This window comes from Oncorhynchus gorbuscha, linkage group LG14, assembly GCF_021184085.1.
Source record: "Oncorhynchus gorbuscha isolate QuinsamMale2020 ecotype Even-year linkage group LG14, OgorEven_v1.0, whole genome shotgun sequence".
Lineage (NCBI taxonomy): Eukaryota > Metazoa > Chordata > Actinopteri > Salmoniformes > Salmonidae > Oncorhynchus > Oncorhynchus gorbuscha.
In genome coordinates, this window is record NC_060186.1 from 14199855 (window position 1) to 14344033 (window position 144179).

General features: G+C 44.1%; 5 protein-coding genes across 7 annotated transcripts; all 5 read right to left on the reverse strand.

Annotated features, from left to right (window-relative positions):
* Positions 1-31740: 31740 nt before the first annotated feature.
* LOC123994497 (probable polypeptide N-acetylgalactosaminyltransferase 8) lies at positions 31741-52662 on the reverse strand. Of its 2 annotated transcripts, XM_046297167.1 has the most exons (12): positions 52438-52662; positions 41939-42208; positions 35345-35591; positions 34940-35106; positions 34604-34787; positions 34313-34510; positions 33994-34108; positions 33643-33828; positions 33237-33374; positions 32976-33071; positions 32657-32821; positions 31741-32519 (listed from the first exon to the last, which is right to left on the reverse strand). In XM_046297167.1, exons 2-12 carry the CDS (start codon positions 42129-42131, stop codon positions 32385-32387), a joined length of 1824 nt encoding a protein of 607 aa, XP_046153123.1. In that variant the 5' UTR covers positions 42132-42208; positions 52438-52662; the 3' UTR covers positions 31741-32384. The 2 variants fall into 2 exon arrangements, with proteins under 2 accessions (XP_046153123.1, XP_046153122.1); XM_046297166.1 differs by lacking the exon at positions 52438-52662 and having other exon boundaries at positions 41939-42340.
* Positions 52663-57983: 5321 nt separating this feature from the next.
* On the reverse strand, positions 57984-65049 carry LOC123994498 (probable polypeptide N-acetylgalactosaminyltransferase 8). Its single transcript, XM_046297168.1, has 11 exons — positions 64722-65049; positions 61424-61670; positions 61017-61183; positions 60721-60904; positions 60434-60631; positions 60115-60229; positions 59749-59934; positions 59357-59494; positions 59092-59187; positions 58773-58937; positions 57984-58657 (listed from the first exon to the last, which is right to left on the reverse strand). The coding sequence occupies exons 1-11, from the start codon at positions 64765-64767 to the stop codon at positions 58523-58525; spliced, it is 1677 nt and encodes a 558-aa protein (XP_046153124.1). The 5' UTR covers positions 64768-65049; the 3' UTR covers positions 57984-58522.
* Positions 65050-78174: 13125 nt separating this feature from the next.
* LOC123995898 (probable polypeptide N-acetylgalactosaminyltransferase 8) lies at positions 78175-87705 on the reverse strand. Its single transcript, XM_046299566.1, has 11 exons — positions 87555-87705; positions 81255-81501; positions 80776-80942; positions 80380-80563; positions 80089-80286; positions 79771-79885; positions 79405-79590; positions 79009-79146; positions 78744-78839; positions 78425-78589; positions 78175-78309 (listed from the first exon to the last, which is right to left on the reverse strand). Exons 1-11 carry the CDS (start codon positions 87703-87705, stop codon positions 78175-78177), a joined length of 1782 nt encoding a protein of 593 aa, XP_046155522.1.
* A 1638-nt stretch (positions 87706-89343) lies between these two features.
* On the reverse strand, positions 89344-98069 carry LOC123994628 (dual specificity tyrosine-phosphorylation-regulated kinase 4-like). Of its 2 annotated transcripts, XM_046297461.1 has the most exons (14): positions 97415-98068; positions 96360-96449; positions 95279-95452; positions 95001-95115; positions 94641-94804; positions 94379-94515; positions 94114-94254; positions 93771-93909; positions 93534-93615; positions 93239-93411; positions 93052-93112; positions 92429-92558; positions 91861-92051; positions 89344-91660 (listed from the first exon to the last, which is right to left on the reverse strand). In XM_046297461.1, exons 1-14 carry the CDS (start codon positions 97469-97471, stop codon positions 91383-91385), a joined length of 1932 nt encoding a protein of 643 aa, XP_046153417.1. In that variant the 5' UTR covers positions 97472-98068; the 3' UTR covers positions 89344-91382. The 2 variants fall into 2 exon arrangements, with proteins under 2 accessions (XP_046153417.1, XP_046153418.1); XM_046297462.1 differs by lacking the exon at positions 95279-95452 and having other exon boundaries at positions 97415-98069.
* A 3938-nt stretch (positions 98070-102007) lies between these two features.
* LOC123995634 (RAD51-associated protein 1-like) lies at positions 102008-106462 on the reverse strand. The gene is made up of 9 exons (XM_046299279.1): positions 106118-106462; positions 105799-105845; positions 105529-105673; positions 104690-104796; positions 104392-104484; positions 104107-104244; positions 103842-104006; positions 103584-103736; positions 102008-103438 (listed from the first exon to the last, which is right to left on the reverse strand). Exons 1-9 carry the CDS (start codon positions 106213-106215, stop codon positions 103311-103313), a joined length of 1074 nt encoding a protein of 357 aa, XP_046155235.1. The 5' UTR covers positions 106216-106462; the 3' UTR covers positions 102008-103310.
* Positions 106463-144179: the final 37717 nt, after the last annotated feature.

A 144179-nucleotide genomic window follows, 5' to 3' on the forward strand; every position in this document is an offset into this window, starting at 1 on the left:
TTCTTACCATCTGAAATAAGCATGCCCCATTAAAAAAATGTAGAACTAAGAGCAGACATAGCCCTTGGTTCACTCCAGACTTGACCAGCATAAAATACATCCTGTGGTGTACTGCATTAGCATCGAATAACCCCCGCAATATGCAGCTTTTTAGGGAAGTCAGGAACCAACATACAGTCACTTAGGAAAGCAAAGGCTAGCTTTTTCAAACAGACATTTGCGTCCTGTAGCACTAATTCCAAAAAGGTTTGGGACACTGTAAAGTCCATGGAGAATAAGAGCACCTCCTCCCAGCTGCCCACTGCACTGAGGCTAGGAAATACTGTCACCAGTGATAAATCTACGATAATCGAGAATTTCATTAAGCATTTTTCAACGGCTGGCCATGCTCTCCACCTGGCTACCCCTACCCCAGCCAACAGTTCTGCACCCCCCGCAGCAGCTTGCCCAAGCCCACCCCTCTTCTCCTTCACCCAAATCCAGATAGCTGATGTTCTGAAAGAGCTGCAAAATCTGGATCCCTACCTATCAGCTGGGTTAGACAATCTGGACCCTCTTTAAAAAAAAATATCTTCCTAAATTTTTGCAACCCCTATTACTAGCCTGTTCAACCTCTCTTTCGTATCGTCTGAGATCCCTAAAGATTGTACATCTGCCGCGGTCATCCCCCTCTTCAAAGGGGGAGACACTCTAGACCCAAACAGTTACACACCTATATCCATCTTGCCCTGCCTTTCTAAAGTCTTCGAAAGCCAAGTTAACAAACAGATCACCGACCATTTCGAATCCCACCGTATCTTCTCCACTATGCAATCTGGTTTCCGAGCTGGTCATGGGTGCACCTCAGCCATGCTCAAGGTCCTAAAGGATATCATAACCACCATCGATAAAAGACAGTACTGTGCCGCCGTCTTCATCGACCTGGCCAAGGCTTTTGATTCTGTCCATCATCACATTCTAATCGGCAGACTTAATAGCCTGGGTTTCTCAAATGACTGCCTCGCCTGGTTCACCAACTACTTCTCAGATAGAGTTCTGTGTGTCAAATTGGAGGGACTGTTGTCTGGACCTCTGGCAGTCTATGGGGGTGCCACAGGGTTCAATTCTCGGGCCGACTCTTTTCTCTGTATATATCAATGATGTTTCTCTTGCTGCTGGTGATTCTCTGATAAACCTCTACGCAGATGACACCATTCTGTATACAGTTGAAGTCGGAAATTTACATACACCTTAGCCAAATACATTTAAACTCAGTTTCCACAATTCCTGACATTTAATCCGAGTAAAAATTCCATGTTTTAGGTCATTTAGGATCACCACTTTATTTTAAGAATGTGAAATGTCAGAATAATAGTAAGGAGAATGATTTTTTCAGCTTTTATTTCTTTCATCAAATTCCCAGTGGGTCAGAAGTTTACACACACTCAATTAGTATTTGGTAGCATTGCCATTAAATTGCTTAACTTGGGTCAAATGTTTCAGGTAGCCTTCCACAAGCTTTCCCCCAATAAGTTGGGTGCATTTTGGCCCATTCCTCCTGAGAGAGCTGGTGTAACCAAGTCAGGTTTTTTTTGTCTCCTTGCTCGCACACGCTTTTTCAGTTCTGCCCACACATTTTCTATGGGATTGAGGTCAGGGCTTTGGAATGGCCACTCCAATACCTTGACTTTGTTGACCGTAAGCCATTTTGCCACAACTTTGGGAGTATGCTTGGGGTCATAGTCCATCTGGAAGACCCATTTGCGTCCAAGCTTTAACTTCCTGACTGATGTCTTGAGATGTTGCTTCATTACATCCACATAATTGTCCCTCCTCATGATGCCATCTATTTTGCGTAGTGCACCAGTCCCTCCTGCAGCAAAGCACCCCCACAACATGATGCTGCCACCGCAATGCTTCACGGTTGGGATGGTGTATTTCGGCTTGCAAGCCTCCCCCTTCTTCCTCCAAACATAACAATGGTCCTTATGGCCAAGCAGTTCTATCTTTGTTTGATCAGACCAGAGGACAGTTCTCCGAAAAGTACGATCTTTGTCCCCATGTGCAGTTGAAAACCACCATTTATGGTGGTTTTGGAGCAGTGGCTTCTTCCTTGCTGAGCGGCCTTTGAGGTTATGTCAATATTGGACTCGTTTTACTGTGGATATAGATACTTTTGTACCTGTTTCCTCCAGCATCTTCACAAGGTCCTTTGCTGTTGTTCTGGGATTGATTTGCACTTTTCGCACCAAAGTACGTTCATCTCGAGGAGATAGAATGCGTCTCTTCCTGAGCGTTATTATGGCTGCATGGTCCCATGGTGTTTATACTTGCGTACTATTGTTGGTACAGATGAATGTGGTACCTTCAGGCATTTGGATATTGCTCCCAAGAATGAACCAGACTTGTGGAACTCTACACTTTTTTTCCCGAGGTATTGGCTGATTTCTTTTGATTTTCCCATGATGTCAAGCAAAGTTTGAAGGAAGGCCTTGAAATACATCCACAGGTACACCTCCAATTGACTCAAATTATGTTAATTAGCCCATCAGAATCTTCTAAAGCGATGACATAATTTTCTGGAATTTTCCAAGCTGTTTAAAGGTACAGTCAATTTAGTGTATGTAAACTTCTGACCCACTGGAATTGTGATACAGTGAATTATAAGTGAAATAATCTGTCTGTAAACAATTGTTGGAAAAATGACTTTTGTCATGCACAAAGTATATGTCCTAACCCACTTGCCAAACTGTAGTTTGTTAATTAACAAGATATTTGTGGAGTGGTTGAAAAATAGTTATAATGACTCCAACCTAAGTGCATGTAAACCTCTGACTTTAAAACTAGTTTTAATGAAGCTTGGTGTCATTGTTGGATAGAGACTAAGAGTGAAGAGTAATAGTTGAGCATTTTATTCATATTATGCAATTCAAATTAGTTTTTTCAAGGAGACGGAAGTGGTATATTATAAATTAATTTCTTGGTTTTAGAACTTTAAGTTGCATAACTTAATTAAGTAAATAAAACAAGTGTACACTTTTTGTATTATTTGTAAACTCAGGTTCCCTTTATCTAATATTTGGTTTTGGTTGAAGATCTGATAATATTCAGTGTTATGCAGGTGAATGAGGACCCAAAAGCGACTTGGCGAAAACAGAGTTTTTAATCCAGTAAGATACTTAACAAAACAAAAGGCATAAGAACAGACTGGAGACTTGATCAAGAACTGCAGGTTGCCTCGGGAAGGCACTTGAACCTAGCAGACTCAGACACCTGCTCACCACGCAGCATCTGAGGGAAACACGACACGACAGGGCAAAACATAGACACAGCACGGTGAATATAGACAAGGATCCGACAGGGCAGGTACGGAAAACAAGGAGAGAAATAGGGACTCTAATCAGGGAAAAGGATCGGGAACAGGTGTGGGAAGACTAAATGATTGATTAGGGGAATAGGAACAGCTGGGAGCAGGAACGGAACGATAGAGAGAAGAGAGAGCGAGAGAGTGAGAGAGGGAGGGGGAGAGAGAGGGATAGAAAGAGGGAAAGAACCTAATAAGACCAGCAGAGGGAAACGAATAGAAGGGGAAGCACAGGGACAAGACATGATAATTAATGACAAAACATGACAGTACCCCCCACTCACCGAGCGCCTCCTGGCGCACTCGAGGAGGAACCCTGGCGGCAACGGAGGAAATCATCAATAAGCGAACGGTCCAGCACGTCCCGAGACGGAACCCAACTCCTCTCCTCAGGACCGTAACCCTCCCAATCCACTAAGTATTGGTGACCCCGTCCCCGAGAACGCATGTCCATGATCTTACGTACCTTGTAAATAGGTGCGCTCTCGACAAGGACGGGAGGGGGGAGGGAAGACGAACGGGGGTGCGAAGAAAGGGCTTGACACAGGAGACATGGAAGACAGGATGGACGCGACGAAGATGTCGCGGAAGAAGCAGTCGCACAGCGACAGGATTGACGACCTGGGAGACACGGAACGGACCAATGAACCGCAGAGTCAACTTACGAGAAGCTGTCGTAAGAGGAAGGTTGCGAGTGGAAAGCCACACTCTCTGGCCGCAACAATACCTTGGACTCTTAATCCTGCGTTTATTGGCGGCTCTCACAGTCTGTGCCCTGTAACGGCAAAGTGCAGACCTCACCCTCCTCCAGGTGCGCTCACAACGTTGGACAAACGCTTGAGCGGAGGGAACGCTGGACTCGGCAAGCTGGGATGAGAACAGAGGAGGCTGGTAACCCAGACTACTCTGAAACGGAGATAACCCGGTAGCAGACGAAGGAAGCGAGTTGTGAGCGTATTCTGCCCAGGGGAGCTGTTCTGCCCAAGACGCAGGGTTTCTGAAAGAAAGGCTGCGTAGTATGCGACCAATCGTCTGATTGGCCCTCTCTGCTTGACCGTTAGACTGGGGATGAAACCCGGAAGAGAGACTGACGGACGCACCAATCAAACGACAGAACTCCCTCCAAAACTGTGACGTGAATTGCGGACCTCTGTCTGAAACGGCGTCTAACGGGAGGCCATGAATTCTGAACACATTCTCGATGATGATTTGTGCCGTCTCCTTAGCGGAAGGAAGTTTAGCGAGGGGAATGAAATGTGCCGCCTTAGAGAACCTATCGACAACCGTAAGAATCACAGTCTTCCCCGCAGACAAAGGCAGACCGGTAATGAAGTCTAGGGCGATGTGAGACCATGGTCGAGAAGGAATGGGAGCGGTCTGAGACGACCGGCAGGAGGAGAGTTACCCGACTTAGTCTGCGCGCAGTCCGAACAAGCAGCCACGAAACGGCGCGTGTCACGCTCCTGAGTCGGCCACCAAAAGCGCTGGCGAATAGACGCAAGAGTGCCTCGAACACCGGGATGACCAGCTAACTTGGCAGAGTGAGCCCACTGAAGAACAGCCAGACGAGTGGAAACAGGAACGAAAAGGAGGTTACTAGGACAAGCGCGCGGCGACGCAGTGTGCGTGAGTGCTTGCTTAACCTGTCTTTCAATTCCCCAGACTGTTAACCCGACAACACGCCCATAAGGAAGAATCCCCTCGGGATCAGTAGAAGCCACAGAAGAACTAAACAGACGGGATAAGGCATCAGGCTTGGTGTTTTTGCTACCCGGACGGTAAGAAATCACAAACTCGAAACGAGCAAAAACAACGCCCAACGAGCTTGACGGGCATTAAGTCGTTTGGCAGAACGGATGTACTCAAGGTTCTTATGGTCTGTCCAAACGACAAAAGGAACGGTCGCCCCCTCCAACCACTGTCGCCATTCGCCTAGGGCTAAGCGGATGGCGAGCAGTTCACGGTTACCCACATCATAGTTGCGTTTAGATGGCGACAGGCGATGAGAAAAATAAGCGCAAGGATGAACCTTATCGTCAGACTGGAAGCGCTGGGAAAGAATGGCTCCCACGCCTACCTCTGAAGCGTCAACCTCGACAATGAATTGTCTAGTGACGTCAGGAGTAACGAGGATAGGAGCGGACGTAAAACGTTCTTTTAGAAGATCAAAAGCTCCCTGGGCGGAACCGGACCACTTAAAACACGTCTTGACAGAAGTAAGAGCTGTGAGAGGGGCAGCAACTTGACCGAAATTACGAATGAAACGCCGATAGAAATTAGCGAAACCTAAAAAGCGCTGCAACTCGACACGTGACCTTGGAACGGGCCAATCACTGACAGCTTGGACCTTAGCGGAATCCATCTGAATGCCTTCAGCGGAAATAACGGAACCGAGAAAAGTAACGGAGGAGACATGAAAAGAGCACTTCTCAGCCTTTACGTAGAGACAATTCTCTAAAAGGCGCTGTAGAACACGTCGAACGTGCTGAACATGAATCTCGAGTGACGGTGAAAAAATCAGGATATCGTCAAGATAGACAAAAACAAAGATGTTCAGCATGTCTCTCAGAACATCATTAACTAATGCCTGAAAAACAGCTGGCGCATTGGCGAGACCAAACGGCAGAACCCGGTACTCAAAATGCCCTAACGGAGTGTTAAACGCCGTTTTCCACTCGTCCCCCTCTCTGATGCGCACGAGATGGTAAGCGTTACGAAGGTCCAACTTAGTAAAGCACCTGGCTCCCTGCAGAATCTCGAAGGCTGATGACATAAGGGGAAGCGGATAACGATTCTTAACCGTTATGTCATTCAGCCCTCGATAATCCACGCAGGGGCGCAGAGTACCGTCCTTCTTCTTAACAAAAAAGAACCCCGCCCCGGCCGGAGAGGAAGAAGGCACTATGGTACCGGCGTCAAGAGACACAGATAAATAATCCTCGAGAGCCTTACGTTCGGGAGCCGACAGAGAGTATAGTCTACCCCGAGGAGGAGTGGTCCCCGGAAGGAGATCAATACTACAATCATACGACCGGTGAGGAGGAAGGGAGTTGGCTCGGGACCGACTGAAGACCGTGCGCAGATCATGATATTCCTCCGGCACTCCTGTCAAATCGCCAGGTTCCTCCTGAGAAGTGGGGACAGAAGAAATGGGAGGGATGGCAGACATTAAACACTTCACATGACAAGATACGTTCCAGGATAGGATAGAATTACAAGACCAATTAATAGAAGGATTATGACATACTAGCCAGGGATGACCCAAAACAACAGGTGTAAAAGGTGAACGAAAAATCAAAAAAGAAATAGTCTCACTGTGGTTACCAGATACTGTGAGAGTTAAAGGTAGTGTCTCAAATCTGATACTGGGAAGATGACTACCATCTAAGTCAAACATGGGCGTAGGCTTGTCTAACTGTCTGAAAGGAATGTTATGTTTCCGAACCCATGCTTCGTCCATGAAACAACCCTCAGCCCCAGAGTCAATCAAGGCACTGCATGTAGCACCCGAACCGGTCCAGCGTAGATGGACCGACATAGTAGTACAGGATCTAGATGAAGAGACCTGAGTAGTAGCGCTCACCAGTAGCCCTCCGCTTACTGATGAGCTCTGGCCTTTTACTGGACATGAATTGACAAAATGTCCATCAAATCCGCAATAGAGGCACAGGCGGTTGGTGATCCTCCGTTCCCTCTCCTTGGTCGAGATGCGAATACCTCCCAGCTGCATGGGCTCAGTCTCTGAGCCAGAGGAGGGAGATGGTTGCGATGCGGAGCAGGGAAACACCGTTGACGCGAGCTCTCTTCCACGAGCTTGGTGACGAAGATCTACCCGTCGTTCTATGCGGATGGCGAGAGCAATCAAAGAGTCCACACTGGAAGGAACCTCCCGAGAGAGAATCTCATCTTTGACCACTGTGTGGAGTCCCTCCAGAAAACGAGCGAGCAGCGCCGGCTCGTTCCAGTCACTAGAGGCAGCAAGAGTACGAAACTCTATAGAGTAATCCGTTATGGATCGATCACCTTGGCATAGGGAAGCCAGGGCCCTAGAAGCCTCCCCACCAAAAACTGAACGGTCAAAAACCCGAATCATCTCCTCTTTAAAGTTCTGGTAATTGTTAGAACAATCAGCCCTTGCCTCCCAGATAGCTGTGCCCCACTCTCGGGCCCGGCCAGTAAGGAGTGAAATGACGTAAGCAACCCGAGCTCTCTCGCTAGAGTATGTGTTGGGTTGAGAGAGAACACAATATCACACTGGGTGAGAAAGGAGCGGCACTCCGTGGGCTGCCCGGAGTAGCAAGGTGGGTTATTAACCCTAGGTTCCGGAGGCTCGGCAGGCCAGGAAGTAACAGGTGGCACGAGACGAAGACTCTGGAACTGTCCAGAGAGGTCGGAAACCTGAGCGGCCAGGTTCTCCACGGCATGGCGAGCAGCAGACAATTCCTGCTCGTGTCTGCCGAGCATGGCTCCTTGGATCTTGACGGCAGTGTTACGAGCCTCTGTAGTCGCTGGGTCCATTCCTTGGTCGGATCCTTCTGTTATGCAGGTGAATGAGGACCCAAAAGCGACTTGGCGAAAACAGAGTTTTTAATCCAGTAAGATACTTAACAAAACAAAAGGCATAAGAACAGACTGGAGACTTGATCAAGAACTGCAGGTTGCCTCGGGAAGGCACTTGAACCTAGCAGACTCAGACACCTGCTCACCACGCAGCATCTGAGGGAAACACGACACGACAGGGCAAAACATAGACACAGCACGGTGAATATAGACAAGGATCCGACAGGGCAGGTACGGAAAACAAGGAGAGAAATAGGGACTCTAATCAGGGAAAAGGATCGGGAACAGGTGTGGGAAGACTAAATGATTGATTAGGGGAATAGGAACAGCTGGGAGCAGGAACGGAACGATAGAGAGAAGAGAGAGCGAGAGAGTGAGAGAGGGAGGGGGAGAGAGAGGGATAGAAAGAGGGAAAGAACCTAATAAGACCAGCAGAGGGAAACGAATAGAAGGGGAAGCACAGGGACAAGACATGATAATTAATGACAAAACATGACAATTCAGTATCAAAAATATGCAAAAATAGAGAAAATTTGAAAGGGGGCCAATACTTTTTCACAGGACTTTTAGATGAAGGAGATTGATACCCACCCAGCTTCTCAATGTGAGCCTCCATCTTCTCCAGCCTCTTGGGCATGTCCTGACCCCTGACCGAGTCATTCTGATGGGCCCTCTGCAGTCTTTCCCCATGAGAATGAACCTCCCGCTTAATGGATGTGATGTAGAGTATTCCAGCGCCCATGGCCAGCAAAGAAGCCAACCCTCGAACCCAGCTTAGCCTCATCGTCCCTCTGCGTGTAAGCGATCAACATGGGAATACAGATCAGGATTTCCTTCCTCTCTCGCTGAGATCCAGGCTCGCCTGAAAGGAGGGAGGGTGATGTAATAGAAAGTTCCAAGTGAAGTACAGAGAGCAGCAGTCGCAGATAGTCAATCAAAAATCTATTTGTTTTACTAAACAGAGAGAGACCTCCAGCACAGACGCAGAGAACATATCTAACTGGCCTGCTCTGGAAACACCCTTGTATCAGGATGAGGCTTGTAGGAAGTCAAAAGGCAGTGACTTTGTCAGCTGCTACAGAATCACAGTGTTTCACACAATACAATAATAATCAGTATATCTTCTGTCCTTCTACCTTCAGTCTGCAGTCAACCATATCAGCAGTTACGAGTTTAATCCATAACATACAGCCTCTAGTCGTGACCATCAACCCAAGTGTTACAATCAGAACACTGGAAATCACGTGTATTACAACAAACTCTAAATTAAATATGTGACAGACCGGCTCGATTCGGTCTTGTGTTGCAAAAATTGAAATTGTGTTTCTTACATTGGATAAAAGTAGACTTAGAGCTAGAAAATGGTATATCATACACACAAGTTGAGAAACAATGGAGAAGTAATTTGAATGTTGAAAGCTTTGAAAGTTGATAAACTTGTAACCCCAGTTTTGAGAAAATGGCCGTGGAATGGCTTGTTACACCTACTGGAGAGCTCTTCTGTCTGCACCCATTCAACATCTTTCACACCCTCTTAAGCGTCAACCCCACCCATCTCTTTAAGGATTCACATGTGAGGCCAAGCGCTAAACAGTGAATACAGTCGTGTACTAAACAACCAGAGATTTCAAGACTAAAGGCTGGTTCATACTACGTCTATCAACATGTCTGTATACAGTTGTCATTCATTATTACAGGAAACTCACAACAAGATCATTATTTAAGTTAATGGCGAGCTAATTACAGAAAATAGCTTATGGTTCTGAGTGTGACAAAGCAAAAGCCGGGCATTCTACTAGAACAGTGGTTCCCAAACTTTTTATAGTTCCGTAACCCTTCAAACATTCAACCTCCAGCTGCGTACTGCTTCTGGCCCCAGGGTCAGAAGACTGTAAGACTGCCATACACAGACTACACAATACATGTATTTAACATAAGAATGAGTGTGAGTTTGTCACAACCCTGTGTGTGGGAAGTGACAAAGAGCTCTTATAGGACCAGGGCACAAATAATAATATAACAATCAATAATTTTGCGCTTTATTTAACCAGCTTACATATAAAACCTTATTTGTTCATCTCAAACTGTGAATAATTCACCACAGGTTAATGAGAAGTGTGTGCTTGAAAGGATGCACATAACTCTGAAATGTTGGGTTGTATTGGAGAGAGTCTGTCTTAAATCATTTTCCACACAGTCTGTGCCCGTATTTAGTTTCATGCTAGTGAGGGCCGAGGACCCACTCTCACATACGGTATGTGGTTGCAAAAGGCATTTAGTGTCTTAACAGTGCAATTTGCTAAGGCAGGATACTCTGAGCGCAGCCCAATCCAGAAATCTGGCAGTGGCTTCTGATTAAATTCTATTTTCACAGAATCGCTTGTTTCAATTTCGATGAGGCTCTCTTGTTCAGATATCGGTAAGTAGACTGGAGGCAGGGCATGAAAGAGATAACGAGATTTTCAAAACTTCTGACAATGAGTCTGAAAGTCAGGAATGAGGTTCTGACAGTGAGGAGCTGCCCCCCAGCCATTGAGAACCCTGAATCTGAGGACCCCACTGACAAAGTCCCAGTTCCCTTTGAAGATGCTGGTGGTGATGGAGGCAGACCGACAATGGATGAAGTACAGGAGTTCAGTGGTAGTTGGAAGGCTGCCAGCCATTTCACCCCTCCTGGCCCTGCTGTTTGTTTTGATGAGTCCCAGTCTGGAGTTTAACGCCCCTTGCCATTTCCATCTGAGGCCGATTGCTTCAAGTTGTTTCTGACAGAGGATCTGGTGGGAGATATAGCAGAGACCAATCACTATGCCTTGGAGCTACAGGAGAAGAGAGAGCCAGGAGTGGAGGGGGACAACCACAATTAGTGAAATATATTGTCATGTTTTGTCATTAATTATCATGTCTTGTCCCTGTGCTTCCCCTTCTATTCGTTTCCCTCTGCTGGTCTTATTAGGTTCTTTCCCTCTTTCTATCCTCTCTCTCCCCCTCCCTCTCTCACTCTCTCGCTCTCTCTTCTCTCTATCGTTCCGTTCCTGCTCCCAGCTGTTCCTATTCCCCTAATCAATCATTTAGTCTTCCCACACCTGTTCCTGATCCTTTTCCCTGATTAGAGTCCCTATTTCTCTCCTTGTTTTCCGTTCCTGCCCCGTCGGATCCTTATCTATAATTCACCGTGCTGTGTCTATGTTTTGCCCTGTCGTGTCGTGTTTCCCTCAGATGCTGCGTGGTGAGCAGGTGTCTGAGTCTGCTAGGTTCAAGTGCCTTCCCGAGGCAACCTGCAGTTCTCGATCAAGTCTCCAGTCTGTTCTCGTCTTTACGAGTAGTATTATGCTTTTTGTTTTGTAAAGTTTCTTACTGGATTAAAAACTCTGTTTTCGCCAAGTCGCTTTTGGGTCCTCATTCACCTGCATAACATATATACCTTCCTGGTGATAGTCTTTGTTACGAATCCCTTTGGCCTTGCAGTCTAGAGGGGATGGAAACGAGACCCGTTTATGCAAATCATAATAGTGAAAAAGTAACAATGAGAACGAAAAACCACAGACAACTTAAATCTACCGTCAAACACTCATGGTTTCTTTTTTTTGTTAACCTTTCTTTAACTAGGCAAGTCAGTTAAGAACAAATCCTTATTTTCAATGACGACCTAGTGGGTTAACTGCCTGTTCAGGGGCAGAACGACACATTTGTACCTTGTTAGCTCGGTGGTTTGAACTTGCAATCTTCCGGTTACTAGTCCAACACTCTAACCACTAGGCTACCCTGCCGCCCCTTTATTTCGTAAACACCAAATAAAGCTGGACCCAAGGAAAGAAACACATATCCAATAACACCACTAAATTAGACTAGCCTACTTCAATACAGCTTCTTCAGATTGATGACTGATTGGGGAATGATGATTGCCACCTGTGAGGAGGGGATAAGGAGAGAAAAGAAATACACACACAGGATACATAAACAGGATACCAGTATCCCTAACAGTCCTTCTCATGGGGATAGTAAAGAAGAACTCTGTAAGAGAATACTGGAGCACAGATCCTATGTTTGCAACTCCCTTCTTTGCCACCCTATTTTCCCAAGACTGCATTTCATCAACAATGCTACTGCCATCCTAAATGACCCGTTACACAAAATAGGAAATGTCAACAGCTGGCAGTAAAGTGGCATGACAAACGAGACATCCATGTCCTCTCCACTGTCCATACAGCAACCATGTCGGCCACAGGGTAGGTGGACCACCTGACGGGAGAGAGAAAAATCAAACCAGACTGCGTGCTTGACTATAACCTCAAAATGGGGGCAGTCGATAAGGCAGACATGATAAACAGCTTTATGGAATGCACTCAGAAAACAGTGGTATAAGAAGATATTTTTACATTTTTCCAGGGTAGCTTCAAAATACAACACATGCTAATACTTCTCTGGCGCAATTAGCATTGTTTTCCATAGCTAATAGAAGAATGTAGCAAGCTACCTAAGCATTGAGTATAACACCATAAAGGTTATGAAATGAGTAACTTTACCTCGTGTGTCTACAGTTAAGGAATATACAAAAAAATATTATGCTACAGTAGAAGCAACATAACAGACATGCAGAAACTATTATAACGTAATTAAGGCACTGACTTTGATAGAAACGCACATATCTCCAAAGTTATTATTGATAACGAAAACAACTATGACTGCGATCCAGGCAACAGACGGAAAATGTGAACACGTGTGTGCAGAACGGGAGATGAGCAAATGTCTGCAGGTTTATGTACTCTTGTTTGTATATTTCTGTTTTTTGTATTTGTTGTGTTCATAATTTTTAAAAGTAAAACATTTTTGGGGAGATAATATACGACAATTACTTGAAACAATTGAACATTATGAAACATTGAAGATACCAGGCCTGTTCTTCATAGCAGATTTTGAAAATGCATTTGATAAAGTACGTCTAGAATTTATATATAAATACCTGGATAACTTTAATTTAGGAAAATCTCTTATACAATGGGTTAAAGTTATGTACAGCAACCCCAGATGTAAAACAGTAAATAATGGTTACTTCTCAGAAAGTATTGAAACCCAAAATGCTTCTCCAGTAGATTATTAAGAAAGGCTCATCCTTTGTTCTCAAATGGACTTTTTTCCTTCATATAGATGACAACTTCTCATTACCGACTAATTGAAAATTACATTTTGTTTAAAGTATCGCCCTTTCTTAAACAAGCCATACAAAACGGGTTACACTTTCAGTTTTATCCTCCAGAAAAGTTAGAACAAATATTACAACAAATGTTATACTCTAATATACGGATGAATAAAAAAACATTCATGGAATTAAAAAAAAATTGTATTATATTTATTAATGATATTATGAATAGAAACGGAGGAGTTATGTCACATATGCAGTTAACGAAAATATATGGGAATATCTGCTCAATCCAAATTTACATCAAATCAAATTTTATTTGTCACATACACATGGTTAGCAGATGTTAGTGCGAGTGTAGCGAAATGCTTGTGCTTCTAGTTCCGACAATGCAGCAATAACCAACAAGTAATCTAGCTAACAATTCCAAAACTACTACCTTATAGACACAAGTGTAAGGTGATAAAGAATATGTACATAAATATGTATGAATGAGTGATGGTACAGAGCGGCATAGGCAAGATACAGTAGATGGTATTGAGTGCAGTATATACATATGAGATGAGTATGTAAACAAAGTGGCAGAGTTAAAGTGGCTAGTGATACATGTATTACATAAGGATGCAGTAGATGTTATAGAGTACAGTATATACGTATACATATGAGATGAATAATGTAGGGTATGTAAACATTATACTAGGTGGCATTGTTTAAAGTGGCTAGTGATATATTTTACATAATTTCCCACCAATTCCCATTATTAAAGTGGCTGGAGTTGAGTCAGTGTGTTGGCAGCAGCCACTCAATGTTAGTGGTGGCTGTTTAACAGTCTTATGGCCTTGAGATAGAAGCTGTTTTTCAGTCTCTCGGTCCCAGCTTTGATGCACCTGTACTGACCTCGCCTTCTGGATGATAGCGGGGTGAACAGGCAGTGGCTCGGGTGGTTGCTGTCCTTGATGATCTTTATGGCCTTCCTGTGACATCGGGTGGTGTAGGTGTCCTGGAGGGCAGGTAGTGTGCCCCCGGTGATGCGTTGTGCAGACCTCACTACCCTCTGGAGAGCCTTACGGTTGTGGCCGGAGCAGTTGCCGTACCAGGCGGTGATACAGCCCGACAGGATGCTCTCAATTGTGCTTTTGGTGGCAAGCCAAATTTCTTCAGCCTCCTGAGGTTGAAGAGGCGCTGCTGCGCCTTCTTCACGATGCTGTCTGTGTGGGTGGACCAATTCAGTTTGTCTGTGATGTGTACGCCGAGGAACTTAAAACTTACTACCCTCTCCACTACTGTTCCATCGATGTGGATAGGGGGGTGTTCCCTCTGCTTTTTCCTGAAGTCCACAATCATCTCCTTAGTTTTGTTGACATTGAGTGTGAGGTTATTTTCCTGACACCACACTCCGAGGGCCCTCACCTCCTTCTTGTAGGCCGTCTCATCGTTGTTGGTAATCAAGCCTACCACTGTTGTGTCGTCCGCAAACTTGATGATTGAGTTGGAGGCGTGCGTGGCCACGCAGTCGTGGGTGAACAGGGAGTACAGGAGAGGGCTCAGAACGCACCCTGGTGGGGCCTCAGTGTTGAGGATCAGCGGGGTGGAGATGTTGTTGCCTACCCTCACCACCTGGGAGCGGCCTGTCGGGAAGTACAGTACCCAGTTGCACAGGGCGGGGTCGAGACCCAGGGTCTCGAGCTTGATGACGAGTTTGGAGGGCACGATGGTGTTAAATGCCGAGCTGTAGTCGATGAACAGCATTCTCACATAGGTATTCCTCTTGTCCAGATGGGTTAGGGCAGTATGCAGTGTGGTTGAGATTGCATCGTCTGTGGACCTATTTGGGCGGTAAGCAAATTGGAGTGGGTCTAGGGTGTCAGGTAGGGTGGAGGTGATATGGTCCTTGACTAGTCTCTCAAAGCACTTCATGATGACGGAAGTGAGTGCTATGGGGCGGTAGTCGTTTAGCTCAGTTACCTTAGCTTTCTTGGGAACAGGAACAATGCTGACCCTCTTGAAGCATGCGGGAACAACAGACTGGGATAGGGATTGATTGAATATGTCCGTAAACACACCAGCCAGCTGGTCTGCGCATGCTCTGAGGGCGCGGCTGGGGATGCCGTCTGGGCCTGCAGCCTTGCGAGGGTTGACACGTTTAAATGTTTTCCTCACGTCGGCTGCAGTGAAGGAGAGTCCGCATGTTTTAGTTGTTGGCAGTGTCAGTGGCACTGTATTGTCCTCAAAGCGGGCTAAAAAGTTATTTAGTCTGCCTGGGAGCAAGACATCCTGGTCCGTGACGGTGCTGGTTTTCTTTTTGTAATCCGTGATTGACTGTAGACCCTGCCACATACCTCTTGTGTCTGAGCCGTTGAATTGAGATTATACTTTGTCTCTATACTGACGCTTAGCTTGTTTGATTGCCTTGCGGAGGGAATAGTTACGCTGTTTGTATTCGGTCATGTTTTCAGTCACTTTGCCCTGATTAAAAGCAGTGGTTCACGCTTTCAGTTTCACGCGAATGCTGCCATCAATCCACGGTTTCTGGTTTGGGAATGTTTTAATCGTTGCTATGGGAACGACATCTTCAACGCACGTTCTAATGAACTCGCACACCGAATCAGCGTATTCGTCAATGTTGTCGTCTGACGCAATACGGAACATATCCTAGTCCACGTGATGGAAGCAGTCTTGGAGTGTGGAATCAGATTGGTCGGACCAGCGTTGAACAGACCTCAGCGCGGGAGCTTCTTGTTTTAGTTTCTGTCTGTAGGCAGGGATCAACAAAATGGAGCCGTGGTCAGCTTTTCCGAAAGGAGGGCGGGGCCGGGCCTTATATGCATTGCGGAAGTTGGAATAGCAATGATCCAAGGTTTTTCCAGCCCTGGTTGCGCAATTGATATGCTGATAAAATTTAGGGAGTCTTGTTTTCAGATTAGCCTTGTTAAAATCCCCAGCTACAATGAATGCAGCCTCCGGATATATGGATTCCAGTTTGCAAAGAGTCAAATAAAGTTCGTTCAGAGCCATCGATGTGTCTGCTTGGGGGGGAATATATACGGCTGTGATTATAATCGAAGAGAATTCCCTTGGTAGATAATGCGGTCTACATTTGATTGTGAGGAATTCTAAATCAGGTGAACAGAAGGACTTGAGTTCCTGTATGTTGTTTTGGCCACACCACGTCACATTAACCATAAAGCATACGCCCCCGCCCTTCTTCTTACCAGAAAGATGTTTGTTTCTGTAGGCGCGATGCGTGGAGAAACCAGCTGGCTGCCCGAGCTCTCCCGAGCTCTCTCGCTAGAGTATGTGTTGGGTTGGAGAGAGAACACAATATCACACTGGGTGAGAAAGGAGCGGCACTCCGTGGGCTGCCCGGAGTAGCAAGGTGGGTTATTAACCCTAGGTTCCGGAGGCTCGGCAGGCCAGGAAGTAACAGGTGGCACGAGACGAAGACTCTGGAACTGTCCAGAGAGGTCGGAAACCTGAGCGGCCAGGTTCTCCACGGCATGGCGAGCAGCAGACAATTCCTGCTCGTGTCTGCCGAGCATGGCTCCTTGGATCTTGACGGCAGTGTTACGAGCCTCTGTAGTCGCTGGGTCCATTCCTTGGTCGGATCCTTCTGTTATGCAGGTGAATGAGGACCCAAAAGCGACTTGGCGAAAACAGAGTTTTTAATCCAGTAAGATACTTAACAAAACAAAAGGCATAAGAACAGACTGGAGACTTGATCAAGAACTGCAGGTTGCCTCGGGAAGGCACTTGAACCTAGCAGACTCAGACACCTGCTCACCACGCAGCATCTGAGGGAAACACGACACGACAGGGCAAAACATAGACACAGCACGGTGAATATAGACAAGGATCCGACAGGGCAGGTACGGAAAACAAGGAGAGAAATAGGGACTCTAATCAGGGAAAAGGATCGGGAACAGGTGTGGGAAGACTAAATGATTGATTAGGGGAATAGGAACAGCTGGGAGCAGGAACGGAACGATAGAGAGAAGAGAGAGCGAGAGAGTGAGAGAGGGAGGGGGAGAGAGAGGGATAGAAAGAGGGAAAGAACCTAATAAGACCAGCAGAGGGAAACGAATAGAAGGGGAAGCACAGGGACAAGACATGATAATTAATGACAAAACATGACAATTCAGTATCAAAAATATGCAAAAATAGAGAAAATTTGAAAGGGGGCCAATACTTTTTCACAGGACTTTTAGATGAAGGAGATTGATACCCACCCAGCTTCTCAATGTGAGCCTCCATCTTCTCCAGCCTCTTGGGCATGTCCTGACCCCTGACCGAGTCATTCTGATGGGCCCTCTGCAGTCTTTCCCCATGAGAATGAACCTCCCGCTTAATGGATGTGATGTAGAGTATTCCAGCGCCCATGGCCAGCAAAGAAGCCAACCCTCGAACCCAGCTTAGCCTCATCGTCCCTCTGCGTGTAAGCGATCAACATGGGAATACAGATCAGGATTTCCTTCCTCTCTCGCTGAGATCCAGGCTCGCCTGAAAGGAGGGAGGGGTGATGTAATAGAAAGTTCCAAGTGAAGTACAGAGAGCAGCAGTCGCAGATAGTCAATCAAAAATCTATTTGTTTTACTAAACAGAGAGAGACCTCCAGCACAGACGCAGAGAACATATCTAACTGGCCTGCTCTGGAAACACCCTTGTATCAGGATGAGGCTTGTAGGAAGTCAAAAGGCAGTGACTTTGTCAGCTGCTACAGAATCACAGTGTTTCACACAATACAATAATAATCAGTATATCTTCTGTCCTTCTACCTTCAGTCTGCAGTCAACCATATCAGCAGTTACGAGTTTAATCCATAACATACAGCCTCTAGTCGTGACCATCAACCCAAGTGTTACAATCAGAACACTGGAAATCACGTGTATTACAACAAACTCTAAATTAAATATGTGACAGACCGGCTCGATTCGGTCTTGTGTTGCAAAAATTGAAATTGTGTTTCTTACATTGGATAAAAGTAGACTTAGAGCTAGAAAATGGTATATCATACACACAAGTTGAGAAACAATGGAGAAGTAATTTGAATGTTGAAAGCTTTGAAAGTTGATAAACTTGTAACCCCAGTTTTGAGAAAATGGCCGTGGAATGGCTTGTTACACCTACTGGAGAGCTCTTCTGTCTGCACCCATTCAACATCTTTCACACCCTCTTAAGCGTCAACCCCACCCATCTCTTTAAGGATTCACATGTGAGGCCAAGCGCTAAACAGTGAATACAGTCGTGTACTAAACAACCAGAGATTTCAAGACTAAAGGCTGGTTCATACTACGTCTATCAACATGTCTGTATACAGTTGTCATTCATTATTACAGGAAACTCACAACAAGATCATTATTTAAGTTAATGGCGAGCTAATTACAGAAAATAGCTTATGGTTCTGAGTGTGACAAAGCAAAAGCCGGGCATTCTACTAGAACAGTGGTTCCCAAACTTTTTATAGTTCCGTAACCCTTCAAACATTCAACCTCCAGCTGCGTACTGCTTCTGGCCCCAGGGTCAGAAGACTGTAAGACTGCCATACACAGACTACACAATACATGTATTTAACATAAGAATGAGTGTGAGTTTGTCACAACCCTGTGTGTGGGAAGTGACAAAGAGCTCTTATAGGACCAGGGCACAAATAATAATATAACAATCAATAATTTTGCGCTTTATTTAACCAGCTTACATATAAAACCTTATTTGTTCATCTCAAACTGTGAATAATTCACCACAGGTTAATGAGAAGTGTGTGCTTGAAAGGATGCACATAACTCTGAAATGTTGGGTTGTATTGGAGAGAGTCTGTCTTAAATCATTTTCCACACAGTCTGTGCCCGTATTTAGTTTCATGCTAGTGAGGGCCGAGGACCCACTCTCACATACGGTATGTGGTTGCAAAAGGCATTTAGTGTCTTAACAGTGCAATTTGCTAAGGCAGGATACTCTGAGCGCAGCCCAATCCAGAAATCTGGCAGTGGCTTCTGATTAAATTCTATTTTCACAGAATCGCTTGTTTCAATTTCGATGAGGCTCTCTTGTTCAGATATCGGTAAGTAGACTGGAGGCAGGGCATGAAAGAGATAACGAGATTTTCAAAACTTCTGACAATGAGTCTGAAAGTCAGGAATGAGGTTCTGACAGTGAGGAGCTGCCCCCCAGCCATTGAGAACCCTGAATCTGAGGACCCCACTGACAAAGTCCCAGTTCCCTTTGAAGATGCTGGTGGTGATGGAGGCAGACCGACAATGGATGAAGTACAGGAGTTCAGTGGTAGTTGGAAGGCTGCCAGCCATTTCACCCCTCCTGGCCCTGCTGTTTGTTTTGATGAGTCCCAGTCTGGAGTTTAACGCCCCTTGCCATTTCCATCTGAGGCCGATTGCTTCAAGTTGTTTCTGACAGAGGATCTGGTGGGAGATATAGCAGAGACCAATCACTATGCCTTGGAGCTACAGGAGAAGAGAGAGCCAGGAGTGGAGGGGGACAACCACAATTAGTGAAATATATTGTCATGTTTTGTCATTAATTATCATGTCTTGTCCCTGTGCTTCCCCTTCTATTCGTTTCCCTCTGCTGGTCTTATTAGGTTCTTTCCCTCTTTCTATCCCTCTCTCTCCCCCTCCCTCTCTCACTCTCTCGCTCTCTCTTCTCTCTATCGTTCCGTTCCTGCTCCCAGCTGTTCCTATTCCCCTAATCAATCATTTAGTCTTCCCACACCTGTTCCTGATCCTTTTCCCTGATTAGAGTCCCTATTTCTCTCCTTGTTTTCCGTTCCTGCCCCGTCGGATCCTTATCTATAATTCACCGTGCTGTGTCTATGTTTTGCCCTGTCGTGTCGTGTTTCCCTCAGATGCTGCGTGGTGAGCAGGTGTCTGAGTCTGCTAGGTTCAAGTGCCTTCCCGAGGCAACCTGCAGTTCTCGATCAAGTCTCCAGTCTGTTCTCGTCTTTACGAGTAGTATTATGCTTTTTGTTTTGTAAAGTTTCTTACTGGATTAAAAACTCTGTTTTCGCCAAGTCGCTTTTGGGTCCTCATTCACCTGCATAACATATATACCTTCCTGGTGATAGTCTTTGTTACGAATCCCTTTGGCCTTGCAGTCTAGAGGGGATGGAAACGAGACCCGTTTATGCAAATCATAATAGTGAAAAAGTAACAATGAGAACGAAAAACCACAGACAACTTAAATCTACCGTCAAACACTCATGGTTTCTTTTTTTTGTTAACCTTTCTTTAACTAGGCAAGTCAGTTAAGAACAAATCCTTATTTTCAATGACGACCTAGTGGGTTAACTGCCTGTTCAGGGGCAGAACGACACATTTGTACCTTGTTAGCTCGGTGGTTTGAACTTGCAATCTTCCGGTTACTAGTCCAACACTCTAACCACTAGGCTACCCTGCCGCCCCTTTATTTCGTAAACACCAAATAAAGCTGGACCCAAGGAAAGAAACACATATCCAATAACACCACTAAATTAGACTAGCCTACTTCAATACAGCTTCTTCAGATTGATGACTGATTGGGGAATGATGATTGCCACCTGTGAGGAGGGGATAAGGAGAGAAAAGAAATACACACACAGGATACATAAACAGGATACCAGTATCCCTAACAGTCCTTCTCATGGGGATAGTAAAGAAGAACTCTGTAAGAGAATACTGGAGCACAGATCCTATGTTTGCAACTCCCTTCTTTGCCACCCTATTTTCCCAAGACTGCATTTCATCAACAATGCTACTGCCATCCTAAATGACCCGTTACACAAAATAGGAAATGTCAACAGCTGGCAGTAAAGTGGCATGACAAACGAGACATCCATGTCCTCTCCACTGTCCATACAGCAACCATGTCGGCCACAGGGTAGGTGGACCACCTGACGGGAGAGAGAAAAATCAAACCAGACTGCGTGCTTGACTATAACCTCAAAATGGGGGCAGTCGATAAGGCAGACATGATAAACAGCTTTATGGAATGCACTCAGAAAACAGTGGTATAAGAAGATATTTTTACATTTTTCCAGGGTAGCTTCAAAATACAACACATGCTAATACTTCTCTGGCGCAATTAGCATTGTTTTCCATAGCTAATAGAAGAATGTAGCAAGCTACCTAAGCATTGAGTATAACACCATAAAGGTTATGAAATGAGTAACTTTACCTCGTGTGTCTACAGTTAAGGAATATACAAAAAAATATTATGCTACAGTAGAAGCAACATAACAGACATGCAGAAACTATTATAACGTAATTAAGGCACTGACTTTGATAGAAACGCACATATCTCCAAAGTTATTATTGATAACGAAAACAACTATGACTGCGATCCAGGCAACAGACGGAAAATGTGAACACGTGTGTGCAGAACGGGAGATGAGCAAATGTCTGCAGGTTTATGTACTCTTGTTTGTATATTTCTGTTTTTTGTATTTGTTGTGTTCATAATTTTTAAAAGTAAAACATTTTTGGGGAGATAATATACGACAATTACTTGAAACAATTGAACATTATGAAACATTGAAGATACCAGGCCTGTTCTTCATAGCAGATTTTGAAAATGCATTTGATAAAGTACGTCTAGAATTTATATATAAATACCTGGATAACTTTAATTTAGGAAAATCTCTTATACAATGGGTTAAAGTTATGTACAGCAACCCCAGATGTAAAACAGTAAATAATGGTTACTTCTCAGAAAGTATTGAAACCCAAAATGCTTCTCCAGTAGATTATTAAGAAAGGCTCATCCTTTGTTCTCAAATGGACTTTTTTCCTTCATATAGATGACAACTTCTCATTACCGACTAATTGAAAATTACATTTTGTTTAAAGTATCGCCCTTTCTTAAACAAGCCATACAAAACGGGTTACACTTTCAGTTTTATCCTCCAGAAAAGTTAGAACAAATATTACAACAAATGTTATACTCTAATATACGGATGAATAAAAAAACATTCATGGAATTAAAAAAAAAAATTGTATTATATTTATTAATGATATTATGAATAGAAACGGAGGAGTTATGTCACATATGCAGTTAACGAAAATATATGGGAATATCTGCTCAATCCAAATTTACATCAAATCAAATTTTATTTGTCACATACACATGGTTAGCAGATGTTAGTGCGAGTGTAGCGAAATGCTTGTGCTTCTAGTTCCGACAATGCAGCAATAACCAACAAGTAATCTAGCTAACAATTCCAAAACTACTACCTTATAGACACAAGTGTAAGGTGATAAAGAATATGTACATAAATATGTATGAATGAGTGATGGTACAGAGCGGCATAGGCAAGATACAGTAGATGGTATTGAGTGCAGTATATACATATGAGATGAGTATGTAAACAAAGTGGCAGAGTTAAAGTGGCTAGTGATACATGTATTACATAAGGATGCAGTAGATGTTATAGAGTACAGTATATACGTATACATATGAGATGAATAATGTAGGGTATGTAAACATTATACTAGGTGGCATTGTTTAAAGTGGCTAGTGATATATTTTACATAATTTCCCACCAATTCCCATTATTAAAGTGGCTGGAGTTGAGTCAGTGTGTTGGCAGCAGCCACTCAATGTTAGTGGTGGCTGTTTAACAGTCTTATGGCCTTGAGATAGAAGCTGTTTTTCAGTCTCTCGGTCCCAGCTTTGATGCACCTGTACTGACCTCGCCTTCTGGATGATAGCGGGGTGAACAGGCAGTGGCTCGGGTGGTTGCTGTCCTTGATGATCTTTATGGCCTTCCTGTGACATCGGGTGGTGTAGGTGTCCTGGAGGGCAGGTAGTGTGCCCCCGGTGATGCGTTGTGCAGACCTCACTACCCTCTGGAGAGCCTTACGGTTGTGGCCGGAGCAGTTGCCGTACCAGGCGGTGATACAGCCCGACAGGATGCTCTCAATTGTGCTTTTGGTGGCAAGCCAAATTTCTTCAGCCTCCTGAGGTTGAAGAGGCGCTGCTGCGCCTTCTTCACGATGCTGTCTGTGTGGGTGGACCAATTCAGTTTGTCTGTGATGTGTACGCCGAGGAACTTAAAACTTACTACCCTCTCCACTACTGTTCCATCGATGTGGATAGGGGGGTGTTCCCTCTGCTTTTTCCTGAAGTCCACAATCATCTCCTTAGTTTTGTTGACATTGAGTGTGAGGTTATTTTCCTGACACCACACTCCGAGGGCCCTCACCTCCTTCTTGTAGGCCGTCTCATCGTTGTTGGTAATCAAGCCTACCACTGTTGTGTCGTCCGCAAACTTGATGATTGAGTTGGAGGCGTGCGTGGCCACGCAGTCGTGGGTGAACAGGGAGTACAGGAGAGGGCTCAGAACGCACCCTGGTGGGGCCTCAGTGTTGAGGATCAGCGGGGTGGAGATGTTGTTGCCTACCCTCACCACCTGGGAGCGGCCTGTCGGGAAGTACAGTACCCAGTTGCACAGGGCGGGGTCGAGACCCAGGGTCTCGAGCTTGATGACGAGTTTGGAGGGCACGATGGTGTTAAATGCCGAGCTGTAGTCGATGAACAGCATTCTCACATAGGTATTCCTCTTGTCCAGATGGGTTAGGGCAGTATGCAGTGTGGTTGAGATTGCATCGTCTGTGGACCTATTTGGGCGGTAAGCAAATTGGAGTGGGTCTAGGGTGTCAGGTAGGGTGGAGGTGATATGGTCCTTGACTAGTCTCTCAAAGCACTTCATGATGACGGAAGTGAGTGCTATGGGGCGGTAGTCGTTTAGCTCAGTTACCTTAGCTTTCTTGGGAACAGGAACAATGCTGACCCTCTTGAAGCATGCGGGAACAACAGACTGGGATAGGGATTGATTGAATATGTCCGTAAACACACCAGCCAGCTGGTCTGCGCATGCTCTGAGGGCGCGGCTGGGGATGCCGTCTGGGCCTGCAGCCTTGCGAGGGTTGACACGTTTAAATGTTTTCCTCACGTCGGCTGCAGTGAAGGAGAGTCCGCATGTTTTAGTTGTTGGCAGTGTCAGTGGCACTGTATTGTCCTCAAAGCGGGCTAAAAAGTTATTTAGTCTGCCTGGGAGCAAGACATCCTGGTCCGTGACGGTGCTGGTTTTCTTTTTGTAATCCGTGATTGACTGTAGACCCTGCCACATACCTCTTGTGTCTGAGCCGTTGAATTGAGATTATACTTTGTCTCTATACTGACGCTTAGCTTGTTTGATTGCCTTGCGGAGGGAATAGTTACGCTGTTTGTATTCGGTCATGTTTTCAGTCACTTTGCCCTGATTAAAAGCAGTGGTTCACGCTTTCAGTTTCACGCGAATGCTGCCATCAATCCACGGTTTCTGGTTTGGGAATGTTTTAATCGTTGCTATGGGAACGACATCTTCAACGCACGTTCTAATGAACTCGCACACCGAATCAGCGTATTCGTCAATGTTGTCGTCTGACGCAATACGGAACATATCCTAGTCCACGTGATGGAAGCAGTCTTGGAGTGTGGAATCAGATTGGTCGGACCAGCGTTGAACAGACCTCAGCGCGGGAGCTTCTTGTTTTAGTTTCTGTCTGTAGGCAGGGATCAACAAAATGGAGCCGTGGTCAGCTTTTCCGAAAGGAGGGCGGGGCCGGGCCTTATATGCATTGCGGAAGTTGGAATAGCAATGATCCAAGGTTTTTCCAGCCCTGGTTGCGCAATTGATATGCTGATAAAATTTAGGGAGTCTTGTTTTCAGATTAGCCTTGTTAAAATCCCCAGCTACAATGAATGCAGCCTCCGGATATATGGATTCCAGTTTGCAAAGAGTCAAATAAAGTTCGTTCAGAGCCATCGATGTGTCTGCTTGGGGGGGAATATATACGGCTGTGATTATAATCGAAGAGAATTCCCTTGGTAGATAATGCGGTCTACATTTGATTGTGAGGAATTCTAAATCAGGTGAACAGAAGGACTTGAGTTCCTGTATGTTGTTTTGGCCACACCACGTCACATTAACCATAAAGCATACGCCCCCGCCCTTCTTCTTACCAGAAAGATGTTTGTTTCTGTAGGCGCGATGCGTGGAGAAACCAGCTGGCTGCACTGTCTCCGATAGCGTCTCTCTGGTGAGCCATGTTTCCGTGAAGCAAAGAACGTTACAGTCTCTGATGTCCCTCTGGAATGCTACCCTTGCTCGGATTTCATCAACCTTGTTGTCAAGAGACTGGACTGTAAGGGATTTCTTCCATTGACGGAGAGGCGGACCAAAGCGCAGCGTGGTTGTTTTGATTCATGTTTTAATAAGTCACTTCAAATGAACAAACTAACAAAAACAAGAAACGTGAAAACCCAAAACAGCCCTATCTGGTGCAAAACACAGAGACAGGAACAATTACCCACAAACACACAGTGAAACCCAGGCTACCTAAGTATGATTCTCAATCAGAGACAACTAATGACACCTGCCTCTGATTGAGAACCATACTAGGCCGAAACATAGAAATACCCCAAAACATAGAAAAACAAACATAGACTGCCCACCCCAACTCACGCCCTGACCATACTAAATAATGACAAAACAAAGGAAATAAAGGTCAGAACGTGACAGGACATTGGCGAGGAGAATGCAAGGGAGTGGTGCACGATGTGCCCGTCTCCGGAGTCTGACCAGAAGACCGCTTCGTTTTCCCGTTTTTCGAAGTCGTTTTTTGGGGTCGCCGGCTGGGATCCATTCCGTTGTCCTGGGTGAAAGGCAGAACACAGGGTCCGCTTCGCGAAAGTCATATTCTTGGTCGTACTGATGGTGAGTTGACGCTGCTCTTATGTTCAGTAGTTCTTCTCGACTGTATGTAATGAAACCTAAGATGACCTGGGGTACCAATGTAAGAAATAACACGTAAAAAAACTAAAACGTTTCCTAGGAAGCATAGTTTCCTAGGAACGCGAAGCGAGGCGGCCATCTCTGTCGGCGCCGGAAGTACATCCAACTGATTGCAGCACTACCACAAAAATGAAGGAAGCGAGTGGAAAAGGGAGAAGGTAGGAAACTTGTTTGCCTGCCATATATTAAAGATACAAATTGGTTGAAAGGAACTGGCTTAAATAGAAACAGGTTGCAAAATAGATGGGAGGAGATTTTTGATGTACCAATTCCACGGCACATGGTTTATGAACTGGTACAAAAAACTACACATGATTCAACACTTAGAGTTTTTCAATTTAAATGATTATATAAAGTTCTTGCAACCAACAGAATTCTATATATATGGTGAATGCAACAATCTCAGCTCTGTAGATTTTGCTGCGAAGAGACCGAATCAAATCGATCATTCATTCTGGTATTGCCCCTATGTAGCTTGTTTCTGGTCACAGGTTCAGGAATGGTTAAAAAAATCACAACATGCACTTAAAATTAACCTAAAGCAGTGTTGGGCGATTTGGAAAGCCATAGTCAATCAATAAATAATATAATAATACTTGTGGGAAAGGTTTTCATCTTTAGCTCACAATCTGTGGATAATATATGATAAGGTATAAAAAAAAGTAAAACATCACAGCACAATTGAAAAATACTGTATATGGCACATGGAAACCAAACGAGGGTGGTCTATGGTGATTAGTGGGATGGGCTGAGGGTGGCTGAGGGGTGGGATTAAAGAGCTTATGTTTGATAATATATAATTGTTATGTGACTGCTTTATATAAAAGTACCATGTATGTCAAATGTATGTATATGTAGCAAAGTAGCTGTAAAAAAACTAAGATATTTGTCCTTTGAAGAGGGGGTTGGTGGAGGTGTTAAAAAAAGGACACTTGTAGTATAACTCCATGGCAGGAACCAAAGGCCTACAATTTGGGATGTCTACTCTTACTAAGGACTTAAAATTGGCGATGATGTAGTGTCCCCATGAGTGACAGAACACTAAGCCAATCACATCGCAATGTTGGCCTATATTCCATGAGACTTTTGGGGGGAAAAACATGCAGGGCTTGACATCAACCTGTTTATCCACTTGTCCGTCAGAAAGGGAGGTGACTGAAAATATTGTTATATTGTTTGATGCAAGAAACCCCTTTCCAAATTAAATGTATTATTATTTCCATACCATTATTACAGAGAATAAGACAAATTATTCTACGCTCTGCTTATTGTCTACTTAGCTTTTTCAAGCCTGTCTCAAAATACAACGCTGCCCCGTTAAGAAACGAACAAAGCTCTTTACCTGACCTTCTTTTCAAAGATGTCTAGAAATGTATATGTTTTGTGCTCTTGTAGGAAGTAATCCCTCCCCTATTGTTCACAACAAATGATCTATAACAGGGCTAATAACTCACTAACTAGCAAAAGATATGAACACAATGTGCACACTTGGCTACATACAGCTCTCGCTTTGATCTCAAAACAAGTGCATCTACTCACAACCGCTCATGTTGTTAACAGAGTCCAGTTCAATGCAAATGGCACAGATCCATACATGGCAATTGTCTATTTGCATATAGGCCTACTGCAGCTCTGATTGTTTATGCCCCACCGGTCTGTGTAGAGTACGGGCTGAGTAGTGTGTGTCAAATAGAATCCTACTCCGATGCGTTCTGCCGACAACAATCTCTTGCATAGGTCATTTTGTTTCGGTATGTTGCATTGAAAGTGTCTAAAATTGCATTGACTTGATCACAGTTGCCACATTAAAGGCAAATGTTGATAGTGTTAACAGGGAGAACTACAACAGTGGTCATCAACGTTTTCTGAGTCAAGGTCAATTTGAATCAAAATGCAAGCCGAGATCTACCTCTCAGATTAGTTTTTACATAACTTAAAAAATGTAAGCCAGTAACCAATTAAAAACAGTACTGTAGCAATGAGGTTTAGGCAGTACGCTATAGGCCCAATACATTATCACCGCATATTGGCTTTGCTGCCAATGCATTGTTGTTCAAGACATTTTTTAAAATTATATTTCAAAATTTGAGGTAGGCTGTATGATCACAGAGGTAATAGATCTGTTGTAATATTACTTGTGAAGCACAGCTGAGCGGGCATACATTTAAATCATTTGGTTTTTATTTGTGTTTTACTTGGCTGATGGTGCCTTCATTTGATGGTCAGTCTCAGCAGAGGGGAGAGCAGCGGACTGAGGGTCAGCCTCTCAACATCCCTCCGCTCTCTCTTTCCTCCACTGACACTGACCAAAAAGGGACACCGTCTTCCAGCTGATGGCGAAACTCAAGTCGCACCACATTATTTCTGCCTCATGCACAAATTCATGTTGTTACTCCTATGAACAGAGAAAGTGTAATATTCCTGGATATTGAAAAATACCCAAGCTGCTAATAATAACAACGCAAGCCTATAGGTTTCACTTTCCTACTCATTCATTACTGCTGCAGTGCTTGTTGCAGTGCTGAGTGGAAATAGGAAGAACGCACATTTTCTGTCTTATAAAAGTGTTGAATAGAGTGCTGACAGTGTTGAGTAAGAACTTAAACATGAACTCACTCATAAAAACAGCATGTCTTTGCTGTATTCGTTGACAGTCTCTCTGTAGTCATAGTTTTAGACATTTTCAAATCTCACAGTATCAACTTTGTGTAGCTTTCTTTTATGGCTGCTATGTTACAGCAGACACGGTCATCTGAGCCATCCGATGAGCCAGCAGTAAGCCTAATGCACGTGATTTCTTCTCTAGGCCCACCGGGAAGGCACAGTTTGTACCTTCAGACACATGAAATGGTCCAAAATGGCAACAGTTGGTCTACCTGGCAGGTGCGGGTGCATCTTCCGCCAACAGCCCGAGACAAAAAGAAAGAAGAACACAAGGCTTTATCATAGTTTTTTTTACAGAAATAGTTGTCGATCGACTAGGAATACCTTGTCGATTGGTCGCGATCGACCATTTGGTGACTAATGCTCTAGAGTGAAGTTCAATCTCGTGCTTCTCTCTGTGGGCTGAGCAGTCCTGGGGAGCTGTGTGTCAATCTCTTGCTACTGCGTGCATGGGCACTCACACAGTTTAGAGGGAAGATTGCACTTAACACTAATTGCCCCTGTATGTCACTCCGGATAGAAGCGTCTGTTAAATTACTAAAATGTAAAAGACTTAACTTCTCATAGCTTGGGGGCAGTTTTTTGACGTCTGGATGAGAAGCGTGCCCAAAGTAAACTGCCTGTTACTCAGGCCCAGAAGCTAGGATATGCATAATAATAATAATAATAATAATAATAATAGGTAGATTTGGATAGAAAACACTAAAGTTTACAAAATTGTTAAAATAATGTCTGTGAGTATAACAGAACTGACATGGCAGGCGAAAACCTGAGGAAAATCCATCCAGGAAGTGAGATTTTTTTCAATTTTCAATTGAATGCCTATACAGTATCTAATGGGTTTGGACCCAGATTGCAGTTCCTATTGCTTCCACTAGATGTCAACAGTCTTTAGACATTGTTTCAGGCTTGTTTTCTGAAAAATGAATTTGAATGAGAACTTTTTGTCAGTTGACTGCGGAAGAATGCAGAGCTAGTTTGCGCTCGTGACCGATTGCGCGCCCTTCTTTGTTTTTCCTTTCTATTGAATACGCTATTGTCCGGTTGAAATATTATCGATTATTTAGACAATTGATAACCTGATGATTAATTATTAACATCGTTTGACATGTTTCGACAAACTTTACCGGTACTATTAGGATGTATTTGTGATAAGGTGCTTCTCGGTGAGAGGTGTAGGAGTAAGGCGCAGGAGAGCAGGGGAGAATCAGAAACCCGTGCCAACCCACGGAGGAACAACCACAGTTCCGACACTTACATACACGTGCCTAAATAGTGAAAACAATAAACATCAAAGATAATCGAGCGCAAATACACACAAGCTTAATCCCGCACGAACTAAGGCAGGCAACAGGTGGCATATATACACACAGAAATAAATGCAAATGAAACCAGGTGTGAAAAGGAACACAGACAAAACAACCAGAAAAGGAAAAAGGGATCGTTGGCGGCTAGTAAACCGGCGACGCCGAGCGCCGCCCGAACAGGGAGAGGAGTTACCTTCGGTTGAAGTCGTGACAGTATACATCTACATGTTTTGACCGCCTTTGAGCTAGTGGATTACTGAACAAAACGTGCCAACTAAGCAGAGTTTTTGGGATATAAAGAGGGACTTTAACGAACAAAACAAACATTTTTGTGTAGCTGGGACTCTTGTGACTGCAACCATATGAAGATCTTCAAAGGTAAGTAATTAATTTTATCGCTATTTCTGACTTTTGTAAGTCCTTTACTTGGTTGTAAAATGTTTGTGTGCTTTTGTAAGAGGGGCGCTGTCCTCAGACAATCGCATGGTATGCTTTCGGTTTAAAGCCTTTGTGAAATCTGACAAAGTGGCTGGATTAACAAGACGTTCATCATTAAGCCGATGTATAACACTTGTATTTTCTATGAATGTTTATTACGGGTTAATCATCTCGAAGAGTAAGGCTTACATGTTCGTAAAAAGAGAAGTGCAACTTTTTCATGCATGCAGTGCATTTCCTTAGGCCATGTGATTGATGCTGACGTTCTCCACACAGCCCCATCGAAAGTGACAGTCATTGTAGAGGGACCTGCTCCCGAGAATGTAAGCCATCTGAAGTCATTCCTGGGCCTCCTGAACTACTACGGAAGTTAATCAAAAAGCTGGCATGAGTTAATGAGAGAACAAACTCTGGTCGTGGACAAAGGAGTGTGACGCTACTTTCAAGAAAGAAAAGGCAGTGTTGATTGATAAGGTGTTGATTCACTTCAATCCATCCTTGCCAATTCAACTGGCTTGTGACACTTCCCCATATGAAGTTGGGGCCGTCGTGTCACTCCACACCTGCAGGAGAAGATGAGCCCATTGCCTGCATGTCAAGGACTGAAATACCCGCAGATTGAGAAAGAAGCATTGGGTATTCTGGATCAAAAAGTTCCACACCTACCTGTTCGGATGGAGGTTCACCTTGCTGACAGAACATCATCCCCTGACCTCTATTTTCCTTCCCCACTCTAGCATAACAACTCTGGCAGCAAGCAGAATGCAGCTTTGAGCACTAATCCAGAGTGCTCACAGCGATGACATCAAGTAACGGAAGGGCTGAAGCTCACGCCAGTGCTGTCAGCTCTCCATGGCTTCCCCGACGGGACAAGTCTCTGAATGTCTTTGAGTGGCCCAGCCAGATTCCGGACTTGAACCCGATCGAACATCTCTGAAGAGACCTGAAAAGAGCTGTGCAGCGACCAACCTGACAGTGCTTGGGGGAATCTGCAGAGAAGAATAGGAGAAAGTCCCCAAATACAGGTGTGCCAAGCTTGTAGCCTGATACCCAAGAAGACTATAGGCTGTATCGTTAACAAAGGTGCTTCAACAAAGTACTGAGTAAAGGGTCAGAATAATGATGTATTTTGCTTTGTCATGATGAGTTATTGTGTGAAGATTGATCAGGGAAAAAACAATTCAATTTTAGAATAAGGCTGTAATTTAAGAATGTGGTAAAAGTAAAGGGGTCTGAATCGTTTCCGAATGCATTGTATACCTCCCCGCCACCAGAGCTGTACGAGAGAGGGCCGGCCATCCATGGGATAAGTTCATCTCGGAGAGCTCATAGAGCAGTCGAGGACGGGTCTTCTTCAAAACTACACTGATGTCAACTCAGCTCTATACCATGTCAATGCAGAAAAATATTCCATAAGCCTCTTTGGTGAAAATCTACAGTGAATCAATAACAAACCACAAATGAGCGTATATACAGGAATCAAATTTATTATTTCTCTGCATTTACAATCAGGACCAAGGAGAACACAGCTCAATAGCATTCCACATTCTGTGAAGAAACTGTATATATGTCCCCATGAAGCCATGTCCAACCAGCAGTTCAAAAAGATCACACAGTCATCTCACTGCTGACCACTGATTGGCTTTTCAAAGTGTAATGATAATGCTGTGTTCATAAAGAAGTGGGAAGGTGGTAATTACCAGTTGTGAAGTCGTAAATATCAGTTGGATGTATTCACGTGCTTTGAACTCGTTGAGAAACTCAGATTGGCTAACGGCCAACAAGCTGCGTCAACCATAAACTATAAGTACAGCTATCGTGTTTGTACAAAAATGAGTGTTCAAAAACTTTGTGTCAATAATGTTTTCTTGTTGCATTTAACTACTGACAATGCTGCTGTTAAAAAGGTCATTTCCTTAGTAGGTGACGTCAGAGGTTTCCCACTGGGAATCTCCCAGTTTCCCACTGTTAATTACCAGTTGGAGGGGTGTTCAAGTGGATTTTTACCAATCGTTTGTGGTAAATACCAACTTCCCACTTGCTTATGATCGCAGGATAACTCCTACAGCCCCGCTGTATTGTCTCTGGTACAGTAGGCCTAACTATCTCAGTGTATCAGAAGTCTTTTATCACATTCCGTATTAACCAGTGCTGCCCACTGCACTCCTGAATGATGAGCTTGTAATCAGTTTCCTCCCCTGGGGTAATCTCCAGACATCTCTTTGTCTGTCTGTTCTGGATGGATTTTCCCTGTAAAACACAGCAAACATTCCACTGTACAACATCACACTAAAGTCAAAGACTAAAGTCTTTAAAGTCACTAAAGTCTCCCATGTTTCCAACAGTTAATAGGCATCAATTTCCCTATTTCATGTTGGAGTGCTTACCTGTTGAAATTCCCAGAGCATGTGGAATCCCTTCTGCTTGGCCTCCTTGCACTCATACAGTCCTGGGGTTTGAGTGCCAATGTCCATCAGACAGCGATTACTGTTGTACTTGTGAGACTTGATGCCTCCAATGTAGATCTCCCCGCTGGCTCGATAATAACAGTTCTGGACAGAGAGGATAGAAATGTTGACTTTTCTGTGTCTGTGGTATTGACAGTACTTTGCATTGTGGTATGGGTTGAATCCCGGCTCTGCTATGGGATGGACCATATTATACCGCTAGTTAAATTCTAAAATACTAAGCAATGATTATACAAACCTGTGGAGTAAAATAATGGCATCCATGTAAAATAGGTGTGTTTCCCGGAACTGGGCCTTGATCTATACAGAGATCCATCTTCAGGTCATTGACCAGCTGTTGATTTTATGGACCAAGATTAAACAATTATAAAAGTGCAAATTCCTATCCTGATAATGAGTTGGAATTATGACCCTGCATCCAATTGAAAAAAAATGACATGCACCAAACATAGTTGATGAGGAAATTCCAGAACAACAGTAACATTTTAGCATTACTCACAGCTCCATAACCAAGCAAGTCACCCAGGGGGTCTAACATTGGATACACATTGTCCAGATACCACTGGAAGGGTTTGCAGTTCAGACTCTTTCTCAACTTCTTCCTCTCTGAAACATCCCCAATGTCTATGCCATGATCCTGTGATGAGAAAGAGGAAGATTTGTAAATCAGAAACACAGGCTGTATGAGCAATCCACCTATTATCCACTTGATAATGGCTTACCGCCATCATTTTACAAAGATCCTATGATCTTTATTATGGCATTGAGTAATAAACCATTCTTATAATATTGACTGTCTAGTCTACTTATTTTCAAACACAAAGCATGCATAACAGCGACGATCGTTATTCCATAGGAAACCTACTACAAAACCTACTTTTTGAATGGTCTGTTGTGTACAGTACCTTCAGTGGGAGGTTCCATGCGATGTTGACATTATGTTTGTATTCATCCATCCAGACCTCAGCCACTCTCAGAGCATTCCTCTTCATTGTAATGCTCAGGTCTGGGAGATAGGGTTTATGGGCCCTCTCGATGTGGGCTATTTTAGAACAAGGTATGACCTCGACACTTCCACCACACAGCCACACCTAGACACACCAAACACCAAGAGACAAGTACAAGTTTAGTGTTGCGATTTTGGACATAGATTTGTTTGTTCAAACTGAACGACTCAAGAACAGAAAGCAATTCTGCAAACACAAGTCTGCTTTGATTTCCAACATGCATTCATAAACTGTAGCAGAGGGGCTTACCCGGATGCCCAGTTCAACATTTTCACCTCCATAGATCTTCATACCACCATCCAGAGCACCAATTTCCCCAAAGAACAGGCGATCAACCACTAGTATGCCCATAATGGAGGGGCTCCTGACAAACAAACACAACACATAATGGTCATTTCTAAAATGGGAGATGTGACATTCATTTTAATGAATAGATAACGCGAAATAACGATACAGTTGTAAATATTAGGTACTATTTCCCTCCCAAAGCTGTGCTTTCCTTTTCGCCTTTTCAAACAGACTTGTGAAACAGGACTATCATCCGATGATGAAATCACAAACAACTCACTTTCCTGGCTGTGTCTCGTCTTGTAAGGCATACCACTCAGGTCTGAAGGACTCGTACATACACCACAGGGCCCAGTCAAAGGCGTGTGCACTCGGCCAATAACGTGTGACTGTCAAGTCATCGAAATGGACTTTGTCAAACACCGGTGTCAACACCAACGTGCGGTCCTCCTTTATCCGCGCTAACAGAGGCTCCGCCCTGTTCACAGAAACACAGAGTGAAAACATTGTGTTAAAGGAGACTCCAAAAAATATCACTGAATGTCTTTATAATATAAACCATTCAGACTACCATTCCACGTGAACTTCTATGTGGGCATCCAAGATGGCTACCACGTCTCCTTCAGCTTCCCTCCACCCTGAGAGGCGGGCCTGTGTGAGACCGAGCTGCTCCAGGTGTCTCACTCTCTTCAACAGGCCCGGACGCTCTTCATCGATGAAGCTGATGTAGGCATCCAACTTCTCCTTTAGGTCCTCTGGGAAAGCAGACACTTGCAAATCATTGGTACACAACAAAAGTTGAAAGCCACACTTGAGTTCAAATATACTTTCAAATGTTTCTAGAGAGCATAGACAAAGAGCAGAGGGCATAGACAAAGAGCAGAGGGCATAGACAAATTAGGCGAACCATTGGAGCTGTGGTCATCCACCAGTATGATGTTTTTGAGGAGGTGTTGGGGGGTCTTGTCTATGATGCTGCGGACAGCTCTCTTGATGATTGACAGGGCCTCGTCCAAGTAGATCAACACCACGCTGATGGTGGGCAGGTCATGGGGGTACTGGTGATTAGCACACCTGACAGACACAACAAAAACATTTGGTCCACCTCATATCATTCAGTCACTTCACCAAAGCTGCTGTTTCACTCTTAAAGTTAGTACATTTCAATGTATTTGTCAAATTGCATTAAAAGTGCTGGAGATGGAATTGACCTCGGATGAGTGCTATGGAACAGACTGGTTAGAATTCAGAAGTCTTGAGTTATCCATCATTTTTGGGCAGAGGTGGCAAAGAGATGAGGAAAAGGATTTACTTAGGATCGCGAGTATCAGGGATTTCCCTGTTCAGGGGTGTTCTGTCACTCAGGAAGGCGTTGTATCCATACATCTGAAACAACCCTTCTGCCTCTTTCTGCTCTTCCTCTGAGAGCTCATCACCCCAGGTTGTAAACAGAGCTGAGTTGGGGTACAACTTCTTCACCACCTTCCTCTCCTTCTTGACCTCGGTAGCCTTCACAGCCTGCCCCTCTTTCAGACTGATCCTGTTGTTGACTGACTTCACTGTGGACACAAGACAGCTGCTCATCAAACTGACATTAATTGGTTGTTTCTGTGTATTTCAGATAGTTTAAGGCTGCCAGAATCAATTAAAGTCACTCCTTTTGATACACAGAGATTATGACCTAATTTACATAACTACTGTTTTCATTTGATTTAAAAAAAAAGTTGATTAATAAGGTTTGTTCTGCCTTGGAGGATTACCTTGAAGTAACTGTTGTACATTTGTAAAAGTAAACAATGTGGCAAATTTTGGCACACAGAAGTGGTAGATCTAAATGTAACACATTTTGTACATCAAACAACAGATTGCAGGATTAAAGAACATTCTAAAAATGATTATTGGCCATATTTTATAGATTTGATCTAATCCGTTATTTGTTTATTTAATTGAGAACAAATGTGACCGACAGCCTCAATTCAGTTTTATGTTGTAAAAAATGTTAGTGTGTTTTTTACATGATAAAAAAGTAGAGACTCAGAGCTAGAAAATGGTATTTCATACACTGCAGTTGAGGAACAATGCAACATTAATTCTGCATTGAAAGTTGATCAACTTGGTAGAAAATGGCCCTTGTACATCTACTAGAAAACCCTTCTTTGCCAACACCTCTTCAGCAATGTTCACACTCTTCTAAATTCCTCTGTTTTAATTCCTAATCAAAATTAAACACTCTTTCAATGCATTAAGGGTTTGTAAGACCCTTATTTTATAAGAATGGACAGAGCCCTGGTCTTAAAAGTCAGGTAACAGCCTTTAATTAAAGAGAGCACTGAGTTCATACACATTTTACCACAGGTTATGAACTGAAAATGACGTCAGCGTTTTCTAAATGTTCCGTCTCTTCTTGACACTGGTAGAGAGGCCCTATAGTTCTCAAGCCTTCCCTCCTCGCCTAGAGCCAAGGTCAGTCAGTGTCGATAAGCATTCTAGACAGTTCATTCATTTGTACAAAGGAACAGACCGTCATTGTACTAAACTCCCGACTACATTCACTACATTATATTCAATAATGGGAGCAAGAGAGAAAATTCATACATGTACAGTAACATAATAGCCCTTTAATTCATCCTGATTGAAATTTATACATAAGTCATTATAGATTAAAAAAATTCCCTTAACACCCTACCCCAGCCAATAGCTCTGCATCCCCTGCAAGAACATGCCCAAGCCCACCCCTCTTCTCCTTCACCCAAATCCAGATAGCTGATGTTCTGAAAGAGCTGCAAAATCTGGATCCCTACCTATCAGCTGGGTTAGACAATCTGGACCCTCCTTTTCAAAAATGATCCGCCGAAATTGTTGCAACGCCTAGCCTGTTCAACCTCTCTTTCGTATCGTCAGATCCCTAAAGATTGTAAATATGCCGCGGTCATCCCCCTCTTCAAAGGGGGAGACACTCTAGACCCAAACTGTTACACACCTATATTCATACTCCCCTGCCATTCTAAAGTCTAAGAAAGGCAAGTTAACAAACAGATCACCGACCATTTCGATTCCAACCATACCTTCTCCACTATGCAATCTGGTTTCCGAGCTGGTCATGGGTGCACTTCAGCAACGCTCAAGGTCCTAAACGATATCATAACCACCATCGATAAAAGACAGTACTGTGCAGCAGTCTTCATCGACCTGGCAAAGACTTTCGATTCTGTCCATCACCGCATTCTAATCGGCTGACTCAATAGCCTGGGTTTCTCAATTGACTGCCTTGCCTGGTTCACCAACTACTTCTCAGATAGAGTTATGTGTGTCAAATTGGAGGGCCTGTAGTCTGTACCTCTGGCAGTCTCTATGGGGGTGCCACAGGGTTCAATTCTCGGGCCGACTCTTTTCTCTGTATATATCAATGATGTCGCTCTTGCTGCTGGTGATTCTCTGATAAACCTCTACGCAGACGACAGCATTCTGTATACAATTAAACTCGGACGTTTACATACACCTTAGCCAAATACATTTAAACTCAGTTTTCCACAATTCCTGACATTTAATCCTAGTAAAAATTCCATGTCTTGCGTCATTTAGGATCACAACTTTATTTTAAGAATGTTGAATAATAGTAGAGAGAATGATTTTTTTCATCTTTTATTTCTTTCATCACATTCCCAGTGGGTTAGAAGTTTACACACACTCAATTAGTATTTGGTTGCATTGTCTTTAAATTGTTTAACTTGGGTCAAATGTTTCAGGTAGCCTTCTACAAGCTTCCCCCCAATAAGTTGTGTGCATTTTGGCCCATTCCTCCTGACAGAGCTGGTGTAACTGAGTAAGTTTTTTAGGCCTCCTTGCTCGCACATGTTTTTTCAGTTCTGCCCACAAATGTTCTATGGGATTGAGGTCAGGGCTTTGGAATGGCCACTCCAATACCTTGACTTTGTTGTCCGTAAGCCATTTTGCCACAACTTTGGAAGTATGCTTGGGGTCATTGTCCATTTGGAAGACCCATTTGCGACCAAGCTTTAACTTCCTGACTGATGTCTCGAGATGTTGCTTCATTATATCCACATAATTGTCCCACCTCATGATGCCATCTATTTTGTGAAGTGCACCAGTCCCTCCTGCAGCAAAGCACCCCCCTCCCCCCCCACAACATGATGCTGCCACCCCCATAGTTCACGGTTGTGATGGTGTAATTCGGTTTGCAAGCCTCCCCCTTTTCCCTCCAAACATAACAATGGTCTATATGGACAAACAGTTATATTTTTGTTTCATCAGACCAGAGGACATTTCTCCAAAAAGTATGAACTTTGTCCCCATGTGCAGTTGCAAACTGTAGTCTGGCTTTTTTTATGGCAGTTTTGGAGCAGTGGCTTCTTCCTTGCTGAGCGGCCTTTGAGGTTATATCAATATTGGACTCATTTTACTGTGGATATAGATACTTTTGTACCTGTTTCCTCCAGCATCTTCACAAGGTCCTTTGCTGTTGTTCTGGGATTGATTTGTACTTTTCGCTCCAAAGTATGTTCATCTCTAGGAGACAGAACGCGTCTCCTTTCTGAGCAGTATTATGGCTGCATGGTCCCATGGTGTTTACACTTGCATTCTATTGTTTGTAGAGATGAACGTGGTACCTTCAGGCATTTGGATATTGCTCCCAAGGATGAACCAGACTTGTGGAGGTCTACAATTTTTTTTCCTGAGGTCTTGGCTGATTTCTTTTGATTTTCCCATGATGTCAAGCAAAGTTTGAAGGTAGGCCTTGAAATACATCCATAGGTACACCTCCAATTTACTTAAATTATGTCAATTAGCCTATCAGAAGCTCCCATAACATAATTTTCTGAAATTTCCCAAGCTGTTTAAAGGCACAGTCAACTTACTGTATGTAAACTTCTGACCCACTGGAATTGTGATACAGTGAATTAGAAGTGAAATAATCTGTCTGCAAACAATTGTTGGAAAAATGACTTTTGTCATGCACAATGTAGATATCCTAACCCACTTGCCCATAATTTTGCACGCCCAATTTTTCAGTTTTTGAATTATTAAAAAAGTTTGAAATATCCAATAAATGTCGTTCCACTTCATGATTGTGTCCCACTTGTTGTTGATTCTTCACAAAAAAATAGTTTTACATCTTTATGTTTAAAGCCTGAAATGTGGCAAAAGGTCGCAAAGTTCAAGGGGGCCGAATACTTTCGCAAGGCACTGTATGTGAACAAGTGGAGGCTCCTCGGAGGATGAAGGGGAGGACCATCCTCCTCAGTGAAAGTTCATAAAAATAAAAACATAGACATTAAAAAAGTGATAATTTTTAGACTACTAAATATATTCATATGTCACCAAATAATTTATACAAATACACTGTTTTACAATGAAGGTCTAAAGTAACTTCAAAAGCACTTTCTGAGGTCACACCATGGTGTAGCCAGAGGGCAGCTAGCTTCAGTCCTCCTCTGGCTACATTGACTTCAATACAAAACCTCGGAGGCTCGTAGGCCTCACCCCCTTCTATAGACATACATGGTAATTGTGACCACTTCTGGAGGACTTCCTCCAACCAATCAAATCTTTGGCAATATGAACTGACATGTTGTCCATCCAATCATAGAATTGGGATCAGAGAATGAACCTAGTGTGTGGAATTGTGCCACAGAGCATTGTGGGGGTTATATGTGTTGAGAAGCTTGGTGTCATTGTTGGATAGAGACAGAGTGAAGAGTAATAGTTGAGCATTTTATTTATATTATTCAATTCAAATTCGTTTTTTAAAATTACAGTTGATGGAAGAGATATATTATCAAGACAATTATTGGTTTTACAACTTTATTTAACATTTTTAAAAGTTAGCTACCAGCGCGAGTGTGCAATTTTCTGCATCAGAATGGTAGAATGTCCAACGCTCCCGAAAATGTTGTGGACGTTTTGCGGAAAAAACCCTTCCATTCTCTGGGGTACATGGAAAAGGTGCAAATTAAAATCCAGGTTCAACCTCTGCCTGAGATCAGTTTCATGAAGAAGGATGAACATGTGAGGGCGTTCAATATCAACAGGTATCAAAAGTATAGCTGGTTAACAGTGAGACTTTCATCAAGCTGCCTGTATTGCCTTGCGTGCTTTTTGGAAAGTCTGAGCCTTGGTCGAAAGGTGGGTACAGTGACCCGAAGAACATCGATCGTTCAGCTAAATGGCAAAACAAAAGCATGCGCGTATAAATGCCCACATCAGATTCAAATTTCTGGGAATAAACTGCATCGATAGAAGACACGGCGAGAGGGAAAGTTCCGCCTACAAGGGCAACTACAATGAGCTTGCAGAGGTAATTGCGCATTACAACGCTTTACTTGCTGAACATATTGAACTTTCGACTGTCTTTTCTAGGATGTCGTAAACAATTCCGAATGATTAGATAGCTTCCATCGCATCATCCATTAAATTGTAGATAAAAGAGAGTGGTTGACGCAACACATTTTTTCTCGTTCCCTCCATTAGGCGTACCACTATACTCCGGTATTTATTTAGCAAAGATGATAACATATAATCACTCCGCACAGACACAAGCAAAAGCTCATTACATAAACGTTGCACCTAAACATTAGAAATCTGACATGCTGTATGGGATGAAAATTAGAGTATTTTTCAGTCTGATCAACTGTAGGCTACTAATAAGAGCAGCTGAATAACTTAACATCCTATGCGACCTGTCCGTAAACTAATTGATAACGTTATGTATTTATTGTCCATTTGTGTGTCTGGAGAAAATGTAGTTTCAATTCAAAATTGGGCTGGCTAAGGCCTACAGTTGCATAGGCCTGCATGATGCAAACATGCATAACGCAAGCTCGGCTATGTGAGTTCTGTTCTGTCTATCAGTTGTTGTCTATGGGTAGAGTAAATCCCCCTCCTAATCCAGTCTAAATATAATTTATGAACAAATATAAGGTAGCTGTAATTTGACAGAGTAAAAAAAACAAACATGTGACCTGATTAGGAAAAACGGGTCCCATCATACCCCATATAAAACGTTTTTACAACTGATTAATCACTGTCATACTTTATAGGGTCCAGAGTTTTCCTAGTTAGGTTAGCAGATAAGGAAAAACTCCAGGCCCCCGAAGGTAAAAATTACCCCACCACTCTGGGACCTATGGTGCCACCAGTCTGCTTGCAGTTGTCAGTTATCAGGTATGTGAATGATCAGGGCTTCATTCCAGAATGTTTCATGAGCTACATTGATGTGTCAAGTGGGCAAAATGCGCAGTCTGCATTTGACTTTATGAATTTTGAGATTAAATTTAGAGAAATTCATTGTCCAAACCTACGATGGCACAGCTGTAATGGAATGTATCTGCTATTTATATTTACAGCTAAGTCCCCTCCTGTTCCCTGATTAAGAGGTGATGACCACGCCACTCCACGACCATTGTTAACTCTCATTACATGAACTGAAGTCACTTCTCATGTGCACGCTCATTTATTTTATTTAACCTTTATTTAACTAGACAAGTCTGTTAAGAACAAATTCTTATTTACAATGACGGCCAAACCCGGACGGTGCTGGGCCAATTGTGCCCACCCCTATGGGAATCCCAACCATGGCCGGATGTGATACAGCTTGGATTCAAACCAGTGACTCCTCTTGCACTGAGATGCAGTGCCTGAGACTGCTGTGCCACTCGGGAGCCCAGTTATTGTGTGTAAGGGTGCAATTACTTTTTCACACTGAGGAATTGTGTTGCATAACTTAAGTTGTATTATTTTTAAACTCAGGTTTCCTTGATCTAATATTAGGTTTTGGTTGAAAATCTGATAACACTCAGGATAAAAAAAATATGCAAAAATAATGAAAATCTGAAAGGGGGCCAATACTTTTTCACAGCACTTTCAGATGAAGGAAATTGATACCCACCCAGCTTCTCAATGTGAGCCTCCATCTTCTCCAGCCTCTTGAGCATGTCCTGACCCCTGACAGAGTCATTCTGATGGGCCCTCTGCAGTCTTTCCCCATGAGAATGAACCTCCCGCTTAATGGATGTGATGTAGAGTATTCCAGCGCCCATGGCCAGCAAAGAAGCCAGCCCTCGAACCCAGCTTACCCTCATCGTCCCTCTGCGTATGAGCGCTCAACCTGGGGATACAGACAGGATTTCCTTCCTCTCTCACTGAGATCCAGGCTCACCTGAAAGGAGGGATGGGTGATATAATAGAATGTTCCAGGTAAAGAGAAGAGAAGTCGCAGATAGTCAATCAAAAATCTATTTGTTTTACTAAACAGAGAGAGAGACCTCCAGCACAGACGCAGAGAACATGTCTAACTGGCTTGCTCTGGAAACACCCTTGTATCAGGATGAGGCTTGTAGGAAGTCAAAAGGCAGTGACTTTGTCAGCTGCTACAGAATCAGTGTTTCACACAATACAATAATAAGTGAATCCTCTGTCCTTGTACCTTCAGTCTGCCGTCAACCATATCAGCAGTTATGAGTTTAATCCATAACATACAGCCTCTAGTCTATTGACCATCAACCCAAGTGTTACAAACAGAACACTGGAAATACCATGTATTACAACACTCTTAATTAAAATGTGACTGACCGGCTCGATTCGGTCTTGTTGCAAAAATTGAAATTGTGTTTCTTACATTGGATAAAAGTAGACTTAGAGCTAGAAAATGGTATATCATACACACAAGTTGAGAAACATTGGAAAAGTAATTCTGCTTTGAAAGTTGATAAACTTGCAACCCCAGTTGAGAGAAAATGGTAGTGGAATGTCTTGTTACACCTACTGGAGAGCTCTTGTCTGCACCCATTCAACATCTTTCAAACCCTCTTAAGCGTCAACCCCACCCATCTCTTTAAGGATTCACATGTGAGGCCAAGCACTAAACAGTGAATACAGTAGTGTACTAAACAACTAGAGATTAAGACTAAAGGCTGGTTCATACTACGTCTATCAACATGTCTGTTGTCATTCATTCTTACAGGAAACTCACAAGATCATTATTTAAGTTATTTAAGCTAATTACAGAAAATAGCTTGTGGTTGCATGTGTGACAAAGCAAAAGCCGGGCATTCTACTAGAGCAGTGGTTACCAAACTTGTTATAGTTCCGTACCCCTTCAAACATGCAACCTCCAGCTGCGTACTGCTTCTGGCCCCAGGGTCAGCGCACTCTAAAATTGAGTTTTTTGCCATCATTGTAAGACTGCCATACACACACACTACACCATACATTTATTTAACATAAGAATGAGTGTGAGTTTGTCACAACCCTGCGCGTGGGCAGTGACAAAGAGCTCTTATAGGACCAGGGCACAAATAATAATATAACATTCAATAATTTTGCGCTTTATTTAACCAGCTTACATATAAAACCTTATTTGTTCATTGAAAACGGAATAATTCACCACAGGTTAATGAGAAGTGTGTGCTTGAAAGGATGCACTGAACTCTGAAATGTTGGGTTGTATTGGAGAGAGTCTGTCTTAAAATGTGAATCACATTTTTATTTGGCGTACCCCCGATGGCATTTTGTGTATCCCAGTTTAGGAATACCTATGCTAGAGAATTTTAGAATTTAGGCACCGTCTTGGCCTAATGTTATATCCTAATATGACTTTGGTGCAGGTCATGTTCTTCGCATTACCATATCTGATAACAAACTATACCAAATAAAATCAACGTTCATTTGTCACATGCACAGGCCGGCTCATAGCCTGTGGCAAAAATGAGGGGACGCGAACAACAGGTATAGGCCAATTAAAAAATATTCTTTATTGTAAACAAAACTATTAACTTTTAACTAAGAAAAATGAATGAGGTGTGGAAGTATCATAATGTAAGGTGTGTAAAGTGCATGGATGCGTGAATCTGTGTGTGAATGACAGTGAAAACTATGCAAAACATACAAAACAGGTTCATACCTGGTGGAGCAGAGAGAGGTGATTAGTGACCGTTTAAATATTTAGAGCCCAGGTGACTCCAATCACTAACAACCCTCCTCTGCCTGCAGGAGGAACGCCCCTGCACTGCAGAGGAGCCGTGACAACGCCCTCCTTAAAATGAGGGTCCCACCCTCAACGCAACTTCCTCCAACATTCAAAACAATGCAAACCCCCCCCCCCCAAAAAAAGGATACCAGTCCCGGCTCCTAGTAGTGGCCCGTGTCCCCCAACTGTCCGCCCCTCAAACTCTGCAGCCCTGGTACCTGGTGAGCAATTTAAGAGGAAAGAGGCACAGACAGCCTGTAGGGGTCAGCGGAGAGAAGATACAAACTAGGTTTTTAAAGGAGCACGGGACAGAGCAGAAAAACTAGTGTGTTGTGGTCAGTGAACACAGTTAAAGGGGTCAAACCAGAACCAACAGACCTCAAAGTGCTGTAAAGCCAAAATGAGACCAAAAGCCTCCTTTTCAATCACAGAATAGTTTCTGATACTTATCAAATTTCCGGGAGAAGAAACTGACTGGACACTCAACATTGTTATCATTCTCCTGGAAATGCACAGCCCCAGCGCCGATTTGACTGGCGTCTACCTGCAATTTGAAAGGTTTCCCAAAATTTGGGGCTGCCAATACAGACACAAGAGCCTTAACTGCATCTTGACTTGTTAATGGTTTATTCCATGTGTAACTCTGTGTTGTCTGTTCACACTGCTATGCTTTATCTTGGCCTGGTCGCAGTTGCAAATGAGAACTTGTTCTCAACTAGCCTACCTGGTTAAATAAAGGTGAAATAAAAAAAAATAAAAAAATATAAAAAATCTTGACACTGGGTGGACCAGAAATTCAGCCTTGACCTTCAACAGATTGGTTTGGGGGGGACACTACTACTGAAAAGGTTACAGAAAGTGCGGTAGTACCCCGCCATTCCCAGGAAGCGCATCAGTTCTTTGTGGACGGCTGTGGGAACTGCTTCACAGCCTGACCAACAACCTTGCCTAGGTATGTGACTGTAGCTTTGGCAAACTGTTCCGGTTGGAGCGAGTGGTCGCATCTGCACGTCGCTCCAACGGGTAGTATAACTTTTTCATTATATTTCATTATATCACAACGGTTTGATTTGTCTTATCTTAGCAATTTCTTCTCAGCTAGCTACATAGCCGTCTTTGTATCAAAGATAATTGCGTAATTATCGTATTTCGCCGTCCTAACGTAGTCTTCACTAGCCAGCTAGCTACGTCCACTGATTAGCTGCACTGAGAAACTTTTACACTCAACTGAACGACTTGATTAGTTTAGTGTTAGCTACCTACATAGCTGTCTTTGCTGTCTTCGTATCATCGTATCATCGTATCCAAGATAATTGTGTTGTTTAGGTTTAGAGTGTGTAGTCTTAGAGTGATTATCTTAATTTACCGAGGTTAGCTAGCCAGCTATTTGTCGTCCTTAACGTAGGTGACTCTGCTAGCTAGCCAACAGCTAGCCAACGCTAGCCAACGTCTTCTGTATAGAACTCAACTACCCGGTCGCATTCACAGGTTGTATCACATTTTCACTTCATTTCATTACAGTACAACGGTTTGATTTGTTTGATCGTAGCTAGCTACTTAGCTAGCTACATAGCCGTCTTTGTATCAAAGATAATTGTGTAGTCTAGAGCGATTTTCTAGGTTCGCTAGCCATCTATTGTCGTTCTTTTAACGCAACGTAACGTAAACAACACTGCTAGCTAGCCTGCTAGCCCCGAATAGCAACACTGCAGAAACTATTACACTCAACGGAATGACTTGATTAGTGTAGTGTCAACAACGCACCCACTGCCAGCTGGCCTACTTCAGCAGTACTGTATCATTTTAATCATTTTAGTCAATAAGATTCTTGCTACGTAGCTTAACTTTCTGAACATTCGAGACGTGTAGTCCACTTGTCATTCCAATCTCCTTTGCATTAGCGTAGCCTCTTCTGTAGCCTGTCAACTATGTGTCTGTTTATCCCTGTTCTCTCCTCTCTGCACAGACCATACAAACGCTCCTCACCGCGTGGCCGCGGCCACCCTACTCTGGTGACCTCACCCTCTCACCTTCCCCCCTACTCACAAGGCAGGCAATACGCTCGACCTCATCTTTACTAGATGCTGTTCTTCCACTAACCTCACTGCAACTCCCCTCCAAGTCTCCGACCACTGCCTTGTATCCTTTTCCCTCTCGCTCTCATCCAACACCTCCCACACTGCCCCTACTCGGATGGTATCGCGCCGTCCCAACCTTCGCTCTCTCTCCCCCGCTACTCTCTCCTCTTCCATCCTATCATCTCTTCCCTCCGCTCAAACCTTCTCCCACCTATCTCCTGATTCTGCCTCCTCACCCTCCTCTCCTCCCTCTCTGCATCCCTTGACTCTCTATGTCCCCTATCCTCCAGGCCGGCTCGGTCCTCCCCTCCCGCTCCGTGGCTCGATGACTCATTGCGAGCTCACAGAACAGGGCTCCGGGCAGCCGGCGGAAATGGAGGAAAACTCTCGCCTCCCTGCGGACCTGGCATCCTTTCACTCCCTCCTCTCTACATTTTCCTCCTCTGTCTCTGCTGCTAAAGCCACTTTCTACCACGCTAAATTCCAAGCATCTGCCTCTAACCCTAGGAAGCTCTTTGCCACCTTCTCCTCCCTCCTGAATCCTCCGCCCCCCCTCCCCCCTCCTCCCTCTCTGCAGATGACTTCGTCAACCATTTTGAAAAAGGTCGACGACATCCGATCCTCGTTTGCTAAGTCAAACGACACCGCTGGTTCTGCTCACACTGCCCTACCCTGTGCTCTGACCTCTTTCTCCCCTCTCTCTCCAGATGAAATCTCGCGTCTTGTGACGGCCGGCCGCCCAACAACCTGCCCGCTTGACCCTATCCCCTCCTCTCTTCTCCAGACCATTTCCGGAGACCTTCTCCCTTACCTCACCTCGCTCATCAACTCATCCCTGACCGTTGGCTACGTCCCTTCCGTCTTCAAGAGAGCGAGAGTTGCACCCCTTCTGAAAAAACCTACACTCGATCCCTCCGATGTCAACAATTACAGACCAGTATCCCTTCTTTCTTTTCTCTCCAAAACTCTTGAACGTGCCGTCCTTGGCCAGCTCTCCCGCTATCTCTCTCTGAATGACCTTCTTGATCCAAATCAGTCAGGTTTCAAGACTAGTCATTCAACTGAGACTGCTCTCCTCTGTATCACGGAGCGCTCCGCACTGCTAAAGCTAACTCTCTCTCCTCTGCTCTCATCCTTCTAGATCTATCGGCTGCCTTCGATACTGTGAACCATCAGATCCTCCTCTCCACCCTCTCCGAGTTGGGCATCTCCGGCGCGGCCCACGCTTGGATTGCGTCCTACCTGACAGGTCGCTCCTACCAGGTGGCGTGGCGAGAATCTGTCTCCTCACCACGCGCTCTCACCACTGGTGTCCCCCAGGGCTCTGTTCTTGGCCCTCTCCTATTCTCGCTATACACCAAGTCACTTGGCTCTGTCATAACCTCACATGGTCTCTCTTATCATTGCTATGCAGACGACACACAATTAATCTTCTCCTTTCCCCCTTCTGATGACCAGGTGGCGAATCGCATCTCTGCATGTCTGGCAGACATATCAGTGTGGATGACGGATCACCACCTCAAGCTGAACCTCGGCAAGACGGAGCTGCTCTTCCTCCCGGGGAAGGACTGCCCGTTCCATGATCTCGCCATCACGGTTGACAACTCCATTGTGTCCTCCTCCCAGAGCGCCAAGAACCTTGGCGTGATCCTGGACAACACCCTGTCGTTCTCAACTAACATCAAGGCGGTGGCCCGTTCCTGTAGGTTCATGCTCTACAACATCCGCAGAGTACGACCCTGCCTCACACAGGAAGCGGCGCAGGTCTAATCCAGGCACTTGTCATCTCCCGTCTGGATTACTGCAACTCGCTGTTGGCTGGGCTCCCTGCCTGTGCCATTAAACCCCTTCAACTCATCCAGAACGCCGCAGCCCGTCTGGTGTTCAACCTTCCCAAGTTCTCTCCGTCACCCCGCTCCTCCGTTCTCTCCACTGGCTTCCAGTTGAAGCTCGCATCCGCTACAAGACCATGGTGCTTGCCTACGGAGCTGTGAGGGGAACGGCACCTCAGTACCTCCAGGCTCTGATCAGGCCCTACACCCAAACAAGGGCACTGCGTTCATCCACCTCTGGCCTGCTCGCCTCCCTACCACTGAGGAAGTACAGCTCCCGCTCAGCCCAGTCAAAACTGTTCGCTGCCCTGGCCCCCAATGGTGGAACAAACTCCCTCACGACGCCAGGACAGCGGAGTCAATCACCACCTTCCGGAGACACCTGAAACCCCACCTCTTTAAGGAATACCTAGGATAGGTTAAGTAATCCCTCTCACCCCACCCCTAAGTTTTAAAGGCAGCAATCTCACAAGCTCTTTTGGTAAGGGGTACTTGCCAATATCCCTTTAAAAGATTATAATTGCTAACATACTTTGCTGACCCAACTTGATCAATACAGTCCTCCATCCTAGGAAGAGGGTAAAGGTCTGCTTTAATAACATTGCTAACTTTTCTACAATCAGTGCAAGGTGGAATCAGACTTTTTGACCAAAAGACATGGTGATGCCCAATTTGAACAACATGGCTCCGCAATCATATACTGCATCTCTGTTTCCAGTTTCAATCTCTTCTCCTCAGATACACAATATAATCTCTGTTTGATAGGCTTAGCATCTCCGATGTCTATATCGTGCTCAATGAAGTGGGTTTGCGATGGAGTGTCAGAAAACAAAACTGGGTAGTTTCTAATAAGAGCTACCAATTCATCACGTTTCTCAGTCTAAATGATCTACCAAAACCAAGGCTTTGCAAAGTCTGGGAGTTTTTCAGCCGACCTTGTAAGACCTCATCATAACGTCCTTCTCTTCTCCCCGCTCCACCAAATTAAAGCCACAAGGTGCAGTGACTGGAGCAGCAGTCAACGCTGACCTCACCGCTGGAGTGCCTTCAACTTTGCTTAGATCACAGGAGTGATAACATTTTAACAGGTTCACATGGCATAATTTAGAGGACTTCCTATGACTAGGGGTTTCAAAAAGATAGTTCAAATCGGACACTTTACGCAACACATTGAAAGGACCACAATATTTTGCCTGAAAAGGTGAACTTAGAAGAGGCAGAAGAGCAAGTACACGATCACCGGGACTAAACTCACGCAGCTCAGCCTGTCCGTCATATTTCAGTTTCATTTTCCGTTGAGAAGATTTTTTTTTTCTTTCGCCAGTTCACCAACCCTATACAACTTAGAACCTTGACGATGTAAATGGTTTTAGGTTTGAGGTGGTTCCTCAAGCAAACAACCATCCTGCAACACTGCTCAAGGCCCATGCACCTTATGACCAGACACTAAGTCATTTGGGCTAAACCCTGTGCTTTGCACTACTTCACAAGCAGCTTGTAGCAGCCAAAGTAACCCCTCCTCCCAATCTGCAGACAGTTCTGTACAGTATGCACGAAGCAAGGATTTTAAAGTTTGATGAAAACGTTCCAAAGTTCCCTGGCTCTGGGCATGGAACGCAGTAGACATGTTGTGTTTAACTTTAAGCTGTTTGAGAACCTGAGCAAATAAATGGGAGGTAAAGTTAGACCCCAGATCTGACTGGATGATTTTTGGAATCCCGAATGTTGAAATAAATTTACGCTTTAACTACTGATTTTGAAGTTATGGTACGCAAGGAAAAAGCTGCCGGATATCTGGTTGCTTGACACAACAGTTAATAAGTAGCTATGACCTGACTTGGACGTTGGTAAAGGCCCAACACAATAATAATATGCTCAAAAGGTTGCCCTATGGCTGGTATTGGATACAAAGGTGCTGGCTTTACAACCTGGTTTGGCTTGCTTGTGCCCTGACACGTATCACAAGTTTTAATAAACTGACATATATCCCGCTTTAAACGTGACCAGAAAAAAAATTACGAAGTTTTACAAACACCCATATGACGTGCCACATCACCATGTGAAGTTTGCAACACTTTATTTCGCAAAGTAATAGGTATAACTATTTGAAAGACTGGTTCTCCTAGACCCTGATCATAGTGTGGAGCCCATTTCCTGACCAACAGCCCATCCAGAAGAAAACAGAGCACTATTCCTCACCACTGAATCAGGAACAACTTTATCAAACAGATCAGCCAAGGTAGTATTGGCCTTTTGCTCAGCCATCAATGAATCTCTAGAACTAGTCAACTGTTCTGTCTGGAGTTTGACTGGCAACTCAAGACTTTTTGGCTTACTCTCAATCTCCTTACGAGAGTCTGCGCGGGTAACCGCACAAATTGGAAATACCTCAGGAGACACAGTTTTGATCCGGCGATTCCCTTGCAGGTGACACTGAAGGTTGCTTTTACAGATGTTTAGTTTGCCATCTGCCCACACCTTACTACCTGCCAGGTCATTCCCCAAAATCATGTGGACTCTACTGGCAACTGGGGTCTAACCCCAACATCTACATCACCCTCTACCAGACCACATTTTAGGGTAACTTTATGTAAAGGACAAGAGAATGGAACTAAACCCATACCACATACCATTACACAACTGCTAGTATCAGACTCTTTAGAGAATGGCAAAACAGATTCCAGAATAAAATAATCTAAAGCTCCAGTGTCTCTTAAGATCATCTACCAGGGACACTACACCATCTGAAATAAAGGCTGAAAAATCAATCAAACTCAATGAGTGGCTGAAAAAGCTCACCCTGGTGGTCAGAGGCTGCAACAGGACTTGCCATCACAGCAGGTTTAACTTGACCTGACTTTTTATTTATTTAAGCAGAGGACAATCTTTCTTCCAATGTCCTTCAACTAAACAGTAGCGACAGGTATTAGCATTAACCGGTGCTTTAAGTCCTCCAGACCCAAACTTCTGCTGAGGTCTTTGGAAAGAAGCCCCAGAAAAAGATGACCTACTATTCCTAGGAGTAAAGTTATTTTTATGGTACATGTCACAGTTTGACTCAAAATGGCCTTTATGTGTTAGCCTGTACTCATCTGCAAGGATTGCTGCATCACTTGGAGACTTTACATTCATTCATGTATGTAGCAACCTGGTCAGACACAGAATTTTTGGACTGTTCTAACAATTAAATTAGACAGACCCTCAAAAGTTCTAACTTCAGAAGCTGTACACCAACGATTAAATGCAGAAGTCAAATCACGAAAAAAACTCAGAATAGGTTTGTGAATCTAACTTTTTCCTGTAACGAAAACGTTGACGATATGCCTCTGGCACAAGCTCGTAGACCTTCAGAACTGCTGATTTAACTTTAGCAAAAACTTTACTGTCAGCTACACTCAGTGCTGTAAAAGCCTCACGTGCTTTACCTGCAAGTACACATTGCAACAACATAGTCATGTCCAAATCTGACCAAGCTCTAGCTTCCGCAATACGCTCAAATAAAGCAAAGTATGTGTCTGGATCTGACTCATCAAATTTAGGCATCAAACGAAGATTCTGTGAAACATCAAACTGTGGTAGTCCTTCTGGTCTATTAGCATTTCTAAATCGCTCGCTCTCTAACTGTATTTGCAACAGCTCCCTATGCTGCTCAAAAGTTAATGAAGGGCTAGACTGAACCTGCACCCTCACTACTAGCAGACTGACCCCAAAAAACACCAACTTCTCTAAGACCCTGCTTTAATCTAGTTTTAACAGTCTCTTTAATGTTTTTATCAACAATCTCAATCTGATAATGTTCAGTTATTTCAATTAACTGCTCCTTAGTACACAACTCTAAGGCTACCACTGAAGGAGCTTGAACAAAACCACTCAAAATGAAAGACATTTTCCTCAACCAATACAACTATTACAAATGCTAAAAAAAACAACTCAGTCTGGGTTCAAGGACAGGAGCCACACTCCACTATCCTCCAAAACCAACCAACTAACTAACTGGCCCTGGTCTTCGTGCAGTCACATGTGGTGGAGTTTCATGCACACAAAACCAGTGGAGTGGAAAAGACAACCAGAAACTGGCGGTTCCCCCCATAACCACAGAGGTGCTCCCGAGCCAATGTAAGGGAAAGGGATGCTCTACCCACGTTCACTGCAACCTAAAACACGAGCCACCTATTGACATGAGAGGACTCCCACCTGAACAAAACCCAGAAAAACCCAGAGTGAATTGTTAACCAAATGTAGCTACCAAGCTAACTGAACCAAAAGAACACATGGCTCTCAATGCTCTCTCCAATATTGGCCCAACCAAAACATCCCCTCAAACAAAGAATTTGGCAATCTGAACTAAACTAACCCCAGTTGACTACAAAACGATAATCAAATAAGCCAAATTACAAATAAACAAAACATATCAATAATAAGACAAAGACAATCTAGACAAAACCTTAACTATAACAAAATGTTAAAGTAAACTAAAATAAAGACTAAAGTACAATTAACTTTAACTTACAGACGAGCCCCCACTTGTCACAGGCCGGCTTCATAGCCTTTGGCAAAAATGAGGGGACGCGAACAGGTATATGCCAATTAAATAATGTTCTTTATTGTAAACAAAACTATTAACTTTTCACTATGAAAAATTAATGAGGTGTGGAAGTATCATAATGTAAGGTGTGTAAAGTGCATGGATGCATGAATCTGTGTGTGTGAATGACTGACTGAAAACTATGCAAAACTACAAAAGAACAAACAAAACAGGTTCATACCTGGAGGAGCAGAAAGAGAGTAGTGATTAGTGACACAGTTTAAATACTTAGAGCCCAGGTGACTCCAATCACTAACGACCCTCCTCTGCCTGCAGGAGGAACCGCCCCTGCACTGCAGAGGAGGAGCCATGACAGGATACAGAAGGTGTAAACGGTATAGTGAAATGGTTACTTGCATAGTGGATTATTTTGTTTAGCCATGAAGCTAGCTAGTTAGCCAAGCAATGAACGATGATCCCAACTCATGTTACACCCTGCATGACTCTACAGATATTTAAACGTTAACCGACTAGGTTCAATATTAGCTCGCTAGCCAACATTAGGCTACAACTAGCAATGCAAATGGCTAGGAGAAACTAATAATATTACTACACTAATCATACAAGTAATGTTAGCTAGCGAGCTAACCAGCGAACTTTAGCTAGCTAGTTCACAGTACGCTTTAACTTGCAATGAAAATGACTTCATGGCAAAATTTGAAATGTAAAATATCTGAAAATGTAGTTAGCTCGACACTCTTACATGGAACACTTCTCCCTTTCTGTCATGGATGCCATGTCCCCCTTAGTTTTAAGATGTAATCCGGAGACAGGTGGTGACAGGTGATTTATACAACAGCATTCTGTGTTCTCTTCTCGACTCCCCCTGCATTTGCAATCAAATGCCTAAGTTTGGTCTGCCATGTAGCACTCCTTAGCTATCATACTCTGCTTCCACCGGGCATTCCACTGATTTCAAAACCCGGTCCCCCAGAAAGTGGAGCTCTATCTTTAAAAAGAAAATGCACGTTAGAAAGGATTATCTACAAACACTGAGCAGCTCATTATAGACAGAAGAAGAGTGCTACATGGCAGACCAATCCGAACTCATCTCTTGACATAACCATTATCTCAGCCAATCATGGCCAGCGAGAAGGTTCCTGCTTTTTTTCCGTGGCTGAACCAACTAGGCTCGTAATTTAATGATTTTATTTGTATTTACAGATGTAATACAAGTTTGTTATTAAGGCACATGAAAGTTCACATGTTCCAGAAGGCATTTCTAACAAAAATTCATTTTGATTAAAAAAACATTTATTTTACATTCAAATGCCTCTCCTGTGAAGTTGTGACCTGTGACATATGCCTAGTTTCCTGAAACAAGTCACATATTTATTGCACCTTTATTTATATGAATTATTTATATGAACTTTAGTCATCTTAAATATTCCCATTAAAGGTGAGCACAGTCACGTATATTTGCCTCTGGCCCATGAATGTTTACCTTGTAACATCATAGTCTTTTGTCTTGAAAAATATTTCAACAATGAAAAACTAGGCTATAATGAGATAAACAAACATGCATACTTGTGCAGACCAGGTGGGTACTGAAGTGGAGGAAATTCCTCTCGAAGTATGAGATTCTTTAAATCCTCCGAGGAGCAGTGACCAAAAATCTTGCGGACATTTTAGGAATGTGGCAATCCGCTCAAAACAGAATAAAATATATTAAATTATGTTTTCGTTGAACAAGCTGGCTGTTCTGACCAAAATCAAACTCTGTTGGCCTGACTGGATTCGGAGTGCTTCCAAATCTATATCCCTTTGTCACGCTCCCAGCTCCATCTCTTTTAACTGAATGGCATGCGTACGTTCTTCTTGTTGTAGTCTGGCTGCATATTCTCGTTCTTTGGCTGCATGTTCATCTGGTCTTTCCCTGTTCTCCAACTCTATTGCTCCAACTTTGCCTTTAGTTCTAACTCTTGGTTCAACCCGCAGCAGTTTAATCAAAGTCTGTCAAGTAGAAGAACCCAAAGGACAAAACTGTAAATAAAGAGTGAAAACAGAAGGTGAAAGTAAACTAGTAAAATGATTTTACTAGCGAATGTGAAAACCAAGATGGAAGGGTGCTAAAATGCCTCTAACTCAGGGGTGGGCAGTTCCTCGAGGGCTTGATTGGTGTCACAGTTTTGCCCCAGCCCCAGCTAACTCACCTGACTCCAATACTAATTGGAGCACTTGGTCATTTTGAGGAAACATTGGAAAAAATGCTTACATGGAGCGCTTTTGATTTTCTTGTGACAGCTAATGGCATTAAAGACGAAAGTGCCAACATTCCTTAGTGTGATGGGAGCTAAAACGTTTAGCTTGCTAAGTAGCTTGGTCCAGCCTGAGAAAGCAGGTGACCAGTCATTTGTGGACATTGTGAAAACCTTGGAATGACATTTTTCCCCAAGCCTCTTCTAATCCTAGAGAGATTCAGGTTTCACAAATGGAACCAAGAGGAGGGTGAATCCATTGTCCAATATGTTGCAGTACTAAAGAGTGAGCGTGAGAGGTTCTATTTCTGGCACCACACTCCTAGGGTCCTCACCTTCTCCCTGTAGGCTGTCTCGTCATTGTTGGTAATCAGGCCTACTAATATACAGTATATATTTACAAAAAATATATATGGAGGATTGGAAATCATGCAGGCAATTACATTGATGGAAGCTACAATCTATCTGCAATATTAAAGCTGATCTACCCAAAAAACAAAAAAATTATCAAAACATTATTTTTCAACTTCAAAACCCCCACCTAAAAACAGTGACTGAAGCTATCTAAATAAGTTAATGCTCTCTTTGTATCAAAAGGTGTGACTCCTTGCAAAAATGTCAAAACATATTTTTTTTCACTTTGTCATTATGGTGTATTATGTGTAGATTGATTTGGAAAAAAAAGTAATTGAATCAATTTTAGAATAAGGCTGTAACATAACAACATGTGGAAAAAGTCAATGGGTCTGAATACTTTCAGAATGCACTGTACAGGCTTATATATAGATGTCCTAGTGTACCTATTTCAGGTAATACATTCAATGCAGTATTAGCCATATATTTAGCTAATGAATGATGGGTTATGTGTAATAAGCTTCTAACTTATAGCCTCTGTCTCTTGCGCAATACGCAACTGTGCTCCGCTGGCCTCTCTCTGTAAAATAGGCACCGTAGCTCTTAAGTCCCATGCAGGAAAAGCTAGACTAGAACTCCTTGCTGTAAAAAAATTTTTTTTTGGCATTTTTTAGACTATTTCAAGAGGGATGCAAGCTCTTGTTTGGTGAATGTTTGAAAGAAGAATGAACACGCGATGGCGGTTCGGCTATAGCAATGTTTTATTCAGACACATAACCATTCAATCCTCATGAAGAGAAGTGAAAGCCTTCTTTATCTCATTCTAGTCCTATATTATTCAAACATATCATTAGAATGATGAAGATAAGGACAACACAACTTATTTCATTTAACTGTTGAAAGAGAGGAAGGAATGGAGCATCGCTAGAGAGAGAAAGAGGTGGTAGGCTAATAACATTAGGGGAAATATTAAACATTTAAATCAAATTAGCTAGCCTATACTTGTAACTTTGTAGGCTGCATGTGCTGCACCATATCATGGTTTGAACAAGGTGTGTAATTCCTGTCCATTTAATATATTATAATACAATAAAGTAATACAGGTCACACTCAAAAAGATTACTGGAGCTTGTTTAATTTATTTACCCGTAGCATAGCTACATTTGTGTGCTTTTATCGTTTTCTGTCTCATAAAAGTGTTGAATACAGTGTCGACAGTGTTGAGTAAGAACTTGAACATGAACTCACTCATTAAAACAGCAGCTCTTTGCTGTATTCATTTACAGTTTCTTTCTACTCATAGTTTTAAACGTTTTGAAATCTCACAGTATCAAATGTCATTGAAAATAAGAATATGATCTTAACTGACTTGCCTGGTTAAATAAAGGTAAAAATAAAAATGATTTTATGGCTGCTATGTTTCTTTTATGGCTGCTATGTTTCTTTTATGGCTGCTATGTTTCTTTTATGGCTGCTATGTTTCTTTTATGGCTGCTATGTTTCTTTTATGGCTGCTATATTTCTTTTATGGCTGCTATGTTTCTTTTATGGCTGCTATGTTTCTTTTATGGCTGCTATGTTTCTTTTATGGCTGCTATGTTTCTTTTATGGCTGCTATGTTACTGCAGACTGTTACTGTAAGCATAGAGGGCACGTGATTTGTTCGCTAGGCCCGCCGGGAATGCAGAGTTTGTTCCTTCATCCACATGAAATGGTTCAAAATGGCAACAGCTTTTTTTTACAGAAATGTTTGCCGATCGCCTAGGAATACCTTGTCGATCGGTCGCGATCGACCGGTTGGCGACTAATAGAGTGAAGTTCAATCTCGTGCTTCTCTCTGTGGGTGATATTTGTGCACAACGGTCCTGGGGAGCTGTGTGGCAGTCTCTTGCTACTGCGTGTATGAGCAATCGCTATGTCGCTCTGGATAGAAGCGTCGGTTAAATTACTCAAATGTAAAAACCTCTTAAACGACTCGAAGAGTAAATCTAAAGTGTTCACAAAACAGAAGTGCAACTTTTGCAAGCATGCAGTGGAGTCCTTAGGCCATGTGATTGATGCTGACGTTCTCAACACAGCTCCATCGAAAGTGACAGTCATTGCAGAGGGACCTGCTCCCGAGAATGTAAGCCATCTGCGGTCTTTCCTGGGCCTCCTGAACTACTACGGAAGTTCATCAAAAAGCTGGCGAAGCAGCAAAGGCAGTGTTGATTGATAAGGTGTTGATTCACTTCAACCCATCCAATTCAACTGGCCTGTGACACTTCCCCCAAGGACTGAAATATCCGCAGATTGAGAAAGAAACGTTGGGTATTATCTTCAGGACTAAAAATTCCACACCTACCTGTTCGGATGGAGGTTCACCTTGCTGACAGAACCTCGTCCCCTGACCTTTTTTTCCGCACTCTGGCAGCACGCTGAGTGCTCACAGCTATGACATCAGGTAAAGGAAGGCCTGAAGCGCATGCCAATGCTGACAATTTGTCATGGCTTCCCCTCCAGGACAAGTCTCTGAATGTCTTTGAGTGGCCCAGCCAGAGCCAGGACTTTTTAGAATAAGGCTGTAACTTAACAATGTGAGAAAAGTAAAGCGGTCTGATTGCTTTCCGAATGCGCTGTATAACTCCCTGCCACCGAAGCTGTAAGAAAGAGAGAACTCATAGAGAAATCCCTGAGCAATCGAGGACGGGTCTTCTTCAAAACTACACTGATGTCAACTCAGATCTATATGATGTCAATGCAGAAAAATATTCTATAACCCTTTTTGTTGAAAATCTACAGTGAATCAATAAACCACAAATGAGCGTAAAATACAGGAATCATATTTATTATTTCTTTGCAATTACATTCAGGACCAAGGACAACACAGCTCAACAGCATTCCACATTCTGTGAAAAAACTGTAAATCTGTCCCCATGAAGCTATGTCCAACCAACAGCTCACTAAGATCACACAGTCATCTCACTGCTGACCACTGATTGGCTTTTCAAAGCATCATGATACTGCTATGTTTATAAAGAAGTGGGAAGGTGGTAATTACCAGTTGTGAAGTCGTAAATATCAGTTGAATGCATTCACATGCTTTCAACTTGTTGAGAAACTCAGATTGGCTAATGGCCAACAGGCTGTGTCAACCATAAACTGTAAGTACAGCTATCATGTTTGTACAAAAATACATATTCTATGACCCTCTTTGGTGAAAATCTACAGTGAATCAGTAACCAACCACAAATGAGTGTAAATACAGGAATCATATTTATTCTTTCTTTGCTCAATAGCATTTCACATTCTGTGAATGATGTAAATCTGTCCCCATGAAGCTATGTACAACCAAAAGCTCACTAAGATCACACAGTCATCTCACTGCTGACCACTGATTGGCTTTTCAAAGCATGATGATAACTCCTACAGCCCCGCTGTATTGTCTCTGGTACAGTAGGCCTAACTATCTCAGTGTATCAGAAGTCTTTTATCACATTCCGTATTAACCAGTGCTGCCCACTGCACTCCTGAATGATGAGTTGGTAGAAAGTGTCCTCCCCTGGAGTAATCTCCAGACATCTCTTTGTCTGTCTGTTCTGGATGGATTTTCCCTGTAAAACACAGCAAACATTCCACTGTACAACATCACACTAAAGTCAAAGGCATCTCCCATTTTTCCAACAGTTTAGAAGCATCAATTTCCCTATTTCATGTTGGAGTGCTTACCTGTTGAAATTCCCAGAGCATGTGGAATCCCTTCTGCTTGGCCTCCTTGCAATCATACAGTCCTGGGGTTTGAGTGCCAATGTCCATCAAACAGCGATTACTGTTGTACTTGTGAGACTTGATGCCTCCAATGTAGATCTCCCCGCTGGCTCGATAATAACAGTTCTGGACAGAGAGGATAGATATTTAGGCTTTTCTGTATCTTTGGTATTGACAGTACTTTACATTGTGGTATGGGTTGAATCCCGGCTCTGCTATGGGATGGACCATATTATACAATTGGCTACATTCTAAAATACCAAGCAATAATTATACAAACCTGTGGACCAAAATAATGACATCCATATAAAATAGGTGTGTTCCCCGGAACTGGGCCTTGATCTATACAGAGATCCGTCTTCAGGTCATTGACCAGCTGTTGATTGTATGGACACAGATTAAACAATTATAAAAGTGCACATTCCTATCCTGATAATGAGTTGGAATTATGACCCTGCATCCAATTGAAGAAGTAATTATATGCACCAAACACACTTGGTGAGGAAATAATTCCAAAACAACAGTAACATTTTAGCATCACTCACAGCTCCATAACCAAGCAAGTCACCCAGGAGGTCTAACATTGGATACACATTGTCCAGATACCACTGGAAGGGTTTGCAGTTCAGACTCTTTCTCAACTTCTTCCTCTCTGAAACATCCCCAATGTCTATGCCGTGATCCTGTGGTGAGAAAGAGGAAGATTCCTAATTCAGAATCACAGGCTGTATGAGCAATCCTTGATGTTGGCTTACCACCATCATTTTACATAGATCCTATGATCTTTATTATGGCATTGAGTAATAGCATATATTTATAATATTGACTGTCTAGTCTACTTATTTTCAAACACAAAGCATGCATAACAGCGATGATTGTTATTCCATAGGAGCAGCTGACAAAACCTACTTTTTGAATGGTTTGTTGTGTACAGTACCTTCAGTGGGAGGTTCCAGGCGATGTTGACATTATGTTTGTATTCATCCATCCAGACCTCAGCCACTCTCAGAGCATTCCTCTTCATTGTAATGCTCAGGTCTGGGAGATAGGGTTTATGGGCCCTCTCGATGTGGGCTATTTTAGAACAAGGTATGACCTCGACACTTCCACCACACAGCCACACCTAGACACACCAAACACCAAGAGACAAGTACGGGTTTATAGATATGGACTGAAGTGTCTGGATGTTGGACGTAGATTTGTTTGTTCAAACTGAACGACTCAAGAACAGAAAGCAATTCTGCAAACACAAGTCTGCTTTGATTTCCAACATTCATTCATAAACTGTAGCAGAGGGGCTTACCTGGATGCCCAGTTCAACATTTTCACCTCCATAGATCTTCATACCACCATCCAGAGCACCAATTTCCCCAAAGAACAGGCGATCAACCACTAGTATGCCCATAATGGAGGGGCTCCTGACAAACATACACAACAAATCATGGTCATTTCTAAAATGGGAGATGTGACATTCATTTTAATGAATAGATAACGCAAAATAACAATACAGGTGTAAATATTAGGTAAGATTTTCCTCCCAATGCTGTGGTTTCCATTTCGGCTATTCAAACAGACTTGTGAAACAGGACATTCCTTTGTTGATGAAATCACAAACAACTCACTTTCCTGGCTGTGTCTCGTCTTTTAAGGCATACCACTCAGGTCTGAAGGACTCGTACATACACCACAGGGCCCAGTCAAAGGCATCTGCAGCAGGCCAATAACGCGTGACTGTCAAGTCATCGAAATGGACTTTGTCAAACACCGGTGTCAACACCAACGTGCGGTCCTCCTTTATCCGAGCTAACAGAGGCTCCGCCCTGTTCACAGAAACACAGTGAAAACATTGCGTTAAAGGAGACAAAAAAATATCACTGATTGTCTTTATAATATAAACCATTCAGACTACCATTCCACGTGGACTTCTATGTGGGCATCCAAGATGGCCACCACGTCTCCTTCAGCTTCCCTCCACCCTGAGAGGCGGGCCTGTGTGAGACCGAGCTGCTCCAGGTGTCTCACTCTCTTCAACAGGCCCGGACGCTCTTCATCGATGAATCTGATGTAGGCATCCAACTTCTCCTTTAGGTCCTCTGGGAAAGCAGACACTTGCAAATCATTGGTACACAACAAAAGTTGAAAGCCACACTTGAGTTCAAATATACTTTCAAATGTTTGTAGAGAGCATAGACAAATTAGGCGAACCATTGGAGCTGTGGTCATCCACCAGTATGATGTCTTTAAGCAGGCGTTGGGGGGTCTTGTCTATGATGCTGCGGACAGCTCTCTTGATGATTGACAGGGCCTCGTCCAAGTAGATCAACACCACGCTGATGGTGGGCAGGTCATGGGGGTACTGGTGATTAGCACACCTGACAGACACAACAAAAACATTTGGTCCACCTCATATCATTCAGTCACTTCACCAAAGCTGCTGTTTCACTCTTAAAGTTAGTACATTTCAGTGTCATTCGTCAAATTGCATTAAAAGGGCTGGAGAAGGAATTGACCTCGGATGAGCGCAATGGAACAGACTGGTTAGAATTCAGAAGTCTTGAGTTATCCATCATTTTCTGTGTAGAGGTGGCATAGAGATGAGCAAAAGTATTTACTTAGGATCGCGAGTATCAGGGATTTCCCTGTTCAGGGGTAGTCTGTCACTCAGGAAGGCGTTGTATCCATACATCTGAAACAACCCTTCTGCCTCTTTCTGCTCCTCCTCTGAGAGCTCATCACCCCAGGTTGTAAACAGAGCTGAGTTGGGGTACAACTTCTTCACCACCTTCCTCTCCTTCTTGACCTCGGTAGCCTTCACAGCCTGCCCCTCTTTCAGACTGATCCTGTTGTTGACTGACTTCACTGTGGACACAAGACAGCTGCTCATCAAACTGACATTAATTGGTTGTTGCTGTGTATTTCAGATAGTTTAAGGCTGCCAGAATCAATTAAAGTCACTCGTTTTGATACACACAGATTATGACCTCATTTACATAGCTACTGTTTGCATTTGATTTTTTAAAAGTTGATTAATAAGGTTTGTTCTGCCTTGGAGGATTACCTTGAAGTAGCTGTTTGGCACACAGAAGTTGTTAGATCTAAATGTAACACATTTTGTACATCAAACAACAGTATGCAGGATTAAAGAACATTCTAAAATGATTTTTGGCCATATTTTATTGGTTTTTATCTAATCCTTTATTTGTTTATTTAAAGCCTTTATTTAATTGAGACCAAATGTGACCGACAGCCTCAATTCAGTTTTATGTTGTAAATGATTTTAGTGTGTTTTTTACATGAGAAAAAAGTAGAGACTCAGAGCTAGAAAATGGTATTTCATACACTGCAGTTGAGGAACAATGCGAAAGTAATTCTGCATTGAAAGTTGATCACTTTGTTGTACCTGTAGTATGAACCTGTAGGTAGATAAAGCTAATAACTAGGTTCAATGTTAGATAGCTAATATTAGGCCATAACTAGCAATGCAAATGGATTTCTGATTTGAATAATATTTCAACACAGATCACACACGTAATGTTAGCTAGCGATCCAGCAAGCTAACATTCGCTAGCTAGCTGTATGCTTTAACTTGCAATGAAAACAACTTTGACAAAATGTGAAAATTAGAATATCTGAAAATGTAGCATGACTTTTACTCATATACATGGATGAACGCTTAATAACAATAATAATATATGCCATTTAGCAGACGCTTTTATCCAAAGCAACTTACAGTCATGTGTGCATACATTCTACGTATGGGTGGTCCCGGGGATCGAACCCACTACCCTGGCGTTACAAGCGCCATGCTCTACCAACTGAGCTACAGAAGGACCACCCACGGCAGACTGGAACCGTTGAACTCCAGTTTGATTGTAGCTACATTTTATTTGGCCAGCATTGTGGCAAGTCATTTCATTTCATATTGACTGTGGCATGGCCAGAAAATAGCCCATCACTTTTTCCAAGTGATCTGTCGATAGCGCCTGCTTAATTCAGGGCATCAATGTTGTTAAGAAAAGCAGCAAAACTTTTGTAGTTCTCTATGGCTAACGTTGCATCTTTCAAAAACAGCGCGGTAGAAAGGACTATCAACACATACTGAGCAGTTTATGTTATAGACAGAAGCATGCTACATGGCAGACCAATCCAAATTCATCTTCCGGAATGTCCAGCCCATTCATTATCTCAGCCAATAATGGCTAGCAGGAAAGTTTCTGTCTTTTTCCATGGTTAAACCAACTAGTCTCGTAATTTAACCTCTTGCTCCTACCTGGCACGCAGGCGTCCCATCTAGAGCTCTGGAAATGCAAATGCGCTACGCTAAATGCTAATAGTATTAGTTAAAACTCAAACGTTCATTAAAATACACATGCAGGGTATTGAATTAGAGCTACACTCGTTGAGAATCCAGGCAACAAGTCAGATTTTTAAAATGCTTTTCGGCAAAAGCATGAGAAGCTATTATCTGATAGCATGTAACACCCCAAAAGACCCGCAGGGGACGTAAACAAAATAATTAGCATATTCGGCGCTACACAAACCGCACAATAAAATATAAAACATTCATTACCTTTGACCATCTTCTTTGTTGGCACTCCTAGATGTCCCATAATCACTATTGGGTCTTTTTTTCCGATTAAATCGGTCCATATATAGCCTAGATATCGATCTATGAAGACTGTGTGATAAACGGAAGAAAATAGCGTTTCATAACGTAACGTCATTTTTTAAAATTCAAAAAGTCGACGATAAACTTTCACAAAACACTTCAAAATACTTTTGTAATGCAACTTTAGGTATTAGTACACGTCAATAAGCGATAAAATTCATCAGGAGGCGATGCAAATTCTATAGGTGTCCGTCTCGAAAAAATGTCTGGAGAGAGCTCGACCAAAACATCCGGTCAGAGACCGGAGGGAATCGGTTCCCTTGTGTCGGTTTGACCAAGAATCAAAGCCGAATCAAATGACAAGACTCTAGACATCGTGTGGAAGCTGTATGCACTGCAACCTCGGCCTCATTTAATTCGGTTCACTTTGAACAATTCCTGGAAGTAGCGCAAGGATATTTATTTCCATTTTCAGTGATCAGATTTTCCTGCACTTTTCGATGAAACGCACGTTTTGTTATAGTCACAGCCGTGATTTAACCAGTTTTATAAACGTCTGAGTGTTTTCTATCCACACATACTAATCATATGCATATACTATATTCCTGGCCTGAGTAGCAGGGCGCTGAAATGTTGCACGATTTTTAACAGAATGTTCGAAAAAGTAGAGGGTCGACTTAAGAGGTTAAATGTCTTACGGATGGAATACAAGTCTGTTATTAACGCACATGAAAGTTCACATTCCAGGAGGCATTTCTGCCACAAAACACATTTTTATAAAAAAAATTATCTTTACTTTCAAAGATACATTTTCCCTTTCACAATCATCCATGTGACCTGTGAAATAACTTTTTGGGGGATCAACTCTAGATGTCGGCTCATGCTAGACTCAAATTGGTTCTCAATTAAAGTGTTTAACAGTGGCAGCCTGTAGTATGTGTGTTGAGAATCTTGGTGTCATTGTTGGATAGAGACTAAGAGTGAAGAGTAATAGTTGAGCATTTTATTTATGTTATTCAATTCAAATTTGTTTTTTTCAAATTACAGGAGACGGAAGACGTATATTATAATTTGATTTCTTGGTTTTAGAACTTTAAGTTATGCAACCTAACTTAATTAAGTAAATAAAACAAGTGTCAATTTTTTTGTATTATTTGTAAACTCACGTTCCCTTTATCTAATATTAGGTTCTGGTTGAAGATCTGATAATATTCAGTATCAAAAAATGCAAAATAGAGAATATCTGAAAGGGGGGCAATACTTTTTCACAGCACTTTTAGATTTAGGAGATTGATACCCACCCAGCTTCTCAATGTGAGCCTCCATCTTCTCCAGCCTCTTGAGCATGTCCTGACCCCTGACCGAGTCATTCTGATGGGCCCTCTGCAGTCTTTCCCCATGAGAATGAACCTCCCGCTTAATGGATGTGATGTAGAGTATTCCAGTGCCCAAGGCCAGCAAAGAAGCCAGCCCTCGAACCCAGCTTCGCCTCCTCGTCCCTCTGCGTGTGAGTGCCACAGCCTGGGGATACAAACAGGATTTCCTTCCTCTCTCACTGAGATCCAGGCTCGCCTGAAAGGAGGGAGGGGTGATGTAATAGAACGTTCCAAGTGAAGAAAAGAAAAGAGCAGTCGCAGATAATCAATCAAAAATCTATTTGTTTTACTAAACAGAGAAAGACCTCCAGCACAGAAGCAGAGAACATGTCTAACTGGCCTTTGCTGGAAACATCCTTGTATCCTAATCAGGATGCAACATCTGTACATATCAGCCCGAGGCTTGTGGGATGTCAAAAGGCAGAGACTTTGTCAGCTGCTACAGAATCACAGTGTTTCCTACAATAATAATCAGTGTATCTGCTGTCCTTGTACCTCCAGTCTGCCGTCAACCATATCAGCAGTTACGAGTTTAATCCATAACATACAGCCTCTAGTCTAGTGACCATCAACCCAAGTGTTACAATCAGAACACTGGAATTCAACAAACTCTAAATTAAATATGTGACCGACCAGCTCGATTCGGTCTTATGTAGCAAAATGTGAAATTGTTTTTTTTTACTTTAGATAAAAGTAGACTTGGAGCTAGAAAATGGTATATCATACACACAAGTTGAGAAACAATGGAAAAGTAATTCTGCTTTGAAAGTTGATAAGCTTGTAACCCCAGTTTTGAGAAAATGGTCGTGGAATGTTTTGTTACACCTACTGGAGCTCTTCTGTGAAAAGAGTCAAAGGGTAATGAATACTTTCTGAATGCACTGTAAAGGTTGGAATTATGGTTCATTGTTTAGCTAGCTAGTGACATGTCTAAACAAAAAACGAATGATTACATGAACCATCAATTTAGCCAGGTGTATCTGGGGTTGATGACAGCCATCTATTGTATATTATTAACATATGTACATGTCTAGGCAATAGTGACCCATCCACTTAGTTAGATGTCTCTGGAGAGACTTGAAAATAGATGTGCAGTGACACTCCCCATCCAACCTGACAGAACTTGAGAGGATCTGCAGAAAAGAATGGGAGAAACTCCCGAGGTACAGGTGTGCCAAGCTTGAAGCGTCATACCCAAGACGACTTGAGACTGTAGTCACTGCCAAATGTGCTTCAACAAAGTACTGAGTAAAGGGTCTGAATAATTATGTATATGTGATATTTCAGTTTTTCATTTGTTATACATTTGCCCCCCAATTTTTTTTTTTTTAATGATTTTGCTTTTTCATTTAGAATAAGGCTGTAACGTAACAAAATATGTAAAAAGTCAATGGGTCTGAATACTTTCCAAATGCACTGTACAGGCTTATACAGTGGGGCAAAAAAGTATTTAGTCAGCCACCAATTGTGCAAGTTCTCCCACTTAAAAAGATGAGAGAGGCCTGTAATTTTCATCATAGGTACACTTCAACTATGACAGACAAAATGAGAAAACAAAATCCAGAAAATCACATTGTAGGAATTTAAATTAATTTAATGCAAATTATGGTGGTAAAAAAGTATTTGGAAAATAACAAAAGTCTATCTCAATACTTTGTTATATACCCTTTGTTGGCAATGACAGAGGTCAAACGTTTTCTGTAGGTCTTCACAAGGTTTTCACACACTGTTGCTGGCATTTTGGCCCATTCCTCCATGCAGATCTCCTCTAGAGCAGTGATGTTTTGGGGCTGTTGCTGGGCAACACAGACTTTCAACTCCCTCTAAAGATTTTCTATGGGGTTGAGATCTGGAGACTGGCTCGTCCACTCCAGGACCTTGAAATGCTTCTTACGAAGTCACTCCTTCGTTGCCCGGGCGGTGTGTTTGGGATCATTGTCATGCTGAAAGACCCAGCCACGTTTCAAGTCGCTCTGGATAAGAGCGTCTGCTAAATGACTTAAATGTAAATGTAAATGTTTCATCTTCAATGCCCTTGCTGATGGAAGGAGGTTTTCACTCAAAATCTCACGATACATGGCCCCATTCATTCTTTCCTTTACATGGATCAGTCGTCCTGGTCCCTTTGCAGAAAAACAGCCCCAAAGCATGATGTTTCCACCCCCATGCTTCACAGTAGGTATGGTGTTCTTTGGATGCAACTCAGCATTATTTGTCCTCCAAACACGACGAGTTGGGTTTTTAACAAAAAGTTATATTTTGGTTTCATCTGACCATATGACATTCTCCCAATCTTCTTATGGATCATCCAAATGCTCTCTAGCAAACTTCACACGGGCCTGGACATGTACTGGCTTAAGCAGGGGGACACGTCTGGCACTGCAGGATTTGAGTCCCTGGCAGCGTAGTGTGTTACTGATGGTAGGCTTTGTTACTTTGGTCCCAGCTCTCTGCAGGTCATTCACTAGGTCCCCCCGTGTGGTTCTGGGATTTTTGCTCACCGTTCTTGTGATCATTTTGACCCAACGGGGTGAGATCTTGTGTGGAGACCCAGATCGAGGGATATTATCAGTGGTCTTGTATGTCTTCCATTTCCTAATATTTGCTCCCACAGTTTATTTCTTCAAACCAAGCTGCTTACCTATTGCAGATTCAGTCTTTCCCCCTCATTTTGTCTGTCATAGTTGACGTGTACCTATGATGAAAATTACAGACCTCTCTCATCTTTTTAAGTGGGAGAACTTGCACAATTGGTGGCTGACTAAATACTTTTTTGCCCCACTGTATATAGATGTCCAAGCGAACCTATTTCAGGTAATACATTCAATGCAGTATTGGCCATATATTTAGCTAATTAATGATGGGTTATGAGTAATAAGCTTCAAACGTATAGCCTCTGTCTCTTGCGCAATACGCACCGGTGCTCCGCTGGCCTCTCTCTGTAAAATAGGCACCGTAGCTCTTGGAGTCCAATGCAGGAAAAGCTAGACTAGAACTCCGAGCTGGATTTTTCTTTTGTGCATTTTTTATAGCAATAGACTATTTCAAGACGGATGCAAGCTCTTGTTTGGTGAATGTTTGAAAGAAGAACGAACACGCGATGGCGGTTCGGCTATAGTTATTATTTATTCAGACACATAACCATTCAATCCTCATGAAGAGAAGTGAAAGCCTTCTTTATCTCATTCTAGTCCTATATTATTCAAGCATATCATTAGAATGATGAAGATAAGGACAACACAACTTATTTCATTTAACTGTTGAAAGAGAGGAAGGAATGGAGCATCGCTAGAGAGAGAAAGAGGTGGTAGGCTAATAACATTAGGGGAAATATTAAACATTTAAATCAAATTAGCTAGCCTATACTTGTAACTTTGTAGGCTGCATGTGCTGCACCATATCATGGTTTGAACACGGTGTGTAATTCCTGTCCATTTAATATATTATAATACAATAAAGTAATACAGGTCACACTCAAAAAGATTACTGGAGCTTGTTTAATTTATTTACCCGTAGCATAGCTACATCTGTGTGCTTTTATCGTTTTCTGTCTCATAAAAGTGTTGAATAGAGTGCTGACAGTGTTGAGTAAGAACTTGAACATGAACTCACTCATTAAAACAGCAGCTCTTTGCTGTATTCGTTGACAGTCTCTCTGTAGTTATAGTTTTAAACGTTTTGAAATCTCACAGTATCAACGTTGTGTGGCTTTCTTTTATGGCTGCTATGTTTCTTTTATGGCTGCTATATTTCTTTTATGGCTGCTATGTTTCTTTTATGGCTGCTTTGTTTCTTTTATGGCTGCTATGTTTCTTTTATGGCTGCTTTGTTTCTTTTATGGCTGCTATGTTTCTTTTATGGCAGCTATGTTTCTTTTATGGCTGCTATGTTTCTTTTATGGCTGCTATGTTTCTTTTTTGGCTGCTATATTTCTTTTATGGCTGCTTTGTTTCTTTTATGGCTGCTATGTTTCTTTTATGGCTGCTTTGTTTCTTTTATGGCTGCTATGTTTCTTTTATGGCTGCTATATTTCTTTTATGGCTGCTATGTTTCTTTTATGGCTGCTATATTTCTTTTATGGCTGCTATATTTCTTTTATGGCTGCTTTGTTTCTTTTATGGCTGCTATATTTCTTTTATGGCTGCTATGTTTCTTTTATGGCTGCTTTGTTTCTTTTATGGCTGCTATGTTTCTTTTATGGCTGCTATATTTCTTTTATGGCTGCTATATTTCTTTTATGGCTGCTTTGTTTCTTTTATGGCTGCTATGTTTCTTTTATGGCTGCTATGTTTCTTTTATGGCTGCTTTGTTTCTTTTATGGCTGCTATGTTTCTTTTATGGCTGCTTTGTTTCTTTTATGGCTGCTTTGTTTCTTTGATGGCTGCTATATTTCTTTTATGGCTGCTATGTTTCTTTTATGGCTGCTTTGTTTCTTTTATGGCTGCTATATTTATTTTATGGCTGCTATGTTTCTTTTATGGCTGCTTTGTTTCTTTTATGGCTGCTTTGTTTCTTTTATGGCTGCTTTGTTTCTTTTATGGCTGCTATGTTTCTTTTATGGCTGCTTTGTTTCTTTTATGGCTGCTTTGTTTCTTTGATGGCTGCTATATTTCTTTTATGGCTGCTATGTTTCTTTTATGGCTGCTTTGTTTCTTTTATGGCTGCTATATTTATTTTATGGCTGCTATGTTTCTTTTATGGCTGCTTTGTTTCTTTTATGGCTGCTTTGTTTCTTTTATGGCTGCTATGTTTCTTTTATGGCTGCTATGTTTCTTTTATGGCTGCTATGTTTCTTTTATGGCTGCTATGTTTCTTTTATGGCTGCTATGTTTCTTTTATGGCTGCTATGTTTCTTTTATGGCTGCTTTGTTTCTTTTATGGCTGCTATATTTATTTTATGGCTGCTATGTTTCTTTTATGGCTGCTTTGTTTCTTTTATGGCTGCTATATTTCTTTTATGGCTGCTATGTTTCTTTTATGGCTGCTTTGTTTCTTTTATGGCTGCTATGTTTCTTTTATGGCTGCTATGTTTCTTTTATGGCTGCTATGTTTCTTTTATGGCTGCTATGTTTCTTTTATGGCTGCTATGTTTCTTTTATGGCTGCTATGTTTCTTTTTTGGCTGCTATATTTCTTTTATGGCTGCTTTGTATCTTTTATGGCTGCTATATTTCTTTTATGGCTGCTTTGTTTCTTTTATGGCTGCTATGTTTATTTTATGGCTGCTTTGTTTCTTTTATGGCTGCTATGTTTCTTTTATGGCTGCTATATTTCTTTTATGTCTGCTTTGTTTCTTTTATGGCTGCTTTGTTTCTTTTATGGCTGCTTTGTTTCTTTTATGGCTGCTATGTTTCTTTTATGGCTGCTATATTTCTTTTATGGCTGCTATGTTTCTTTTATGGCTGCTATGTTTCTTTTATGGCTGCTATGTTTCTTTTATGGCTGCTATGTTTCTTTTATGGCTGCTATGTTTCTTTTTTGGCTGCTATATTTCTTTTATGGCTGCTTTGTTTCTTTTATGGCTGCTATATTTCTTTTATGGCTTCTATGTTTCTTTTATGGCTGCTTTGTTTCTTTTATGGCTGCTATATTTATTTTATGGCTGCTATGTTTCTTTTATGGCTGCTTTGTTTCTTTTATGGCTGCTATATTTCTTTTATGGCTGCTATGTTTCTTTTATGGCTGCTATGTTTCTTTTATGGCTGCTTTGTTTCTTTTATGGCTGCTATGTTTCTTTTATGGCTGCTTTGTTACTTTTATGGCTGCTATATTTCTTTTATGGCTGCTATGTTTCTTTTATGGCTGCTATGTTTCTTTTATGGCTGCTATGTTTCTTTTATGGCTGCTATGTTTCTTTTATGGCTGCTATGTTTCTTTTATGGCCGCTATATTTCTTTTATGGCTGCTATGTTTCTTTTATGGCTGCTATGTTTCTTTTATGGCTGCTTTGTTTCTTTTATGGCTGCTATATTTATTTTATGGCTGCTCTGTTTCTTTTATGGCTGCTTTGTTTGTTTTATGGCTGCTATGTTTCTTTTATGGCTGCTATGTTACTGCAGACTGTTACTGTAAGCATAGAGGGCACGTGATTTGTTCTCTAGGCCCGCCGGGAATGCAGAGTTTGTTCCTTCATCCACATGAAATGGTTCAAAATGGCAACAGCTCGCCTACCTGGCGCGCAGGGCGGCTGAAATGGGTGCATCTACCGCCAACAGCTTGCCTAGGAATACCTTGTCGATCAGTCGCGATCGACCGGTTGGCGACTAATAGAGTGAAGTTCAATCTCGTGCTTCTCTCTGTGGGCTGATATTTGTGCACAGCAGTCCTGGGGAGCTGTGTGGCATTCTCTTGCTACTGCGTGTATGAGCAATCGCTATGTCGCTCTGGATAGAAGCGTCGGTTAAATTACTCAAATGTAAAAACCTCTTAATCGACTCAAAGAGTAAGGCTTACGTGTTCGCAAAACAGAAGTGCAACTTTTGCAAGCATGCAGTGGAGTCCTTAGGCCATGTGATTGATGCTGACGTTCTCAACACAGCTCCATCGAAAGTGACATTCATTGCAGAGGGACCTGCTGTCATGTTTTGTCATTTATTATCATGTCTTGTCCCGGTGCTTCCCATTCTATTCGTTTCCCTCTGCTGGTCTTATTAGGTTCTTTCCCTCTTTCTATCCCTCTCTCTCCCCCTCCCTCTCTCACTCTCTCGCTCTCTCTTCTCTCTATCGTTCCGTTCCTGCTCCCAGCTGTTCCTATTCCCCTAATCATCATTTAGTCTTCCCACACCTGTTCCCGATCCTTTTCCCTGATTAGAGTCCCTATTTCACTCCTTGTTTCCCGTACCTGCCCTGTCGGATCCTCATTTATAATTCACCGTGCTGTGTCTATGTTTTGCCCTGTCGTGTCGTGTTTCCCTCAGATGCTGCGTGGTGAGCAGGTGTCTGAGTCTGCTAGGTTCAAGTGCCTTCCCGAGGCAACCTGCAGTTCTCGATCAAGTCTCCAGTCTGTTCTTGTCTTTACGTGTAGTATTATGCTTTTTGTTTTGTAAAGTTTATTCTGGATTAAATACTCTGTTTTCGCCAAGTCGCTTTTGGGTCCTCATTCACCAGCATGACAGAAGGATCCGACCGAGGAATGGACCCAGCGACTACAGACGCTCGTTACACTGCCGTCGAGATCCAAGGAGCCATGCTCGGCAGACACGAGCAGGAATTGTCTGCTGCTCGCCATGCCGTGGAGAACCTGGCCGCTCAGGTTTCCGACCTCTCTGGACAGTTCCAGAGTCTTCGTCTCGTGCCACCTGTTACTTCCTGGCCTGCCGAGCCTCCAGAACCTAGGGTTAATAACCCACCTTGCTACTCCGGGCAGCCCACTGAGTGCCGCTCCTTTCTCACCCAGTGTGAGATTGTGTTCTCTCTCCAACCCAACACATACTCTAGAGAGAGAGCTCGGGTTGCTTACGTCATTTCACTCCTTACTGGCCGGGCCCGAGAGTGGGGCACAGCTATCTGGGAGGCAAGGGCTGATTGTTCTAACAATTACCAGAACTTTAAAGAGGAGATGATTCGGGTTTTTGACCGTTCAGTTTTTGGTGGGGAGGCTTCTAGGGTCCTGGCTTCCCTATGCCAAGGTGATCGATCCATAACGGATTACTCTATAGAGTTTCGTACTCTTGCTGCCTCTAGTGACTGGAACGAGCCGGCGCTGCTCGCTCGTTTTCTGGAGGGACTCCACACAGTGGTCAAAGATGAGATTCTCTCTCGGGAGGTTCCTTCCTGTGTGGACTCTTTGATTGCTCTCGCCATCCGCATAGAACGACGGGTAGATCTTCGTCACCAGGCTCGTGGAAGAGAGCTCGCATCAACGGTGTTTCCCTGCTCCGCATCGCAACCATCTCCCTCCTCTGGCTCTGAGACTGAGCCCATGCAGCTGGGAGGGATTCGCATCTCGACTAAGGAGAGGGAACGGAGGATCACCAACCGCCTGTGCCTCTATTGCGGATTTGATGGACATTTTGTTAATTCATGTCCAGTAAGAGGCCAGAGCCCATCAGTAAGCGGAGGGCTACTGGTGAGCGCTACTACTCAGGTCTCTTCATCTAGATCTTGTACTACTATGTCGGTCCATCTACGCTGGACTGGTTCGGGTGCTACATGCAGTGCCTTGATTGACTCTGGGGCTGAGGGTTGTTTCATGGACGAAGCATGGGTTCGGAAACATAACATTCCTTTCAGACAGTTAGACAAGCCTACGCCCATGTTTGCCTTAGATGGTAGTCATCTTCCCAGTATCAAATTTGAGACACTACCTTTAACTCTCACAGTATCTGGTAACCACAATGAGACTATTTCTTTTTTGATTTTTCATTCACCTTTCACACCTGTTGTTTTGGGTCATCCCTGGCTAGTATGTCATAATCCTTCTATTAATTGGTCTTGTAATTCTATCCTATCCTGGAACGTATCTTGTCATGTGAAGTGCTTAATGTCTGCCATCCCTCCCATTTCTTCTGTCCCCACTTCTCAGGAGGAACCTGGCGATTTGACAGGAGTGCCGGAGGAATATCATGATCTGCGCACGGTCTTCAGTCGGTCCCGAGCCAACTCCCTTCCTCCTCACCGGTCGTATGATTGTAGTATTGATCTCCTTCCGGGGACCACTCCTCCTCGGGGTAGACTATACTCTCTGTCGGCTCCCGAACGTAAGGCTCTCGAGGATTATTTATCTGTGTCTCTTGACGCCGGTACCATAGTGCCTTCTTCCTCTCCGGCCGGGGCGGGGTTCTTTTTGTTAAGAAGAAGGACGGTACTCTGCGCCCCTGCGTGGATTATCGAGGGCTGAATGACATAACGGTTAAGAATCGTTATCCGCTTCCCCTTATGTCATCAGCCTTCGAGATTCTGCAGGGAGCCAGGTGCTTTACTAAGTTGGACCTTCGTAACGCTTACCATCTCGTGCGCATCAGAGAGGGGGACGAGTGGAAAACGGCGTTTAACACTCCGTTAGGGCATTTTGAGTACCGGGTTCTGCCGTTTGGTCTCGCCAATGCGCCAGCTGTTTTTCAGGCATTAGTTAATGATGTTCTGAGAGACATGCTGAACATCTTTGTTTTTGTCTATCTTGACGATATCCTGATTTTTTCACCGTCACTCGAGATTCATGTTCAGCACGTTCGACGTGTTCTACAGCGCCTTTTAGAGAATTGTCTCTACGTAAAGGCTGAGAAGTGTTCTTTTCATGTCTCCTCCGTTACTTTTCTCGGTTCCGTTATTTCCGCTGAAGGCATTCAGATGGATTCCGCTAAGGTCCAAGCTGTCAGTGATTGGCCGTTCCAAGGTCACGTGTCGAGTTGCAGCGCTTTTTAGGTTTCGCTAATTTCTATCGGCGTTTCATTCGTAATTTCGGTCAAGTTGCTGCCCCTCTCACAGCTCTTACTTCTGTCAAGACGTGTTTTAAGTGGTCCGGTTCCGCCCAGGGAGCTTTTGATCTTCTAAAAGAACGTTTTACGTCCGCTCCTATCCTCGTTACTCCTGACGTCACTAGACAATTCATTGTCGAGGTTGACGCTTCAGAGGTAGGCGTGGGAGCCATTCTATCCCAGCGCTTCCAGTCTGACGATAAGGTTCATCCTTGCGCTTATTTTTCTCATCGCCTGTCGCCATCTGAGCGCAACTATGATGTGGGTAACCGTGAACTGCTCGCCATCCGCTTAGCCCTAGGCGAATGGCGACAGTGGTTGGGGGGCGACCGTTCCTTTTGTCGTTTGGACAGACCATAAGAACCTTGAGTACATCCGTTCTGCCAAACGACTTAATGCCCGTCAAGCTCGTTGGGCGTTGTTTTTCGCTCATTTCGAGTTTGTGATTTCTTACCGTCCGGGTAGCAAGAACACCAAGCCTGATGCCTTATCCCGTCTGTTTAGTTCTTCTGTGGCTTCAACTGATCCCGAGGGGATTCTTCCTTATGGGCGTGTTGTCGGGTTGACAGTCTGGGGAATTGAAAGACAGGTTAAGCAAGCACTCACGCACACTGCGTCGCCGCGCGCTTGTCCTAGTAACCTCCTTTTCGTTCCTGTTTCCACTCGTCTGGCTGTTCTTCAGTGGGCTCACTCTGCCAAGTTAGCTGGTCATCCCGGTGTTCGAGGCACTCTTGCGTCTATTCGCCAGCGATTTTGGTGGCCGACTCAGGAGCGTGACACGCGCCGTTTCGTGGCTGCTTGTTCGGACTGCGCGCAGACTAAGTCGGGTAACTCTCCTCCTGCCGGTCGTCTCAGACCGCTCCCCATTCCTTCTCGACCATGGTCTCACATCGCCCTAGACTTCATTACCGGTCTGCCTTTGTCTGCGGGGAAGACTGTGATTCTTACGGTTGTCGATAGGTTCTCTAAGGCGGCACATTTCATTCCCCTCGCTAAACTTCCTTCCGCTAAGGAGACGGCACAAATCATTATCGAGAATGTGTTCAGAATTCATGGCCTCCCGTTAGACGCCGTTTCAGACAGAGGCCCGCAATTCACGTCACAATTTTGGAGGGAGTTCTGTCGTTTGATTGGTGCGTCCGTCAGTCTCTCTTCCGGGTTTCATCCCCAGTCTAACGGTCAAGCAGAGAGGGCCAATCAGACGATTGGTCGCATACTACGCAGCCTTTCTTTCAGAAACCCTGCGTCTTGGGCAGAACAGCTCCCCTGGGCAGAATACGCTCACAACTCGCTTCCTTCGTCTGCTACCGGGTTATCTCCGTTTCAGAGTAGTCTGGGTTACCAGCCTCCTCTATTCTCTTCCCAGCTTGCCGAGTCCAGCGTTCCCTCCGCTCAAGCGTTTGTCCAACGTTGTGAGCGCACCTGGAGGAGGGTGAGGTCTGCACTTTGCCGCTACAGGGCACAGACTGTGAAAGCCGCCAATAAACGCAGGATTAAGAGTCCTAGGTATTGTTGCGGCCAGAGAGTGTGGCTTTCCACTCGCAACCTTCCTCTTACGACAGCTTCTCGTAAGTTGACTCCGCGGTTCATTGGTCCGTTCCGTGTCTCCCAGGTCGTCAATCCTGTCGCTGTGCGACTGCTTCTTCCGCGACATCTTCGTCGCGTCCATCCTGTCTTCCATGTCTCCTGTGTTAAGCCCTTTCTTCGCACCCCGTTCGTCTTCCCTCCCCCCCTCCCGTCCTTGTCGAGAGCGCACCTATTTACAAGGTACATAAGATCATGGACATGCGTTCTCGGGGACGGGGTCACCAATACTTAGTGGATTGGGAGGGTTACGGTCCTGAGGAGAGGAGTTGGGTTCCGTCTCGGGACGTGCTGGACCGTTCACTCATTGATGATTTCCTCCGTTGCCGCCAGGATTCCTCCTCGAGTGCGCCAGGAGGCGCTCGGTGAGTGGGGGGGGTACTGTCATGTTTTGTCATTTATTATCATGTCTTGTCCCGGTGCTTCCCATTCTATTCGTTTCCCTCTGCTGGTCTTATTAGGTTCTTTCCCTCTTTCTATCCCTCTCTCTCTCCCCCTCCCTCTCTCACTCTCTCGCTCTCTCTTCTCTCTATCGTTCCGTTCCTGCTCCCAGCTGTTCCTATTCCCCTAATCATCATTTAGTCTTCCCACACCTGTTCCCGATCCTTTTCCCTGATTAGAGTCCCTATTTCACTCCTTGTTTCCCGTACCTGCCCTGTCGGATCCTCATTTATAATTCACCGTGCTGTGTCTATGTTTTGCCCTGTCGTGTCGTGTTTCCCTCAGATGCTGCGTGGTGAGCAGGTGTCTGAGTCTGCTAGGTTCAAGTGCCTTCCCGAGGCAACCTGCAGTTCTCGATCAAGTCTCCAGTCTGTTCTTGTCTTTACGTGTAGTATTATGCTTTTTGTTTTGTAAAGTTTATTCTGGATTAAATACTCTGTTTTCGCCAAGTCGCTTTTGGGTCCTCATTCACCAGCATGACACCTGCTCCCGAGAATGTAAGCCATCTGCGGTCTTTCCTGGGCCTCCTGAACTACTACGGAAGTTCATCAAAAAACTGGCGAAGCCTTTGCATGAGTTAATGAGAGAGGACGAACTCTGGTCGTGGACAAAGGAGTGTGACGCTACTTTCAAAGAAAAGGCAGTGTTGATTGATAAGGTGTTGATTCACTTCAACCCATCCAATTCAACTGGCTTGTGACACTTAAACCATATGAAGTTGGGGCCGTCGTGTCACTCCACACCTGCAGGAGAAGAGAAGCCCATTGCCTGCATGTCAAGGACTGAAATATCCGCAGATTGAGAAAGAAGCGTTGGGTATTATCTTCAGGATAAAAAATTCCACACCTACCTGTTTCGGGTGGAGGTTCAGCTTGCTGACAGAACATCGTACCGTGACCTTTTTTTCCACACTCTGGCAGCACGCTGAGTGCTCACAGCTATGACATCAGGTAAAGGAAGGTCTGAAGCGCATGCCAATGCTGACAGCTTGTCATGGCTTCCCCTCCAGGACAAGTCTCTGAATGTCTTTGAGTGGCCCAGCCAGAGCCAGGACTTTTTAGAATAAGGCTGTAACTTAACAATGAGAAAAGTAAAGCGGTCTGATTGCTTTCCGAATGCGCTGTATAACTCCCTGCCACCGAATTGTAAGAGAGAGAGAACTCATAGAGAAATCCATGAGCAATCGAGAACAGGTCTTCTTCAAAACTACACTGATGTCAACTCAGATCTATATGATGTCAATGCAGAAAAATATTCTATGACCCTTTTTGTTGAAAATCTACAGTGAATCAATAAACCACAAATGAGCGTAAAATACAGGAATCATATTTATTATTTCTTTGCAATTACATTCAGGACCAAGGACAACACAGCTCAACAGCATTCCACATTCTGTGAAAAAACTGTAAATCTGTCCCCATGAAGTTATGTCCAACCAACAGCTCACTAAGATCACACAGTCATCTCACTGCTGACCACTGATTGGCTTTTCAAAGCATCATGATACTGCTATGTTTATAAAGAAGTGGGAAGGTGGTAATTACCAGTTGTGAAGTTGTAAATATCAGTTGAATGCATTCACGGGCTAATGGCCAACAGGCTGCGTCAACCATAAACTGTAAGTACAGCTATCATGTTTGTACAAAAATGATAGTGTTCAAAAACTTAGTGTAAATAATGTTTTGTTGTTGCATTTAACTGCTGATAATGCAGATAAAAAGGTAATTTCCTTAGCAGGTGACAGCATCTGGGAGATGTTGAATCTCAGGCATGATAGACGAGTTTCCCACGGGTAATTACCAGTTGGAGGGGTGTTCAAGTGGATTTTACGAATCCTATGTGGTAAGTCCCACTTTCCCACTTGCTTATGATCGCGGCACAACTCCTACAGTCCTGCTGTATTGTCTCTGGTACAGTAGGCCTAACTATCTCAGTGTATCAGAAGTCTTTTATCACATTCCGTATTAACCAGTGCTGCCCACTGCACTCCTGAATGATGAGCTGGTAGTCAGTGTCCTCCCCTGGGGTAATCTCCAGACATCTCTTTGTCTGTCTGTTCTGGATGGATTTTCCCTGTAAAACACAGCAAACATTCCACTGTACAACATCACACTAAAGTCAAAGGCATCTCCCATGTTTCCAACAGTTTATAAGCATCAATTTCCCTATTTCATGTTGGAGTGCTTACCTGTTGAAATTCCCAGAGCATGTGGAATCCCTTCTGCTTGGCCTCCTTGCAGTCATACAGTCCTGGGGTTTGAGTGCCAATGTCCATCAGACAGCGATTACTGTTGTACTTGTGAGACTTGATGCCTCCAATGTAGATCTCCCCGCTGGCTCGATAATAACAGTTCTGGACAGAGAGGATAGATATTTAGGCTTTTCTGTATCTGTGGTATTGACAGTACTTTGCATTGTGGTAGGGGTTGAATCCCGGCTCTGCTATGGGATGGACCATATTGTACAATTGGCTACATTTCAAAATACTCAGCAATAATTCTACAAACCTGTGGACCAAAATAATGGCATCCATATAAAATAGGTGTGTTCCCCGGAACTGGGCCTTGATCTATACAGAGATCCATCTTCAGGTCATTGACCAGCTGTTGATTTTATGGATACAGATTTAACAATTATAAAAGTGCAAATTCCTATCCTGATAATGAGTTGGAATTATGACCCTGCATCCAATTGAAGAAGTAATTATATGCACCAAACACACTTGGTGAGGAAATAATTCCAAAACAACAGTAACATTTTAGCATCACTCACAGCTCCATAACCAAGCAAGTCACCCAGGGGGTCTAACATTGGATACACATTGTCCAGATACCACTGGAAGGGTTTGCAGTTCAGTCTCTTTCTCAACTTCTTCCTCTCTGAAACATCCCCAATGTCTATGCCGTGATCCTGTGGTGAGAAAGAGGAAGATTCCTAATTCAGAATCACAGGCTGTATGAGCAATCCTTGATGTTGGCTTACCACCATCATTTTACATAGATCCTATGATATTTATTATGGCATTGAGTAATATAATATTTTTATAATATTGACTGTCTCGTCTACTTATTTTCAAACACAAAGCATGCATATCAGCGATGATTGATTGTTATTTCATAGGAGCAGCTGACAAAACCTACTTTTTGAATGGTTTGTTGTGTACAGTACCTTCAGTGGGAGGTTCCAGGCGATGTTGACATTATGTTTGTATTCATCCATCCAGACCTCAGCCACTCTCAGAGCATTCCTCTTCATTGTAATGCTCAGGTCTGGGAGATAGGGTTTACGGGCCCTCTCGATGTGGGCTATTTTAGAACAAGGTATGACCTCGACACTTCCACCACACAGCCACACCTAGACACACCAAACACCAAGAGACAAGTACGAGTTTATAGATATGGACTGAAGTGTCGCGATTTTGGACGTAGATTGGCTTGTTCAAACTGAACGACTTAAGAACAGAAAGCAATTCTGCAAACACAAGTCTGCTTTGATTTCCAACATTCATTCATAAACTGCAGCAGAGGGGCTTACCCGGATGCCCAGTTCAACATTTTCACCTCCATAGATCTTCATACCACCATCCAGAGCACCAATTTCCCCAAAGAACAGGCGATCAACCACTAGAATGCCCATAATGGAGGGGCTCCTTACAAACATTTACAACAAATCATGGTCAATTGTACACTGGGAGATGTGACATTCATTTTAATAAATAGATAACGCAAAAAATTATCCAGGTGTAAATATTAGGTAAGATTTTCCTCCCAAAGCTGTGCTTTGCTTATCGCCTATTCAAACAGACTTGTGAAATGGGACTATCATCCGATGATGAAATCACAAACAACTCACTTTCCTGGCTGTGTCTCGTCTTGTAAGGCATACCACTCAGGTCTGAAGGACTCGTACATACACCACAGTGCCCAGTCAAAGGCGTTTGCATTCGGCCAATAACGTGTGACTGTCAAGTCATCGAAATGGACTTTATCAAACACCAGTGTCAACACCAACGTGCGGTCCTCCTTTATCCGAGCTAACAGAGGCTCCGCCCTGTTCACAGAAACACAGAGTGAAAACATTGTGTTAACGGGGACTCAGAAAAATGTCACTGAGTGACTTTATAATATAAACCATTCAGACTACCATTCCACGTGTACTTCAATGTGGGCATCCAAGATGGCCACCACGTCTCCTTCAGCTTCCCTCCATCCTGAGAGGCGGGCCTGTGTGAGACCGAGCTGCTCCAGGTGTCTCACTCTCTTCAACAGGCCCGGACGCTCTTCATCGATGAAGCTGATGTAGGCATCCAACTTCTCCTTTAGGTCCTCTGGGAAAGCAGACACTTGCAAATCATTGGTACACAACAAAAGTTGAAAGCCACACTTGAGTTCAAATATACTTTCAAATGTTTCTAGAGAGCATAGACAAAGAGCAGAGGGCATAGACAAAGAGCAGAGAGCATAGACAAAGAGCAGAGGGCATAGACAAAGAGCAGAGAGCATAGACAAAGAGCAGAGGGCATAGACAAATTTGGCGAACCATTGGAGCTGTGGTCATCCACCAGTATGATGTCTTTAAGCAGGCGTTGGGGGGTCTTGTCTATGATGCTGCGGACAGCTCTCTTGATGATTGACAGGGCCTCGTCCAAGTAGATCAACACCACGCTGATGGTGGGCAGGTCATGGGGGTACTGGTGATTAGCACACCTGACAGACACAACAAAAACATTTGGTCCACCTCATATCATTCAGTCACTTCACCAAAGCTGCTGTTTCACTCTTAAAGTTAATCCATTTCAGTGTCATTCGTCAAATTTCATTAAAAGGGCTGGAGATGGAATTGACCTTGGATGAGCGCAATGGAACAGACTGGTTAGAATTCAGAAGTCTTGAGTTATACATAATATTTTGTGTAGAGGTGGCATAGATAAGAATTTGTTCTTAACTGACTTGCCTGGTTAAATAAAGGTAAAATAAAAAATAATAATAAAAAAAATAGAGATGAGGAAAAGGATTTACTTAGGATCGCGAGTATCAGGAATTTCCCTGTTCAGGGGTAGTCTGTCACTCAGGAAGGCGTTGTATCCATACATCTGAAACAACCCTTCTGCCTCTTTCTGCTCCTCCTCTGAGAGCTCATCACCCCAGGTTGTAAACAGAGCTGAGTTGGGGTACAACTTCTTCACCACCTTCCTCTCCTTCTTGACCTCGGTAGCCTTCACAGCCTGCCCCTCTTTCAGACTGATTCTGTTGTTGATTGACTTCACTGTGGACACATGACAGATGTTCATCACACTGTAATACATGTGTTAAGGCTGCCAGAATCAACCCGAGTTAGTCCTTTTGATAAAACAGGGCATGACCTCATTTACAGTATCTGCCTTGGAGAATTACCTTGAAGTAACCAACGTCAAACTTTCTTTATTTTTGGTTTGTAATAGTAAGCAATGTGGCTAAATTTGGCACACAGAAGTTGGTAGATCAACATGTTAACAAATGTTGTTGAACATGCAACGGCATACAGGATTAAATAACAATGTGAAATTATTATTTTATTAGATCTGTCACGATGTTCGTAATAATGGTCGGACCAAGGCGCAGCATAAGTTGAGTTCCACATATGTTTAATGAATAAAGTGAAACTTAAGCAAATACAAAACAAATAAAGAATAAGCGAACCGTGACGACAATTTCGTGCGAACAGGCAACTAAACATAAAAAATATCCCATAACCCACAGCTGGGAAAATGCAACTTAAGTATGATCCCCAATTAGAGACAACGATTACCAGCTACCTCAAATTGGGAATCATAAATAAACCCCAACATAGAAAATCAAACCTCGAACCCCACATAGAAATAATAAAGTAGACTAAAAAACCCTAGTCATGCCCTGACCTACTCTACCATAGAAAATACAGGCTTTCTATGGTCAGGACGTGACAAGATCCTTTGTTGGTTCATTTAAACCCTTTATATAACTGAGAACAAATTCCCTTTTACAATCATCACTGTGAAGTGTGAAATAACTGTCATGTTTTGTCTTATATTGTCTTGTCATTTTGCTTTTCCTTCTGTTCGTTTTCCCCCTGCTGGTCTTTTTAGGTTCGTTCCCCTTTTTCTCTCTCCCTCCCTCTCTCTCTTCTCTCTATCGTTCCGTTCCTGCTCCCAGCTGTTCCTATTCCCCTAATCAATCATTTAGTCTTCCCACACCTGTACCCTATCTTTTCCCCTGATTAGAGTCCCTATTTCTCCCCTTGTTTTCCGTTTCTGCCCTGTCGGATCCTTGTATATTGTTCACCGTGCTGTGTCTTTGTATCGCCCTGTCGTGTCGTGTTTCCCTCAGATGCTGCGTGGTGAGCAGGTGTCTGAGTCTGCTACGGTCAAGTGCCTTCCCGAGGCAACCTGCAGTTTATTATCGAGTCTCCAGTCAGTTCTCGTGATTACGAGTGGAATTGTTTTTTTTGCTTTATTTACCGCTCCGATTTGTCTAGGAGTATTGCTATTTCCTTTAACTGGATTAAAGACTCTGTTTTCGCCAAGTCGCTTTTGGGTCCTCATTCACCTGCATAACAGAAGGATCCGACCAAAGAATGGACCCAGCGACTACAGACGCTCGTAACACTGCCGTCGAGATCCAAGGAGCCATGCTCGGCAGACACGAGCAGGAATTGTCTGCTGCTCGTCATGCCATGGAGAACCTGGCCGCTCAGGTTTCCGACCTCTCTGGACAGTTCCAGAGTCTTGTCTCGTGCCACCTGTTACTTCCTGGTCTGCCGAGCCTCCGGAACCTAGGGTTAATAACCCACCTTGCTACTCCGGGCAGCCCAAGGAGTGCCGTCCTTTCTCACCCAGTGTGATATTGTGTTCTCTCTCCAACCCAACACATACTCTAGAGAGAGCTCATCGGGTTGCTTACGTCATTTCACTCCTTACTGGCCGGGCTGAGAGTGGGGCACAGCTATCTGGGAGGCAAGGGCTGATTGTTCAAACAATTACCAGAACTTTAAAGAGGAGATGATTCGGGTTTTTGACCGTTCAGTTTTTTAGGGAGGCTTCTAGGGCCCTGGCTTCCCTATGCCAAGGTGATCGATCCATAACGGATTACTCTATAGAGTTTCGCACTCTTGCTGCCTCTAGTGACTGGACTATTTCGAGCCGGCGCTTTTCGCCGTTTTCTGGGGGACTCACCTGGTTAAAGATAATCTTCCGGGAGGTTCCTTCCAGTGTGGACTCTTTGATTGCTATCGCCATCCATAGAAACGGGTAGATCTTGTCATGTGGAAGTGTTTAATGTTTCCCTGCATCCCTCCCATTTCTTGGCTGTGAGCCCCCACTTCTCAGGAGGAACCTCACCAACCGCCTGTGATTTGACAGGAGTTGAGGAATATCATGATCTGCGCACGGTCTTCAGTCGGTTCAGGTCTCTCCATCTAGATCCTGTACTACTATGTCGGTCCATCTACGCTGGAGCCAACTCTACGCCCATGTTCGCCTTAGATGGTAGTCATCTTCCCTGTATCAGATTTGAGACACTACCTTTAACCCTCACCTGAGACTATTTCTTTTTTTATTTTTCGTTCACCTTTTACACCTGTTGTTTTGGGTCATCCCTCCTCCTCATGTGAAGTGTTTAATGTCTGCCATCCTCCCATTTCTTCTGTCCCACTTCTCAGGGAGGTGTTTAGAGTGTCTGATCCACGGTCCAGTCGGTTCCCATTTCACGTTGTATGATTGTAGTATTGATCTCCTTCCGGGGACCACTCCTCCTCGGGGTAGACTATACTCTCTGTCGGCTCCCGACAACGTAGATGGGTCATCTTCTCAGATTTGAGATTATTTGTCTGTGTCTATTTCTTGACACCTGTTGTTTTGGGTATCCCATAGTGCCTTCTTCCTCTCCGGCGTTTCTTGTCATGGGAAGTGGTCTGCCATCCCTCCCATTTTTTGTTAAGAAATTTGACAGGAGTGCCGGAGGAATATCATGATCTGCGCCCCAGCGTTGAGCCAACTCCCTTCCTCCTCACCGGTTGTATGATTGAGGGCTGAATGACATAACGGTTAAGAATCGTTATCCGCTTCGAGGGCCCCGGTTATGTCATCAGCCTTCGAGATTCTGCAGGGAGCCAGGTGCTTTACTAAGTTGGACCTTCGTAACGCTTACCATCTCGTGCGCATCAGAGAGGGGGACGAGTGGAAAACGGCGTTTAACACTCCGTTAGGGCATTTTGAGTACCGGGTTCTGCCGTTTGGTCTCGCCAATGCGCCAGCTGTTTTTCAGGCATTAGTTAATGATGTTCTGAGAGACATGCTGAACATCTTTGTTTTTGTCTACCATGACGATATCCTGATTTTTTCACCGTCACTCGAGATTCATGTTCAGCACGTTCGACGTGTTCTCCAGCGCCTTTTAGAGAATTGTCTCTACGTGAAGGCTGAGAAGTGCTCTTTCCATGTCTCCTCCGTTACTTTTCTCGGTTCCGTTATTTCCGCTGAAGGCATTCAGATGGATTCCGCTAAGGTCCAAGCTGTCAGTGAGTGGCCCGTTCCAAGGTCACGTGTCGAGTTGCAGCGCTTTCTAGGTTTCGCTAATTTCTATCGGCGTTTCATTCGTAATTTCGGTCAAGTTGCTGCCCCTCTCACAGCTCTTACTTCTGTCAAGACGTGTTTTAAGTGGTCCGGTTCCGCCCAGGGAGCTTTTGATCTTCTAAAAGAACGTTTTACGTCCGCTCCTATCCTCGTTACTCCTGACGTCACTAGACAATTCATTGTCGAGGTTGACGCTTCAGAGGTAGGCGTGGGAGCCATTCTATCCCAGCGCTTCCAGTCTGACGATAAGGTTCATCCTTGCGCTTATTTTTCTCATCGCCTGTCGCCATCTGAACGCAACTATGATGTGGGTAACCGCGAACTGCTCGCCATCCGCTTAGCCCTAGGCGAATGGCGACAGTGGTTGGAGGGGCGACCGTTCCTTTGTCGTTTGGACAGACCATAAGAACCTTGAGTACATCCGTTCTGCCAAACGACTTAATGCTCGTCAAGCTCGTTGGGCGTTATTTTTCGCTCGTTTCGAGTTTGTGATTTCTTACCGTCCGGGTAGCAAGAACACCAAGCCTGATGCCTTATCCCGTCTTTTTAGTTCTTCTGTGGCTTCTACTGATCCCGAGGGGATTCTTCCTTATGGGCGTGTTGTCGGGTTGACAGTCTGGGGAATTGAAAGACAGGTTAAGCAAGCACTCACGCACACTGCGTCGCCGCGCGCTTGTCCTAGTAACCTTCTTTTCGTTCCTGTTTCCACTCGTCTGGCTGTTCTTCAGTGGGCTCACTCTGCCAAGTTAGCTGGTCATCCCGGTGTTCGAGGCACTCTTGCTTCTATTCGCCAGCGCTTTTGGTGGCCGACTCAGGAGCGTGACACGCGCCGTTTCGTGGCTGCTTGTTCGGACTGCGCGCAGACTAAGTCAGGTAACTCTCCTCCTGCCGGTCGTCTCAGACCGCTCCCCATTCCTTCTCGACCATGGTCTCACATCGCCCTAGATTTCATTACCGGTCTGCCTTTGTCTGCGGGGAAGACTGTGATTCTTACAGTTGTCGATAGGTTCTCTAAGGCGGCACATTTCATTCCTCTCGCTAAACTTCCTTCCGCTAAGGAGACGGCACAAATCATCATCGAGAATGTGTTCAGAATTCATGGCCTCCCGTTAGACGCCGTTTCAGACAGAGGTCCGCAATTCACGTCACAGTTTTGGAGGGAGTTCTGTTGTTTGATTGGTGCATCCGTCAGTCTCTCTTCCGGGTTTCATCCCCAGTCTAACGGTCAAGCAGAGAGGGCCAATCAGACGATTGGTCGCATACTACGCAGCCTTTCTTTCAGAAACCCTGCGTCTTGGGCAGAACAGCTCCCCTGGGCAGAATACGCTCACAACTCGCTTCCTTCGTCTGCTACCGGGTTATCTCCGTTTCAGAGTAGTCTGGGTTACCAGCCTCCTCTGTTCTCATCCCAGCTTGCCGAGTCCAGCGTTCCCTCCGCTCAAGCGTTTGTCCAACGTTGTGAGCGCACCTGGAGGAGGGTGAGGTCTGCACTTTGCCGTTACAGGGCACAGACTGTGAGAGCCGCCAATAAATGTAGGATTAAGAGTCCAAGGTATTGTTGCGGCCAGAGAGTGTGGCTTTCCACTCGCAACCTTCCTCTTACGACAGCTTCTCGTAAGTTGACTCCGCGGTTCATTGGTCCGTTCCGTGTCTCCCAGGTCGTCAATCCTGTCGCTGTGCGACTGCTTCTTCCGCGACATCTTCGTCACGTCCATCCTGTCTTCCATGTCTCCTGTGTCAAGCCCTTTCTTCGCACCCCCGTTCGTCTTCCCTCCCCCTCCCGTCCTTGTCGAGAGCGCACCTATTTACAAGGTACGTAGGATCATGGACATGCGTTCTCGGGGACGGGGTCACCAATACTTAGTGGATTGGGAGGGTTACGGTCCTGAGGAGAGGAGTTGGGTTCCGTCTCGGGACGTGCTGGACCGTTCACTGATTGATGATTTCCTCCGTTGCCGCCAGGATTCCTCCTCGAGTGCGCCAGGAGGCGCTCGGTGAGTGGGGGGTACTGTCATGTTTTGTCTTATATTGTCTTGTCATTTTGCTTTTCCTTCTGTTCGTTTTCCCCCTGCTGGTCTTTTTAGGTTCGTTCCCCTTTTTCTCTCTCCCTCCCTCTCTCTCTTCTCTCTATCGTTCCGTTCCTGCTCCCAGCTGTTCCTATTCCCCTAATCAATCATTTAGTCTTCCCACACCTGTACCCTATCTTTTCCCCTGATTAGAGTCCCTATTTCTCCCCTTGTTTTCCGTTTCTGCCCTGTCGGATCCTTGTATATTGTTCACCGTGCTGTGTCTTTGTATCGCCCTGTCGTGTCGTGTTTCCCTCAGATGCTGCGTGGTGAGCAGGTGTCTGAGTCTGCTACGGTCAAGTGCCTTCCCGAGGCAACCTGCAGTTTATTATCGAGTCTCCAGTCAGTTCTCGTGATTACGAGTGGAATTGTTTTTTATGCTTTATTTACCGCTCCGATTTGTCTAGGAGTATTGCTATTTCCTTTAACTGGATTAAAGACTCTGTTTTCGCCAAGTCGCTTTTGGGTCCTCATTCACCTGCATAACAATAACTTACTGGGATCAACTCTACATGTAGGCTCAGGCTAGATTCTAATGTGTTCCCTAAATCTGCCCTACCAGTTACAACAGTGGCAGACTGCAGTCCGGGTACAGTATGTGGACAGAGCTACTGACATTTCCCTTCCATGTAAGTCACAGTTAAATGAAGGAGATTGAGACTTACCCACCTTCTCAATGTGAGCCTCCATCTTCTCCAGCCTCTTGAGCATGTCCTGACCCCTGACCGAGTCATTCTGATGGGCCCTCTGCAGTCTTTCCCCATGAGAATGAACCTCCAGCTTAATGGATGTGATGTAGAGTATTCCAGCGCCCATGGCCAGCAAAGAAGCCAGCCCGCGGACCCAGCCTAGCCTCATCACCCCTCTGCGTGTGATCGCTCACCCTGGGGATACAGACAGGACGACCTTCCTCTCTCACTCTCCGACTAAGATCCAGGCTCCCCTGAAAGGGGGGAGTGTGAGGTGCACCACCTGGCTGCCACTCACCAACACCTTTTTTAAATATTTGCACAACTGAACAGGTCAAAAACATGCACCTAATGGATCCAACTGTTAATTTGGCATTCAAGTCATTGTTGAGGCCAGGGAATAAATGCCGAAAGCCACAATACTACAGGCTGCAAAGGTGTGGCTCTCTGAAAGTGATGGTCTTGGCTGTCACTAGCACTTTGTCTTGTAATTCAAACTTAAGCCCACAATGAAGAGTATCTGTAGCTCTTCCCATTCTAGAGTAATTTAAAATCTGGTAGACCACCTGCTTTTAAGAGGTAACGGAGCAACCTGGTCTCAGAGAATTTCGTATTATTCCATATGTAAATCCACGACACTCCACTTAGTATAACATGTTATGTTTCGTATGTATTCATTTGTAGTTGTTCATCATCCATTTTTAATTTTTAATTTTTATTTATTTAATTTTACCTTTATTTAACCAGGCAAGTCAGTTAAGAACACATTCTTATTTTCAATGACGGCCTGGGAACAGTGGGTTAACTGCCTGTTCAGGGGCAGAACAACAGATTTGTACCTTGTCAGCTCGTGGGTTTGAACTCGCAACCTTCCAGTTACTAGTCCAGCGCTCTAACCACTAGGCTACACTGCCGCCCATGATACACTACGCTGCCGCCCGCGAATGATACAGTTACGAATTACAATTCTTATGATATGTCGCAAATTGCAATTCTTGCAATATGTTATCAATTTGCAAGACGTATGATACTGTATGTACGAATTCCAATTAGCTAGGTGGATAACGCTAACGTTAGGGGGTGGCTAGCGTTAGCTAGGTTGGGATTTAAGGTTAGGTTAAAGGGTTAAGGTTAGTGGAAGAGTTATCTAACATGCTAAGTAGTTGCAAAGTAGCTCAAAAAAAGTAGTACTGTAGGTAGTTGCAAAGTAGCTAAAAAGCTAAAGTTGTCCATGAGATGAGATTCAAACACACAACCTTTGGGTTGCTAGACATTCACGTTATACACTCAACCAACCACCCTCCTTTTGTTCTTGCCTTAAGAGACCTTCGGTCTTATGCAACCATACCAAACGTAACATATCATACAAGTTTGAGCATCCCGGATTTAGTTTTAGTATGCTACGTCTAGTCTATGAGACCAGGCTGAATGGAGCATTGAAGTACATCTCAATTTCCCCTGTGTCTAACTTGCTCTCAGAGTTCAAACCAAGCAGCATGAGGGTCTGGATGCACAAGGTTGACCACTGACCCTGTCTGGTAAATAAGGATTGAGCATAGAATGTGTGATCAATAGAGGCAGGGAACAATGACACTTTGTTAACTCTGATCACCATACCTTCTCTTCTTCCTCTGGCCTGTGTGTTCACCCCTCACTCTACCTACATGGTAATGCTATATGTTGCTATCGTTTCGTCGACTCATAAGCTGAATGTTTGAGTTACACAGCATCAAAATGATCAAAGGTCCAATCAAATGGGCAGAGGCAAGGAATATAAAACACAATTTATTAAATTATATGTTCTTTCAATTACATGTTCATTCATTTTTTCACATCAATGTACAGTTCATCAGGTGGAATGCCCTCAATTCAATTACTTCCAAATAGTCCACAATGATTGATTGTGAAATAATTTGGTTGAAATGAATGCACACACTTTCTATTTGTTTTAGTACAGTACAATAAAATCAACAATGTCCTGGCATGCTATTATACAGACTTAGAGAAAGAAAAACAGTAATTCAGTACATCACACAATATGATCATTATGGGCACCAGTCGGTGGGGCTCTCTTAAATAACAATGTTCAGTGAGCACAGAAGAATAAACAAGAAAATAATTAAAATTAAAATTGAAACATGGTAAAAAATATATATTTCATTGAGACATTGCCAATGTGACCTGGTTATGTACACATAAAGTGCTTGAGATATATTACCACAAATATTTAATATACATGTCACACCTTAAACCAATAATTTAATCATAACAAAATTGTAAAATGTACATTCAATTATGTACTGTTAAAAAGGAAATATATTCCATTTCTGATCATGTTACAAATATAAACACTGTTTTAAAATTACTTTCTATAACTGGAGCAAGTGAAAAGCATCAGTACAAGTTGCCATAAAGAAGTTGAGAGAACAAAAAAAAAACTACTCTCCTTCATTTGGCCCAAGTTTTATTGAAGAAAGCTCAACATTGTAGCAAATTGTCCTTTTGTCGAGGTAAGAGAAGTTAATCAAAATAGATGGAACTGCTTTGATGAGGAATTAAGAGCTTTTTAAAATGAAGTTTGTGTGAGGAGTAAAAAAACAGATGATGCATTGTGGGTCAGAGGGAAGTCACTTTGGATGCTGAAAGGAACATTTGAATAACAAGTTGTGAGGATCACTGGTCAGAATATTCCTGTTTTGCAGACACTGGAAAACTTTGTATATGACAATGACGTATGAAGAATATCAAACCATCCAATACCAGTCCAAGCTAGACATTTCAGGTCAGGAAAATAACATTCATCTTCATTGACAACTTGAGAGCCCTGTTTTAAAAGGTAAAAGTTGTTGTCAGGTGGACAGCATTTTTTCTGACTTATAAGTGATTGTAATTTTATTCAGTAACACCTAGGGTTTTAATAATTTTCATAATAAACTAGTAATGAAGCATACTATGATCAACAACCACAAATGATTGAGTCAAAGTCAAACTCCATAAACTCTGAGTAATCTCTAGGGGAGTTTGTGCACATTAGTGCTTTATGTTTTTCCCCTATCACCATCATCTCTGCATGGGAGATGCTTCATGCTGCTAAGAGCCTTAAACATTGCATCCATGGCACGGACAACTCCTTGGGCTTGCCATGCGTATTTCAGTGCAAACAGGGGGCAGGGCTTAACTTGTGTATATTTTGGGTCAGACGTCTGTGTTGTCAAAGCCAAAACGTCAATGCCAGTAGAATACGTGCAGGGAATTAGCCTACTCAAAAAGCTTTAAACCTCTGGCAAAATGACATTAAATGTGGCTCGGCCTAACCTGGCTAGACCGAGAGTGGAAAACAGGCCAATCTGGGCATTGATCTGGGTTCTAAGCTAAGGGATCCCATTTTAAACTAATGCAAGTGACCTGTGCTACTTTCCAAGCTTATGACAAGTGAATGTGGCCACATTCTAGAGTCCATTTGTGACTACTGCAATAACAGAGAAGACCAACAGTTGCTGATACACAGCTCATTACCAAAAGACCCACCAAAGACTGTGTTCCAAAGACGTCTCCTGCAGCTAGACAGAGTCTAAGCACTAAACATGTGATTGGACAAGGAAATAAATTATATAGTGCAGCACAAATATAACAAATTGATAACCCACTACATCTACAAAACAGGATATACTCCAACCATGACCCCCATTTAATGTTATTAATATGTGTCTTATGTTTGACCTCTGATATTAACCCTGATGTGACCTATGCATCCCCCCTCCCCTCAACCCCCTCCCAGCCTCAAGCCCTCTGTCCCTGGGGCCTTTATGTGATGGGGGACAGGCCCTGCTGGTGCTCCAGACTGTCACTGTCTGCATTGTGCTCCAGCGGGGGCCTGATGACAATGTGGACTGATCTCTCCCTGGGTACCTCCTGCTTGCTGCTGCTAACAGCCCTGGTGCCCTTGGTCCTGCCCTCGCCGATCTGGCCCTCAGCCGAAGCCCCGATTGGTCGCAAGCGCTCGGCGGACGCCAGCTTCACAGAGTTATCTCTCTTGGGCCTGTCTGTGACGTTGGAGAACGGGCTGGAGAATGCCTTGTCAACTGCGTCAGAGAGGGGGAAGTAAGATGCCTGTTACTTTATGTACATCATAGAGATGTGGAGTCAATTTAGTCTTTGTGTCAATCTGCCACTCTCAAAGTGTAAAAAATGCCTATAGTGAATTTATTTTATTTTTTTCACATGCAAACACATACGTATGAGAAGGCATGGTGGTAGTATGGTAGATGACTGCTCCTCTTACCTATCCTGTTGATAAGGGCTGGTTTGTGGGAAATATGCTGCGCTATCTTGTTGTTGTTCTCCACGTTGCCGAGGCTCTCGTTGGGCCTTCTCACAGTGCGGGTCTTGGGCCGAAACTTGCTGGAGCGTGCCTCCTGGATCCACTCATGCTGCATGGCCTCGTCGGGCGTCATGCGCTTCTTAGGGTCCCACCTGACAGAGAGAAGAGAGTCAGTCAGAGGGAAAATCCCAATTGCATACTCCTCGTGTCCTCTCTCCTTCTCAAAACCGATCGGAGGAGAAAATCAGGGGTCCCTCCCCTGTGACCTTCTCCTCCAGTGGGTTTTGAGATGGATCTCGGTAGAGAGGATGCAAGGAGGATGCAAATGAGATTATTCCAGAGAGAACCAGAGGTAAAACCACACACTGGACTTCCTTGTAGATTTCAATCTCAATGGGCCTCACCTGGAGGCGAAAGAGGGCTCACTTCACCTGACAGTTTAACATGATTCCCTACTATTAGTAATATTTGAGATTGGGTGATTCTATGGCTGTGTTATTGACAGGTGTACAGTGTGTACAGTACATACGTGAGACAGCGTTTGATGAAATCCAGAAAGAGAGGATCGTTGGTCTTCAGGGCACTGGCCAGATCCTTGGAGTTGAGCCGTCTCTTTCTCCCCTTGCTGTTGGTGATGTTCCTGGGGTTGCCCTTGGAATCTGCACAGTCACAACCAGTGATTATCAACAAGAGGATCTCTTACTAAGAATTATAAACCGGGTAGTTTGGATCCTGGATGCTGATTGGCTGAAACAGCATTTCAACCGTCTGTATATCAGACAATATACCACGGTTGTGACATAAACATACTTGTTTACTGTTCTATTTATGTTGGTAACCAGTTTATAATAGCAATAAGGCACCTCAGGGGTTTGTGGTATATGGTTGATATTCAGGCACTCCCTTTCACGTTGTGCATAAGAACAGCCCTCAGCTGTGTTATATGGCCAATATACCACACTCCCTCAGGCTTATTGCTTAATTAAACACCCTGTGACACTAAAATGATGCAAATCCCTACATCAGAAATGTATACATTTAACTGTGATCCTATTGGTACGTCAGTAGAAGTGAAAGGTCTCAGTTAAACAGAATTTCCATCGAACAGTCAAACAGAAAACCATGTGACTGCATTGGATCAAAAATGCTTGCCAAAAAATTGCCTTTTCCTGGTCGCTGTTGACAAGAAATCAGTTGGAGGCATTCCCAGTACCTGAGAACAAATCAGACAAACACACACAGTGAGTAATACATCAACGTTGCTAGCCAAACCACAAGGTTGAAAGAGCCATTAACAAAGAGAACATGATATTATAGGTCCTAGGTAGGTACTAGGTACCTCCATGATGCAGGCAATCTGCTCCATCTCACTCTCCCCAGGATAGAGGGGGAAGCCAGTGTGGAGCTCAGCCAGGATGCAGCCAAAGCTCCACATGTCGATGGCCATGCTGTAGGGATGGCCCAGGAGCACCTCTGGGGAACGGTAGAAGCGGCTCTGGATGTAGGTGTAAACTGTGGATGAGGAGAGCCAGGACTTAGGTATGCTATAATGTGATACTATAATGAGGTTGTGCCCCCTGTTTGCCTACTTGATCCAACCTTACACTAGAAAACATACAAGCTAAGACACTCACCTCTCTGCTGCTCGTAGCAGCTGGAGCCAAAGTCAATGACCTTGATGTTGCCCTGGCCTTTGTGTGACAGAAGAATGTTTTCCTGGAAAATAAACACCCAAGTATGAGCACATTCTCTCCATCTCCTGTGGCACCATTAAACTGAACCAACAAGGAATATGTTTGCAAATATGCTTCACTTTTCATTATGTAATGTTAAGGTGGTTAGGGGTTAAAGGTCATGGCTAGGGGTCATACCGGTTTTAGGTCACAGTGGATGATCTTCTCTTTGTGCAGCATCTGCAGGCACTTGAGGAGGGAGTAGGCAAAGCGGCGCACCAGGATCTGGCTGAAGCCCTGGAAGTTGTTCTTCTTAAGGAGTTCGTACAGGTTCACTCTGCACGATCAAAGATAAGCAAACATCCTTTAGATTTAAATGCCCAAATAATCTTAATACTACATGTTTACCTCCTGTGTATGAAATATAGCAGAAGTATTCTCTCCTGAACTAAATCAACAAATAACAAAAGGGTATTATTTTATTTCTGAATATGATCTTATCTTTGGCCCTAGTGTCAGTGTCTGTGTCCGTCAAGCCTACCCCAGGAGCTCGAAGGAGATGCAGAGATGGTTCCGGAAGTAGAAGTGCTCCTTCATGTGAATGACGTTGTGTTGGTTGTCTCTGTCCTTCCTTCTCAACGCATCCAGGATCTTCAACTCCACCATGGCCTGGTGGTGGAACCTGCAGCCAATCATAACAGAGAAGCAATGTTATAACATGTGTCATAGCATGTTATTAGTGAAAGGTTGGTATCCGACAACCCAGCTGTACTACGATATGCTAGCTAGCTAGTGGCGTTAGTCACCTTTTCTTGTTGCGAATGACCTTGATGGCAACAAGTTCATTGGTCTTGTGATCCAGGCACTTCAGGACCTGTCCGAAGGATCCTTTCCCGATCACCTCCAGCACCTCAAACCGGAAGCCTATGTGGTCATGCGCGACCTGCAGAGAAAAGGGTATCATTTACTTTAAAGCAATACTGCAAAAAGTTTACTTTATATGGCACTAAAACTGGTTCTGAAATTCACAGTTTCTTTACTGCCATCTTTGTGCCCATTTTATGTTACCTTCAGATAGCCTCCGCTCTCATCGTCGTAGCCAGAGTTGTGTGGCAGGCTGGGGGAACCCTTCATCTTCTTGGCATCCAGGCCCAGGTACCAGACCTCAGAGTAGTCCATGATCTCCTCCTGCTCATGCTCCGTCAGACGATCTTTGAACGCCTTCAGGACCTCTGTATAGGAGGGAAAGGAAATTCCTGTCAGCAAATCCCAGTTTGCATATGTTTCTTCCTGATTAAATAAGATCAAGGGACAGAAAACTCTTTCTCCTTTAGAATTGCCAATACTAAACGCCAACACCAGCAACTTCCATCAACGCTTCCCTACTCTCCAACTCCAGACCTAGTCCAACCCTTAGCCCACACACACCTGCAGGAGACATGGGCAGATAGTGTCCCTCAATATTCCTCTCCTGCTCCTGATTGTTCTTCCTGTTGATGGACTCTGGCAGACTCTCCACTGTGGAGCTCCGTAATCTCTCATCCTGTCAATTACAAAACATACAGAAAATTAACTAGTTGCAGAGGTTTTGCATAGTAACAATTTAACACTGTTATAATTTCTCAGTGGAATGTTTCATTGCTTCACTATACTAGGCTCTAAGTACATAATACCAAGAGATTAGCCTAATTGTAACAAGGACTCACCTGGAAGCTTTCCTGGTGCCTGGTTCCTGAAAGCTGCCTATCACAAGTGTTTTGCAGCCCCTTGCTGGTGATGTGGGGCAGGATGCTTTCGGACTGGTGATGGTACTTGGCATTGTTTACAACCAAGGGCTTAGCATCCAGCTTAGGCAGAGTGCCTTTGCCCGAGCCACAGTTCTACAGCCAGAACAAGAGAGAGAGGGCGGCAGAGAGAGAAGGACCCACATTTAGAGGGTCATCTAGGTTAAATCAAACAGATAATACAGGTGTTGTTACATAACGAGGTTTGAGGCACTGGGTGTTTCTAGTTTTCCTGCCGATTCAGTAATGAGGCAAGTAGCCTGTGGTGCCCAGAAAGGGCATAGAGTTACGTGCCAGGGCGAGAGTGAAGCAGGGTCTAAAGCCTTGGAGGTCTGCTTTTGGACAGAAGCTTTCACTGCAGCCCGACTCGGAGTCTCTCTCTCTCCATGTATTTTTCCTTCACTCTCTCTTGTTTATAGGCTGCTAGTCTTTCTCGGTACTCTAAGTAACACATCCTCTCGAAAGCTGCCCAAAAGGCTAAGCTATACCAGGGCATCACCTCTGACTGAATAGAGCTGTGCTGCAGTTACAGTAGTATGGCTCTCGTGGCCTTATTGATTTGAACTGAAACAACGCTGCCAAATCGAGAGGAGAATTTCTATTTATAGAATGCACGGTTTAATCTCCAGGGTTTTACTGCAGTATCTGCAATATAAATTATTCATAAAAAAACTATATATAGCAACATGGTACTGAAGACAGTTACCTCTGCACCCGGCCAGCACGTATTCACACTCTGTTATTATGAATATTGAATTATTTGGGATGAGGAAAATTACTGTTAATCTTAAAACTCAGGATCCACAATTCACAACTGGTGATAACTACCTTGCTCCATCTTTTCAGAGGTGCGGGCTGGGCAGTTGCATCATACAGTATTCCCCCACAGCTCACACTAGTCACAGTACTCCCACACAACGACCAGATCATGACACAGTCATCGTATTCCCCCGCACACCCACAAACAAGAGCAGAATACTGGAGGACCAGGGAGTAGGTTCACCTGCTGCTGCTGGTAGGCCCGGCTGGACCCAAGGCGTGTGCATTCAGGCTGGAGTTTGTGTTGCTGGGAGTAGGCGTCGGGCCTACCTGCCTGTGGGGATTGGACGAGAAAAGGATGTCATATAATATGAGCTAGCTGAAGATGAACACACTCGTGCACACACCTACACATAGGCACATATTATTTTGCTTGGCTCCAGCACTCACACGTGCACACATGCACACACACACCAACTGCATATAGAAAATCTATGAAGGCCAACGATGTAACTAAATTACAATGTATTTTTAGAACTAGTGATGATTCTCACATGTGGTTCATATGCAGCTGTAGTCAATCCTGCATAAATGCATGGGGGGGTATTCCACTATGGCTACAGTAGAGGGAGGGGGGGTATTCCACTATGGCTACAGACACATTAAGCCCGTTTTTGAATACTACAATATATTAAGGAATATTAAGGAATACCTAGGATAGGATAAAGTAATCCTTCTCATCCCCCCCCCCCTTAAAAGATTTAGATGCACTATTGTAAAGTGGCTGTTCCACTGGATGTCATAAGGTGAATGCACCAATTTGTAAGTCGCTCTGGATAAGAGCGTCTGCTAAATGACTTAAATGTAAATGTAAATGTCAAAATGTGCAGTAGCCCAAATATATTGTGAATCCAGTGCTGACACCAGCTAGGTGTCAGCCATGACAAACAGATCATATTAACCCAGTAGACCCCAGGAAGCTAATGATCCATTCCTGAGCACACCAAGCTGTAGATCATGGGGTTTAAAGTGGGTTAGTCCATCTGAAAGTCAGTGGAACCATGAGACCATGGGAGTAATTATGTCAACACATTGACATCTGATTCTGAAATCCGCTGGAAAGTGTTTTTTCAGACCTAATTACTGTCTGTCCAGTACAGTCTGCACAGTACACTTAAAGAGTGCAGAGAGGTTCCAAATACAGTACTGTGAAATAAAACAAAATGCAAAAAAAGCTAATGTTGAATTTGTATCCAATAAGCTACACAAAACAAAGCAATAGCATTCTTTATACCTCACCTTGATATGAATTTCTGGAAACATTGCTTTATAACCCGGGTGAATTCCAATTATCATCGATAAATCACTCCTAGTTGGTCCACGTGAGCGCACAGCTTGAAAACATTCCCAGGCTCAATTTTATTCCCGAGTAAACGCAGAAACCAATATTCCGCTTCGCATCAAAACGACGTTGGGGCCCGGTTGAAATTGCAGAGTAGTGCTGCTGAATAGTAATGAACGGACTGTAATGTTGGAAAAAGCTTTGTCAGCCGAAGATTATGGCGAGTGTGCACGCTGTTGTTAGCCTGACGCGCATATCGTCGGAGAGCCACCTGTTAGGGTATTCTACGGTCACAGCTGATTTCACATCGACAGGCGACACCGTGGACTCCCGATATAGATAGGTTGTCAATTCATTCAACTGTCTAACTCCGCAGACTCCTCAGTCATAACTTTCCAAGCATGAGAATCAACATTGCGCGTAAAACCGTTATGTTGCTGGTAGCCTATAGAACCATGTACAGTATTTGCCAAATCCTCCAGCAAAACAAAATCCATCGATAGTTTGTGACCAAGCTCAAACAACAACAAATCCCCTCTCTCTAGCCCCTGTATGACACCACTTTTTCTTAAGTGGGTTCAGTCTTCGTGGTATTTTATCTCATCGTGTAGGCGTACTGTAGAGAATGGGATGCACCCACACTGGTTCAATGCTCACGTGTCAGACTCACTGTCCGGGAACTGAAACTCAGAGAAACACTGCTGAGTAGCAACCACACATCTGAGGTTATTAATTACTACTTCACTTTAGTCTCCCACGAAGGTACCATCAAAATAAGCACATTAAACATCGAATATTTAATGATTCACAACAACTTTACATTTGTAAAGATATTTAGTTCAACAAATGCAATTGTCAAAAACAGTACTAAATCATCAAATGTTTAATCATTGGATCAGTTTTTAAATCACACACACAGCTATGTCTTACTATACTTGTAAGGACATTTTTGGGGACCAACAATTGATTGCCATTTAAAATCATATTTTCCCTAACCCTTAGCCTGAAACAACCTTTTTATAAGTGAGGACTGGCATGCCCTCACTTCTCAAAATTGTACTGTAAAAAACGAATGCACGCACACACACACGCACGCACGCACGCACGCACACACACACACACACCTTAAAATTGAAAGGGAATTACACATCAAGGCAAACCATGTGCTAGCTCATCCAGAGTGGAGAATCCTTTGAGATGTGGAGGAGAGCCATCTCCACCTTCATATGATTCATCCTACATACCCCAAGCGTGAAGTGGGTGGTACAGTATGTTCTACTGAAGCCTACTTCGGCACGGTCAGTCATCTCGGGGTAGACACGACTACATAACTGGTCGTTTCATAACACGTGTTTTTTATCAGTGCTGACAGAAAATACCTGTTTTCATTTCATTGCTACCCAGTGTATTTCTCTCACCTTTGATATACCATCCATATATGGTTTTTTTGCCATTACACAAGCTGCAGTCTCCATGGTGATATGATTTCCAGCTTCAGTCCATAATATTGAAGATGCGCATACAGTCACAACCAGTCCTCATTAGTAAGCCTCCAGCCTTTATCTGTTCATGGCTATAGGCTAAAGTGTTTTCTTAATGTAGTGTAGCAGTTATACCCAATAGTACAGTTGATGTAATTGGGCAAAGGGTCATTGTCCACACTATTTTTTGGCTTATAACACAAGACCAACTGGGAAAAATTGCACAAAGGTAAAACAGCCCTTTTTATTTTCTAGTGGAAACAAAGGTGTGTTTTTATAATAATAATAAATGCCATTTAGCAGACGCTTTTATCCAAAGCGACTTACAGTCATGTGTGCATACATTCTACGTATGTGTGGTCCCGGGGATCGAACCCACTACCCTGGCGTTACAAGCGCCATGCTCTACCAACTGAGCTACAGAAGGATCCTGCAGCATGATGGAGTGCACCAGTAGACCTGTGTTGTTGTAGGTGGGTGTTTATTCTCTAACTTTAGTAGTAAGAGGTATCCAAGGCTAAGGAGTATGGAGGGACCACCCACTGGTCTAATCCAGATCAGGCTAAATGCCATTAGTAGCCTGCCCTGGACTGACTGCCACAGAGACACAGAGGAAAACCACTCTGGAAGGTGCAGAGCTAGGAGCATAAGCACTGTGGTGGACATAAATAGCAACACAACTCAGAGAGCACACAATGCAGTGTTAACTATAGCAATAGAACTAAAACACAGTGGCCAAGCATACATCTCTATTGTTAAGACCTCCACACACACACAAACCAAATGCCCTTCATGCAGTATGAATTTCTATGATCGAATCCAAGGTAAATCCAACTATAACAAATAGCATTCAATAACAACCACCTCTTCACTGCTGATCCAAATAAAGGCAGGGCATTAGTCAGCCCTGTTTAGAGTCTTACCTTGTCATCTTCATGTCCCAGAACAGGCCGGGGACAGACAGGCTTGGCCTGTGTAGCTGGCCGTTCCCAAGGACTCATACTATAACACAGATTGTATCTGCTTCTATCTGCATACAGAGTCAGATAGACAAAATATTGTCTTGCGTAGACTAATATGGCGCTGCTGGCTTTACCCTAAACAGTGCTGTCTGTCAGGGGTCAGAACCGGTCTAACCTTGCTGGTCAGAGTGAACTCTATCCTTTTGACTGAGCAGTGGTGGTGACACAACTGTCCCAGACAGGCAGGCAGGCAGACACCTCAGGCAGGCGGTGGCTGAGGAACGGGAAGTGAATGACAGAGTGGGCTACCTTTCAAGTTCTTTCCTCTGGGAATGTGTGGGTTATTTGACATAGCTACAAGGGGTCAGAGAATGCACATACTTGCTTTTCTTTGTGCTGCAAGAGAAATTTAACTCCACAACATACAATGGGGGGGGGGGCACTTTATAGAATAAAATGTAGCCTTCATGATTAGAAGATGCTTAATTTCCAATTTCCAACTAAATACATAGACCAGGAAAACACCGGACACACACCACAGACAAGTCAACAGAAATGTCCATCGCCATGTATAAAATGACTGCTCAGTGGACTGTCTATACTGCATGTATAACATGTTGTAGAGCACCCAACGCCTTTGGCTTATCACTCCCCATAAACCCTGAACACACTGTAAGCGACCTGTCTGCATTGTCTGCCACTCTGAACCATCTGTCGGCACATCCGCCATGTGGTGGGGTGGGGTGAGCTGCACTGTCTGTTCCCCTGTCCGCTGTCCATGGTGCTGGAGATGAGACAGGCAGTCTGGCTCAATGTCAGCCAGGTAAGCCAAGACAGGTTTATGTCACCTCCTCCACCCCATGCCGAGGGCAATGGGCTAGTGCTCCAACAGGCCATTTTCAGCTGCCACTGTTTGCAACCACATATGGGAACAATGTACAGCCATGAGCATTTTACCTGAAACAAAATGTATAATGTGATGTTTCTTTTGAGTCCAATATGAACCAATGAAAGCAAGCTTTAAATCAAGCAATGCTCATGTTTTTTTCTTCACTTTCATTATCAGCCCCAGCTGAGTTCTGATAGTATGTTCCAGAGTTTGTGGCAGATCGGCCAGAAGTCCTAAATAGACATTTGATCAGAGAAGTCTGTATAACAACATATCTAGTAGCATGGAGATGTTTCCTTAGTGCATGGCGTGTAGAGGGAATTCATCATCTCTCACCATTTCATATTCCTGCCTTTGATTCCACCACTGGATCAGGGAGTCTCCCACTCTTCTTTTCTTGGTGGCTTTTTTTCATTCCACACTTCCTATCCTGTCCTCCAGTGGTCCAGCTATTTGTATCCCAAATCCCAGGTAGCCTACTGCAGATCCCAGTCAGAGGATAATGACTGTTTCAATTATTTGGAAATGCAGCATTGCATAGAATTCAGCCTGTGCAGAGACTGTGCTACTCAGATATCAATATATGGTATTGTTTTAATTGCCAGAGGATTGAAATGTAACTTGGGTAGGGCTTCAGATTGATGGTAAGCTTACCTTCTTCCTGTGGTAGGCCCAGTTGGATCCAAGGCTGGAGTTTTGTTAGGCAAATCTGACTGTTGGATTGTGGGCTGATCTCAGGTGGTCAAGACATAATCTAAGTGTCTGCTAAATGTCTATATTATACATATCAAGAGGAATACAGTACATTTTCAACAATGGGAGAAGTTGGTTTTCGATAAGTCTCTTCAATTTATATTTAATTTATTTCCTATTGAAACAGAAAGGTCATCAACTTGAGAGGTTTAAAGAGTCTGAAGATTTTTGACATCCAGGGCTTTTTTTTGTAAAAATAGTGGAATTATCTTTTGTGAGCAAGTTTTTTCAATCATATTTGTCTGTTATCCCTTTAGATGTTTGTATAGTCAGTTGATGAGTAAATAACACAGCAATAGAATGAACAAAAATAAAGAAAAATGCACTCGAAAATTAGGCAAATTCACGGTTATTTTTATTTTTATTGTTAAACAAACTCGTATATGGAAGTCATACAACTAATTCACTTACTTTCGCTCATTGGATGGATTTACTTCGCTCATGTTCGGTGTTTGCTGCTGCAAGGTGATCAGCGCTAAAAGTGAAATTAACACGTAAAACGCATTATGTAACGCTAAAAATCATGATAATGTTTAGCGATTCACTTTCCATTTCTGGTTTTGGGAGAAATGAGCATTATAATTCACTCAAACAACTGTCCACAATGTTCCATACCACAGGGGAGATGTTGCACAAACTCATTTGGGCCTATACAGACGATACAGGAAACATGCTCACTACATAAACACGTATAGTTTATATTGAATCTTTAATGTTTCATATTTACACATTGTACAAAGCTTTCGCTGAACAAAATCCACAAAACTTTAAACACAAATAGAATACGTACGTTGCCTATTCTACTGGATGTTAGTAAAATCAGGGTAAAACGTTATATAAAGGGCCATTCTGTAGTTGCTACATCCATTATTTTACTTTTAAAATAAGCTGTTTAACTCCAATGTTTGACAGAAACAATAAATCAACTAAATGCAAACAAACACTACCGACTGGGCAGACTTCAGTTCAACTTCTCGTTTTTATTTACATTTGGTTTAGTTGTCAACTAACGCGAATTTAACATAAAATTAACAACAAATGTCATGTCGTTTTAGGTTAAAAGTTGGGTGAAGAAAATATATAATGCCCTTACCTTGACTTTTTGTAAATCCAATCCGTTTTTAACGTTGATTCAACTTCATCACATATTTTTTTGGTTGAAATGGCGTGGAAACAAAGTTGATTCAACCAGTTTTTGCCCATTGGGTATATAGCCTCAAAACATGGTTAAAACTAGTTTTGATATCACGGGTGGTCAGTCCTTACATCCACAGCTTTGTCTATGAATTTCAGAGTTGTTACATTTCTCCAGCCTCATCCCTCAGCTTTTTACCAAAACAGGGGCGGGGTCTTCGCTTTGTTGTTGATTCAACTGATTGCCACTTTAACACGGATAATTTTGCGTTTTAAGATAATTATATCCAGCAGAGTGCGCCATTGCATCATTTCATTTACATGTTGGAGTGAAAACTAAAAACAGACAGAAGACAAACTCTCTTTGAAATAATAAAAGACACAAAAGGGTTTGAAATCTGAAGGCTTTGTTGTAGGCCAAAAAACAGTAGAAGTTGGGAATTGTCCTTTGTTAAGTCAAATGGTCCAAAAGATGAGCTGTTATAAAAAGGAGAGCATGTATGAACCCAGACTAATAGTAATTTACAGTACAATTTTAATACCTCTTATAAAATAGACAGATCTAGAGGATTACAAAAGAAATCCTGAAAGTCAACTGTCAATTACACAGAGCTCCTCTAATAGATAGGTGGAGTCAGTGACTAGCAACACTGGGGTGAAGGGGTTTGACTCGCACCATGCGAGACAGTCCAAGTCTTAGACCCTGCCCTGGAGACTTGACTGGGGCACTCTGTGATGAGCCGGGACTTCTTCCAACGTGACCTGATGACAAGTTGTATGATAAAAATAATGGGTGAACTGGGTCTTAAAATGCCTGAATACAAGGCACAACCTTGTTAACAAACATGCAGTCCTACACCTGATTATGAGATTACGATGACCTCCTTGACCTTTCAATCAGTCTTACCTGGAGGATTCCACTTGGGTATTCTGCCCCCCGCTGGACTGCCAGAGACTGCAGGTCTGGAGACAGGAGAAGTGCCAGGAGACCTCCTGGGCACGGAGGCTGGCTTGGCAGTTGGACTTCTACCTAAGGTGGGAGTTTTTAGACTGGGAGTCCCTGTAAGGAACAGAAGGACAATTTGATTGAAACTCTGCAGGCTGGGAGCATAAAAAGATTGAGTTATTAGAATGGCAGTTCATAGTTCCTAAAGCTATTAAGTACCTGTCAAATGTGGTTTGGTTTTTGATGGTTTTGAAGGCTGTTTAGCTTTTGGTTGCTCCTTCTTGGCTGTCTTCTCTTCTGTGTTCTTTTTCTTTGGTTTCTTTACTGTGAACTCATCATCATCACTTTCAGCTGGATCACTGAAATCAGCATCACTCTCTGAATCTGAATAGAAAGGAGTATACAGTACGCAACAAATGTGTGTCATGAAATACCTGGAATGTAGAAAAACAAAGAACCTATGCCTTTGGGTTGCTATGACAACCTGGTGTCCCTTTGGGATTGTAGTCCTCGTCGCCATCCTTCAGCATGCTCCTTTGCTGCTCTGTAGCCTTGGAAGCTGCCTTCCTCTGTCTGGAGGGGGCGCAAGGGGATCCCTGACCATTCGTGATCTGGTCAAGGCCTAAGGGAGGAGAGGATCTAATCACAAAGGGATCACTAGTGACTGTGAGATGCAAAGGCATTGGATTGAATAATATTAAATAGATTTGGCAGTGGTGGGCATGTGTAGCATCACCACCCATGCATTTGAGATATCAAAAATAAATACCTAAAAGGTTGATGTCCACACAGGAGTTGGAAAGGCGTAATGATGGATCCAGATTTTCACCATCTCTTTGTGGTTGATTCTTGACATATTTTTCTAAAAATATATAGAATAAAACAAAATTCAATTGCAAATAATTTTTGGCAGTGAGTGAGAAATGTGAGTAATCCATTCTCTACTGTATGTATGTGCATATTGTGATAAAACTACCATGGAGCCAAACCACTCCAAATTGCTGTTTTGCTGTTGAACAGCAATGTTTCAAACACCAGTTGTTAAGAATCAACAATAAAATGCAAACCTGGATTATAAGAACAATGTTCCTCATTTATCTCGGGGGTTTTAAGCAACGACAAAGTAAGAGCTGCTTCCAAATCTCTGTCATACAGCTTCTCATCCAATGGTTTCCTGAAAAACACAGGTACAATTCTGATGTTAGCATATTTTACATTAAAGGCCTTCTCAAAGGGACATGTGACAAAAGTGTGACAAAGCTAACATGTAACACGTGATATGTGTAGTTGAATTCTGGTCATCCTGACCTGCAGTGCTGAAGTTTCACCGACAATACTGATCAATATAGAGCAGATTGATCACAAGGTTACATTCAGAGAGACTTTGACTCTGTATCACCATGACACATCAAAACACCCCTACTGCCACTGGCCTCAGAGACCTTGCCAATGATTCACCACACCTCATGGCTTTTTGTGATTTGATGCATGGCAGATCACAAGCAACGCATCTGGCTAAAATACTAATTTGAGTTTGAGCACTGATTTATGGAGTTCTTCTCTAGGCCTGTGGTCAGCATGATGTCATTCCATACACCATCTAGACACACTGTCCCGAATACTGCCTGCAACTGGCTATTTGTTATTGTTTATCTCTCACTATGCAGAATAAGGTGAAGGGGCACTGACTCAGGGCAACAAAGACATTCAGAGTGTCTGTGTTCTGAATGCATGCTTCATAGCTGCTGTCACACACTACAAAACTGTTAAGAATATTTCATACCTTTTGTCTCCACAACATATATATTGAGGAACAAAGAAACAACAAGTAATTCTATTGAATATATGGTGTTGTTTTATAAACGTTTAAGGGTTATTTCTGCTTGTTTCTGATTCCACTTCCTACCTGTTCTCGTGGCCTATGGGTTGTGAGCTAGTCTCTTGACTGGAGGCCTTGTTTGAAGATTTCTTGCTCTTCTCCTGCGCTGGCTCTTTCACACTCTCCTTGGCTTTTTTGCTGGGTGGTGCTTTCACAGAGGCAAAATCATCATCTGTTGCACATGATCATAAACAGTGGAACACATGATTACATACAAACCATAAAAGGAGAAGGGAATTGCAACACCAACTGGCTATTTACACCATAAATTAATGAAATACATTGGATTTGACATACCATCAGCCAAGTCCTGGAAATCTGAATAATTTACAAGCTTTGTCCTCCTGTCAACAAACAAACACACAAATACACACACAAATATACACACACACACACACACAAATATACACACACACACACACAAATATACACACACACACACACACCTTATAAGTGACGAGATTTGCAAGTTCAAGTAACGTTAGTCTCTCTAGACAGACGGATTGCCTCTCACAATGTACCAATGTCGGTCTGGGATTCGTACAAACGTTACGTTAGCAAGTTACTGTAGCTAATTAAGCTTAGCTAATAAAAAAAGGTACGTTTGGTTACACACCTCGATGGTCGCTCCATATCAGTTTTCTTTTCTTTAGCGATGGTTAAAATTATATTATTGCTTAAATGTTTTAATGATCGTATCATAAAAGTAGCCATAAAACATACTTTGCAGATTTCTTTCAACAGTGGTCTCTGGTCCACGAAAACAAACTTTCAATCATCCCGCCCGAAAATGTGATTACAAATCTCACGATTTAGATTCGTTGATTCGTCGTTTCTTGTTCTTCACGTGTGTGTGAGGCAAAGGGACATTTTCAATTCTATAGTATCGTTGCGTCCTCTCTTCGTCTCCTTCTCAAAACCCAATGGAGAAGAATGTCAGAGGGGTGGGACCTCTGGCTTTCTCCTCCAATGTGTTGTGAGAAGGAGACGAGATCTTCCCAAATATGTTTGTTTATAACTACCCCTCCTTGTTCCATCTGTGTGATGGTGAGAAGAGGCGAATCTACTGAGAAGAAATACAACTTTCACCAATCTATAAACACAGGTCTAGGATCAGATTTTATTCAGGATCAGTTTTTATTTTACCTTTAGTCATCTAGGCAAGTCATTAAGAACACATTCTTATTTTCAATGACGGCCTCGGAACAGTGGGTTAACTGCCTTGTTCAAGGGCAGAACGACATATTTTTTTCCCCTTGTCAACTCGGAATTTAATCCTGCAACCTTTCGGTTACTAGTCCAACGCTCTAACCACTAGGCTACCTGCTGCCAATAAAAGTTTAATCAACAATCAGTAATCAATTAACAATTCGAGGGGTTTTGTTTTGTACAGAAATTTTATTGAATTGTAAATTATGTCATTGAAGTAGAAGTAGCAAGTGTTATCTGTGGCCTCTGTTTCAAGGCTATAAATCGCTTAAATTTAGCTAATTTAGATTTTGTTGTGTGAATGAACAATATCAACTTAATTAAGTTAATTAGAGTTGTACAGGTTTAGCTACATAAATTGACATTTTAAGCAAGTGCAATATAAAAGCAATAGTGTAAAGTACTTAATTAAAAATATTTTTAAGTACTACTTAAGTATTTTTTTAAGGGTATCTTTACTTTACTTTAGATTTTTTTGACAACTTTTACTTCTACTTCAAATCAAATGTATTTATATAGCCCTTCGTACATCAGCTGATATCTCAAAGTGCTGTATAGAAACCCAGCCTAAAATCCCAAACAGCAAGCAATGCAGGTGTAGAAGCACGGTGGCTAGGAAAAACTCCCTAGAAAAGGCCAAAACCTAGGAAGAAACCTAGAGAGGAACCAGGCTATGTGGGGTGGCCAGTCCTCTTCTGGCTGTGCCGGGTGGAGATTATAACAGAACATGGCCAAGATGTTCAAATGTTCATAAATGACCAGCATGGTCGTATAATAATAAGGCAGAACAGTTGAAACTGGAGCAGCAGCACGGTCAGGTGGACTGGGGACAGCAAGGAGTCATCATGTCAAGTAGTCCTGGGGCATGGTCCTAGGGCACAGGTCCTCCGAGAAAGAGAAAGAAAGAGAGAATTAGAGAAAGCATATGTGGGGTGGCCAGTCCTCTTCTGGCTGTGCCGGGTGGAGATTATAACAGAACATGGCCAAGATGTTCAAATGTTCATAAATGACCAGCATGGTCGTATAATAATAAGGCAGAACAGTTGAAACTGGAGCAGCAGCACGGTCAGGTGGACTGGGGACAGCAAGGAGTCATCATGTCAAGTAGTCCTGGGGCATGGTCCTAGGGCTCAGGTCCTCCGAGAAAGAGAAAGAAAGAGAGAATTAGAGAAAGCATATGTGGGGTGGCCAGTCCTCTTCTGGCTGTGCCGGGTGGAGATTATAACAGAACATGGCCAAGATGTTCAAATGTTCATAAATGACCAGCATGGTCGAATAATAATAAAGCAGAACAGTTGAAACTGGAGCAACAGCACGGCCAGGTGGACTGGGGACAGCAAGGAGTCATCATGTAAAGTAGTCCTGGGGCATGGTCCTAGGGCTCAGGTCCTCAGAGAGAGAGAAAGAATGAGAGAAGGAGAGAATTAGAGAACGCACACTTAGATTCACACAGGACACCGAATAGGACAGGAGAAGTATTCCAGATATAACAAACTGACCCTAGCCCTCAGACACATAAACTACTGCAGCATAAATACTGGGGGCTGAGACAGGAGGGGTCAGGAAACTTCACTACATTCCTAAAGAAAATACTGTACTTTTTACTCCATACATTTTCCCTGACACCCAAAAGTACTCGTTACATGTTGAATGCTTAGCAGGACACGGAAATTGTCAAATTCATGCACTTATCAAGAGAAAATCCCTGGTAAATATGATTCATTTAATTTATTTTTACGGTGTGCTTTGTTGGAAAATTATGTCAGTGTTTAAACCATGTACATAAAAAAATTACAAAACATTGTGCCATCTGGTTTTATTAATATGAAATTATTTATACTTTCACTTTTGATACTTAAATATATTTTAGCAATTGCATTTCCTTTTGATACTTAAGTATATTTAAACCAAATACTTGTAGACTTTTACTCAAGTAATATTTTACTGGGTGACTTTCACTTATAATTGATTTATTTTCTATAAAGTTATCTTTCCTTTTACTCAAGTACGACAATTTACATTGGCTGATGTAAAAAGGGCTTCATAAATACATTTGATTGATTGATTAATTTGGTACTTTCTCCACTGGCGGAAATATTTGAGTGGGTTATTGGTAAAGTTGCCATACCGACCGGCAGATGGCACAATTTATTTATTTTATGTCGTTTGTCATGTGTGTCCAACTGGAATGTATGCAGATGGCTATACACTTGTGTCCATTCACGATGCAAGCTCGTCGATTTCCTTCTTAACTAGCTTTAATGGCGAGCCGCTAGAAAAGATCTGGAAAAAAATATGCGTACTGTGTTAATAAAAAATACACGCCATTTCGTTCAGCCAAGGGTAAACAAAAGACTGCTGCAACAGGATTGGCTGAACATCAGGAAGTACAGTAGCATTAGCCACTCTAGCATGGTGGTGGAACATTATGTTGTATTATCAGACATTAAGCATATTTTTCCTGGCAGCTTTCCATTCAATTAACATAAAAAATAAATCCCAGTCAAAATTAGTCAGTTTAAACTAGAGATTTACATTTTTTTGCATGGCCTGCGTCTCAATCTGCCGCATAACGGCTTTCTGCAATTGCGGTGGAAGGAGGCCGACCATGAGTGTTAGACCATGAAACATCATGAAAATCGTTCTTCTCACAAAAACGTTAGTATTGTTCAAACGGTTTGGGCTACAAACTAATGTCACCACTTTATGGAATGATGAGACTCACTCACACTGCCCTTTCCCACCCGGACAAAAGGAAAACCTACAGTGTATTCGGAAAGTATTCAGACCTCTTGACTTTTTCCACATTTTGTTACGTTACAGCCGTAACTTTAAGCGTCAGCTGTCAGAGCAGCTTACCGACCTCTGCAGCTGTATACAGCCCATCTGTAAATAGCCCATTCAACCAACTACCTACCTCAGCCCCATATTTGTTTTTGTTTTTCTGCTCTTTTACACATCAGTATTTCTACTTGCACATCCTCGTCTGCACATATATCACTGCAGTGTAAATTGCTAAATTGTAATTACCTCGCCACTATTGGATTATTTATTGCCTTACCTCCTTACTTCATTTGCACACACTGTATACAGGTTTTTCTATTATGTTATTGACTGTGCGTTTGTTTATCCCATGTGTAACTCTGTGTTGTTTTTGTCTCACTGCTATGCTTTATCTTGGCCAGATCGTAGTTGTGAATGAGAACTTGTTCTCAACTGGCCTACCTGGTTAAATAAAGGTGAAATAAAAAATATATAAAAAATATTCTAAAATTGAAAAAAATAATAAAACAATCTACACACAATTCCCCATAATGACAAAGTGAAAACAGGTTTTTAGACATTTTTTCAAAAAAAAAAATCTTATTTACAAAGTGTAAAGGTAAAAAGTTTGGACACACCTACTTATTCCAGGGTTTTCATTTATTTGGACTATTTTCTACATTGTAGAATAATGGTGAAGACATCAAAACTATGAAATAACACATATGGAAACATATAGTAACCAAAAAAGTGTTAAACAAATCTAAATCTATTTTATATATGAGATTGGTCAAAGTAGCTTCCCTTTGCCTTTGTCACGCCCTGACCTTAGTTATCTTCATTTTCTTTATTATTTTGGTCAGGGTGTGACGAGGATGGTATGTGTGTTTTGCCTTGTCTAGGTTTTTTTTGTATATCTATGGAGTTTTGGTATTGTCTAGGTAAATTTAGGTCTATGGTGGCCTGAATTCCCAATCAGCTGGTTCCCAATCAGAGACAGCTGTTCATCCCTAAATTTTATCAGCATATCGATTGCGCAACCAGGGCTGGAAAAACCTTGGATCACTGCTATTCTAACTTCCGCGACGCATATAAGGCTCTGCCCCGCCCTCCTTTCGGAAAAGCTGACCACGACTCCATTTTGTTGATCCCTGTGTCAGGATTTGGCCAGGGTTGTTCCGGTTTTTGGTCACTAGATGCCCCCATTGTGCCTTTTGACCTTTTGTTTTCCCTTGATCCCCATTATTATTTGCACCTGTGCCTCGTTTCCCCTGATTGTATTTAAACCCTTTGTTTTCCTCAGTTCTTGGCTCTGTGTTTGTATGTTAGCACCCAGCCCTTGTACTCTGTGAACTCTTGTTTATCCCGGTGGACTCTCTTGTGGAATTCTGTTTTTTTTGCTCTTGTTTGTTTGTTTTTGAGTATCTTTTGAGGCTTTTTGTGCTTTACCTTCCACCTTGTGGATTTACCTTTTTATCTTGGAGGATTACCTTTGTTCTTGTGGAATTCCTTTTGAGGTTGTGGAGTTACATGTTTTCCTGAAGAACTTCACTTTGTACTTCATTAAATACACCGTCTCAAGTACTGCTGTGTCTGCCTCATCTTCTGGGTTCTGCCGACTATTCGTGGCTCAGTTGGTTTAGTGACTGTTTCTCACTCCGGAGACCCGGGTTCGTAACCGGGTCCTGACAGAAACACAGAGCCAAAAATTAACCCAGAGGCAGCCAGTTCCCAGGACCTTGTTGCCATGCTGTCCCACCACCAGGAGACTGTCCAACGCCACGAAGCCACCCTGGTTCAGCAAGAGGCCTTAATGGCTAGACATTCTCATCTTCTGTCGGAGATGCTGACTTCCATAAAGCAGATATCTGATCGACTTACCCCGGCAACAGTTCCCGTCCCAGTACCTCAGATTCACGTACCCATGGCAGTTAACCCTCTGGCTGAACCTCGTCTTCCACCTCCCCAATGGTTCTCAGGTGATCCAAGTGCTTGTAAAGGGTTTCTCACCCAATGTTCTCTCTCCTTCGAGCTGCAACCCTCGTCGTTCCCCACCGAACGGTCTAAGATCGCATATATCATCACCCTGCTTTCGGAAAAAGCCCTGGCCTGGGCTACTGCTGTGTGGGATGCCCATAGTTCCTGCTGTTCCAGCTACTCTGCCTTTGCTGAGGAATTCAAACAAGTGTTTCAAGGCCCAAGCAGTGGTCCTGACTCAGCCAAACAGCTCCTGACTCTCCACCAAGGTCGGCGCAGCGTGACGGACTATGCCATCCAGTTCCGCACAGTGGCAGCAGCGAGTGGCTGGAACAACGAGGCGCTCACGGTGTGCTTTCTGAAAGGCCTTTCCGACACTATCCAAGATGAACTGGCCACTCGGGAACCACCGGACAATCTCGAGTCCCTGATCAAGTTGGCCTCACGCATTGACCAGCGTCTGAGAGAGAGAGAACTCAACCGTAGTTCTCTAGCCCCTATCAGTCCCAGCTCCGAGTCCCCACCTTTATCCTCGCTGGCTCCACCGGAACCCATGCAGATTGGACGCATCTCCCAGGCTGAGAGAGACCGCCGGATGAGGGAGCGACGCTGTCTATATTGCGGCAAACCGGGCCATAACTGTAATGGGAAACATAACCTCCTCCCATCCGTCCAACTCCCGTCTGCTCATTCCAGTCATCCTTTCCTGGGACAACCACAAGCTTCACCTTCAAGCCTTGGTAGACTCTGGAGCCGCAGGTAACTTCATGGATGGTGTCTGGGCGAAGGAGAATGGCGTTCCCTCTGAACCTCTAAGTGACCCCATGAGGGTTACTACATTGGATGGAAGCCCTTTGGGATCTGGACTTGTCACTCATGTCACTACCTCCTTGCAACTTTCAGTTTCACAACACCAGGAATTGATGAACTTTCATTTGATCTCTTGTTCCGAGTTCCCTCTCGTCCTTGGATACCCCTGGCTTCACAGCCATAACCCTCACATCGACTGGTCTGTGGGCACTATCAAGCAGTGGGGTCCTACGAGCCAAGCTACTTGTATTTTCCCGAATTCCCCGAGTTCTACTCCCGAGTCTTTAGAATCCATCGACCTGACCCGAGTTCCCGAGTGTTACCATGACCTCAAACTGGTATTTAGCAAACAGAGGGCCACCATGCTACCACCTCATAGACCTTATGATTGCCCCATCGAACTGTTTCCGGGCACTTGACCCCCAGGGGTCGGATCTTTTCCCTATCTCCACCCGAACGAGATGCTATGGATACCTACATCAAGGACGCTCTGGAAGCAGGCCTCATGCGTCCATCCACCTCCCCGGCGGGAGCAGGGTTTTTCTTTGTGGCCAAGAAAGACGGTGGATTACGTCCTTGCATCGACTACCGGGGACTCAATGCCATAACCGTCCGTAACCGTTACCCGCTACCCCTTATGGCCACAGCCTTCGAGCTGCTCCAGGAAGCAGTTGTTTTCACTAATCTTGACCTGCAGAACGCATACCATCTTGTGCGGATCAGACCTGGTGACGAGTGGAAGACCGCTTTCAACACGCCTACTGGTCACTATGAATACTTGGTGATGCCCTTCGGCCTGACCAACGCCCCAGCGGTGTTCCAAGCGCTCATAAACGATGTGCTTAGGGATATGCTTAACATATTTGTGTTCGTTTACTTGGATGACATCCTCATCTTTTCGAGCTCTCTTCAAGAACACACAAAGCATGTCAGACAAGTACTCAAACGCCTCCTTGACAGCCATCTGTACGTTAAGCCGGAAAAATGTGAATTCCATTCATCCCGAGTACAATTCCTGGGATTTGTAGTGGAACCCGGTCGAGTCCAAATGGACCCCAGGAAGGTAGGGGCGGTAGCGGATTGGCCCAACCCCAAATCCGTTAAGTTCAGCGTTTCCTGGGCTTCACTAACTTTTACCGCAAGTTCATCAAGAACTTCAGCTTGGTGGCAGCCCCTCTCTCAGCTTTAACCAAGGGTGGCAATGCAAGGTTTTTGTGGGAAGAGAAGCTGAGACGGCCTTCCAAGGACTCAAGCAGCGCGTCCTCTCTGCTCCCATCCAGATACTACCGACTACAGATGAACCGTTTGTGGTGGAGGTAGACGCCTCAAATGTTGGTGTTGGAGCTGTCCTGTCTCAGAGGGGTGAAGACAAGAAGCTTCATCCGTGCGCTTTCTTCTCACACCGGCTTACCCCGGCTGAGAGGAACTACGATGTGGGGGATCGTGAACTCCTAGCGGTTAAGATGGCATTGAAGGAATGGCGACACTGGCTAGTGGGGGCTTAATCACCAGTTTCAAGTGCTTACGGACCACAAAAATCTGGAGTATATTCAGCAGGCGAAGCGGTTGAACTCTAGACAAGCTAGATGGTCTCTTTTCTTCAATCGATTCCAGTTTATCCTCACCTATCGGCCCGGGTCGAAGAATCTCAAACCGGATGCCCTGTCCCGAGTGTACGCTCCTGCCATTCGAGATGACACGGACATGCCTGTCCTTCCTGCTGCTAAGATCGTGGCTCCGATCTCGTGGCAAGTTGAGGATACCGTGAGACGAGCTCAAGCTATTGAACCGGACCCGAAAGGAGGTCCTGCCAATCGGTTGTTTGTCCCAAAGGCAGTGAGGACTCAGGTCCTTCTGTGGGGGCACTCCTCTCGCCTCACCTGTCACCCGGGCGTAGGTCGCACCTTGGAGTTCATCCAGCGTAAGTTCTGGTGGCCTACCATAAGAGAAGACGTTGCCACTTTCGTCAATGCTTGCCCCGTGTGCTGCCAGGGCAAATCTTCTCACCTCCGCCCGCAAGGACTCCTTCACCCTTTACCTGTTCCCCACAGACCCTGGTCCCATATCTCGTTGGACTTTATTACTGGACTTCCTCCATCCCATGGCAATACTACTATCCTAGTCATAATCGACAGGTTTTCAAAGGCGGCCAGGTTCGTCCCTCTGACTAAGTTACCTTCTGCCAAGGAAACGGCTGAGTTGGTAATTAATCATGTGTTCCGAGTCTTCGACATTCCTCAAGATATGGTTTCTGACAGAGGTCCCCAGTTCGCCTCTAGGTTTTGGAAGGCCTTCTGCCAACTCATGGGGGCTTCTGCCAGTCTATCTTCAGGGTACCATCCGGAGTCCAACGGCCAAACAGAGAGGATGAATCAAGAGCTGGAAACCACCCTCCGATGTATGACTCGTAACAACCCGTCCACATGGTCGTCCTTCATTGTTTGGGCCGAATACGCGCACAACACCTTGCGCTCCTCCTCCACTGGTATGTCCCCGCACGAGTGTCAGTTTGGCTATGCCCCTCCATTGTTCCCGGACCAGGAGGCAGAAGTCAGAGTGCCTTCAGCCTTGAAGTTCGTCAGACGCTGTCGGCTTATGTGGAGGAAGACCCGTCTTAATCTTATGCGTTCCTCACAGAGGTACCAATAACAAGCCAACAGACGTCGCCGTCCCGGGCCTACCCTGCGCCCCGGCCAGAGAGTCTGGCTCTCCACAAGAGACTTACCACTACGGGTGGAGTCTCGCAAGCTGTCCCAAAAATACATTGGTCCCTTTAAGGTTGCCAGGAGAGTTAACCCAGTTTCTTATCGCCTACACTTACCCAGATCCCTTAAGATTAATCCCACGTTTCACATTTCCTTATTAAAACCTGTTGTTTTTTCTCCCCTTGTCCCGGCAGACAGACCTCCCCCTCCGCCTCGTGTCATTGGAGGCCAGCCGGCTTATACCGTCCATCGGATACTGGATTCCCGCCGGGTGCAGCGGTCCTGGCAGTATCTGGTGGACTGGGAAGGCTACGGTCCTGAGGAGCGCTCCTGGGTTCCTGCCAAAGACATACTGGACCCTGACCTCATTTGTCAGTTCAGGGCCCTCCACCCTGAGAGAGCTGGTAGGAACGTCAGGAGCCGTTCCTAGGGGGGGGATTCTGTCAGGATTTGGCCAGGGTTGTTCCGGTTTTTGGTCACTAGATGCCCCCATTGTGCCTTTTGACCTTTTGTTTTCCCTTGATCCCCATTATTATTTGCACCTGTGCCTCGTTTCCCCTGATTGTATTTAAACCCTTTGTTTTCCTCAGTTCTTGGCTCTGTGTTTGTATGTTAGCACCCAGCCCTTGTACTCTGTGAACTCTTGTTTATCCCGGTGGACTCTCTTGTGGAATTCTGTTTTTTTTTGCTCTTGTTTGTTTGTTTTTGAGTATCTTTTGAGGCTTTTTGTGCTTTACCTTCCACCTTGTGGATTTACCTTTTTATCTTGGAGGATTACCTTTGTTCTTGTGGAATTCCTTTTGAGGTTGTGGAGTTACATGTTTTCCTGAAGAACTTCACTTTTTACTTCATTAAATACACCATCTCAAGTACGGCTGTGTCTGCCTCACCTTCTGGGTTCTGCCGACTATTCGTGGCTCAGTTGGTTTAGTGACTGTTTCTCACTCCGGAGACCCGGGTTCGTAACCGGGTCCTGACACCCTGCCTACAGACAGAAACTAAAACAAGAAGCTCCCGCGCTAAGGTCTGTTCAACGCTGGTCCGACCAATCTGATTCCACACTCCAAGACTGCTTCCATCACGTGGACTGGGCTATGTTTCATATTGCGTCAGACAACAACATTGACGAATACGCTGATTCGGTGAGCGAGTTCATTAGAACATGCGTTGGAGATGTCGTTCCCATAGCAACGATTAAAACATTCCCAAACCAGAAACCGTGGATTGATGGCAGCATTCGCGTGAAACTGAAAGCCCGAACCACTGCTTTTAATCAGGGCAAGGTGACCGGAAACATGACCGAATACAAACAGCGTGACTATTCCCTCCGCAAGGCAATCAAACAAGCTAAGCGTCAGTATAGAGAGAACGTAGAATCTCAATTCAACAGCTCAGACACAAGAGGTATGTGGCAGGGTCTACAGTCAATCACGGATTACAAAAAGAAAACCAGCCCAGTCACGGACCAGGATGTCTTGCTCCCAGGCAGACTAAATAACTTTTTTGCCCGCTTTCAAGACAAAACAGTGCCACTGACACGGCCCCGCAACTAAAACATGCGGACTCTCCTTCACTGCAGCCAACGTGAGGAAACCATTTAAGGAAACCATTTAAACGTGTCAACCCTCGCAAGGCTGCAGGCCCAGACGGCATCGCCAGCCGCGCCCTCAGAGCATGCACAGACCAGCTGGCTGGTGTGTTTACGGACATATTCAATCAATCCCTATCCCAGTCTATTGTTCCCACATGCTTCAAGAGGGCCACCATTGTTCCTGTTCCCAAGAAAGCTAAGGTAACTGAGCTAAACGACTACCACCCCGTAGCACTCACTTCCGTCATCATGAAGTGCTTTAAGAGACTCGTCAAGGACCATATCACCTCCACCCTACCTGACACCCGAGACCCACTCCAATTTGCTTACCGCCCAAATAGGTCCACAGACGATGCAATCTCAACCACACTGCACACTGCTCTAACCCATCTGGACAATAGGAATACCTATGTGAGAATGCTGTTCATCGACTACAGCTCGGCATTTAACACCATAGTGCTCTCCAAGCTCATCATCAAGCAGATGCACAATCGAGAGCATCCTGTCGGGCTGTATCACCGCCTGGTACGGCAACTGCTCCGCCCACAACCGTAATGCTCTCCAGAGGGTAGTGAGGTCTGCACAACGCATCACCGGGGGCAAACTACCTGCCCTCCAGGACACCTACACCACCCGATGTCACAGGAAGGCCATAAAGATCATCAAGGACAACAACCACCGAGCCACTGCCTGTTCACCCCGCTATCATCCAGAAGGCAAGGTCAGTACAGTTGCATCAAAGTTGGGACCGAGAGACTGAAAAACAGCTTCTATCTCAAGGCCATCAGACTGTTAAACAGCGACCACTAACATTGAGTGGCTGCTGCCAACACACTATCTCAACTCCAGCCACTTTAATAATGGGAATTGATGGGAAAGGATGTAAAATATATCACTAGCCACTTTAAACAATGCTACCTAATATAATGTTTACATACCCTACATTATTCATCTCATATGTATATGTATATACTGTACTCTATATAATCTACTGCATCTTTATGTAATACATGTATCACTAGCCACTTTAACTACTCTGGACCCTGATCTCTCTTTTGAAGAACATATCAAGACCATTTCAAGGACAGCTTTTTTCCATCTATGTAACATTGCAAAAATCAGAAACTTTCTGTCCAAAAATTATGCAGAAAAATGAATCCATGCGTTTGTCACTTCTAGGTTAGACTACTGCAATGCTCCACTTTCCGGCTACCCGGATAAAGCACTAAATAAGCTTCAGTTGGTGCTAAATACGGCTGCTAGAATCCTGACTAGAACCAAAAAATTTGATCATATTACTCCAGTGCTAGCCTCTCTACACTGGCTTCCTGTCAAAGCGAGGGCTGATTTCAAGGTTTTACTGCTAACCTACAAAGCATTACATGGGCTTGCTCCTACCTATCTCTCTGATTTGGTCCTGCCGTACATACCTACACGTACGCTACGGTCACAAGACGCAGGCCTCCTAATTGTCCCTAGAATTTCTAAGCAAACAGCTGGAGGCAGGGCTTTCTCCTATAGAGCTCCATTTTTATGGAACGGTCTGCCTACCCATGTCAGAGACGCAAACTCGGTCTCAACCTTTAAGTCTTTACTGAAGACTCATCTCTTCAGTGGGTCATATGATTGAGTGTAGTCTGGCCCAGGAGTGGGAAGGTGAACGGAAAGGCTCTGGAGCAACGAACCGCCCTTGCTGTCTCTGCCTGGCCGGTTCCCCTCTTTCCACTGGGATTCTCTGCCTCTAACCCTATTACAGGGGCTGAGTCACTGGCTTACTGGGGCTCTCACTAAGAGGTTAGTGTTGGAGCGAGTGGTCGCATCTGCACGTCGCTCCAACGGGTAGTATAACTTTTTCATTATATTTCATTATATCACAACGGTTTGATTTGTCTTATCCTAGCAATTGTCTTATCCTAGCAATTTCCTCTAGCTACATAGCCGTCTTTGTATCAAAGATAATTGCGTAATTATCGTATTTCGCCGTCCTAACGTAGTCTTCACTAGCCAGCTAGCTAACGTCCACTGATTAGCTGCACTGGGAAAACTATTACACTCAACTGAACGACTTGATTAGTTTTGTGTTAGCTAGCTACATAGCTGTCTTTGCTGTCTTCGTATCATCGTATCCAAGTTAATTGTGTTGTTTAGGTTTAGAGTGTGTAGTCTTAGAGTGATTATCTTAATTTACCGAGGTTAGCTAGCCAGCTATTTGTCGTCCTTAACGTAGGTGACTCTGCTAGCTAGCCAACAGCTAGCCAACGCTAGCCAACGTCTTCTGTATAGAACTCAACTACCCGGTCGCATTCACAGGTTGTATCACATTTTCACTTCATTTCATTACAGTACAACGGTTTGATTTGTTTGATCGTAGCTAGCTACTTAGCTAGCTACATAGCCGTCTTTGTATCAAAGATAATTGTGTAGTCTAGAGCGATTTTCTAGGTTCGCTAGCCATCTATTGTCGTTCTTTTAACGCAACGTAACGTAAACAACACTGCTAGCTAGCCCCCGAATAGCAACACTGCAGAAACTATTACACTCAACGGAACGACTTGATTAGTGTAGTGTCAACAACGCACCCACTGCCAGCTGGCCTACTTCAGCAGTACTGTATCATTTTAATCATTTTAGTCAATAAGATTCTTGCTACGTAGCTTAACTTTCTGAACATTCGAGACGTGTAGTCCACTTGTCATTCCAATCTCCTTTGCATTATCGTAGCCTCTTCTGTAGCCTGTCAACTATGTGTCTGTTTATCCCTGTTCTCTCCTCTCTGCACAGACCATACAAACGCTCCTCACCGCGTGGCCGCGGCCACCCTACTCTGGTGGTCCCAGCGCGCACGACCCACGTGGAGTTCCAGGTCTCCGGTAGCCTCTGGAACTGCCAATCTGCGGTCAACAAGGCAGAGTTCATCTCAGCCTATGCCTCCCTCCAGTCCCTCGACTTCTTGGCACTGACGGAAACATGGATCACCACAGACAACACTGCTACTCCTACTGCTCTCTCTTCGTCCGCCCACGTGTTCTCGCACACCCCGAGAGCGTCTGGTCAGCGGGGTGGTGGCACCGGGATCCTCATCTCTCCCAAGTGGTCATTCTCTCTTTCTCCCCTTACCCATCTGTCTATCGCCTCCTTTGAATTCCATGCTGTCACAGTTACTAGCCCTTTCAAGCTTAACATCCTTATCATTTATCGCCCTCCAGGTTCCCTCGGAGAGTTCATCAATGAGCTTGATGCCTTGATAAGCTCCTTTCCTGAGGACGGCTCACCTCTCACAGTTCTGGGCGACTTTAACCTCCCCACGTCTAGCTTTGACTCATTCCTCTCTGCCTCCTTCTTTCCACTCCTCTCCTCTTTTGACCTCACCCTCTCACCTTCCCCCCCTACTCACAAGGCAGGCAATACGCTCGACCTCATCTTTACTAGATGCTGTTCTTCCACTAACCTCATTGCAACTCCCCTCCAAGTCTCCGACCACTGCCTTGTATCCTTTTCCCTCTCGCTCTCATCCAACACCTCCCACACTGCCCCTACTCGGATGGTATCGCGCCGTCCCAACCTTCGCTCTCTCTCCCCCGCTACTCTCTCCTCTTCCATCCTATCATCTCTTCCCTCCGCTCAAACCTTCTCCCACCTATCTCCTGATTCTGCCTCCTCAACCCTCCTCTCCTCCCTCTCTGCATCCCTTGACTCTCTATGTCCCCTATCCTCCAGGCCGGCTCGGTCCTCCCCTCCCGCTCCGTGGCTCGATGACTCATTGCGAGCTCACAGAACAGGGCTCCGGGCAGCCGAGCGGAAATGGAGGAAAACTCGCCTCCCTGCGGACCTGGCATCCTTTCACTCCCTCCTCTCTACATTTTCCTCCTCTGTCTCTGCTGCTAAAGCCACTTTCTACCACGCTAAATTCCAAGCATCTGCCTCTAACCCTAGGAAGCTCTTTGCCACCTTCTCCTCCCTCCTGAATCCTCCGCCCCCTCCCCCCTCCTCCCTCTCTGCAGATGACTTCGTCAACCATTTTGAAAAGAAGGTCGACGACATCCGATCCTCGTTTGCTAAGTCAAACGACACCGCTGGTTCTGCTCACACTGCCCTACCCTGTGCTCTGACCTCTTTCTCCCCTCTCTCTCCAGATGAAATCTCGCGTCTTGTGACGGCCGGCCGCCCAACAACCTGCCCGCTTGACCCTATCCCCTCCTCTCTTCTCCAGACCATTTCCGGAGACCTTCTCCCTTACCTCACCTCGCTCATCAACTCATCCCTGACCGTTGGCTACGTCCCTTCCGTCTTCAAGAGAGCGAGAGTTGCACCCCTTCTGAAAAAACCTACACTCGATCCCTCCGATGTCAACAATTACAGACCAGTATCCCTTCTTTCTTTTCTCTCCAAAACTCTTGAACGTGCCGTCCTTGGCCAGCTCTCCCGCTATCTCTCTCTGAATGACCTTCTTGATCCAAATCAGTCAGGTTTCAAGACTAGTCATTCAACTGAGACTGCTCTCCTCTGTATCACGGAGGCGCTCCGCACTGCTAAAGCTAACTCTCTCTCCTCTGCTCTCATCCTTCTAGATCTATCGGCTGCCTTCGATACTGTGAACCATCAGATCCTCCTCTCCACCCTCTCCGAGTTGGGCATCTCCGGCGCGGCCCACGCTTGGATTGCGTCCTACCTGACAAGTCGCTCCTACCAGGTGGCGTGGCGAGAATCTGTCTCCTCACCACGCGCTCTCACCACTGGTGTCCCCCAGGGCTCTGTTCTTGGCCCTCTCCTATTCTCGCTATACACCAAGTCACTTGGCTCTGTCATAACCTCACATGGTCTCTCTTATCATTGCTATGCAGACGACACACAATTAATCTTCTCCTTTCCCCTTCTGATGACCAGGTGGCGAATCGCATCTCTGCATGTCTGGCAGACATATCAGTGTGGATGACGGATCACCACCTCAAGCTGAACCTCGGCAAGACGGAGCTGCTCTTCCTCCCGGGAAGGACTGCCCGTTCCATGATCTCGCCATCACGGTTGACAACTCCATTGTGTCCTCCTCCCAGAGCGCCAAGAACCTTGGCGTGATCCTGGACAACACCCTGTCGTTCTCAACTAACATCAAGGCGGTGGCCCGTTCCTGTAGGTTCATGCTCTACAACATCCGCAGAGTACGACCCTGCCTCACACAGGAAGCGGCGCAGGTCCTAATCCAGGCACTTGTCATCTCCCGTCTGGATTACTGCAACTCGCTGTTGGCTGGGCTCCCTGCCTGTGCCATTAAACCCCTTCAACTCATCCAGAACGCCGCAGCCCGTCTGGTGTTCAACCTTCCCAAGTTCTCTCACGTCACCCCGCTCCTCCGTTCTCTCCACTGGCTTCCAGTTGAAGCTCGCATCCGCTACAAGACCATGGTGCTTGCCTACGGAGCTGTGAGGGGAACGGCACCTCAGTACCTCCAGGCTCTGATCAGGCCCTACACCCAAACAAGGGCACTGCGTTCATCCACCTCTGGCCTGCTCGCCTCCCTACCACTGAGGAAGTACAGCTCCCGCTCAGCCCAGTCAAAACTGTTCGCTGCCCTGGCCCCCCAATGGTGGAACAAACTCCCTCACGACGCCAGGACAGCGGAGTCAATCACCACCTTCCGGAGACACCTGAAACCCCACCTCTTTAAGGAATACCTAGGATAGGTTAAGTAATCCCTCTCACCCCACCCCCCCTAAGTTTTAGATGCACTATTGTTAAGTGACTGTCCCACTGGATGTCATAAGGTGAATGCACCAATTTGTAAGTCGCTCTGGATAAGAGCGTCTGCTAAATGACTTAAATGTAAATGTAAATGTCTCTGGAAGGGGTGCATCACCTGAGTGGGTTGATTCACTGATGTGGTCATCCGGTGGCGCCCGCCCTTGGGTTGTGCCATGGCGGAGGTCTTTGTGGGCTATACTCAGCCTTGTCTCAGGATGGTAAGTTGGTGGTTGAAGATATCCCTCTAGTGGTGTGGGGGCTGTGCTTTGGCAAAGTGGGTGGGGTTATATCCTTCCTGTTTGGCCCTGTCCGGGGGTGTCCTCGGATGGGGCCACAGTGTCTCCTGACCCCTCCTGTCTCAGCCTCCAGTATTTATGCTGCAGTAGTTTATGTGTCGGGGGGCTGGGGTCAGTTTGTTATATCTGGAGTACTTCTCCTGTCCTATTCGTTGTCCTGTGTGAATCTAAGTGTGCGTTCTCTAATTCTCTCCTTCTCTCTTTCTTTCTCTCTCTCGGAGGACCTGAGCCCTAGAACCATGCCCCAGGACTACCTGACATGATGACTCCTTGCTGTCCCCAGTCCACCTGGCCGTGCTGCTGCTCCAGTTTCAACTGTTCTGCCTTATTATTATTCAACCATGCTGGTCATTTATGAACATTTGAACATCTTGGCCATGTTCTGTTATAATCTCCACCCGGCACAGCCAGAAGAGGATAGGCCACCCCACATAGCCTGGTTCCTCTCTAGGTTTCTTCCTAGGTTTTGGACTTTCTAGGGAGTTTTTCCTAGCCACCGTGCTTCTACACCTGCATTGCTTGCTGTTTGGGGTTTTAGGCTGGGTTTCTGTACAGCACTTTGAGATATCAGCTGATGTACGAAGGGCTATATAAATAAATTTGATTTGATTTTGATTTGATTTGAACTATGCCAATTTGTTTACATACTCAACTCATATGTATATACTGCACTCAATACCATCTACTGTAGCTTGCCTATGCCGCTCTGTACCATCACTCATTCATATATCTTTATGTACATATTCTTTATCCCCTTACACTTGTGTCTATAATGTAGTAGTTTTGGAATTGTTAGCTAGATTACTTGTTGGTTATTACTGCATTGTCGGAACTAGAAGCACAAGCATTTCGCTACACTCGCATTAACATCTGCTAACCATGTGTATGTGACAAATAAAATTTGATTTGAATTGATCGTTGTCTCTGATTGGGGATCCTATTTAGGTTGCCATTTTCTTTTTGTGGGTTATTGTCTATGTCAGCACGCGTGTTATTAGCTTCATGTTCGTTTTGTTATTTTTTTTGTATGTTTAGTGTTCTTCGTTTTTAATAAAGCAGAATGTATTCATCTCACGCTGTGCCTTGGTCTCATCGTTATGACGAACGTGACAGTCTTGATGACAGCTTTGCACGCTCTTGGCATTCTCTCAACCAGCTTCACCTGGAATACTTTTCCAACAGTCTTGAAGGAGTTCCCACACATGCTGAGCACTTGTTGGCTGCTTTTCCTTCACCCTGGGGTTCAACTCATCCCAAACCATCTCAATTGGGTTTAGGTCAGGTGATTGGGTTTGTATAGAGAAGATTGCCAGATTTGGTAAGCTAAGGACACTGGGACTAAACACCTCCCTCTGCAACTGGATCCTAGATTTCCTAATGGGCCACCCCCAGGTGTTATGGGTAGGAAACAACACATCTGTCACGCTGATCCTCAACACAAGGGCCCCTCAGGGTTGCGTGCTTAGTCCCCTCTTGTACTTTTACTCACGACTGTGTGGCCAAGCACGACTCCAGCACCATCACTAAGTTTGCTGACGGCGCAACAGTGGTAGGCCTGATATCCTCAACGATGAGACAGCCTATAGGGAGGAGGTCAGAGACCTGGCAATGTTGTGCCAGGACAACAACCTCTCCCTCAACGTGAGCAAGACAACGCAGCTGATCGTGGACTACAGGAAAAGGAGGGCAGAATACGCCCCCATTCACATCGACTGGGCTGTAGTGGAGCAGGTCGAGAGTTTCAAGTTCCTTGGTGTCCATATCACCAACAAACTATCATGGTCCAAACACATCAAGACAGTCGTGAAGAGGGCATGACAATGCCTTTTCCCCCTCAGGAGACTGAACAGATTTGGCATTGGTCCCCAGATCTTCAAAAAGTCCTACAGTTGCACCATTGAGAGCATCCTAACCGGTTACATCAACGCCTGGTGAGCATCCCCCCTGTTTTTACACTGCTGCTACTCGCTGTTTATTATCTATGCAATATACCTCGACTAACCTGTACCCCCGCACATTGACTCGGTACTTGTACCCCCGTACATAGCCTTGTTATTTTATTGTGTTACTTTCTATTTTATTTTTTACTTTAGTTTATTTCGTAAATATTTTCTTAACTCTTGAACTGTACTGTTGGTTAAGGGCTTGTAAGTATATATATATATATATATATATATATATATATCCAAAGGGGTCCTAAAATGTAAAAAATAAATGATCCATGGTGGGACCATCTTTAAAAAATGTAATATGTTAGCTTACTACCCCTCCATGTTTGAACTGTTGTGAAATCATTTGAATTTGTACAATTTATTTTGCATATGTTGAAGGACTGACACTAGAGGGAGCTCCTGCATCATGATCATCATTCATAACATGCACATCGTAGGAGGCTGGTGGGAGGAGCTATAGGAGAACGGGCTCATTGTAATTGCTGGAATGTAAGAAATGGAAACCTATCAAAAACATCAAACATATGGAAATCCCATGTTGCACTCTGTTCCTTTTATTCCATTCCAGACATTACAATTAGCCTGTTCTCCCATAGCTCATCCCACCAGCCCCCACTAAAGCACACCAGGGTCTAGTGTGAGAAGACATAGCTATTTTCTTTACATTTAGAGTTACATTTGTCACATGACCAGAGCAGTACGTTGTGTACTGATACCTTCGATCACTGTTGCTGGCTGGCCCAGACTTAAGTGACATCCACAATTCCACAGAAGCCAGTGATCCAGCAGGTGGCACTATGTGACTTGTCCTACTGGATAAGTTTCAGATGGCCTGGTGACCTGGTGAGTGACATGAACGTGACACGTCCCCAGCCCGCCCACACGCCGGCTGGAAGCAATCACAACTCACTCATTTTCTCTTATAACGAGACTTCTGAACAAGCACCACTTTGGAGGGTTGTCATTTTCTCGTTTGTGGGTGGGTGGCAGACAGTCGGGTGTGGTTTGTCACGCAGTGGACCTTTCTAGTGATGGTCCATATCCCTGGACCTAGACTGAGGACGGAATGCTTTTACAGCCAGGCTAAAGGGCTTGCGGTCACATTCCTCTACTCCTACAACACTGCCTACATTTCAGACTAAAATAGGTAAAGGTGTTTCAATAGCATACAGAATGTAAAACATTGATAGTTGGTGTTCAAATGCCACAGACCAGACAGTCTGAGGCTAGAGAGACAAGACTATACTAAACTGATCTAGGACATACCCATCAGAAATTTGCATTGGCACTTATCCATATAGACTTCTAGCTCTTTTTAACTCGGTACAGGAAAGGGGAAATAGCACACTCCCTGACCACTATATGTACCCAAACAAAGTCAATCATAATATTTTGGGCAGTAAGAGTAAACATCACTGTTGTTTCTGCTAAGGCAGACAGCTAATGGGTTTTACAAATAAATACACTATATTGCACTACATTTACCATTTAATCAATAACTGGAGGTTATGGGTATTAAACACAATGAATTACAGTTTAATTAAAGAGGGAATTTCTAATGAATAGATTTCCAGTGTAATTACCCATTCAGAACATTCTGTGACAAGGTAGGCTAATTACATGTGACAATGTAATTGCTAAGTGCTAGAGCAACCACCATGTAAATCATCTACCAGGGGTAGGGGATTTGCTGACAAATTCAACAAATAATTCACTCATTCAGTCTTAGGACGGAGTGTTTATCCTACTTGGCACGGCAGCAGTGCAGTCATCTGTATGCTACTTACTGTGAACATGTGGTATAAATGATTGGAATTTGACAAAAAAATGTCTCTTTAAACCACTACCATAACTCCTATCATTATGCATAAGTCTAATGACTGACAGTTGTAGTGGATCGCCTTAGTATAGACAGGCTGTCCTTATATGGATGTTTCGCAGCATTTGTTGTTGTTATTTACGTTCTTTACATTGGAGTACATTTTTTTTAAATCCCCTAAAAAACATCTATTTAAATATATAGGTCTGTTGCTAGATATTGATGCTGTTACTGGTCACAGTCTCATTGAACCCTACATTACACTGGTTTGATTTGGCCACACAGATGTTCATTGTTTGACTTGTCTCCTTTAATAGAGGCTCAGACAACAGGAAGATGCTTTCACAGGGACACTACCGGTCTTCCGCATGCATCCAGTGCATGTATTTTTTGTATTCACATTACGAATATTCTTGGAAATCACAAGTTTAAGCCATTTCAACTTTTTAAAGTTAAGTTTTGCTAAATAATTTGCAAAAGGATGCTTGTCCAAAAGGAGGCTTGTTTTTTTTTACAGAGGCACAACCCTGATGATGGCACAGCAATCACACCAATATATTGGATTGAATATTGAAATCGTTGAATTTATTTGATTGTTTACCAATTAATTCAGTACTACTAGACCGGATAGTGTCATTTGTACTCTATAGGTGGCGCTGTATACATGCACACTCAACCCTCTGCTAAATATGGATTGTCTGGCTCATAAGTGTTTCGGATATCCGCCGGTACTGAGGTTGTGTCAGCGTGGTGTTGTTGTAACTCAGAAATGGCCTTAGGTCTGATGTCTTTGGGCACCAAAGAGTTCTGACCACAGCAGCCACCGCTCCAGCCCTCAAGCGGACCAAAGTGGGCCAGACCAGTCACTCGATCAGTGTGTTCCGGAGTTTGTTGTCTAAGACTCCTCTTCATAAGTGTACGCTTTCAGTTACTTTATTTATGCACTCACCAGGCGGCCACAATGCTAATTGCTGGGGGGATGTGAGGCGGTAGAAAAACAATCACAAAGGGACTCACCACAGACTCAATTTCATCAGTGCTTCTCTGAGTGAGGTAGGCATATTCCGGTCCCAGAACTGAGCTGGCCTTGTGTGTAAATATCTGTGATATAGCCTAGCCAACACGGTGAAACATTGTATCCAAATTGTAAATGTTTTGTACAGGAAGTATATTGAAAATATTAAAATTCAGTTGCAGCTGTATAGTACATCATCAATGGCATATTATTCTGTAACCTTTGCACAGAACTCAGTCCTCAAATACTCCAGAAATAGAATATAACAAAAATATAGAGTTTTATATTTGATGATGGAGCACTATCAGAATAGTGCATATGAATAAATATCAATTCTGTTGTATCATTCATATGCTGAATCATTTCTGGGGAGCAATGTAAAGAACTTGAGTTCTGGGGAAGGGGATGTGGGGTGTTGTTGCCAGTGTCAGTCCCTGGGTCAGGCATCTGATGTATGATTACAAGTGCTGACAGACTCAGGGGATATAAACAGCATCTGAAGGGCCTCGCAGCATTCAGTGCTGCCAGTCTTACACTCTGACACCATTTAAAATAGCATCTTTAAAACAGCATAGTTTTCTACACTCCGGCGTGGCACTTGAAGGGCACCCGGCATCAGCCTCATTAGGATGACGTCTCCCCCAGAGGAAGTGTCTGGCTGAAAGACACAAGCACTAACAATCCAATCGCAATAACCAGTGTTCCTATGTAGGAGTCAACTGTATGTAACTATGTAACTGGCCGTATGACAAATGCTTATGAACATTTAACTAGAGAAAATGACATACTATCTATTTTATTACTTTCTAAATAACCTTGTCCCCACCCAGGCTAATTCTAACTGTAGAGAGAGCCGGCTGGCGGATGAGACAACTTGCAAACTGATTTCATATTCTTTGTACAATATGTGTGTTTTGTTTCTCGTTAAAATCTGTAAATGACTCTATAAACACAGTTTTTCTGTGATTCATGTAGCGATAGGTGTATTGCGTGTGTGTTCACTGTGCAGCTGTCTGTATCAGACCTCCCTGTCATCCTTACCCTCACACCCTCCTTCTCTGTGCTGACGTAGAGAGACAAGCCCAGCTTTCAGACCAATCAGAGTACCCACAATCCCACATACACAGCACTCATCGCTTCCGGTGTAATCAAGGCATTTGGTTGCTGCACATGGGATGACTCCAGTCCCACCCTTCTCAATTAATTATTCACAATCCATTTCATTTGTAAAATTTCCACAACTTCTCCATGTAATAGCAAATGGAAGATATAAATTAACACAAATTAGTTATCTTTAGGGAGGGAACAACAGTTACAGCAATAAAACTGCCGTATTAAAAAGATTTAGGGCTAATGTAGCTCCCTCTTGTAGATGCTCCTGGACAGTTATTTCCTGTTTGCTATTCCACTGAGACTCACTGCCTGCAATGCAGGGGCTGACACATTGTCCTATCACTAAAACAATGCATGATGCATTGGCTTGATAAAGTTAATCTGCTTATGTTCATGCTCCAATTAAGGAAAGGTTCTCTGTGGAAACAATGCAGATGTACAATTCTTAAACAATTATTTTTTATGTCCTTTAAAAATAAAAAAGACAGTTGATGCTGAGTCAAGCCATGTGCTGGTGGTGGCCCAATGAATGCTGCAATGCAGTGAATTATTATCTGTTGGACAGGGTGTGTTGTCTTTCCACCTGTTCCACACCAGATGGCGATGTTCACAACAGTGACTCACGCAGCCCAGAATGGAAACTAATTTCACAGTGCTACGCCAAGCCTTTTTCATCAATGTCAAGCATTGCCCTTTGACTGTGATCCAACAGTGCTTCCTAACAAATATGCTTACTACCATTTAAAAAATAAAAATCCAATGAGTTCTATCTGGACAACAAGGTGGAGTATGAATTTGACTACTTGTTGTAATATGGGGACTTTCAAGAGCTTGAACTGAATTTTAAGAATGTCACCAAAAGAAAAACAGATTTTTATCCAATAAATTAGCTTTCCGAACTAAAACTAAAATGGTAAAACACTGTTAGATTTAGATAAAGACCAAGGCCCGTATCCACAATGCCTCTCAGCGTAGGAGTGCGGAGAGCTTCAAGTTCCTTGGTGTCCACATCACCAATAAACTAACATGGTCTATGCACACCAAGACAGTCGTGAAGAGGGCACAACAAAACCTATTCCGACTCAGGAGAGAAAAGATTTGGCATGGGTCCTCAGATCCTCAAAAGGTTCTACAGCTGCACCATCGAGAGCATCCTGACTTGTTGCATCACTGCCTGGTTTGGCAACTGCTCAGCCTCCGACCGCAAGGCTCTACAGAGGGTAGTGCGTACGGCCCAGTACATCACAGGGGCAAAGCTTCCTGCCATCCAGGACCTCTATACCAGGCGGTGTCAGAGGAAGGCCTTATAAATGATCAAAGACTCCAGCCACCCTAGTCATAGACTGTTCTCTCTGCTACCGCACAGCAAGTGGTGCGGGAGCACCAAGTCTAGGTCCAAGAGGCTTCTGAATAGCTTCTACCCCCAATCCATAAGACTCCTGAACAGGCAATCAAATGGCTACGCAGACTATCTACATTAACCCCCCCCCTCTTTTACACCACTGCTACATAGTTGTTGTCATCTATGCATAGTCACTTTAATAACTCTACCTACATGTACATACTACCTCAACTATCTGGTGCCTCCGCACATTGACTCTGTATCGGTACCCCACTGTATATAGTCTCGCTATTGTTATTTTACTGCTGCTCTTTAATTACTTGTTACTTTTATTTCTTATTCTTATTCATATTGTTATTTTAACTGCATTGTTGGTTAGGGGCTGGTAAGTAAGCATTTTACTGTAAGGTCTACCTGTTGTATTCGGCGCATGTGACTAATACCATTTGATTTGATATAGGAATAATTTAGCCTTTTAGATCACAATAAATACAATTGCAAAGAAAGGTGAGGACTTGATCCTAGATCAGCACTCTTACTCTGAGACCCTTTGTGGATGTGGGCCTTGATTAGAATTATTGAACATTTGAGACGTTTTCCTTGATTACAGTCAACTTTAATTCAGTTCATTACAGTTATCCCCTCAGTATTGTTTGATAAGTTCAGTGAATGCGGACATCCTGTCTGTTCTGTAAAGGCCGTGATAGACAGAGATTATGTCAACTTTGGTCTGCTGGCGCAATGACAGAATCGGTGTATCGATGACTCACAACTACAGGGTGTGCCATCCCTGAGCGTCTCCATCAGCAGGATCACCTTTATGGATGCCTATTACATCACAAATCACTCTGCGGAGGCTAGGTGGTCACACCCTCACACCGCGCTCAAAGCCGGTGGCACAGTTTACGTTGTGTGAGGGTGAGAATGTGCGAAGCGGTGAGTGAATATGTCACAGAATTCCTTACATTCCTGGGATAGGTCTGGGGGAGTCTGGCTCGGTGTTGGGTTCCTGGGGGTAAGGAAAGAGGAGCCAGGGGAATAGGGTGCCGACTCAGCAGCTGACACCTCTGATCTCTCTCTCTCTCTGTCCTCCACCCTAAATACTAAACCACACTTTTAAAAAATGATCTAGCTGTTTCAACTAAATATTATTAAGTAACTGGGTTCCACAGCTTTTTTTGTTTACCCAACTTTTCGGGCAAAATATTACCTGAACTTAACATTTTAGTTGGCTCAAACTTAGCTCCAACATGAATAAAACAAAGGGAAAAAAACTAACAAAACTTACAATGATGTGTTAGCTCAAATTGTCTCATAATATGAAAATCACACAGTGCTTTTAACATAGATTATTTTCAACTTTCATATTTAAACACTTTGACATGATTACATTGGGTATTTTAACTCATACAGTAATTCATATTGAACATTATCTCACCTAGGATTTTAGCTCACAACCTCTTGGTAATCGTTCTGCTACTCCACCATGTCTATGTCAATAACTGGTTTCACCTGTATTTCTACACGTTGCACTTAAAAGTACATTTCAGCTATGTTAAAAGTACACTCAAGAAAAACAATTTGATTTATCTTAGAGATTAAGGAGTAACAGTAAAACACAGTAATATGCCCCACCAACATTAGACGGTTTTCTAATGTGTCACGGTTTTCTAATGGTGAAGGAGAGTCGGACCAAACTGCAGGGTGTCGATTTCGATCCATGTTTATTTAAACAAACGTAAAACACGACTAAACACGAACACTACAACACAATAAACGAAACGAAACCCGAAACAGCCTATACATGTGTCAACTAACATCTAACAAGGACATCAAGACACTTAGGACAATCACCCACAATACAACCAAAGAATATGGCTGCCTAAATATGGTTCCCAATCAGAGACAACGATAACCACCTGCCTCTGATGGAGAACCACTTTTTGACAGCCATAGACTTTCCTAGAACACCCCACTAAGCTACAACCCCACTAAGCTACACACCACATACAAAAACCCATGTCACACCCTGGCCTGACCAAATACATGAAGAAAAACACAAAATACTTCGACCAGGGCGTGACAGAACCCCCTCAGGAGTGAAAAGAAGCTCAGGAGTGAAAAGGGAGCTCAGGAGTGAAAAGGGAGCTCAGGAGTGAAGAGGGAGCTCAGGAGTGAAGAGGGAGCTCAGGAGTGAAGAGGGAGCTCAGGAGTAAGAGGGAGCTCAGGAGTAAGAGGGAGCTCAGGAGTAAGAGGGAGCTCAGGAGTAAGAGGGAGCTCAGGAGTAAGAGGGAGCTCAGGAGTAAGAGGGAGCTCAGGAGTAAGAGGGAGCTCAGGAGTAAGAGGGAGCTCAGGAGTAAGAGGGAGCTCAGGAGTAAGAGGGAGCTCAGGAGTAAGAGGAAGCTCAGGAGTAAGAGGAAGCTCAGGCAGGTTGATCGATCTACCAGATCCTGGTTGACTGGCAGATCCTGGCTGACTGGCGGATCCTGGCCGACTGGCGGATCCTGGCCAACTGACAGATCTGGCAGATCCGGCTGACTGGCAGATCTGGAAGAGCCTGGTTGACTGACAGATCTGGAAGAATCTGGCTGACTGGCAGATCTGGAAGAGTCTGGCTGACTGGCAGATCTGGAAGATTCTGGCTGACTGGCAGATCTGGAAGAATCTGGCTGACTGGCAGATCTGGAATTCTGGCTGAGCAGATCTGGAAGAATCTGGCTGACTGGCAGATCTGGAAGAGCCTGGTTCTGGCAGATCTGGAAGATTCTGGCGGATCCTGGCCGACCAGGCGGATCCTGGCCGACCGGCGGATCCTGGCCGACCGGCGGATCCTGGCCGACCGGCGGATCCTGGCGGACTGGCGGCACTGGGCAGACTGGCGGCACTGGGCAGACTGGCGGCACTGGGCAGACTGGCGGCACTGGGCAGACTGGCGGCACTGGCGGCGCTGGTGATGCTGGGCATACTGGCGGCGCTGGGCATACTGGCGGCGCTGGGCATACTGGCGGCGCTGGGCATACTGGCGGCGCTGGGCATACTGGCGGCGCTGGGCATACTGGCGGCGCTGGGCATACTGGCGGCGCTGGGCATACTGGCGGCGCTGGGCATACTGGAAGATCTGGCTGCTCCATGCTGACTGTCGGCTCTGGCTGCTCCACGCTGACTGGCGGCTCTGGCTGCTCCACGCTGACTGGCGGCTCTGGCTGCTCCATTTGGGCTGACAGCCCTGGCGGCTCCTTGCAGACTGGCAGCTCCTTGCAGACTGGCAGCTCCTTGCAGACTGGCAGCTCCTTGCAGACTGGCAGCTCCTTGCAGACTGGCAGCTCCTTGCAGACTGGCAGCTCCTTGCAGACTGGCAGCTCTGGCTGTTCCATGCAGACTGACAGCTCTAGCTGCTCCATGTAGACTGGCATCTCTGGCTGCTCCATACAGGCTGACAGCTCTTGCTGCTCCATGCAGGCTGACAGCTCCATGCAGACTGGCAGCTCCCTGCAGACTGGCAGCTCCCTGCAGACTGGCAGCTCCTTGCAGACTGGCAGCTCCTTGCAGACTGGCAGCTCCTTGCAGACTGGCAGCTCCTTGCAGACTGGCAGCTCCTTGCAGACTGGCAGCTCTGGCTGCTTCATGCAGACTGACAGCTCTGGCTGCTCCATGTAGACAGGAGACTCCGGTAGCGCAGGAGAGGAGAAAGGCTCCGACAGCGCAGGAGAATCCGGCAGCAGCGCCGGACAGGCGGGAGACTCCGGCAGCAGCGCCGGACAGGCGGGAGACTCCGGCAGCAGCGCCGGACAGGCGGGAGACTCCGGCAGCAGCGCCGGACAGGCGGGAGACTCCGGCAGCAGCGCCGGACAGGCGGGAGACTCCGGCAGCGCAGGAGAGGAGAAGGCGCTGAACAGGCGGGAGGCTCCGGCAGCGCAGGAGAGGCGAGGCGCACTGTAGGCCTGATGCGTGGTGCTGGCACTGGTGGTACTGGTCCGAGGACACGCACAGGAAGCCTGGTGCGGGGAGCTGCTACCGGAGGGCTGGGGTGTGGAGGTGGTACTGGATAGACCGGACTGTGCAGGCGCACTGGAGCTCTTGAGCACCGAGCCTGCCCAACCTTACCTGGCTCGATGCCCACTCTATCCCGGCCGATACGAGGAGTAGGAATATACCGCACCGGGCTATGCACCCACACTGGGGACACAGTGCGCACCACTGCATAACACGGTGCCTGCCCGGTCTCTCTAGCCCCCTGGTAACCACAGGAAGTTGGCTCAGGTCTCCTACCTGGCGTAGCTGGCTCCCCCCCAATAAATGTTTGGGTCTGAATCTCGGGCTTCCATCCGCTCTGCCGTGCTAGCTCCTCATAATGCCGCCTCTCTGCTTTTGCTGCCTCCAGCTCGGCTTTGGGGCGACAATAATCTCCAGGCTGTTCCCAGGGTCCTTTCCCGTCTAGAATCTCCTCCCAAGTCCATTTCTCCAGGTAGTGCAGCCTCTCCCACTGCAGCTGCTGCCTCTGTTGCCTCTCCTGTGGCTCCTGCCTGTTGACACGCTGCTTGGTCCGTTTGTGGTGGGTGATTCTGTCATGGTTTTCTAATGGTGAAGGAGAGTCGGACCAAACTGCAGCGTGTCAATTTGGATCCATGTTTATTTAAACAAACGTAAAACACGATTAAACACGAACACTACAACACTACAAAACAATAAACGAACCGAAACCCGAAACAGCCTATACATGTGTCAACTAACATCTAACAAGGACATCAAGACACTCAGGACAATCACCCACAATACAACCAAAGAATATTGCTGCCTAAATATGGTTCCCAATCAGAGACAACGATAACCACCTGCCTCTGATTGAGAACCACTTCAGACAGCCATAGACTTTTCTAGAACACCCCACTAGATGGGCAGATACCTATTCAATAGAACACAGAGGATTTTCTTAAATGGAAGACTCTCTAATGCAGATTCGGTTGAGTGTGATGTACCGCAGGGCAGCCAGCTTGGACCATCATTGTTTTTTGTGTTTACTAATGACCTTCCACTGACCTTGAATAAAGCCTGTATGTCCCTGTACACTGACAACTCAACACTATACACATCGTCTGCAACAGTAAAAATAAATACCTGACACCCCTAGCATAGAGCTACAGTCAGTTTTTGAATGGGTACTAGCAATAGGCAGGTATTAAATATCTAAAAAAACAAGTGATGCAGCGGTCTTGTGGCATCACTACAGATCCGGGACAAGACTGTAACTACCAATTGGGGAGACAAAGGGGTAAAAAGTCAAAAAATATATTTAAAAATAACTGAAAGCATTATTTTTGGTACAAATCACTCGCTCAACCCTAGATAGCAAGCTATCATGGTCAAAACATATAGGCACAATGGTTGCTAAAATGGGAAGAGGTCGGTCCATGATAAAGCATTGCTCTGCTTTCTTGATATCTCAGTCAACCAGACAGGTCTTACAGGCCCTAGTTTCATCACACCTGGACTACTGTCCAGTTGTGTGGTCAGGAAGGACATAGCGAAATTGCAGTTAGTACAAAACAGAGCAGCAAGTACTGCACTTAGTTGTACAGAGGGTGAATGTCAATGACATGCATGTCAATCTCTCCTGGCTCAAAGTTGAAGAGAGATTGACTGCATCACTATTGGCCTTTGTGTGAGGTGTGATGGGTTGAAGGTACCGAACTGTCTGTTCAAGCAGTTGGCACACATTTCAGACACTCATTGGTACAACACAAGACATGCAACCAGAGGTGTCTTCACTGTCTCCAGGTCCAGAACATAGGCTGGGAAACATACAGTACAAAATAGAGCCATGACTACATGGAACTCTCTGCCACCCCAGGTAACTCAAGCTGGCAAAAACACATATAAAAGAACACCTTACAGCACGGCAGGGACAGTGAAGAGACACAGACATTTTTATGCATTTTGTATTGTATTTGCATTGTATTGTGTATTGTATTGTAGTATGCTTGTGATATGTGTTTGCGATATAGCTGTGATATGTGGTTGTCTCACCTGGCTATCTTAATAAGATGAATGCAATAGCTGTGGGTCGCTCTGGATGAGAGTGTCTGCTGAATGACTAAATTATAATGTAAATGTAGTGCTATGTATGTACAGTATTATGTATTTTATTTATTGTGTTGTTTCCTGTTTGGAACCCAGGAAGATGCTAACTGGGGATCCTAATAATGACTCAAAACTAATTGACGAGGGAATAGTAAGATTAACTGAAAATTGACACAGACATAGTGGTGTAGCAGGAAGATTGGAATGCCATGAACATTTTGCCATGTAAGACCTACCAGTCTGTTTGATCACATCTCATTGAAGAGGCATTGCTGTTCCTCTCACCTCTCATGGGGTGAATCAATGTCCATGATGTGAAGCATCCTCTTGTCATTTGGAGTGAAAGCCAATCTATTAGTTAGCCTATGAGTGATGTGGCTCGACAGGAATTGCTTTTCACCACTCAAGCCAGATGAGGAGAAAATGTTCCCGTGGTCAACATTTTCCAATTCATTTTGTCCATTGAATTTGCAACCGTGTGATCAAAATAAACACAGTATCTAAAGACCTCATATCAGATTCTGCTTAAAGTGTATTGAATGGACTTAAACGCACAATTGAGTTTGGCTGACAATTTATCGGCATTGGGTTACATTGTTGTCATATATGGTGTATTGTATTTATAGACTGAGAAACCTCTTAGGAGATACTGGAGAAGTATATTTTCCTTCCGACTGCAGCCCTCTTCTAAGACAGTCCAGACCATTTTGCTGGAAGTATGCTAGGAGTTCCTGTTTTAAATAGTATTTTTGACTCAAGTAAAATGCCAATGATTTCTGCTGTGTCATCGATTTAATGTGGACCTGCAGAAAGGTCACCTCTGCCTTGGTACATTTCCCTTTAAACACTTATGCCCATTTGAGCATTTCTGTGACACTTGTGTACCAGATGCACTTTTCCATTCTCTGCAGAGGCTGTATCCTTGAAAACTGCTTTCCACTCTGAACACTCCCGTCTGCCAAGCTGCACTTACCCAATTCAATGCCGCCAAAAGGTGGGGCTGAGCATGCCATTTGAACCAGGGTTTATTATTGATTACGTTCCGTGGGCCCTCTGTGGCAGCCTGTCTGTTTAGTGGTGTATTTCGTTTTTTTGTTAGGCTAGTGAATGTAGGCTACTGGGTTGTGTGTTGTGCTCACTGCTGTTCAGTAGCTTACTCCCAATCCCTCCCATACACCTCTGACTCTTTCACGTGTTTATTCCTATCAGAATGTTATGTATGCACATGTTATCCACCAGTACATAACTTAGGCTATCAGTTACGTTTCTAAGTGAGCGGCATGCATAAGTAGGTGAGCATAGTATCATGCATGTTTTATTTACTTATTTACTTTTTTATTTCACCTTTATTAAACCAGGTAAGCCAGTTGAGAACAAGTTCTCATTTACAACTGCGACCTGGCCAAGATAAAGCAAAGCAGTGTGATAAAACAACACAGAGTTACACATAAACAAACGTACAGTCAACAACACAATAGAAAAATATATGTACAGTGTGTGCAAATGTAGAAGATTAGGGAGGTAAGGCGACGAATATGTAGCGAGGGCCAGCCAACGAGAGCATACAGGTCGCAGTGGTGGTTAGTATATGGGGCTTTGGTGACGAAACGGATGGCACTGTAATAGACTATATCCAGTTTGCTGAGTAGAGTTTTGGAAGCTATTTTGTAAATGACATCGCCAAAGTCAAGGATCGGTAGGATAGTCAGTTTTACAAGGGTATGTTTGGCAGCATGAGTGAAGGAGGCTTTGTTGCGAAATAGGAAGCCGATTCTAGATTTAATTTTGGATTGGAGATGATTAATGTGAGTCTGGAAGGAGAGTTTACAGTCTAACCAGATACCTAGGTATTTGTAGTTGTCCACATATACTAAGTCAGAACCGTCCAGAGTAGTGATGCTGGACGGGTGGACGGGTGCGGGCAGTGATCGGTTGAAGAGCATGCATTTAGTTTTACTAGCATTTAAAAGCAGTTGGAGGCCACGGAAGGAGTGTTGTAATGGCATTGAAGCTCGTTAGGAGGTTTGTTAACACAGTGTCCAAAGAAGGGCCAGATCATTACAGAATGGTGTCGTCTGCGTAGAGGTGGATCAGAGAATCACCAGCAGCAAGAGTGACATCATTGATATATACAGAGAAAAGAGTCAGCTGAGAACTGAACCCTGTGGCACCCCCATAGAGACTGCCAGAGTTACGGACACCAGGCCCTCCGATTTGACACACTGAACTCTATCTGAGAAGTAGTTGGTGAACCAGGCGAGGCAGTCATTTGAGACATCAAGGCTATTGAGTCTGCTGATAAGAATGTGGTGATTGACAGAGTTGAAAGCCTTGGCCAGGTCAATGAAGATGCCTGCACAGTACTGTCTTTTATCAATGGCGGTTATGATATCGTTTAGGACCTTGAGCGTGGCTGAGGTGCACCCATGACCAGCTCGGAAACCAGATTGCATAATGGAGAAGGTACGGTGGGATTTGAAGTGGTCTGTGATCTGTTTGTTAACTTGGCTTTTGAAGATTTTAGAAAGGCAGGGCAGGATGGATATAGCTCTATAATAGTTTGGGTCTAGAGTGTCTCCCCCTTTGAAGAGGGGGGTGACTGCGGCAGCTTTCCAATCTTTGGGGGTCTCAGGCGATACGAAAGAGAGGTTGAACAGGCAAGTAATAGGGGTTGCAACAATTTCTGCGGGTAATTTTAGAAAGAGAGGGTACAGATTGTCTAGCCCGGCTGATTTGTAGGGGTCCAGGTTTTGCAGCTCTTTCAGAACATCAGCCGTCTGGATTTGGGTAAAGGAAAACAAGGGGTGGGGGTTGTAACTTTGAGCAAGTTGCTGCAGGGGGTTGCAGAGCTGCTGGCCGGGTTAGGGGTAGCCAGGTGGAAAGCATGGCCAGCTGTAGAAAAATGCTTATTGAAATGATTGATTATCGTAGATTTATAGGTGGTGACAGTGTTCCCTAGCCTCAGTGCAGTGGGCAGCTGGGAGGAGGTACTCTTATTCTCCATGGACTTTACAGTGTCCCAAACCTTTTGGAATTAGTGCTACAGGATACAAATTTCTGTTTGAAAAAGCTAGCCTTTACTTTCGTAACTGCCTGTGTTTATTGGTACCTGACTTCCCTGAAAAGTTGCATATCGCGGGGGCTATTCGATGCTAAAGCAGAGCGCCACAGGAAGTTTTTGTGCTGGCCAAGGGCAGTTACGATTAGAAAGGCCTGCTCGCTGAAGTGTAAAAGCACATGCTCCATCAAACAGAATTAATAAATAAATACAACACTGCCAGTTCCTGCTGTCGTAGAAAACGCCAAATGGCAAAGTCATACTGCTTATTTTTCTGCTGATGAATTATGGATCAACTGCATCGGCAAAAATATAGTCCCCAGTCCATCCCCACGTTGTATCCAGTCCCCTTTGACTTGACTGGCCTATATTCCTTCCAACTGAAATCCAATGCTTTTCAATATGCTATCTCATATTGATTACTGGGTTTCTTCATTGTCACCATATCACTGAAGTGAATGCTTGTCCACTTTGTTTTTGTGAGTTTTACTGCTCACTTTTAGTGAGATGGAGATTCAGCTTTGTGATCTGAATGAGCTCGTGCAGCAGAGTTACTGCTAGTTTGGGTTCAAGTTCAAATGTGAATTTCTCATCCCACTGGACAAAAACAGGTTGAATCAACATTGTTTCCAAGTAATTTCAACAATAAAACAATCTACGTTATGACATTGAATCAATGTGGGAAACAGATTGGATTTGCAGAAAATCATCAACGTAAGGGAATTTCGTCTTTTTTTCAACCAACTTTTAACCTAAATCTAATGACATGGTCACATTTTGGTTAATTTCACATTGAACTCTCATTAGTTGACAACATAACCAAATCTAAATCAAAACTAGATGCTGAAATTACATTTGTGACCAGCGGGATGTCAATTCCTGAAGTGTAATGGTCAGGAATGTTAGTACTGAAAGGGATAATTGATAGATGAGCAGTCATGCAATCGTGCAACAATTTTTAAGTACTGTATTGACTTTCAACAGAATGTTTCTCATAGTAACCTATGTTTAAAGAATGCTACAGTATATCATTTAGGCCACACTAACAGTGCTGGTTGGGCTAGTTGCTTGAAGATAGCTGTGCTGAATACACTGCGGGGGTATGCTAGTGGTTCTGATGTCATCCTTGAACAATTCTCTTCCAATGCATACTGGGTCTCCCCAGCTGTTGTTTCAATATCATCTAACCCCACGTTAATAAAAGCCTAATTGAAGGAGCTTGATATCCCAGTATATCCAGTTACTTGCACTTGTACACAGAGCCTGTATGAATGGCTATACCATTCGGCCCGTTCTGTGTGTCTGTGTGTGTGTGTGTGTGTGTGTGTGTGTGTGTGTGTGTGTGTGTGTGTGTGTGTGTGTGTGTGTGTGTGTGTGTGTGTGTGTGTGTGTGTGTGTGTGTGTGTGTGTGTGTGTGTGTGTGTGTGTGTGTGTGTGTGTGTGTGTGTGTGTGTGTGTGTGTGTGTGTGTTGAATAGAGGACCCTATAATTAGTATGAAGGCAGCTGACCTGCCAATAACAAAAGAAACCTCTCTGGCACATTTCCCTCTGAGTAACTGCCTGTATCTTTGTTCCGTATATAATCATTCCACACACACACACACACACACACACACACACACACACACACACACACACACACACACACACACACACACACACACACACACACACACACACACACACACACACACACACACACACACACACACACACACACACACACACACACACACACACACACACACACACACACACACACACACACACACACACACACGCACACACACATGCACACACGCACACACGCACACACTATTAATGTTTGAGTTCAAAGCAAGTCAATTAATGCATTTTGATCTAGCTGTTAACCTTACAAGGCTAAATCACATCTTGATATTATGTGCCGTTGTGCCAGATTAGTAGTAGGCCTAGGCTCAGTTTGCTTATCAATCATTTATAGTACTGTAAATCTCTCTTTCACCCTCAGTGTTGAATAATCCTGCCCGACTCAGTGATTTTCTACATATCAAACAAATTGTAAGGTCTTAGAAATGTGTTGGGGATGGAGGAAGAGAAATGATGATATGAACTCCATAGAGGGGACTTCTTCTCAGAGTAGAGAATTTCTCTTTTCGATGGTATCCTTTGTTTTTCTGAAATTGGTTGTATATTATTATAATAAATTAAAGCAAACACACATTTGAGACCCAGTTTGTTAGACAACGGCAGTTGCAGTTGACCTGTTTCTGTTTCCTTCTTGTGCTGCAGGCAGCTGTGCTTAATTGTATCTTTCTAGTCAGATTGCTGTGGATAGTAACCCAGCTGTTAATGGGTCAAGTGCAGTTGTCTCTGTCAAGGATTCATGCATCTAGATGTGTTGTCTTTTAATCTCGCTGTGTGATATAATCCATTCTAAATGCTAATGGGAAGTATGTCAGAACATGCTCTGGGAAATTGCAATGTTATTGGCTGATGCCCATTAGTTTTCCTCCCATACCATCATCTCCTCATGGTCTGTATTGATGCTTTGAAAGTATTGTCACGGTTCAAAATGTAGAGGTGTCGAGGGGTCGTTCATAAGATTAATAAGATTAACGTGGCCATTGGGCAACCCCCCTAAGCATTTTAAATATTAACTTTGCTCCAGAACATTCTTTTTAGGATGTCCCAATACCATTAAACACTTCAAATTTGCCAATGGATCTCTTAGATTTCTGCTAAAGAAACCCCTACAGTTTGTCAGTACAGATGCACTTGATATGGAAATTCTGGACAAAAGCAGATAATCCTATTTTTTTGCCATGATTTTTTTTGTACAGAGGATACAGATATGATGGCCAATATCAGGTATATACATTATCATCAAGTATCCCTGCAGTGATGTCAGGACTGGACATATGGTGGTAAGCCGATGATGATGGTGGTGGTATAGCAAGGTCTTCTCTAAAATCACTATCTGTTAGGCTATGTCATTACACACAGCAGTTTCAGCTGCACTTTAATCAGACTATTGAAAGCTCTCTGTGGTCCATGTCTGTGTCTGAGAGCTCAGCAGCATCAGTGTCAGTGCCTCAGCATGGTTCTCATTAACATAGCTTTCCCAAAATTGATTTAAGGTTTACTTTGTCAATGACATCTTCCTTTTGCCTATTCAGATGCTGTCTGCAGGACTTTCAACTTGCCCAGCAAGTTAAATGCTGTAGGCATACAATAAATGTGCTTTTCAGCAGGGTTTACTGATGTTGTAACTTAAATTGTAGAAGCAGCAGGTACAATGAAGACATCTATTCCATCTGGCCGTGCTGCAGCTCCAGTTTCAACTGTTCTGCCTGCGGCTATGGAACCCTGACCTGTTCACCGGACGTGCTACCTGTCCCAGACCTGCTGTTTTCAATTCTCTAGAGACAGCAGGAGCGGTAGAGATACTCTTAATGATCGGCCATGAAAAGCCAACTGACATTTAATCCTGAGGTGCTGACTTGCTGCCCCCTCAACAACTACTGTGATGATTATTATTTGACCATGCTGGTCATTTATGAACTTTTGAACATCTTGGCCATGTTCTGTTATAATCTCCACCCGGCACAGCAAGAAGAGGACTGGCCACCCCTCATAGCCTGGTTCCTCTCTAGGTTTCTTCCTAGGTTTTGGCCTTTCTAGGGAGTTTTTCCTAGCCCCTGTGCTTCTACACCTGCATTGCTTGCTGTTTGGGGTTTTAGGCTGGGTTTCTGTACAGCACTTTGATATATCAGCTGATGTAAGAAGGGCTATATACATACATTTGATTTGATTTGATTTGATTTGCTCTAACTAGCTTGCAGGAATCCATTGTTGTGGGTTCCCTCTATGGCCAAACTGCAAAGTCAAAACATCGTCAAAATGTATGTGTAAAGAATTTGCTTAGGGTTAGGTTCAAAATCAGACTTTAAGAAACCAGGGCTTCTTGGCCAGATAGTGACGACCATTGTTGTGCACTAACGGCCTGTGTTAAATGAAGACGGTGGGGCGATGAAACAACATAATTCATTCCTTTTCAATGGAAGAAAAGTGATGAGAAGCAAAGTGGGCGAGGGACCGTGACCAAGGCGGGACTTAAGTTGGGGAAAATGGAACTTTATGCAAGTACTCAGCAATATTGCGGGGCTATTGACCAATCGAAGCTCACTATAGCTTAAAGCCCCTACTGGATTGGCTGTTGATACCGAGCACTACCTAGCATGTTGTCTGCTTGCTAGAAACCACATGACGAGCCACTCTGGACAAAGCTAGCATGGCTAGGCGATGCATCAATGCATATTAATACCCCCTAATACCGCGGCGGACAAACATTCAGCACCATGGACAGTATCCCGATCAGCATGAAGTAAACAGAACGGTGCACGCTCAAACATTCAGCACCACAGACAGGTCCCCAATCAACACGAAGTAAACAGAACAGCGCACGCTCAAACATTCAGCACCATGGACAGTAGGCCTACCCCGATCAGCATGAACTAAACAGAACAGTACAGTCAAACATTCAGCACCATGGACAGTACCTCGATCAGAACGAACTAAACGGAACCATGCAGCCAAACATTCGGAACCATGGACAACACAGCAATCAGCGGAAAGAAAACAGAAAATCGCTGATTTAGCACCGCGGTCACTGAACAGCGCTGTGCGCAGGCAGCTCATATAGATTAATGAGTGAAGATTGCAAAGCGCCTATGTAACTGTTTTTTTTGTGTTGTTGAATTTTCAAACATACAATCTACCTGTAGTGAAGCCATTCAAATGTACATTACATTCCAATCATCTAGCAGACACCCCCATCCTGAGTGACCCACAGAAGCAAACAGGGCCAAGCGCCCTCCCCAAGGGCACATCAACAGCAACTGTTTGTTGGCCTATGTAACGGTTTGTTGGTCTCTGTAACGGTTTGTTGGCCTCTGTAACTGTTTGTTGGCCTCTGTAACGGTTTGTTGGTCTCTGTAACGGTTTGTTGGCCTCTGTAACTGTTTGTTGGCCTCTGTAACTGTTTGTTGGTCTCTGTAACGGTTTGTTGGCCTCTGTAACTGTTTGTTGGCCTCTGTGACGGTTTGTTAGCCCCTGTACCTGTTTGTTGGCCTCTGTAACTGTTTGTTGACCTCTGTAACTGTTTGTTGACCTCTGTAACTGTTTATTGACCTCTGTACCTGTTTGTTGGCCTCTATAACTGTTTGTTGACCT

Excerpts from the sequence above, each read along its gene's own strand:
- LOC123994497 (XM_046297167.1), bottom strand. The coding sequence starts at position 42,131 with ATGAGGGTAAGCTGGGTTCGAGGGCTGGCTTCTTTGCTGGCCATGGGC. Across the intron at positions 33,829-33,993 it reads ATGTTGAACTGGGCATCCGG|GTGTGGCTGTGTGGTGGAAG; the intron begins GTAAGCCCCTCT and ends TGGTGTGTCTAG. Across the intron at positions 32,822-32,975 it reads GCCATTATTTTACTCCACAG|AACTGTTATTATCGAGCCAG; the intron begins GTTTGTATAATC and ends CTCTCTGTCCAG.
- LOC123994498 (XM_046297168.1), bottom strand. The coding sequence starts at position 64,767 with ATGCTCAAGAGGCTGGAGAAGATGGAGGCTCACATTGAGAAGCTGG. Across the intron at positions 60,905-61,016 it reads GGATGACCACAGCTCCAATG|AGGACCTAAAGGAGAAGTTG; the intron begins GTTCGCCTAATT and ends CTGCTTTCCCAG. Across the intron at positions 59,495-59,748 it reads CCTGGAACCTCCCACTGAAG|GATCACGGCATAGACATTGG; the intron begins GTACTGTACACA and ends TTCTCACCACAG.
- LOC123995898 (XM_046299566.1), bottom strand. The coding sequence starts at position 87,705 with ATGGGCGCTGGAATACTCTACATCACATCCATTAAGCTGGAGGTTCAT. Across the intron at positions 79,886-80,088 it reads GACGAGACACAGCCAGGAAA|GAGCCCCTCCATTATGGGCA; the intron begins GTGAGTTGTTTG and ends AATGTTTGTAAG. Across the intron at positions 78,310-78,424 it reads TGCTCTGGGAATTTCAACAG|GGAAAATCCATCCAGAACAG; the intron begins GTAAGCACTCCA and ends TGTGTTTTACAG.
- LOC123994628 (XM_046297461.1), bottom strand. The coding sequence starts at position 97,471 with ATGATAATTGGAATTCACCCGGGTTATAAAGCAATGTTTCCAGAAATT. Across the intron at positions 96,450-97,414 it reads TTCCAGAAATTCATATCAAG|GCAGGTAGGCCCGACGCCTA; the intron begins GTGAGGTATAAA and ends CAATCCCCACAG. Across the intron at positions 95,116-95,278 it reads GGCACCAGGAAAGCTTCCAG|GATGAGAGATTACGGAGCTC; the intron begins GTGAGTCCTTGT and ends TGTAATTGACAG.
- LOC123995634 (XM_046299279.1), bottom strand. The coding sequence starts at position 106,215 with ATGGCTACTTTTATGATACGATCATTAAAACATTTAAGCAATAATATA. Across the intron at positions 105,846-106,117 it reads GATATGGAGCGACCATCGAG|GAGGACAAAGCTTGTAAATT; the intron begins GTGTGTAACCAA and ends GTTTGTTGACAG. Across the intron at positions 104,245-104,391 it reads TGTGGACATCAACCTTTTAG|GCCTTGACCAGATCACGAAT; the intron begins GTATTTATTTTT and ends CTCCTCCCTTAG.